The sequence below is a fragment of the Urocampus carinirostris genome, chromosome 20, assembly GCF_059441175.1.
Source record: "Urocampus carinirostris isolate Australia breed hairy pipefish chromosome 20, RoL_Ucar_1.0, whole genome shotgun sequence".
Classification (NCBI taxonomy): domain Eukaryota; kingdom Metazoa; phylum Chordata; class Actinopteri; order Syngnathiformes; family Syngnathidae; genus Urocampus; species Urocampus carinirostris.
In genome coordinates this window covers 20254650-20378903 of record NC_142368.1, presented here as the reverse complement: position 1 = coordinate 20378903, position 124254 = coordinate 20254650, and the positions used below count along the sequence as shown (strand labels likewise).

The window sequence follows — 124254 nt, the reverse complement described above, 5'->3', positions numbered from 1 at the left end:
TCCGGCCCACGTCCGGAGCAAGTACGCGTCCATGCTGAAGATGCACCACAGCAGAAGGCGCAGGTCCGCGCCGAGCCTGGCTGGCATTTTGAGAGGGATTCCCGGCAACGCTGGTAGGAATTGCGTAAATTACGCACGGTAGTGCGTCCTCACCGGTGCCGATTTATGAGTGTTAATATAGTTTGTGTTTAATTGGTAGATATTTCCGGTGAATATGTGTACTCCGACACCACTCGGCAACGAATGGTATTCGACATGGAATCCATGATCCCGGACAACAGCGAAGTGACCATGGCCGAGCTGAAACTCTACCAGAAGGCATCGCACCACAAGCGCCTCGCCGTGGATAGGAAGAACTACAGGTCCGTTAGCAACGCCCGGGTCAGCGTCTACTGGGTTGAGGAGATGCCAGACGGAACCAACCGCACCTCGTTGGTGGACTCGCGGTAAGACGCACAAGCCCTTCATTAAGTCGCGATCTAATTGAATGCCAGGAAATGTAATTAAGACCTCGTCGTTGATTTTCCCAGGTTGGTGGCCATTCACGAAACAGGCTGGAAGAGCTTTGATGTGACCCAGGCGGTGCATTACTGGGCAAAGACGCAGAGGCGGCACGGGGCGCCCATGCACCTGGAGGTGTGGATCGAGGGCGAGAGACCCGGCAGCTACGCGGCGGAGGCGGCCAAAAGTGTGCGCTTTGCCACCCAGGAGCAGACGGCGGCGGGCAACACCTTGGCTAAACCCGAGCTTGTCCTCTACACACTCGACCTCGAAGAGTTCGGGTAAGGGCGATGCTTTTGATATGCAGGATATGGGGGCTATGTGACAATTACCCCCACAACACTTTTTTGGGTGTATTTACTTTGCACGACGGCAGGGGGGTGTCAGTGCTCATGTTCAAGTTACGGTTGTAGAAATCAACAAAGGTGGGGGTCGAATCCTCTATGCATGGCACTATTTTGCTTTTTTGTTTTGTCTGTGTGTTTAAGTGGAAATTTGCCTTTTTTGTTTTGTTTAGTGGTTACTCTCATTTGATTAGTTTTGATTTTGATTTGTTGCACTAGACTCAGAATCTGCATTTGCATTCTTGACAAAAAGTGCTCATTTCCCTCTCTTGTGACACGATAAGCGCTTAAAATGTAGTTTTGGAGAAAAAGCCTGTTACAATCGCTACATTCACTTGAGTTTGCACATTTTCTCATCATATTCCTAAAATTCATACCCTAAAAGCATTTTAATAGCATTTTTTTACGAAATAACTGAGCATATGAATCTTAACATACAAATATATGATATAGGGTTCTGGAATTTAGCCCAGCTCATTCAAAACACATGATAATATCATCAAATAAGGACGGGGGATTACAATACCAGGAGATGATACAAGTGCCAGCTTCGTTTTTTTATCAGTAGTCACAATAGTGTCCTCTAGTGATGAGTCTGCAATCGTCATCTAGAAAGCGAGAAATTGCAGAACTGATTAACTGTTGTGGAATAAAGAAACTGTAAAATACAATTTAATAAATGTAATTTTGAATGGACTGGGAGTCGACTACAACGTTTTTTTCTGGGCAAGAAAACAACGACCATTGAAAAAATTTCAGAAGTAGTAAATTGTTGTTAATTTTGATGTAATTAAAATATAAAAATACATAAAAGGGGTTACCTGACCCTGGTGACCTCATTTGTAGTGGCCTACAAGTGGCAAAATGTCTGACGCCTGCAGTGTTAGATTTGTTTCTAAATTATAGTAGACAACATTTTTCGAAATGTTATTGTCGGCAGAAAAAAATATTATTGTAAAAAATGCAAATTTGACGTCTCAATAGTTTTTTACCAGTCTTCTGACTCAGTTGTCGACAACTTTTTCCGTTTTATGTTTGACTATAACCTTGGACCCGGCCAATCAATAACGTTAGTAATAATAACAACAACAACAATAGTAATAATCGTAATAATGATACAAATTATTATTGTAGTACGGCCAAATCCAATGAGAAAAAGGGATCTATATGACATAAAAAGGCATTTGATTTCATCTCATTTTCACGGTATTTTTTACTCAAGATATCACGTTGTATGACATGTTTCGACTGAATTATTTCCCATAATGCTCCGTTACAACATTGTGCATAGAGGCGCCGTGACAAAGAATAGTGAGATGAGATAAATTCAAATGTGTTTTCCTTTGGGTATCCACAATCCAAGTGGCCTAAATGATGGGTCCGGCGCGCTCACTGCCATGATCCAGGTTCAATTCCCGTTGCATCCAATTCTGAGTAAATTAGGTCAGTGATGTTAGCGGACTGATCTATCATTGCTTAGTTAGAGTTATTTATTACTCTAGAATGTGTAATGTGCACTCAAACTTTTTTTAGATGAAAAAATGTGTGGTTGCCAACTATTGTTCTAACCTACCTGTGTTATTTTCCAGTTCCGGTGGGGACTGCGAAGCCAACCAAGGCAAGGCCACCTGCTGCCGGGAGCAGTACTTCATCGACTTCCGGGCCCTGACTTGGACTCAGTACTGGATCATCGAGCCTGCGGGCTACCAGGCTTTCCGTTGCACAGGGAGCTGTCGGCAACCCAAGCGCCACTTCGGCTATGGAGAACGTCGCTGCTCTGTGTCCGAGAGCGCCCCCTTGCCCATCATGTACTTGGTGAAAAAGGGCGACTACACCGAGATCGAAGTGGCCGAGTTCCCCAACATGATCGTGGAGAGGTGTGCCTGTGCCATGGACAATGTCTCCGTGGTCTGAAGCAGATTCAGTGTTGGTGTATTTAGTACTTCATATTTAAACGGACAATCGTGTGCGAGTTAGCCCGCACTCCTTCACAAGAGCACTTGGTTTTGTATATTGTGTACAGTTGGAAATTGTTTTTATTTGGAATTTGCATGCATTCGCTGGAATTGTGTTGCAAATTTAGAGTTGCTAAAATAAAGTATTTTGTAAAACACATGAGTCCTTCGTTATTTAAAGTGACAGCCTGAAATCATTCACGACAACACGTAGTTGTAGCTTGGAATGGAGCTTTAAGGTGCATTGAGTAATATTTGACCACTAGATGGCACTGTATTGTCTAATGCGAACAATAAAAACATTCCTAAATGAGCACACCGTAACAGAAAGATGCAAGACAAACATGGGAGCGACGACTAAGTCTGGATTCTGTCATGTAAAAGAAATACAAATTTCTCGACCTATGAATATTTATAAAGGTTAACATTGGTACGAAAGTTCATGTATTTTGCCTTGATACAAATCAATATTTTTTTTGCTGAATGAAGGTTTTTTTGGTACCACTAGGAGGCATTAAAATTACACACTGTCTCTTTAAGCATGTGCATTCAAGGCAGTGCAAAGGATACCACTTCGAAACATTCATAAGCTAAATTCCATATGTCTCATGCATTCAGATTAAAACTAGCGAGCAACAGAACATGAACGTTTACGTCGATTAAAGCAGCAACTAACAACTATTTTCCTTCTCGATGAATGTGTCAATTTTTTCTTGATTGATCAACGAGTCGCGGGTGTGCTTGAGCCCATCCCAGGTATCCTCGGGCAGTGGGCAGGGGATACCCTGAACTAGTTGCCAGCGGGGCACCAAAGAAATACAAGTCACTCTTTCACATCTAGGGGCAATTTGGACCAGCCTATCAATCTGACATGCATGTTTTTGGAATGTGGTAGGAAACAGCAGTGCCAGGAAGAAACCAACACAGGCCAACACGGGGAGAACATGCAAACTATGCATGGGGAGGCCAATTTTTTTTCTCATTTTCCTTTGTGGGGATGGGTGTCATTTTCTTTGTTTTTATATTGAATATGTATTCCCTGCAAAGACAAAATGGAATAGGGGTAGGCACTTAAAAGTTTCAGCTTTAGCCTTCTCACTTGTGCACATGTTTATGTAGGGTATAAATGTATTGTACAGTCAAGTCACACATATACGGCTGTTCTTTGTGCTAATGGTTTATTCTTTATTATTTTCTTTAAATATTAACGATAGGTGTTATTTTTTGTGGTGCGCCTAAGCAAAAAGCCACAAACAAAAAATTATACAACATTATGAAATGTGTTGGACGGATATAAAAATAGAGCACAAAATAACAAAATCTTTTACAATATAAAACAATACAAAATCCAAGTGTTTGTGAACTAGCTTAAAACTAAACAAAAATACATACCATTTTATGCCATACCCCTGCAAATATGTAGACTATTTCAATGCACTCTCTTTATGCATTGAATCAACACGCAACACAATGAATCGAAGATTCATTTTGTTTCCAATGCTTTTAATAGTTGATTTTAATCAATTTTATCGATCCGTTATTGCAACCCTAGTGTCACTTCCTGCAAGCGACAACAAAAGACGAACCAAGCTGTATACACCTGGAGCGGCTGATAAGAGTGAATACCAGAAGTGAGTCAAAGCGGGTGTAAGTGGCTAACTTTAGTGGCAGAAGCTACTAAAAGTAAAAAACAAGCGTTGGGAGCCTAAATCACAGGATTCAGCATATAAACTACATCAACTACTTTATATACTGACCAATCCCAAACACTGAGGGCCACATCAGTGTTATGGCTGTCTTCAAAGGGCTTAATGTAACTACTCCTCTAAAGACATTCACTACAGTTGCTCTGAAAGAAAAATGTAGCTAAACTTACATAATATGTTGTTTACTTAATACAACAAAATCATCTTGGGCATTTTTAGGATAATTTTTCAATTCCACTCACTAGCATTGATATTGAAACACTGCTGTGCAGTGGTCCTGAGCAGTCAGTTCGCGCCTATATCATAGTTTACAGGCATTGTGGGAATTGTAGTTTTTGGTCAAGAGCAATCGTGAACACTTTATTTCTAGTTGCTCCGAAATTTTACGTCCCTGTGGGCCACATAAAATGACGTAGCAGGCCACATGAGTCAAACTCATGGCTCGTGTCCTACACCTTAGATGAGCTTCGATCCTTTAAAAGTTATAAGAAAATCATTTAATTACGCAGTTTACAACCTTATATGTTATTTTAAATAAAACGCTGGAATCTGAGCGCGACCTCTTTGACTTGTGTTGATGGTGGACGCATCAGGTTAGCACTGCTCGTTCTATGCGTTTATACTGTCATTGGCGTCGGTTTTAAGAGTATTGTTAATTATTAATTTTACAATTCTAACCATTTTAACATAGTTAGAAGTAAAGCAGCCGAGTCCTGCCATGGCCGGGCATTATACCTGCGGGCGGAGACGTAACTGCGTGAGATTCTTGCTCAAAGATGTTGTGGCAATTGCGGAGGGAATGTCAAGGACGGATTTTATTAACAAGTTTGTTGAAAAGATTCTGAAGTTTAAAAAGGAGGAGGTACATGCTGTCATAAAAATGACTTCTGGCAAAGGCTTTGATGTGAGTTTTGAAATGGCAGCTCTTTATCAAGAGTTTTGGAATCGCTTTGAGGGAGTGAGGTCCCAGTTTTCAGGATTTACAGTGGAGAAGCTGACTGATAATGCTAACAAGATTGTCATTGTTAGAATTTTTAGTGAAATAATCAGTGCTGATGACGTCTGTTATTGGTTGAGTAGATACTGCTCAGTAAAAGGCCAGGCTATGAAGGTGAGGTGTGAGAGAGGCTATTGGACTGGTGCCTGGAGGGTACCAGTCCAACTACGGCAAGATCCTCAGGGCTTTCAGGGACTGAAACAAATCCGTCGACTATATTCCTGGGGGAAAACCGTGGCTTTATCCACTATCAAGGGCAACCGAAACTCTGTCACAAATGTGGTGAGCATGGGCATCTGGCTGAGGTATGTGATCGAATTTTTTGTGGAAAGTGCAGAAAAATTGGACATTCCTTTGAGGAATGTATCAATAGCAGAAAATGCAATCTCTGTGGAGAAACGAATCACCTCTTTAGAAACTGCCCGAATTCGTTTGCTAACAAATTGAAAGCTAGGAAGGCAGTTAACAAAGACAACAAAGACAATGAAATGATGTCAGACAACATAGATAATGAAATGAATAAATGTCACAAAGACAATGAAATGAATAAAGATAACAAAGACAATGAAATTAATAAAGTCATGGAAATACAAAATGAAAATGAACAAGAAATTAATGAAGTTATAGAAATACCCAATGAAGATGAACAGGAAATGAATAAAGTTATGGAAATACCCAATGAAATTGATCAAGAAATGCACAAAAATATTGGAAAAGACAAACAAATTGAAAAAACAGATGTACCTACCAAAACCCCTGGAGGAGAGACCAGAGAATCAGAATTGAAACAGGAAGAACCTGGAAATTCTAATTCGATTTCTCTTAAAATACCTGAATTTGGACATGACAAACGAATAGAAAAAGCAACTGCCACTCCGAAAACACATATTAATCAGGAAGGGCATGGAAGAGAGTTCAAATTAGCAAATTTGTTTGCTACGCCATTGCCGGGATTTGGAGAAGACAAACAAATCGAAAAGGCGAATGGCTCTCCAAAAACCCATACGGGCACTGGAAAGAGGAGTAAAAGTAAGACAAAATTGGGAGTGGTGAAAAAAACAGAAACAAAGATAAGAGATTTAGAAGAAAGCCGCTTGCCGGTGAATAAGCCCACAAGGGAACTGTATGAAGTTGAGACGGAGGAAGTCGGGGAGGGAAAAAATCTGACCCTTTGTGGGCAGGGAAGTAAGAGACCCCTTGATAGGTCCTCTGGCTCACCCCCTAACCCAGAAAAAAGGGGAAGACCTGGAACCACAGACAGAGAGTCAGAGGGTCCCAGAGTTTTCCCCGGTGAGTCTCAAAATGAGGTACTACTCTTAAGTGATGTGTCTGACACAGGTGACACTCTCGATGATCTCGATGATCACCAAAAAATGGACTCAGATCCCCCGGTTTTGTCTAACTAGTTTAAATACTTTAACAACAATTATGAACATTACATTCTCTACTATCAATGTGAGAAGTGTGAGATCAAAGGTTAAGGCTCACAGTGTTTTATCGTTCTTAAAAACTATCAGAACAGATGTGTTTTTACTACAGGAATGCTGCATCCCCTTTCTAAAAAATTATAAACAGTGGGAAGAGATTTGGCCATATCCGTCATTATGGAGTGGCTCGAATGAAAACCGTAACGATGGGGTAGCCATTTTAATAAACAACCCTCAACTCATCATAAAGGGGAGTACTGTGATGAGAGACGGACGCGCAATCTTAGCAAGACTTTCTTATATAGGGAATGATTTTAACCTCATTAACATATACGGCCATGCCGACAGACAACTCAGGTACGAACTTTTAGAGGACATCCAGTCGCATATGCTAGGCCATCAACCACTAATCGTGGGAGGAGATTTTAATTGCATCCTAAGTAGGAAGGATAGAAAGAGGAATGATGAGGAGTTTAAAGTAGATAAAACATCAACTTTATTACAAGACATGTGCCGGACATTTAAACTGGTGGACTGTTTCAAATCCATACATCCAGGAGAGGAGCGCTTCACCTGGTTCAGTAGTGACAATGCCAGAGCCTCTCGAATAGACTACATATTTACGAGGGGTTTAGCACAGAGTGATGCAAGATTAATTCCAGTTTTTTTTTCGGATCACTTGCTACTGTCCTGCTCTTTCTCATTTCCTTCAGGTATGACTGTTGGGAAGGGTTTGTGGAAGTTAAACTGCTCCCTGCTGGAGGATGAGGCTCTAGCCGCACAATACAGGGAGCTGTACAAAGACTGGCAGACCCTTCAAGACTCGTATGATTCCAAGCACAATGGTGGGAAATGACAAAGAAACGAACACAGACCTTTTTTAAAAATGCAGGGAAAAACAAGAAACTTAAAGAGATGAAACGCATGTCGGGACTACAAAGAAGACTCCAACGCTATTTCATCCTAACAGAAAAGGGGATGGACTTTAATGATAAAATCAAAGAGACCAAACAAGAACTAAACGCTTTGGCGGAAACAAAGAGCAAAGGCATCATAATAAGAAGCAGAGAAAAGAGAAATAGAAGGGGAAAAATGTACACGCTACAAAAATGAGGGGATTTTTAAACTTCAAAAAATGTACACGCTACAAAAATGAGGGGATTTTTAAACTTCAAAACGAAAACGGGCAAATAACAAAGGAAAGGAGTGAAATAACCAGATTGGTCGAAGACTACTACAAAAAATTATTTGAAAAGAAAGAAACATATGAGAATGAAATGGGGCATGTATTAGATCATATTTCAAGATCAGTGCGTCAAGACCCCTTTTTAACATCGGACTTTACCCAAGACCAACTGAATGATTGCATAAAGACTATGAAAAAAGGCAAATCACCCGGGGAGGACGGACTCAACCTCGAATTTTACCGGACTTTTTGGGATATTTTAGCACCAGATCTGTTAACTGTTTTTAACGAATTTTCCAGTCGAGACCATATGCCAGACAGTTTCAGAATAGGGATAGTTACTCTATTGCACAAAAAAGGAGACAAAATTGACTTAAAAAACTGGCAACCCATAACGCTTTTAAACGTGGACTGTAAAATTTTCAGCAAGCTTCTAGCAACACGAATGTCTGTTGTCTTGGGAGACTTGGTTGATCCAGACCAAACCTGTGCCATTGTGGGAAGGAAGATCAGCGACAGTCTCATGCTGATCCGTGACACCATTTGTTATGCAAGAGACAGAAACATGCGACTAGCGGTCCTAAACCTAGACTTTGAAAAAGCCTTTGATCGAGTCTCGCACCAATACCTCTTCAGGGTATTGCAAAAATGTGGTTTTCCCCAAAAATACATCAAGTGGGTAGAACTGCTATACCGAGACATCTACAGCAAATTCATGATTAACGGGAATTTATCGGAAGCAATCGAGATCAACTGCGGTGTACGTCAAGGTTGCCCTATGTCTCCCCTTCTCTATGTTCTTTGCATTGAACCTTTGGCACAAATGTTAAGAAAAGATAGATTTGTCGAAGGCATCAATATCCCAGGAAGTGGGGGACAAATTACCAAGTGTGTTTTGTACATGGATGATTTTAATATTTTGTGTACTGACCGCGCATCTGTTGAAAGACTTGACTGACCTGTTTGGGAGGGCGTCTGGGTCAAGGCTAAATAGAGAAAAATCACAAGTGAAGTTTTATGGAATGATGAAAGAGACAGAAAAGGCAGGACTCCCGCTGACGGTGTTAAAGACAGACCAGAAAATCCTAGGGATAAAATTCAATGCGGATGGAGGAGGCGAGACCAACTGGGATGACGTGACAAGGAAAGTTAAGCAAAAACTTGTTTTTTGGTCACTAAGAAAACTGACAATAGAGGGGAAGGTCCTAATCATCAAAGCGATCATCCTCCCAATGCTTTTGTCAATCAGTTTAATTTTTATGCCTAAAAGAAACGTGCTGTTACAACTGGACCGAGCCATCTTTCGCTTTGTCTGGGGCTCAAAGTGGGAAAGGATAAAAAGAGATACAATGAAAAAGAAAAAGGAAAAAGGGGGGGAAGGAGTGCCTGACCTCCAGCTTTTCCTGGGAAGCAAATATGTCTCTCTCCACTTTCAAAACGCTGTGGGCCCACCCAACAACCCGAAAAGTCAAGCAATGACCCGGTTTTGGATGGGCTCATATTTGCGGAAGCTAAAGCTTGTACCAGACAATCGTTTGATTCCAGTTTCGTTTAACTTGCCACCAACACATCTCTTTATTCGTGATTTTTTGAAGACGTTTGATTTGGAAACACAAGAATGTCACACTTTACAAAACCACAGGGCCCTTATTGCTATTGCGCAAGAGCGAGCTACAGTAAGACCTGTGCGGGGGCTTGCGTTTGGCGAATCCACAACGGTTTGGAGCAACGTCAATCATCCTGCCCTCCCAAACAGACTACGAGACTTGTCATGGATGGTGGCTCATGAAGTTCTCCCAGTCAGAGCTGTAATGCACCACCGAGGAATGTCAGCGACTTCGACGTGCCCTCGACCTGGCTGTGGCGCCCAGGAGTCGGTGAGGCACCTTTTTTGTGAGTGCAGCGCTGCCCAGGTCTTGTGGACAATGGCCGAACAACTAGGAAAGTTCCCGGACTTGCCAGCAGGGGAGGTCCCTGATGCACAGTACGTGCTTTACGGGGTGAGTCGGTCGAGGAGGCCTCGGAACAACTTTGCCAGGGACTGGCTCACTCTCGCCGCCATCAAGGACGCCATCTGGACCTCCAGAAACCTGCTGGTATGGAGGTGCAGGCAGATCCCCCCCGTGGCTGTGCTCCAAATGGCTGCAGATACCATACAATCTGCGAGCGGCGGGCCTAGGACGCAGCCATAAAGAAGACTCGTTTGCACCCACCCGGAGGGGGGAGCCGGAGCTACACTGTGGGAGTCCCGGCAGCAACGGCCTGGGTTGTGGAACCCAGAAGGGAGAGGACCCACGCAGAAGGGAGAGGACCCACACAGAGGACTGGAAGAATGCTGCTTGGGAGGGTGGGATGGCAGAGCTATGCCCTTGCACAATAGTATTGCCTTTTACACGCTGGTTAACTACTGTTAAAAGAAAATAACTCTGAAATTGTTTAATTGATGTTGAAAATAACAGGAAAAAATGTTAAAACGTCATATCGTCACGTCATATTGTCAGATATAAAAAAATTGTGAATATGCTTGATGGCTGTGTTTTGCTGCTGTTGGTGTCAGTGGATTTGTTCAGACCGAGGACAATCGACTTTGGCCTGGACGGATCTATTGACACTAACAAAGATGTTATATAATGAAATTGTGAATATGTTTGATTTTCGAGAAGGTTTGTTCAAACCTCACTTTGTGTTTGCTGTTAAAAACGTAATATTGGAATATAATATTGTGAATGTGCTTAATTGCTGTTGAGATTGTCATGATTGTTTTCTGTTTTTAGTGTCAATAAATTTGTTCAAACCAAAAAAAAAAAACAACTTTTTGATACAATTCAGTTCTATGTAGTTAATCCTCTTCAACATTTCCTCATATCTAATCTTCGAAAATTTGTCTAAACTGTGCTGATCCATTTGTAATCCAATAAAGTGGCCGCTTAAAAAGTCACATGACCCTTGGAAGCTTCTATAGAAAACACCACGAGATTACACGAGAATCTTCTAAATGTATTTTGAAATTAATTTGCCTCCACTAATCCAGTAATCACTTCCTGAATTCACATTAGCGATGACATTCACATGCAGTCGCCGTGACAACGCTGCTTGTAATGCTTTATTTGCAGTGGGGCTCAATTTACACGGCCACATAAGAAGAAACGAGCCGGGGTGATTGTTCACATGAAGCACATGAGTAACCACTTAGACGGGGCCAAACATACCTATTGCCTTGTTTGATGTCTGAGTAGGGGGTCTTGTCATACTTTAAGATGCTGCTGATGGAGGTAAACGTAACAGGGGGTGCACCAAAGGAAATCCAAAACCGGTCCGTCTGCTGGGGAAGTGGATTCGCATCTCTGGCCGTTGGTGGGATGTCGGAATAATAAAAGCAGGGAGACACTTAAAACCTTGAAACATTAAAACATAAACCTTAAATTGCAGATATATAGAATATGTCACCTATCTGAAGTGTTTTGGAAGATGGATTTTGGGCTTAATATGCCCTGGTCCGTATTAAGTCTAAAATTGGTCTCTATCGAGCCCATTCAACGTGGAACACATTTAGCCCAAAAAATGGTCATTGTTGGGCATGCCTTGTCCAATTTGGTCTAAATTCAGCTTTCAAAAAGTGGTCCTCAACGTCAAATGATCCGCTTCTGGGCTAAATCTGGCCTGGTCAGTTTTAGACATGGTTTAGTCAAAAAATAAACATGCAAAAATGAGTTGAGTTTAGCCCATTCAACATGGAACACATTTACCCCCAGAATATAGTCATTTTTGAGTTTACCTTGTCTAATGTGGTCCAAATTCAGCCCTCAAAAAGTCGTATTTTCAACGTCACATTATTGGCTTTTGGGCTGAATCTGGCCTGGTCAGTTTAAGACATGGTTTAATTAGAAAATAGGCGTCTGAAAATGATTAGAGTTTAGCCCATTAAACATAGAACAAATTTATCTCCTCCAGAAAAAGAAAATTGTCATTATATTATTTACCTTATCCAACACGGTGCTAAAATAATCGCAAAATAATCTCATCTTAAAAACGGACCCATTTCTTTCATTGTTAACCCAATTAAGATGTTTTTGGACAGAAGACGTTCTCGTGTTGACCTTGCAGTTGTCCATCGTCTTGATAAATGGTCAGGACGAAAAAACGGAATTAGTACTAGTTAGCTAGGTTTAGCATTGTCTGCGTTAGCTATAACCACTTAACTCTGATGAAAAGTCATTTTACGCCGTTTGAATTTACGTTATTGACATGTAGTTTCTAAATAAACGAACATTAATAAGCCGTTCTGGGGGTGCAGTCAACTGTGCGTCTTGGGTTTCTGAAGCCTTAAACATATCTACTTTAACAACCCAAGCTAGTTAGCATACACCTTTTAAACGTTATATAGTTAAAACATGCTTAAAATGATCTTTGTAACTCCCAAATTTTAAGTTTTACTCCGTTCTAAAGTACATTATTCAAACTCTTGCTTACAGGTGGTCTTGTATTATAGAGATTGCATTTGAAGCAGATGTTATTTGAGGGAAATCTGTTAAAAATATCAATGGAAGGAGTGTTTGCATCAAGTTTAAGTATTAAACTAATTAAAAAAGAAATAACTGCAGTACAGTTTAAGTATGCTACCTAAGGGAAAATTGGCTTGTATTGCAAAATGCATCAGCATGGGCATGAAATATTTTCAGATGGAGAGTCAAGACATGAAAAAAATCTGCACCGATACAGACGATAGGCTCCAATATGATTTATTACAGGACTTGATATTACAACCTGCAACACAAAGCAATAAAAATAGAACCGTCTTTAGAAACCTTAATCATAAGAAATTTTACCAGGGAAACACACAGCAGTACTGGGGCAAACATCACGTCAATAGTTGTGGAATATTTACATGCTTAAGATCCATTCTGGAAAAATAAAAACAATTAGTCAGTTGCACTAAATAGGAAAATGCTAGTCGGGACATAATAACGACCATCTTTTTCTAGCGTTGAAATGAACACTGTCTAGTCATTGTCTGCTGGTGAAGGTTGTGCTATGTGATCAGCACTCACCCACTGCGCTCAAATTTGACTTGACCTTTTTTTAAAGTGGAAGTTGTGGCTACATCAGCTCAAATGGTCAAATGTCAAGCATACCCGTCGAGTGTTAAAATAATAGTTGGCCACAACAAAGGGAAACAAAATGCTGGCCTGCCATACCATTTCTCAAACAAATGCAGTTATAATGGGACACGCCCAACAAAGTCGGTATCGTTGGGTTTCCAATTAGACCGCCGGAAGTTTCTTTCCCACCTTTGACCACACATTATAAACCAGAAAAAAAAAATCAAGCAAACGTGTTTATTGAATGTGTTGATTTACAGTTTTGGAAATCGCATGTTTGAAATTGAATGAACAAATCTCCTTTAGGAGCCACTAAGAGAATCTAGCTACTGAAAAAATATTTACAATGGAAAAAAAAAAGAAGAAAAAAACACGTAAAAATGCACATCCCTGGAAAAAAACGTTCTGGTTCTGATAAGACAAACTTTTTTTTTTAATTAAAAGCATAACTATTAAAACTGGTGCAAAACAGAATATACAATAAAATATGAAAAAAGAAAAAGTTGTACATTCAGAAAGGCTGAATGATCTCACATCGCGGGCCTCCCTCGATGACAGAATCTTCCTGACGTAATTCAGCTTTGATTCGTAAGAGGGCCCCGATGCAAAACGGCGTTGACGGAACAGAGCTGGGTACGACAATGATTATGATGAAGGTCCGTGGCTAGAGTGGTTTTCAGTGTGGCCAACAGTCCATTGAAACAAGTGTCTTAGTAAAAATTGCCTTGGTACGGCTGGTTCCATGGTTTTTGATTCCAGAACTGGGGAAAAAAAGAAAAAGATTTGTTAAGACACAAATCTGGTTGCTGCACAAGTACAACCCAAACACTCACCCCTTGCTGCCAGCTCTGGTTGAAGGCTTGGGCCTTGTCCATGCCGTTTCTGTTGCCGAACCCGCCACCGTTCCTGTGGTTGTTGAAATTGCTGTTCTTGTTACCAAAGTTGCCCCTGCCGCCTCCTCCTCTCTGCTGGAACTGCAAAACAATGCACAAATGGGAAGGTGACCAACAGTTTGCATACATTTTAGAGTCACCAAAAAGCCCAGAAAACGATCAGCTACTCTGCTCAGTCTAGAGGACATAGCCAACAATTAACCCCTGTCATTCTGGGTACCATTTCTTTGACCTGCTGCCCCCTGAAAGAGGCTACACATGTTTAAACTCATGGCAATATTGATTCGATTTTGGTTAATCGTGGGGCCCTAGCCACCAACCTGGTTGTGATGTCCTCTGTTCCCGCCGCGATTCATTCCGACGCCTGGGCTCATGTTCCCTCTGTTCATGTGCCCGCCTCGGTTCATTGGCCCGCCTCGGTTCATTGGCACGCCCCTGTTCATTGGCACGCCCCTGTTCATTGGCATCCCTCGGTGGCCCATGTTACCCCTCATCAGCCCGCCTCTAGGGGACCCGCCCATATTGGGCAGGAGACTGCCGCTGCGATTGAAGCCACCACCGTGTGTGTTGTAGTTGCCTCTAAAAGACTGCTGTGGCATGAAGCCCCGAGGGGGGCGGTTGAAGCTGCCGCCGCGAGGACTGGGAGCTGCCAACATAGGAAAAAGGTTATGAAGGCACAATCCTTGGCAGACTAGTTTTAGTGCCAAATACGCCTCTCACCTCCTCTGAAGTTGCCCCGGCCTTGGAAGGCCCCGCGATTGCCGCCTCCTCTCTGCGGGGGCCCACCGCTGCGCCCAAACTGATTCTTGCCCCCGCGACCGCCGCCCCCACGTTGTCCACCGCCCCCACGTTGTCCGCCGGCACGCTGTCCACCGCCCCCGCGCTGTCCGCCGCCTGCACGCTGTCCGCCGCTCCGCTTGGGCGTTGTGCTCCCCTGGTTGGGCTTCTTCTCAGCAGGCAGGGCGTTTTTGCTTTCCTCTTTGTAGGTTTCGATAACTTTGGCAGCCTCTTCCCTGGGCAGCTCAGCAAAGATAACCTCATCAAAGCTCTCGCCCTCCTCGGGCAGTGAATAGAAGCCTGAAACAACAAAGCAATGGCAACTTCAACAATTTCTGAGCAGGGTGCGTCACTTTCAGGGTTAGCACAACCTTTTCATGACCAAAGAACGTTTTATGGACTTTCAAAAGTAATTTATTAATTTCTCCAGTATCATTTAAAAATATAAGTTGTGAATCATGTATTTTGCAGATCCACAAATATATGAGATCTTGCATGGTCATGGCCAAGACATTTGATTTTTAGATTTTGAAAAAATTGTAAATACATCTGTGGATATGAACAATGCGTGTGAAAATATTTTTGAGACCAACCTCTCCCCTCATACAATTATTGGGTAAAAATGACGGTAATATGTATGTAGTAACTTGTGAAGCCCTTAGAGACTATTTATGATTAAAGGCTATACAAATAAAAATGACTTGACTTGAATATGTAGCTTACATTTTCAGTTCAGGATTTTTTTTCTGTTACAATTTACCACTACCATAATTTTTTCATGCCCCATAATAAATGTCCATAATTGATGTGTAATGCTTGCACTAGTACACTTTCCACAGTGCCCTGTTAAGGTGACGCATGAATGTGTTCTTTTGGGCACAAACAGTTGAAGGCAATGACACTTCATAGCACAGTGCCATACAAATGAACTACAACTGCTATTATTCACCATGGAAGAAATGCCATGGCAAAGCGAAGCCACTAGAAAGCAGCATCGGGCTAATTTTTAAGCAGACTTTTTCTTTGTTCTACGCTTGGTCCTTTGAGTCAAAATGCTGAATAAAGGGGCAACAATTTCAACCATTTACACTCTGAACTACTCGACTGCTCTTTTTATCACCAGTAATCGGAAATGATCAGTTAGCATCTAGATAAAAACATAAAAAATTAAAAAAATATCACAAGGGTGTCTTGGCAGAAGTTTAAAGCTTTAGCTCCTCCGATAAAAGAGGAGAGATCTAATAGCAAATTTCCCGGATTCATGTGAACATTTTTATTAAAAACAATACAGCATAATAACACGTCTAAATCATTACATTTTTTCACTCAAATTACTGAATGTGTGCTATGTTTGTCAATTTCCAGATTGCATGAGTTTCCCAGTATTAAATAAACTGTAGTGAAAATATTTTTTTTTGCTTCTAGTTTTTTTGTTTTACAAATGTACAGTTGCTTAACACTGCAAGAGCTTAAATCCAAGTGAAGGAAAAAAACATTAATCAGAAAAACCACATCATTCTCAAAATCATAATTTATTTTGAGCTTCTGAAAAGAGCAAGCCCTCCATGCAGCCCCCTGACCTAAAATGACCGATACCCCTGTTCTAAAATTTCGTTTGTTGCTTCACTCACCTTTCAGCTTGAGAAGCGCATGTTCAGGGACTTCTTTGCCGTCACTCATGACTTTCTTCTGAACCCTCTGTTTGTACTCCTCATCTGAGGGGAATACCACCACAGCTTTGCGCTTGTAGCCAGCAAATAAGCACATCTTCCTCTTCTGGCCAGGTCCAGATAGGTTAGTCTGAAAGGGAAAGAAAATCCAAGAGTTTACATTTTTCATCAGCGTGGCACACAAATGACATGTTAGAGCAATTTACATGATCCAGGATGTAGTTCCTCTTCTTACGGGCGGCAATCTCAATGAATTTTCCCAAGAAAAGAGGTGCACGTTGGGAAATATTAAGCATTTTGTTGTATTCTTTGGTCTGCCGATTTCGAGTCCCGAGCTGATGGAATGAGAACATTTTTTTAACACTGCTTATGCATTATTTCCTTTCAAGATTGCACCACAACTGACCATCATTTTTTCCGTGATTGTCTCACTTCCCAGGACGTAGTACTTCCCTGGATTCTCCTGGATATAGTTCTTCACCCATGTGGTCTTGCCCGCACCTGGCAAACCCACCATCACGATGATCTACAAGGATGGTACAATGAAGACGGCCCATTGAATTTATGTACTGTAGTTCTTCGTGATGTTAAATAGCCACCTACCTCACATTCAGCTTTGGATTTCGGCCCGTGGGGCGCTCGGACACGTTCATCGACGGGAACATTCTCTATGAAGGTGTACTCAGAGGGCACAGGAAAGTAGGGGGTTTCCATCTGTCCGAAGTTGAACTCCACGGCATAGTTGTGGCACATGACGTGAGGGACAAGGCACTGGCCATCCAGCTCATCTTTGCTCACGCGGAACGCTTCTGTCGGCTGGCAGCCGTTCTTTGAGAAGGACAGAACTACTTCGTCGCCGTCAAAATCCTATATAAAAGCAAAAACACTGACGACTGGTTTTATCTTTTATAAATGATTTAAAAATTAACAAGGGCCTTACAGCGAGGCAGCAAATAACGTCATTCTCCTCATATGTTTCACCAAAGTCCTCCATCACAGCGTTTGTTCTCTTTTTCCCCTTTCCAGAGTAAGCATAGGAATGAATGCAATCACCTGAATCAGAACAGGAGAGAGCACTGAATCGAAACCTTAAATTTCAATATGAAATACGTGGCAGCAATACTTGTACAGTATATCCCGGAGTGCAGGGCCCCGCCCTACGTTTTCACTTTACTATGTGGAATGTTTTTGGACCCCTCGTTACAGCGTTTTCCCGACTATACAATATCAACTATAATTTATTTTAACCACACAATAAATTCAAAACTTTGTCATAATCATGCATATGAAGTTTTGTTTTTGAATTGGACAATGTTATATAAGATGCTGGTCTGCTATGTGTTTGCACCAGTGTCATAAAGATGCTGATATTCTATTGGCTTAACCGCCTCCCACAATGCAAGTCTCTCTTCATTCAGAATCTTGTGTGACTTGTGCAGCTTTTTGGAGTCGTCGATAAAATAATGTACTGATTTCATATTGACCATTTATCTATTGTACTAATTATGGATGTTTCTACTTTAACATAAGTCTTACAAGAGGAAACATACCAAGCAGCAGCGATGATGCCATTGATGACCATCCGACCTGCACATTGTGCATCACTATGTGCTTACTAGAAATGTGCTTTGCTGGAATCTTTTCTGTGATCTGTCAGGCACAAGGAAACAAATTTATTACATCGATGTGCTATTTTTGCACAGGACCAAAAATGGAAACAGCAGTTCTAAAATAAGACCTTCTCATCATGACAGTACCTTCACTTCGAAGCAGACTTTGCCTTTGTTCACACCGTAAGTGGCCTTCCCCCCGGACCATAGGTAGGCAAAACTCTCCATTGTGAGCGACGATGCGCTGTAACGGTCTCGTGACACTTTAAAGTGAAGGTCGCAGTTGTCTACGGGAAAAAGAACACATTATTATTATTATTAACACTATGTTTTTGGTTGTGATTCATCTTATAAGACAACTCACAGTTGTCCAGACAGACTTTGCTGTCATCAAACTCTTCATCCTCTTCTTCCAAAGGGGGCACGGGAGACTTAAACGACGCCCTGAGGGGGAAAAAAACCCAGCATGCAAGTTCAATTAGATGATGTTCACTTGAGCTTCATTGGTGCCTCTTGCTGAAAAGAAGTGCACATGATAAAATATAAGATAGCCCCTTAGGGCAGTTGAAATTCATGTTGTGATCCCGGGTATGCACTTACCTCGAAGCATCCGAAGGAATCTAAATGCAAAACAAACACAACAGAACCTCCACAAGCCTCAGAAGTCAATAGCAATAGGGACACAAGGATTATGGCGACTTAGCCGTAGTTTTGGGCAATTCTTACAGTGGAACCTTCAAAATTTAGTGGCTGGTCTTTTAAGACATTAAAAAGTTTCCCCGCCTTAAAACGTTTTCACGTTACAGTGTGGAAAAACATTTTTTCTCTGCCCGTATTTGCAGTGATGCTAAAGGAAGAAGCAAATACCTAATAACTGTGGAAAGAAAGCTTGCAGTTTTCAAGAAATACAAAGGGGACACGCGAAGCACTACCCACGATTGCATGGTCATAACCAACCGATGATTGGGATTATTTTTCAAAAATTATGAGGCGATGTATACAAGGAAATATCCTAGACAGGAATCCTTATACGTTTTTAAATTGGTATAATTTTTAATATGCTCCTCGGTGTTGGGGTAAAAGAAGCGCTGCTTCCACCTCCCTCATGTCAAATGTAATTTCTGCTTCTTGCCAATAGGTTACAAGCTTTACAAACGATCTGCCTTTTGGCCAAATCTATCAGTAGTGGCAGCTTGTTGTCTGCAGAATTTGATTTTCTTTCTGGTGCCATTTTGTTCAGTTTCACCTTCGTTCGCTGCACGTCACCGAGATGCGCACTTCGGCGCTTAACCTTTCATTTAAGCGCTGCACTTGCGCCGAGGGATTCGGCCTAAGTAAACCCCAAGCTGGGTAGTCCAGTGGAAACGCATAGCTCGGCGCAGAAGTACACACGGCCGGAGTAAAGCTTCACGTTTCAGACTCGTTTCTCAAAAAAAAAAAAAAAAAAATTTAAGCTTGGGTACAGGGGGTTCTGAACTAATTACCACAGGTCTCTATCCCCCGCTATATGGCAATTTCACTTTGCGATCCCAACGCAAGAATGGATTGATGTCGTATCCTGTGAGTCTACAATAAAAAGATTAGCAGTCCATAACAACTAAAAAGAAGGTATTATGCCTCATCACACAATTTGGAAAATTAACAACACCGTAAATATGGCTAACATAACTCCAGACAGGTGTTTCAGGTATTACTGTAGTGCCCTAGTTTATTTACAGCTAGTGTAAAAAGTATACGTGACTATATTCAGTTTCTTGAAAAACAATAAAAGCGTCGTCTTTTTTCATTTGGAGGTTCCACTGTTAAGTGTGTGAAGTAAAACAGGCAACTGTAATTTATGGAAATGGGTAACAAGATTAGGCCCATAAATCCGAACTTTTAGAAGAAGGATTGTGTTAAGTAATGCTCATTCAACGATTACACCATTATGGGGGAAAAAAATAGCCTTGAGCTAGATTACATTGTCTTAATATCATAAAAATTTCATGTAGTCATGTGCGAGAGCAGCAAGACCAATCTTGATTATGGAGCAGAGACAAAAATGCTCAGAGTTCTTTCAGAGGCAAATGATGTAATAATTGAAATCCACTAAAAGACAATGCAATGGAGTACACCGATCAAGAAGAAGGTACATGTGTACAGACCATGCGCACCATGCCTGATAGCACAAAAGATGAAAATAGGTAAATAAAAACTTTCCAAACATTCCACACTCACACGGCACGATTCAAGACAGAAACAAGAATATCATCATCGACAACAAACAAAAAAGTAGGGAGATCATGACAATTATTTACAATTTCTAGGCATACGGTGGACGGTCGAGAGCGAGTCCCTCCGTGGACGTAGACTTCTACAATGTTCACGGCCCTCCGCCCACATTTCTCATCTACCACCCAAGTCAACCCCCCTATTGAGTGTGCACATATTGGCTAATCCCACTGGGTCCTTGGAGAGCAACATTGGGGACCATAATTGTTAAAAAAGAGGAAATGTCTTCAATTTTATGAGGCTGCCCACAGCAACAAAACTCCATTTAAAACAATGTTTAACAGTCAGATAAATGGTAAGGTTCTCTGAGCAGTCAGGCGTAGCCCTCAGAACATGTGAGAATGTGTATATTAAAAAATGTTTTTGAAAGGCTATCTAGATGTGCATTGGCACTTAAAGCCAATACAAAAACAAAGCTATTATGGCGCTTCAGTGATGCTGAAGGCCATTTTGCTCTGTCCCATCCTTACCAGCTGTATTTGTTCTCTTCAATAAATTCAAAGTAGCCCCTTCCATGTTCCTCCCGGCGTCTCTTAACACCCTTCTTATTCTTCTGATCAGCATTCGTGTCTTTGTCCGCATCCCCTTTGAAAATAGAACAAAGATATATAATGAGGTGCTCCTTTGAGAGAGGTCGGACTGGCAGTGGGGGATTCTGGCCCACATAGCCCGTTCCAGTCAGTTACATAGAGTCGACCATCAAAAGCTTAAAAAAAGAGGAAACACCTCATATTAAATCAAACAATAGTACAGTCATGTAAATACAAGTGTAATGACCAGAGACTCATTTACAATGCAAACTGGTCCATAGATACACATTTAAGAGCAGAGGTGGCGGGGCTGGGAAAACAATTTTGGGTGAATTCAAATGAGAACAATAAGCCTAACAGATGGTATGAAATAAAATTAATGTGGGACAAGTAAAAAGTAGTTCTGAGCTGATGCACCATGCAAGTTCATGTTAGTCTGCTAACTGCACTATCACCCCATTCATTAAAATGGCGGCTTAGCATAGTAAACCGAAAATAGAGATAATTAGGTAAAACCAATGAAAACAGATTCTCTTAATTGTTTTTTTTAATAGATTAAGTTTGTTGGTCCGTTTTCATCACCCAAATACAAACCTCATACATCCCTAAAAGGTTCAAAAGCGGGTGCTAGCTCGATGCTATTGGCTTAGCAAAGCTAGCTATTCTCAAATGCTTGTCACGTCATCGAATGAACGCAAACCTGCCTAGTAACGCAAAAAACACTGAAATCGGACGTTCGCTAACGAGCGCCCCAGACAAAGAAAATGATGCTAGCTTGCGAGCTAATGGCTAACCTATCGACGGGATGGCCTATTTAACCGATATACGGGCACGTTATGCGCTATATGCGATTAAAATCGAATGTTAAGAGCACACTGGGCATTTAACGGGACGGGAATTGTGATGTTTACACTATAAGAGTTGAACTGCGTCACTGGGATGCTAACAGTTAGCCTGGTTGAGGTCACGCAACATGGACGCCGTGATGCGTTCAATGCTAATGAGAAACAAAAACGCCACCAGAAAGACGAACTTGCGAGACTACTCACCCTCTGGTGGCTGCTCATCTCCCTCACCGTCCTCGTCCTCATCGTCAATTTTCTCCATGTCGTCAACGTCTGGCTTAAGCATGGAGTCCATTTCCTCGTCCTCTTCCCCGTCCCCCATCTCCTCGTCCACAGCAGAAGGAGCGGCGGCGACGACGGCGGCGGCCATGTCGCAGCCCGCGCTTGCACCGTTCTGCTCCCCGTCGGCTTCTCCCTCGTTAGCCTCCATGCTCTCCACCACTGGGCCTTCTCCTTCTTCTTCCTCACCCATGCACTCCTGCTCGCCAGGTTCATCCTCGTCGACATCTTGTTCGCAGGGCGCCACGGCCTCGTCGTCCAAGGCCTCCTCGTCCAAGGCGCACTGAAGGCGCTCCATTAAGTCGGCCTTCAGTCCCTTGTCGGAGAGACCGCGTTTTTTCAACTCATCCTTCAGCTCGTTCACTTTCAGCTTTTTCACGTTGATCGTGCTCATTGTGAAAGCTCGGTTGCGCTAGAAAAGAAGAAATAAATAATCGGTTGTGGTTTGATGAGTTTAACGCGAAACTGCGCCCGAAACGTAGCCCGTTGGGTCAGTAGCGCCTAGCGTGCAAAAAAGAGGGAGGGGGATGATGTGGACAATGTGTGTGACGTAATTACCGTAATGACGAGCATTGACGCAAGGCAATCTCGTTTATTCTAACGTTCTTTTTATCTCATTTTTCTCTTTAAGTCTTTGATTACATGTTTATCCACTTGAGAAGACAGAGCTATGTCCTTACACAATAGTATTGCCCTTTACACAATGGTTAACTGCTCTTATAAGTGTCGATAAAAATTGTTCAAACCTCATATTGTTGGTATATAATATAATTAAATTGTGTGTTTAATTGCTGTTAAAGATGTCGGAAAAAAATTGTTAAAACGTCATATTGTCAGATATAACAAAATTGTGAATATGCTTAATTGCTGTTAAAATTGTCGAGAAAAATTGTTCAAACCTCACATTGTTTATTTGCTATTGATAATGTTTATAAAATTGTTCAAACCAAACCACGTCTATTATCAAATCAAATTTATTTGTAAAGCACTTTTCAATGGGGAAAAAAATCACTCAAAGTGCTGCATAAAAACATTCAACATGCAACAACACAGAATAATAATAGCTAATCAGACAGATAGAATGCCCCAAGACCATTAAGACATTTAAAACAAGTAAAAGCACCTTTCAATTGATCCTGAAACGCACAGAGAGTTAATGCAGTGATTTTAAAACTGGTGTAATATAATTAAATCAAGTCATGTTTATTTGTAGAGCACTTACTCACAACGAGTCTCAAAGGGCTGCACAGACCATAGAATATTGCAAACTACAGACTATTAATTCACCATCCCCTGATCTAAAACCTACACGGGGGCAAAGAAAAACTCAAAAACCTCAACATGAAGGAAATAGAAAAACCTTTAGAAGGGACTGCACATGAGGTCATCCCCTTCCAGGATGACCAGGCTGCAACGCATGTTGCAAAAACAAATAATATACAGATAGTGTCAACATGAAATATAGGCTATTCATAAACTATAGAATGTAACTGTTTTAAGACTAGATTAAAACAGTTCCACTGAGGTTGCAGATTGAATCTCAGGAGGCAGGGCATGATTGTAATATGATTGAGTAGGACGACTCGAGAGTGTAGAACGTTTTGGCAGAACACCTGATCGTTTCGGTCACTGGTAGCAGACAACAATGTCATCCTAGATTGGTAATATTGTTGCAGTACACTAGTAAATGTTATACTTGATCAAGAATTTATTTTTTTCATATGCAGTGCATCTGGAAAGTATTCAAAGCGCTTCACTTTTTCCACATTTTGTTGTTACAGCCTCATTCCAAATTGTATTAATTTAATCTCTTATCTCAAAATTTTACACAAAATACTCCATTATGACAATGTGAAAACGTTTTATTTTTACTTTTTTTGAATTTATTAAAATTAGAAAACTAAGAAATCACATTTACATAAGTATTCACAGCCTTTGCTTGATACTTTGTTGATCCACCTTTGGCAGCAAATACAGCCTCAAGTCTTTTTTAATATGATCCCACAAGTTTAGCACACCTATCTTTAGGCAGTTTTGCCCATTCTTCTTTGCAATAGGTCTCAAGCTCAATCAGGTTGGATGGGAGACGTTTGTGCACAGCCATTTTCAGATCTCTCCAGAGATGTTCAATCGGATTCAAGTCTGGACTCAGGGCCTCTCCAGGACATTCACGGAGTGGTTCTGAAGCCAATCTTTTGAGATCTTGGCTGTGTGCTTTGGGTCGTTGTCCTGCTGAAAAATGAACCTTCGCCCCAGCCTGAGGTCAAGAGCGCTCTGGAGCAGGTTTTCATCCAGGATATCTCTATATATTGCTGCATTCATTTTTCCTTCTATCCTGACTAGTCTGCCAGTTCCTGCTGCTGAAAAACATCCCCACAGCATGATGCTGCCACCACCATGCTTCACTGTAGGGATGGTATTGGCCTGGTGATGAGCGGGGCCTCGTTTCCTCCAAACATGGCGCCTGGCATTCACACCAAAGAGTTCAATCTTTGTCTCATCAGACCAGATAATTTTTTTTCTCATGGTCTGAGAGTCATTCAGGTGCTTTTTGGAAAATTCCAGACGGGCTTCCATGTACCTTTTACTAAGGAGTGGCTTTCGTCTGGCCACTCTACCATACAGGCCTGATTGGTGGATTGCTGCAGAGATGGTTGTCCTTCTGGAAGGCTCTCCTCTCTCCACAGAGGAACGCTGTAGCTCTGACAGAGTGACCATCGGGTTCTTGGTCACCTCCCTGACTAAGGCCCTTCTTCCCTGATCGCTCAGTTTAGAAGGCCGGCCAGCTCTAGGAAGAGTCCTGGTGGTTCCAAATGTCTTCCATTTACGAATAATGGAGGCCACTGTGCTCATTGGGACCTTCAAAGCAGCAGAAATTTTTCTGTATCCTTCCCCAGATTTGTGCCTCAAGACAATCTTGTCTCGCAGGTCTACAGACATTTTTTTTTACTTCATGCTTGGTGTTTGTGCTCTGACGTGCACACTCAACTGTGGGACCTTATATAGACAGGTGTGTGCCTTTCCGAATCACGTCCAATCAACTGAATTTACTGCAGGTGGACTCCAATTAAGGTGTAGAAAGATATCAAGGATGATCAGTGGAAAAAAGATGCACCTGAGCTCAATTTTGAGCTTCATGGCAAAGGCTGTGAATACTTATGTAAATGTGATTTCTTAGATTTCTAATTTTAATAAATTCAAAAAAAGGAGAAATAAAAAAGTTTTTCACATTGTCATAATGGAGTATTTTGTGTAGAATTTTGAGATAAGAGATTAAATTAATACAATTTGGAATGAGGCTGTAACATAACAAAATGTGGAAAAAGTGAAGCGCTGTGAATACTTTCCGGATGCACTGTATTTCTCTGCCTGCCTCACTCTAATGCAGATTGTGAGTGTGTTTTCAGCCATGTGAGGAAAGGACCTCTCTAGATATGGCCTAACAAAAAATCCAGCCTGACCTTGTCCTGCATGTAACAGGCCGAGCCCAACCACTTAATTTGATTTGATTTGAGGGACTGAGCCCGAAACAAGCCTGAATATTCATATTTTATTTTTGAGGACTTGGGAGGACTCCAACGCATGGCAAGGGTGGGTCGGGGTGTCTTCTCTGGGTCCGACAGTGCTACCACACAGTACGGCCACGAGCGCACCCACAAGCGTGTCCACGAGTGGTCCGCAGCGCGAGACAGGAAGGAATCCATTGTGGGGATGCTCCAAAGAGAAAACATAACTTAGAACAATGACGGGTGGATCATTCTTCTTTTTAAAAGTCAGCGCAAGAGAAGCCCGGCCCGAACCCAAATGTAATGAATGACATTTTAGGCCCGACCCAACCTAAATTTTATGTCGTGCTCGGGCTTAAGATTGTATCTTTAATCCAGAGTTTTGGAAGACAATGGGAGCAATGGCATTTTTCTTACAAATTACCAGGAAACTAAATTGTTACAAGAAAACACATCTGTGAAACTGATGCATTATGCAAAATCCTTCACAGAGGGAAATAACTAAGAAAATAAATAATTGTTTGTGATGTTTATTTGGTACATAAAATAAGCTTGTCTATCTATTTGTTTTTATTCGACATAGTGTGTTTTCCTGTGAGTAAATAGGTGCTGTGTTGTGTTTATTATCGTTTAAAAAAGGTTGACAGGTATGCATATAATATACGGGGGAAACGTATACGTTGACAGATATGCCATCTGTAAAAATTGCAATTATAAACACAGAAAAAAAGCTTCTTTAGCGCCGTCTCAAGGCCTCCGCGAACATTACAACGGCGTGGAAATCCTCGCGTGTCAAGTCGGTGCGCTCATTTGGTGTCCGACATCGTCACCGCCACCCATCCGACTCAGTGTCCCACTCACTTTTTATTCCGTCCCATCTTCCATCCGAGCCGTCATGGGTGCAAAATTCTCGCTTTTAAGGAAAGGATTTGCGGAAAACCCACACGAAAGTGCACCCGGCCTTTGTTTGGATATCTTTTTAAATATTAACAAGTTGTCATGTCATCGCTGACAAGAAAAACAGATAGATTTACAGCTTCTGGCGGAGGAACGCGTTTGGTAAGTACTTTTTGTAGGATTGCAATATACGAATATTTGATGTATTTGTGCTCAAATGTGCTTACGACTCTCATAGCTGCGCTTTTACAAAGAAAGCATCCGGGTGTGGTAGCATTTCTCTCCGTCCGTTCATACCTAATTTTCCGCAGAGCCCACATCCTTTTCATAATTGTTTTGATTTTTTCCCCAGGAATTTAAAGTGCAGCATCATTGTGAGTCTTCCCGAGTTTGCACAAGTATTAAAGACGAGCGCCCCGCTCCAGAGGGTGCGGGCGGATTGTGGAATATGCACCACCAGGCGGAGGCGCTCCCCTCCTATAGGACTCTACCCGGTTCAGTGGGAGAGCGCATCATGTCCTTGAGCAAAACCCTGCACAGAAATCCGAGGATAGAAAAGAAGGAGAGCTTCTGTGAAAGATGCTCGGCCACCCTTGTTGCTCTCAAGAAACAGGCGCTCAGTTTGTCCGTGCATCATCACTTCTGCAAGGTTCGTGAACATGTTCGTACAGCTTTAAATTGGACTTAGATTGCCGGTTTTAGAGATTTCTAGAATTGTTTTGACACAAACAACAATGGGAACTTATATTGAAATGGAGCAAAAGCACCTCCGGGCAGTGGACTTATAGCAAAACTCAGAATGTTAAATTGTAAACAGCATCAAAAACACCATAGAATGAAATTGTGTCCAAACAAAATGATCAATTATTGCACCATGATATTTATTAATCATTGATACTGTGAAAGGCGGGGTGCGTTGTCCTTAAAAAAGTTGAAGGTTAAATATTTTCTCTATTGAGTATGTGTTAACAATTCCTATGTCAGGACCAGAACTGAGACAGGACCCACCTGCGTTGTGTTCCTCACAAGTTTTATTGGAAGAAAGTGAAAGGGTTGCGCCCACGATCCGGTGGTTGCTGGACGCGGATGTGGATCTTCTGTGACGAGCGATGGCGGTGTCGGGAATGGAAAAACGAGTCAGTAGCTCGGACAGGAGAGGAAAAACGTGGTCGGGGTCGTAAGCCAGGAAAGGAGAGTAGAGGTGGTCAGGATCAAAAACGGGTCGAAGCCGGGGAACAGACGGGAGCAAAAAACAGGTGGGAGTCAGGGTCGAAAAGGGCTTGCCTAGTGTTAACAGGTTTGCAGACGGACTGACACCAGGGGATGGATAGTAGTGGGTTTGAAGAGGGACAGAGAGCCAATCAGAGTCCGAGGCAGTTGGCGCCAAAGGAGCGGGCACGGGGGATGCATATTGGTAATTATGACATCCTAACTAAGTTTAAAGAGTCCGCATTCTTTTGTGCTGGGGAGTGACTTCATGCTCATCACCGTGTTAAATTGTTTTTATTTGTCAGTATAGCATGTAAGTGGTGGAAGTAAGAAAAGGCCTCTTTAAATATAGCCCAAACACCAACCCAAACCCCAAAAAAGATGCAAAAAAATAATAGTTTATTCAAATCAGTCACAGAAATGCATGTACTTGCACGTGCAACATAACGAGTTTGACAGAGGCTGTAATTGTGAATCTAGACAGTAGATGGCATCAGCATGAAAACAGTTCTCTTTTTAACATTTTGTAATTGTTATTTTTTTATTTTGCAACTAGAATTTTGTTATCCGGTCATACATGCCAACACCTAATTGGGATCTTTTTTAAATTATGGCATTTTGTTTTGTCAATGATAGCGTAGTTTGCATGGTTTACAATAAGATTATACGTGGCATTCCGGGATATATATGAAATAAAATACTTCAAAAAATATAAATAAGAATATTAGGTCGGCTGGGGAATATTCACATGGTTGTACTGCAATATGAATGTGCACAAAACAGGCCTGCTAAAAATTTCCCCAGTCCGTACAGCTCATCTCTGAAGAGCAAGAAGAAGCTTTACACTGACAACAACAGCAATCAGATGAAGGTGATGTATCTGATCAGGAGGTTTCTCCTGGAATGGGTATCCATGGACACCACTACTATCAGTTTCATGTGGGGAAGCAAACCCTTACCCCAAAACGTCCTGGAGACGATTGGGCTCCACCAGTCAGTACTTGCCTAAAACACACCACAGAAAATGGTGCCCCAAAGACCCAGGTGGTTAAGGCATATGTGAACCTTGAACTCCTTAGACTAGTCTTAGTTGTACGTGTCTTAAGTTTTTAGTGGATAATGGACCCATGTGGGGGAGGCAGGAGCTGGAAACGGGTGATAAAAAAACAAGTACAGTGTTTAATACGGCAGTGGGGGTGGCAGTGGCTCAGGAGGTAGAGCGCTCGTCTTGGGATCAAGAGATCGCAGTTCGAATCCCGGCTCCTCCTAATACACGTCGAATTGTCCTCGGGTAAGACACTGAGCCCCTAATCCCCCCAATAAGCAGGCCACTATTGGGAAATGTAAAGCACACTGCAAAGCGCTTTGGGAAGTCTCGACTTGAAAAGTGCTATATAAATTCAGATCATTTCATTTCATTTGGGGGCGGCAGTAGCTCAGGAGGTAGAGCGCTCGTCTTGGGATCAAGGGATCCCAGTTCAAATCCCGTCTTGTCCGTGTTACATGTCGAAGTGTCCTTGGTAAGACACTGAACCCCTAATAACCCCAATAAGCAGGTTAGCGTCTTACATGGCTGCAATACAAGGCTGCTATTGGGAAATGTGAAGCACACTGTAAAGCGCTTTGGGAAGTCATTGACTTGAAAAGCGCTATATAAATGCAGATCATTTCATTTAATATCAAAACCAAGACCAAAGAACCAAATACACAAGTGGTCACAAAGTGACTAACAAAATACCAGAATGAGAAACAAAAACCAAACCTGGAACTGGAAAATGCAAGGAGTAAAGAAACAAAGAAACCGGAAACAAACAGAAACTAACCTGACATGGAGGTGAAAATGAAATTGGCAGTGAACCAACCAAGTATGGTGTCTAAATATTCATATTTAAATGGCTATGATAATTAGGCACAGGTGTGTGGAGATTGGACACACCTGTGCCCAGTTTCAAAGCCAGTTGGGGCCCTCTGGTGGTAGGAGGCTTATTAGACCCTAACAAAGTGCCTCATGAAATACAACTGTCACAGACCAGAAACCGAGACGGAACCCAATTGCGTTCGTTTACTCAGCTTTATTTAGAAGGAGGAAAGGGCTTGCACCCACAATCCGGTGATCTTCTGTCACGAGTAGCAGATCGCTTGGAATGCGGAAGTGGCACTTCCGTGTCGAGCGAAGGCAGTGTAGAGAGCGAGGAAAATACAGGCCGATGGCTAGGACGGACGAGCAACAACGTAAAACGGGTTCAGAAAAGAGCTCGCCACCGAGAATCAGACGGGAAACAGGGCAGGATTGAGTCAGGAGTCAAAAAGGGCTTGCCTAGCGTGTAGCTGAGGTTCGCGGACGAACTGACAATTGTTGACAGGAACGCAGAGTTTAAAAAGAGGTCAGCAGCCAATCAGCGTCCGTGGCTGTTGGCGCCAACGGAGCAGACTCAGGTGCCCCGCACCAGTAATCATGACAACCACTCGCCGGTAGAACCCTGAAGACTCTGCAGAGAGTAGCTGATATTTTCTGGGTTGTGTTGATGACTCTCTGCATTGCATCCAGCCGTGATGCCGTATGCTCTCCACTGTAGCTGTGTGGGACACCAGAAGCTTCTGTTGTTGTGAATAAGAGATTTCTGGGTTATAAACATCTGAGGCAGGTCGAGTATTTGTTGAGTTGCAACCATGACCACATGCACTTACTTTCCTTTTTGGCCGCGTCGGCAAATAGCAAACTCAATTGCCTATAAAACATGCGTGCATGGTTCTTGCGGCCTCACTAGTGACAGTTCTCCTTCAAACCATCCTCAAGTCACACCGCTAGCTCGCATTTATCATCCACACTTCAATTGACAAAGTAGCCGAGCATCGTTCCCGGTATGTGACTTCAAACGGGCATAAATATTTTATTTATTTTTGTATACCTCAGAGGGACGGTTTATGTTTTTGGCAGAAGCTGAGCTCATGTGTAATAATCAGATAAGCCAGATAGATGTTTTATTGATTGGAGCGTTGTTTCTATATTGCATCAATGAGTTACATCATCCTTTTTCTAGAAATGCAATCTGGATAGAGTGGGACGCCATTGTTTGGTTTGAGAAGATCTGTGAACTCTTTGTCTATGCTAGAATGCAATCACTGAAGTACATTATTGGCCATAAACAAAGGAAATTGTGTTGCTTTCATTTGAAAAACACGTACAGAGAACCAGAACCAGAACAGGATCAGGACCCAAACACGTGACGTTACTCAAACAAGCCTTTTATTTTACGGGAAATGGGGAGTCATGCACGTTAGGCAGCAGTCTGGCGTGAAATGATAGGAAGCCAGAGGCCGACGAGATCGAGACCAATTGCCCGAGTTGATATCGGACAGATGGGGTTGATACCGGACAGGACTGGACAGACAGGATAGATGAAACAGGATATCGAAAATAAACAGAACAAAAATAGACGGGAACAAAACTGGAAACCGATATTAAACAGGACAAAATGAACAGGAACAATACCGGACAGGAAATACCAACAGTAACAGGACCGAGTCGAAACCCACGTCTTGCGGGGCAAAAGTTCACACGGACTGACAAACAGAGGGTGAGAACACTGAACTTAAACAGAATAAAGCCAATCCGTCAACAAGCCACAGCTGGCGCCACACGGGCAGGCCATGGCAACCCTGACAACAAATAATAATTTAATTTAAATTTAATAATTTCCTTTGTATTGTCATTCTTTGTAACAATGTACACAGAATACACCTGACCCGTTGTAGCGAGCCGATGCAGCCGCAGCCAACAGAGGGCGCCGCCATTTTACCAATGTTATAAGTCTTAGGTATATTAAATGCCTAATTGGACGATTGGAAAAATAAAGCTGGAATATTTTTTTCTTTTCTTTATTTGCACTCACATTTTAAAATTCAACGATAAAAAAATGTATGTGTACTTCCCTTTTTAAATATAATATATTGAATATATATTATCTAGACTATCATCCATCCATTATCTGCACCGCTTATCCTCAGTAGGGTCACGGGGGTGCTGGAGCCCATCCCAGCTATCTTCGGGCAGTGGGCAGGGGACACCCTGAACTGGTTGCCAGCCAGCTGCAGGGCTAAACTATTATATAAATCCATAATTTACCTGTGTGTGAATGTGGCTTATAGGTTTTGAAATGGCTGAACCAATTTTCATGAAAATTTACACAGTAGTACTTCTGACCTCTGGGAGTGTCTTTAGCCAGGTTTTGTGCCAAGGCAACACCAATAAATGCCAACAGAATTCATAAACATATGCTTTTGTGTACAAGCGTCTTTAAAGCTGCATGCGGTCATACTATTCTTTGGCACTCCCTAGTGGCTCCCTGGCGCTTTTTCAACAAACCACGGCCCTAACAATTCGCTCAAGTACAATGTCCAGCAACACCAAGCCAGGCCTTTATGCTTGCATATAGATCAAGCATTAGATCACCTTATGGTGTTGAATCGTCAAGATGACAAAAATGTGAATAAATATTCCCCATTTTGAACACCGTTCTCTCCATATGTTGTCACTATTCTTGGTTTGTATTATGTGCGAAGAAGCAGGAGACAAGCCAACGATAAAAAAAAAAAGGTACAAAGTAACAAACAAACAAGTGGTGTCCAAACCACTAACCAAGCGAACAAAAGCAAGAAACAATCCTGAAGTAGCAAAGTCAACAACCTAACAACCTTTGCTGTCAGGAAGTCAATACCAAAGAAATAAAACAATAACTGCAGGTGTGATTAGCTAGAGATGTGCGCTCGACAGCCACTCCCGCCATATGGGCTCGCTCTAAGGGGGAAATACTGTGTCAGTGTCATGATTGCCGATGTGACTCAGCTGTGCCAGTTCATTTGGCGCCAACCACCGCAGGTTCTGATTGGCTCCCTGTCACTATTTGAACCTAGTCCTGTCTGTCCCCGGTTGTCAGTCCGTCTGCGAACCTCTGTGTATACAGGGCAAGCCTTTTTGACCCTGACTCACGCCTCTCCCGTTTTTGCTCCCGTTTGTCTCCGGCTACAACCTGTTTTGATCCCGACCACGTCTGCTCTCCTGTCCCAGCTTACGACCCATTTTTGATCCCGACTACGTCTACTCTCCCGTCCTGGCTTACGACTCGTTTCCCACCCCGACCACGCTTTGTTCTCTCAGTCCTGGCTACCGACCAGTTTTTCCGTTCCTGACACTGCCATTGCTCGCTACGGAAAATCCACTTCCGTGTTTGGATCACAATACAAGGGCGAGAGCGACTTGCTTCCCGCGTTTAGCGAATTTCGGATCGTGGGTGCAGCCCCTCCTCTTTCTTTCAATAAAATTTGTGGTGAACGTTACGCGATTGGGTCTCTGGTCCTGACAGTCAGATCTTGACGCAATCCTTTCTAAAAGCAGTTTGGAGTCATCTTTTCCACTTTTTAAAATCAGTATTAGGGAGAAAATTATGATGAGTTTTTGTTGTTTTTACATTCTGTAGGACACAGGCGACCTTTGTGCGTTCCTCCAAGAAAACCTCCGTGTCCACAGCCGCTCCACCACAGAGTCCAGGGACAGAAACCGAGAGCTAGGCGAATGCGCCACCTGCGGTACAAAGTTGAACCAGCTAAAACGTGAGGCAATCAACTTGGCTTTAAACCGGGGTCACCAGTTACCTGGCACCAGAAATGGACACCAAAGACTCGGGGACAGATCTGCCTCACAACCACATAGTCTGAACCGCTGCCCCGCAAGTCCACGGACACCCCGGACTCCTCAGAGAACTCCGCAGACTCTCCGGAGAAGAATAGCCAAGAACCCCAATCAGGATATGGAGCAGGATGGCCTTGCTTTTTATCCTCACCATCAGGTACCCCTAAAAGCTTTTTCCTGAACACTAAATCAGACATCAGCCCTGCATGTTGAACCCCCTTTTTAATGAGTTTAAGAGATAATGTAGGTCTTTATGAGGGAACATCAGTGGAGCGGGGATTTATTAGTCCTACTCCCAGCCTATTTGGATACCACGGCTGTCATAAGTACTCCTGCTAATGGAATGAAATTGGGTCGTGATATAACCTTGTCATAAAAAGCAGCCGGTCGGAAAGCTCTCGTGATCAATAGTCAGGTGGGTCCTATTTAAAAAGGCGGACGGTGCAATATAAATATGTATGATTGTTTGATGGAGGACGTTGGATTCAAGGTCCTTTAAAAAAAAAGAGTTTTATTGAAATTAACACAACTAATCCGATTGACAATGATCGGCATGCACATTTTTGAGAAATTGCAGTGTCTGAAATAAAGTCTCCGACCGGGTGGCCGATAACTTTCCTAAGAAGAAAAAGAAAAGAAAAAAAAAACCCGAACGATTTTTTTTCTAATCAAACGTTTGCTTTATTTCGATTTCCAAATATTTTCTGTTTGGAAATGTCTAAATTTCAGTTTTTTTGTCAATTTGCATACTCAGCTGCCAATCAGAAGCCTGCATCGAATAACTTCGTGCTTCCGGACTTTCCCGATGTCATGATTACTGATGCGAGGCCCCTGAGCCTGCTCCTTTGGCACCAACTGCCTGGGACGCTGATTGCCTACCTGTTACTTTTTATACCCCCATCTTCCTGTCACTGGTTGTCAGTCCGTCTGTGAACCTCAGCTTATGCTAGGCAAGCTTTTCGACCCTGACTCTCTCCTGTTCTGATTCTGTCTGTTTCCCGGCTCCGACCCCTTTTCTAATCTCGACTACGATTTTGCTCCCCCGTCCCATTTTTTTCCCGCTGTCAACACCGCCATCACTCGCCACGGAAATACCACTTCCCCGTCTGAGCAACGTGCTCCCAGCAAACAGCGATCTACGGATCGTGTTTACTATCCTTTCCCTTCTTCCCATTAAAACCAAGAGAAACACACGCAAGTGGGTCCTGTCTCCGTTCTGGTCCTGACACCCTCCCTTATAAGGTCGTGCATTTGCATATCATTTTCCAAAGTAGGCGCACGGAGAACACAAGAAAAACTGAGAAGTGGTTTGGAATCAAGCCAAAACCTCAGCCCCAGAAGAAAGATTCAAAAGAAGCTCACAAAATTGATGACGCGACTTAAAGTAAAAGTACATTAAAAGCATCGTGGAAAGAGGAGTTCACGTGGCTTGTAGCAAACATTGCACGAATGAGGGAGGCAACTTTATGGCTGGGGAGGCAACTTTTCACAGTTGTCTGCCCTGCTGTCCGCTAACTTTTTCTCACGAGTTTCAGACACTGGAAATTTCATTGAGAATAAAATACAGACTGCTCTGCTGACTAGTAGCAGATTGATAACATATTAATATGTCTTTACAATGGAATAATAGTAGAGCAGAGGAGATCTAGAGTGCAGAGATTGGATAGCAGGAAAGAAATTCAGGGCAACTTGGATACTATTGATACTTTTTGGGCCACATACAGAAAAATTGAAAGGTACAGGTGTCAAGAACAGAATGGAGACAGGACCCACTTGCGTGACGTTTTATTAGAAGAAAGAAAAAGTTTGTACCCACGATCCAGTGAGCAGGTCGCTCTGAACGCGGAAGAGGGACTTCCGTGGCGAGCGATGGTGGTGTCAGGAACGGAAAAAACGGGTCAGTAGCTTGGACAAGAGAGCAAAAAAACGTGGTCAGGATAAAAAAACGGGTCGAAGCCGGGGAACGGACTGGAGCAAAAACAGGTGGGAGTCAGGTTCGAAAAGAGCTTGCCATGAGTAAACCGGGGTTCACAGACGGACTGTTAAACGGGGACCGACAGGAGGGGGTTTAAATAGGGACAGGGAGCCAATCAGAGTCCAAGGCAGTTGGCGCCAAAGGAGCTGGCACAGGTGATTCACATCAGTAATCATGACAACAGGAGCTGATCTATTTCATCTTTTTTTCATAAGAAAAACCTATTTAGCTTAGTTGAGAATTGTATTTAAAAAACATTAGGATTATTTTAAATTTATCATGAACTTGCGACCAAAAACGAACATTAAATATGAAAGGAACCCTACAGCTACATCGAGTATTGCCTTTTCCTTCATCAGTCCTCGTCACCTTTGGAGGGCTACGTCTTACATGAACCTCTCAACCTTTGTCTGAGGGGAGTAATTATGTTTTCTTATTGTCATGATTACTGATGTGACTCAGCTGTGCCCGCTCATTTGGCGCCAACCGCCGCGGGTTCTGTTTGGCTTCCTGTAAGTATTTGAACCCAGTCCTGTCTGTCCCCTTTTGTCAGTCCGTCTGCGAACCTCAGTGAACACTAGGCAAGCCTTTTTCGACCCTGACTCCCACCTGTCCTACTCTCCTGTTCTGGCTTACCCAGTCCCGGCTACCGACCCGTTTTTTCCGTCCCTGATCATTTTTATTACACGATGCAGAGTGCTATAGATTTTAGGCGGGCCGGTAAATCTTTGGATTTTAACATCAGATTTCCCCCCCCCGGCAGGCTTCGGACAACGCAGTGTTAAGATGTACGGATATTGTGCCCAGCAGCTCCAGGATGCCTCACCTCTCCAGGGTGGTGGCCATCGCCAACACTGCTGCCATGTCTTTTTTGGCAAGGTAAAAATTTGATTACAATTGACCCCTGGGATACGACATGAATCTGTTCTGAGGTGGGGATCACAAAGTAGAGCCGGGGATAGAAACCTACAGACAAAAGAATGAAGATAACACAATTTTTTTGTATTATTTATGATATACTTGTGTACCTTTGGTGTGACGTGACTTAAGCTGTTCAAACGGAGTAGCAGGTCGATACAGGGGGGGGAACACGGCAGATGGAAAATAGAACTGACTTTAAAACCACCCATTGCGACGATTGTCATGCCTTTAGAAGGTTTCCGTGGTTGAATCGTCTCCTTATTTTTAATAACAGTCCCGATCATCGATCGGTTACGGGCATGCAACTTAGCAAGGGTAGTGATTCGTGTGCCCTCTTCTCACTTCTTTACTTGTCCCAATGGGCAGCGTGTAACTTAAAATGCAATCCTCTCTTTACTCTTGATAGGGCGGCAGAGAAGCTCAACCTGACGTCGAGGAGGAAAGGCCAAGCTTCCGACTCGGCTCCGGCTCATCTCTCCAACAGCTTCAGGGATCTGATCCAAAAAAATCCTCCACCTGTTCCTTCCTGCCTGCTCCAAGCTGCCATCAGAAGCAAAGACTCACCTAATGTCGACAAGGTCATTTTTTTCCAGTCTTATCTAGTGACAAGAACCATCACATTAGTTTCTTTGATTTCAAATCTATGACTTGATGACTGATTGTTGGTTGTAAAACGTGATCATGCCCGAGGGCTTAATCAGTGAGCATCGTTTGGCTCCGCCTACTCAGCAGCTGACCGGTATATGTGGCCAAAACGATCTCTATTTTTGGTTCTTATTCTTGGCATCAGATTCTCCTTTCATAGGGTTCAGTAGGTTGCATTTTTTACAGTCCAATTTGTACAGTACAGTCCTTTTTAAATGGGGAATTAGGGCACTTAATGACTTTTGACAGTAATAGATTGAAATTGCAGCTGCACTTACTCAGCAGTAGATGGCACTGGAAAACTCATTGCCTGAACTTCTCCACAGCAAAGTGCACAATTTAAAGAAGATTTACACTTTTTATAATTATAGCAGAATATTGGTGAAAAATATCTATTTTTCTTAACCTGCCATAACACAAAAGTCATATAAAAGCACCGTGATCCTGCCACCTGCAGGACTGGGGATGATTTGTTGTTCTTGCCATTTCACATTTTTTCCTGAATAATTGAGTCAAAAATATTTGAGACCTTTTTAACCGATAAACCTTTTTATTCCTCAAAGCGAGATTTAGAGGGCTTGTGACTCCCTGTCTTTTTAACAGTAATAGATTCAAATTGTAATTGCACATCCTCAGCTGTAGATGGCGCCGTCCCTCTGGTTGCTAGAGAGTATTTTCTACCCTGGAGAAGTGCCCTTTTAAAAGAAAAGAAAAAAAACACAAAAACATTTTTCATTTTTTTTATTTTTTTCTGAAGTCGCAATAAAAAAAAGGTAAAATAAAAGCACTGTGTTACTGCCGCCTACAGGACTGGAGGTAAATTGTTGCCCTTGTCACTTCACTTTTTTCCGAGAATATTTCAGTTGAATGTATTTAGGATTTTTTTCAAACCTACAGTCCCGTTTAAAGCTAGATTGAAGGGATTTGTTATACAGTTTTTTAAAACAGTAATACATTGAATGTGTAGTTGCACATTCTCACCAGTATATGGCTGTGTTACTTTCATTGCTAAAGAGTATTGTTTCCTCTGCAAATTTTTCAGGGGAAAATATTATTTTTTTCTGAAGATGCCATAACAAAAGGGTAAAATAAAAAACAGTGTTACTGCCACTTACAGGACTGGAGGTAAATTGTTGCCTTTGCCACATCACTTTTTTTCCCCAAAATATTTTAGTTAAATGTATATACTGTGTTTTTTTTTATATTACAGGGATTTGTAACTCCAGTTGAACGTGTAATTGCACATCCTCACGAGTAGATTGCTTTCAGCACTAGAGAGCATTTCTTCCTCTGCAACATTTTTTGAGGGTGGGGGAAAAATATTTTATTATTTTTGAAGCTGCCATAACAAAAAGGTCAAATTAAACCACCGTATTACTGAAACCTACAGGACTGGATCTGAATAGTTGCTTTTGTCGTCTACAATTATTTTTTTCAATGATTCAGTTATATGTTTTTAAAAATTCTTTTCAACTTTGTCAGAAGTACTTTAAGATATTTTAGGTAAATAGAGACTAACTGGTGTGTTAGTGTGCGCGTGAAAGGGTAAGTGTCACGACCAAGCACACAGGGTAGACCCAATCGCGTAACGTTTTCTCAGTTTTATTGAAAGAAAGAGGAAAGGCAGCGCCCGCGATCGAATGCTCGATAGACACGGGAAGCAAGTCGCCCTCGCAACCAGATTGTGACCTGAATACGGAAGTGGATCTTCTGTAGCGGGCGATGCCGGTGTCAGGGACGGAAAAACAGGTCGATAGCCGGGACAGGTGTAAAGTAGGCTTAAACGTATTTGCTCAAGGTGTGTATTTCTAATCAGTTTGATGTTCCCTTTTGGCGTTTCTTAGTCTCCCTGTCTTTGTTTGAAGGTGTTGGTAACTTTCCAGAGGGAGGGGTGATCTATTATCTTTTGTCTATTGATCTCAATAAAACACAAGGGCAGGCTGGGGGGAAGCCAGAAGGAGCATGGCCAGCGAGACAGTCCTTCTCCGGCTGCAGTTGTAAAAAAACTAAATAAGTCTTTGGCTGAATTTCCTTGTACGGTTAACCAATATTTTTTTAGTTCTCCCACACATCAGTGGTCATTTTAGACCCAACAACAGGAGAGCAAAAACGTGGTCGGGGTCAGAAACGGGTCGTAAGCCGGGACGGGAGAGCAGACGTCTTTGGTGACTGGTTTAAAGCGCTTTAGGAATACAGTCCATTTACCTTTTACCATTTAGTAGTGATTTAATTTGTAAATAAATATGATTTTAAAAATAACACAACATAATAATAAATACAGACAATTTCATTTTTTCTGCATTACACAAATACATGTTTGGTTGACGTATTTTTAGGTTGCTAAGAACAAGAAAAATGCATGGAGACAAATAGCAGTCGTGGTCCATTTTTACAAGCGCCATTCCAAACCGCAAACGTTACCAGCCATATCGAATTGTAAAGACATCACGGTCAATTTGGGGGGGATCCTGTATCAGTCCCCCCCCACTCCCTTCTTGGTGAGGCAATATTAAGCGCCTCTAATGCTTCCATCTTTCTCAGCCATCGGGAAAAGTGGGCCCGGATCAATAAGGACGGCCTGCTCGCCCTTGTCTCATAGACTCTCGGCTCGAGTCTAGGATTACAGATAAAGGCTCGGATCTCGTCTTTTGTGCTTCTGCGTGCAAGATTTTCGATAATTGAACTCTCATAAATTTGGTTTGACACCGGCTCGATAAGGTTCGTTGGACGCCGACTGCATATATTATCGCAATTACGAGAAAGGGAGAAAAAAGGAATATTATGCCGGAGCATGGATTCGAAATCATTCGTGATTGATGATGTCATTTGGGCATGATGCCAACTCAATGTCCTAGTTCAGTCGTCGGGTTTGCAGGCAAAAATTTTTGTTCTTTTCCAATTTAAATGATTCCGAATAAAAGATATTTAGTCACGTGTTTACTTCACTTTTTTAATTTATCTACAATCGATCGTGTCCCCTCGTCACGTACCAAGCTAGTTTTACTATTTTTTATTACAGCTACAGCTGGATTGAAAACAAGCACCAAGCATTTTCCGCATTCTTCTTATACTCTGCGTCTGATCAGATTCGCTCCACATAAATCACGTAACTGCATTGACTGGGTAGGGAGGATATGATGATTTCCTTTGCTGTGTTGATGACTCTCAGGTTAGACACTCGTTGTCATATAATACAATAGTTATGATTGTATTTAAACATTTTTTGAAATAAACACTTGATAAAAATGTCTAGGTACTTTAAAGGGAAAATGTGTATTATTTAGCGCCTACTAGTGGTAAAAAATAGTTCATTTAAAAAAAAAAAACAATATTGATTTCAATAATCCATTTCAAACAACTCGGAGTTAGAAATTTGATTTATTTTACATAACAACAGCCTGACCTAGAAGGGGCTGACATAATTGTTGGCCATCTTGCTGCTTCGGGTACCCGAAAAACCAAAAAGCTTTTAATTCCACGACACAATACATCCACAGCTAGTGGTCAGATAATACACACTATTCCTTTAAACCAAGTTAGACGAACTCTTGACGAGACACTTGTCATAATAACTGGTGGAAATCACCTGTGCCCGCTCATTTGGCGCCAACCGCCGTGGGTTCTTATTGGCTCCCTGGCACAATTTGAACCCAGTCCTGTCAGTCTTCTGTTGTCAGTCTGTCTACGAACCTCAGTGTATACTAGGCAAGCCTTTTTTCGACCCAGACTCCCACCTGTCCCGTTTTTGCTCCCGTCTGTCTCCCGCTACGACCTGTTTTGATCCTGACTATGTCTACTCTCCCGTTCTGGCTTACGACTCGTTTCCGAACCCCGACCACGCCTTGTTCTCCCAGTCCCAACTACCAACCAGTTTTTCCATCCCTGACACCGCCATCGCTCTCTACGGAAGTTCTACTTCCGTGTTCGGATCACAATCCGAGTACGAGAGCAACTTTCTTCCCGCGTCCAGTGAGCATCGGATCGCGGGCTGCCCTTCCTCTTGCTTTCAATAAAATTGTGAGAAAACGTTACGCGTTTGGGTCTACCCTGTGTGCTGGTCTTGACAACACTGTCATATTTTGTCATATCTGTAGATGACATGACTTTTATTCAGATCGCCATAAGGAATACTGCAATTATATCGCCCCTGTCATTTGGAATTGTATTTCATTCGGATTCAGCATTTTTAATTGAGTTGTTCACATGTAGCTTTTTGTTTCCGTTTAGCATTTCAGATTCATTATAATCGGAAGAATCGTCTCAAATGCTAGTGAGAACATCTCTACCGTTCAATTCCCGTGTCGTACGTGACACGTTTTATCGGCCGAGCGATCGCCCGATCTTGTGAGGCGCGTTAAGCGACTGACACTCAGGAGCAAACCAAATTTAAGACCTTCCCGTAAACCGCTGCGTTAAGTAATTAAGGTCATGACATGTCGAAAACTCACTCACTGTGTGTAGCCGCAGCAATCCCACTTAGAAAACATCGCAAATATCTGATTTTTATTTACATATTTTTCCAGGTCAAGGTCGTATTACGGATAAACCCAACAGCAAACGAGTGCCAGCCTCCGGTTCTGCACGTCGACCCAAGCAAGAGTCGAGCTATTTTACTAGAACCGATGAGCCACAGTCCACAGCGCTCCAAGAGAAGCTCCAGCAGGGACGGTAAAGATCTTCTGAAGGCCTTCCATTACGACGCCGTCTATCCTCAAGACTCTGCTCAGGTTTGCCAGAGAAGATTTTTAAAATTAATGTGTTTATTTGTCAACAAAAAAATCAACACTCAACACAGCACGTTGATCCCGTAAAGAAAAGGCGAAAGCTTTGTTGTTATTATTTATATATATTTTTTTAATACTTTTTCATGTTCTGCTGTAATCTGCACATGGAATTTCCAATCCAACAAAATTTTCTGTACAAAATGTAAAGAAACAACATTCAAGATGATATTTTAACCGTCTACAGACGAGGCATTATTATTCAGTTCATCAGGAGTGTCTGAAATAACGTCTGCCCGGACGCCCGGGGCGTGCACCTTTTACGTCGGGCATACAACTTCCTGAACATCTCCGCCCGGGTGGCCGACAACTTATTCAAGAAAGAAAAAAAAATTTCAAATCAAACGTTTGCTTCATCTTTATTCTGATTTAGAAATCTTCGTTTTGGTTCTTTTGGCAATTTGCATACTCGGCAGCTGATCAGAAGCCTGCATCGAATAACTCCGTGCTTCCGGACTTTCCCGAACGTTATAAGGTTGTGCATTTGCAAATCATTTTCCAAAGTAGACGCACAGAGAACACAAGAAAAATGGATAAGTGGTTAGGAATCAAGCCAAAACCTCAGCCCCAAAAGAAAGATTCAAAAGAAGCTCACAAAATTGATGACGCGACTTAAAGTAAAAGTACATTAAAAGCATCGTGGAAAGAGGAGTTCACGTGGCTTGTAGCAAACATTGCACGAATGAAGATGAGTAAATACAGGTACATACTGATGGCAGATGGAAAACAGCGATGTCATATCCATGCAATGAATGTTACGAGTAGATTTATAATAAACGTAATTTTAAAGTGTTGTTCTGTTATATATTCTGATTATCAATCCTTAATACTTTGCAACAATGTCTTTTTTTTGCGATGAGTCGTCTTATTGTGTTTCAAGTTGTGAAAAATGGGGGAGGCAACTTTATGGCTGGGGAGGCAACTTTTCAGAGTTGTCTGCCCTGGTGTCCGCTAACCTTTTGTCATGAATTTCAGACACTGTCATCAGGTTTTTTTTTTAAATTATTTATATTTGCCTCACTCCAAAATGTGACTCCTAAACAAAGAACACATATACTCTTAAAATATTCTGCAGTTTGCAATATTCTGTGGTCTGTACAGCCATTTGAGACTCCTTTTGATTAAGGGTTACACAAATAGACTTGACTTAATTCTTTTAACATATTTTTTCCACTTAAAGGGATACATTTCGTAATACATAGAGACGCTTGAATTGCAAACTTGGTAAAAAAAAAACAATGTGGGTCCTTGATCCTGTTTCTTGGTTTGTTATGAGAAAAAAAAATCTCTAAGTTGGTCCTTATTTGTTTTAATCACAAAAAAAATGGTAAATATTTTTAAACCAACCCCCGGATTGTCTTTTTTTTAATTAAAACAAAAGAATCAAATATCTGTCAAGAACCGGAACATGAGGAGAACCCAAATGCGTGTCGTTTCTCACACAAGCTTTTATTTTACGGGAAATGGGGCAGTCATGCACACTAACCCAAACGCCAGTGATTCGGCGATCGTTGGGCGGAAGACGTAAGGCAGCAGTCTGGCGTGGAACGACAGGAAGCCAGAGGCCGAAGAGATCAATACCAATTGCCTGAGCAGATATCAGACAGATGGGGTCGATACCGGACAGGGCGGGACAGACAGGATTGATATCAAAACTGGATATCAAAATTTAACAGGACAAACTAGACGGGAACGAAACTGAAGATCGAAATTAAACAGGACAAAATAGCTAGAACAATACCGGACAGCAAACACAAGCAGGAAACCGGACAGAGTCTAAATCCACGTCGTGCGGGTGCAGAGGTTCATTGACGGACTGACAAAGGGAGAGTGAGAGCACTGATCTTAAATAGAAGGGAAGCTAATCCGTCAACGAGCCCCAGCTGGCGCCACACGGCCGCGGCCAATTGGGCGCCATGGCAACCGTGACAATATCGGGCTCATATTGTTCAAAATAACTCGAGAGATGGATTACTTTATTAAGAAAAAGTTTGTTCCTTTCAATAACTCACTCTGTACCAGAGGTGCATTTTCACATCGTTTTTGCTTTTATTTGATGTTACTGTGTCAGATCTCAAATAATATATATATATTTCTTTCCTAGCAAAAATAACCTATTTTTGTTTTGTTTTTTTGTTTTACATGTAGGAATCTATTCTGTGGGTCTTAGAAAATGTGTCAAACATATCTACTAGTGCTTTTTAAAAGACTCAAAAACAACCCCAAAACTGTCTCATTTTGCTTGAAAAAAATCAAAGATGTGCAAAGATTGAGTCATTTTGTACAAAACAGCCCAAGTCATTGAATGGTCGATTTTAGACAACGTTTTGGGTCATTGATGCAATAAACAAGAATTGCATAATTTTAATAAGACTCAAAATAATATTACGTAACAGAATTTTCTTTATGGTCATTGATTACAAACAGTATACTTTTTTCCAGCAAGATTAGATGTGGCACTTCAGGATAAACATGTGATGAAATACTTAAAGTTAAAGATTACATATATATATATATATATATATATATATATATATATATATATATATATATATATATATATATATATATATATATACTGTATATATATACATACACAAGAGCCAAGTACTTACTTCAGACCAGGTAATGAGCAGCTCATTATTTTCTGGGCTGTGTTGATGAATCAGTTTTACAGTAGGAATTCAATGTGCATCCTGTTTTCCCTGTCTGAACCTGGTTTTCATTTTGACAATTTGGAAAATGATAGTTCCATCGGCAAATCGTTTTCATAGCCACCAGAACTCCGCTTACATTATTTAAACCCAAGAGAATTCTGAGAGCGGACAATCATCTCTTTCTTTGGATTTGTCATATTTTTTTCTGTCTCCTTACCAGATTGAGGTTTGCGAGGTCGTCTTGCCTGACGTCATCCGCTGTGTGCTGAGTGGCATCGACGGGTGTGTGCTAGCTCTGGGGTGCGCTGATGTGGGTGAGTAAACTCCAGTGTTACTGAAATGACAAGAGTTACTGGTTCCTTCATTTAAAAGGTAATAGCGTTACCCCTTGAGCTTAGGTACACCCACGCGCTGCTTACTATTCACTATTGGTGACACACAACCAGATATGTACTCACTGGAGGTAACATAGGGCTTAAAAAAATCGAGCCCGACTAAACCTGGCGAGCAGTTATTAAAGGCCGAACCAGCCCAAGTCCAGCAAATTGACTGGATTCGGGGAACTGAGGCAGACGTAATCCCAAATTTTCCTACTTTATCTGTGAGGACTCGGAAGGAGGAGGAGGGTTTCTCCTCCAAACATACAAACGAGCGCCCAGACGAAGGAGACAGAATCCTCCACAAAGAAAAAGAAAGAAAGAAAAATGACAGGTGGATAATTTAAAAAAATAAAAAAAACGTCAGCAGAGGAGAAACCCAGCCCAAACACCAACGTAATTATTTCAAATGCATGGGAGGGCAAAACTATTATTACCCCCAAAAAAATGTACACAGCACTAATCCTTGTTAAAAATAACATACAGTCAATAGACGATAGACAGTCAACTCCCTTCCAGACGCTTTTTTCCTTTTGTGATTGGTCAATATGCATTTTCTATCACTAGGGTGGCGGGAGTACTGGAGCCCATCCCAGCCGACTGTGGGCAGTGGGCAGGGGACACCCTGTAGTGCAGGGGTGGCAAACACGTGGCTCTAGAGCCGCATGCGGCTCTTGGCCAATAAGAATGCGGCTCTTTGCCTCATCATATTTTCTTTATAGGTTAGCGCCTTACATGGCTGCAAGGCCGCTATTGGGAAATGTGGAGCACATTGTAAGGCGCTTTGGGAAGTCATTGACTTAAAAAGCGCTATATAAATGCAGATCATTTCATTTCATTTCATTATTCTGTGGCTCTTTAACTTTTTTCTTGTTTATTTTTTTTATATTTTGTGTGTTGAGAGTGGACACTTTCCTTGAAATCAATACAAGAACAATACTTGTATTGTAAGGAGAGGAGTGTGTTATGGAAAAGAATATGTTTTCAATTTTGTGTGTTTGTGTGTGTCTATCTGTCATGGCAGGTCAGTGCGTGGTGTGGCTCCTTGACTCTTACAGTTAAAAATTTCGGCTCTTTGTGTCAAACCTGTTCACCAACCCTGCTGTAGTGGTTGCCAGCCATTTGCAGAGCACACAATGACCGACATCTCACTCGTTCATTCATACCTAGGGACAATTTGGATCGGCCAATTAACCCACATAGGCACAAGGAAAACATGCAAACTCCGCATGTGGGGGCTCCTGGAATTGAATCAGCAGAGCGCTAACCTCCCAGCCGCCGTGCTGCCCCAGCATACAGTACCTGGTATTCCTTGGCGGTCCAAGTGCTAACCAGGCCTGACCTTGCTTTACTTTCGTGATTGAACAAGATCGGGTGCTCTCAGGGTAGTATGGCCATAAGCCCTGCCTCCCTCTGGAAACGCCCCTGATTCACTATCAGCTTTTACAAAGTTCAAATTTGAAAACGAGAGAGGGATGCATTTATCCACGTTCCAGGATCATCCACGCATCCATGGACTCCCTCCCAACCCTGTTACACTTCAGACCCTCATCCATCTTTCCCTCTCTTCTGCTCCTCTTAAAGTGTCATTGAACTGAAAAATCCAACACTTGATTGTATGATTTTGTTTGTTCATAAATGATGAGCACTCGAGCATAAAGCCCACCCAAACAACCCATGTTATTGTATTTCTGGTAGTGCAGAGGGGATTGTAAAGAAAATGGACTGTAAAATGTTGCTATTAAAGATATGGACCCTGGCACTTAGCCTTGCTGAAAGCGGGTTACAAGCGGGCAGGGTCTCCTTGAAGCATCTCGTTTTTTTTTCGTATGAAGCCACTCTCCGTAAATGAATTAGTTGGCTCATGCAGACAACACGTGGCTCGGGATATCAATCTCCTCGGCAGAATATTTTCTCAATAACAGACGGGAGCAAGCAGTTTGTCCTGTAATTGGAATAAACCGATTCCCTTACTCTCATTCAATTAATGTCTGGATCGAGCAAAAAAGGAAAAGAAAATACATCCTGTGTACGGCTGACTAAAAGCCAGTCAAAATTGCATGAAAAAGCTTTTATCTTTTGTCGAATCCCAATAAAGTGATGACTTGTTTTGTAGAATCATGCCTTTATGCAGGGTCAGAAACACAAAAATGTTGAAAGACCCATATCGGGCCCAAAAAGGAACACAAAATGTCTAGAATTGTGAAAAAAAAAAAAAACCTTTATAAGCCTTATAATGAAGATGCTAATCGGCTACGGCACTTCACATGCTTTCTATATTTCTTCTGGACGCCTTTCATGAAGCTAAGGAAATTACACGAAACAGGCAGGAAGTCAGGTGTGAAATTGAGGGCTATATTAGTTATATTTTTAAAGAAAGCTATTTGAAAAACAAGCTTAGCATCATTTGGATATTTCTATTTATCTATCTATCTATCTTGGTCATATCCCTCCAGAAGGGTGACCAACAGCAAGACAAACACATACACAATAACACAATAACAAGTCTGGTCAAGTCAAGTCATTTTTATTTGTATAGCCCTTAATCAGAAAGAGTCTCAAAGGGCTGCACAGGTTATTGCACAGACTATTATTTCAGACTATTATTACATCATCCCCTGATCTGAAACCAACATGAGGGCAAGGAAAAACTCAAAAACCTCAACATGAGGAAAATGAAGAAACCTTGAGAAGGGACTGCACATCAATTGCACTTGTGTTCACCACAGGTTCCTGGTCAAGCATGGTCGGCAACACCGATAGCATTCAAAAGCTGGGGCTGATCCCGTGTGCAATCTCCTTGGCGTTCGGGGGAAAATCTAGTCGGCGGCTGCTGCATTAGTTGCAAAACTTTGCGACCTAATATTGATCCATAAATAAGGCGCACTGTATTATAAGGCGCATGGTCAGATTTTGAAAAAAATAAAGGCTTTTAAGTGCGCCTTATAGTGCGAAAAATACGGTACTATTATTTTAAACTCAAAACGTCATAATTTTTTACAAAGTGTATCCGTGAAAGAGTATAAAGCTTTTTACAAGTCCATTAAAATGGTGAAATTAATATAATTTCAAAACCAAAATGTACATAGAAGAGCCCAAATCCTAGTAACTATATCAACAAAGTGAATCAGTTAATGAGTAGAAAGCTATTTAAGTAGCAAGATGTTTGCAAAACAAGCTAACAGCATGGTTTTATATCAATCTGTCAAGACCAGAACGGAAACAGGACCCACTCGCGTAACAAGTTTTATTAGTAGAAAGGGAAAGGGTTGCACCCACGATCCGGGGATTGCTGGACGTGGGAAGCAGGTCGCTCTGAACGAGGAAGTGGGACTTCCGTGGCGAGCGATGGCGGTGTCGGGAACGGAAAGAACGGCTCAGTAGCCGGGATAGAAGAGCAATATCGTGGTCGGGATCGGAAACAAGTCGAAAGCCAGGAGAGAAGAATAGACGTGGTCGAGATAAAAACAGGTCGTAATTCGGGGCGGGAGAGCAGATGTGGTCGAGATCAAAACAGATCGTAGCCGGAGACAAACAGGAGGAAAAAAACAGGACATGCGAAAAAGGACTTGCCGTGTAAAAACAGAGATTCGCAAACGGACCGACAAAAGGGGTCTGACAGGACAGAGTTTAAATACTGACAGGGAGCCAATCCGTCAACAAGCTGCAGCTGGCGCCACACGGGCAGGGCCAATTGGGTGCCATGGCAACCGTGACACAATCTGACATATGAAAGACCAAAAAACTAATTATTCTGACGAAAATACTACCATTTTAAACCCAAAATGCACTCAAAGTAGCCAAAACTTTGGTAATAATATCCGAAAGTTTTTCACTGAATGGCTAAAAGTAACGGCCAAAACATTAATGTTGTGGGAATAAATTTTACCCTCCCTACAAAAATACACAAGAATAGTTTTACACTTTCATTTGTAGGGTGTATAGTATGTTTTAATGTTGTTTGACATATTTGTTATACATAGAGAAATATTTGGGAAGTATTCGATTATTATTTGTGACCAGCCCTTGCTTGGGATTGTTTTTGTAGAGGGCCAAACCATTCAAGCAGGGGGAATACATTTTACTTGGGAGAATCTCTCCCTCCACAAATACACACAAATAGTTTTGATATCCAATAGTATTGAAATATAGTTTGACCCAATTATTAAATATAAAGAAGTGTGGTCTTTGATTTATTTTTGTGACTTCCCTTTGCTGTTTTTTTAGAGGACCATACCATTCAAACGGGGGTAATACATTGCACTGGGGATAATCCTCACTAGGGTTTCAGGGGGTGCTGGAACCCACCCCAGCTATTTCGGGCAGTAGTTTTACTAAAATTTCCTTTGTAGGTGGGTGTCCAATATCTATTACCGATATATGTAAAGAAATCAGGTCTTTGATTAGTATTTGGGATTCCCCTCTTGCTTAAACTTGTTTTTAGGGGTTAAACTATTAAACACACCCTTCAAAAATACACTATAGCCCACACAAAAAGCTCTGCTCGCAGTTTTTTTGTGTTATTAGAAATTATTTAGGTCTTTGATTATGTTCAACCCATTTTGCAACAATGACAATAAAGGTATATTCTTTTCTATATTCTATTCTCTATTACTATCTGATAAGTTCGTTCTGTGTTAACTATTGGACAAAAGCAAAGGAAATGTCATGGGATGCCAGTACCTCATTTTTGTTGTTTTGACTATTGCATCAGTGTCGCTATTGGTCAATCATGGTGCTGTTCTTTGATAAACACACTCTTTAGGGCCGATCTGTTTTTTGTAACCATGAAGATTTAATAAAAAGAGGTGGCACAGAGGGTGTTGGGAAAAGCTGATCTGAAAGCTGATCTCCCGGTTCAAAATCCATTGATGTCTTCTCACCTTAGCTTGAGTGTCGAGTCAAGTTTAAACTCAACAGGATCAATTGCACTTCTGTTCACCACAGGTTCCTGGTCAAGCATGGTCGGCAACACCGATAGCATTCAAAAGCTGGGGCTGATCCCGTGTGCAATCTCCTGGCTGTACAGCGCTATTGAGAAGAGACGGGAGAAAACGTGGACCGATTTGACTGTTTCCGTATCCGCTGTGGAGCTATGCAGCGGGGAGGAGGACACACTCAGAGATCTGTTGGGGGAGGTTGTCCCTCCTTCAGGCAATGGGCAAGACGGCCCTAGAGCGCATGTTCGGCTCCAGGAGGACCCTGTCCTTGGGATACAGGTAGAATAAAGGGAAGGGGAAGGTGAAGGGGTTGGGAAGAAAGAAGAAAGAAGTTTACATTATTGTCTTTGATTACAACTTGGTGTGCATTGTTTTCAACGTCCGTCAGACTTGTCAGAGAGCAGCCTATGATTTCCTGGGCTGTCTCGTTGACCCTCTCTAAGGTTCTCCTGTCTGCTGCCTAGCATACAACAATGTGATGCTGTATGCCAGTACTTGAGTTTGATTTTTCTTTCATCTAAAGTGAGATTTACCTTTTTTATGCTGACTCCACAGCTTCGAAACCACAATCGTGTCAAAGCCTCGACAGCCGAGCGAGCCGCCTCCCTCCTGGACGTGGCCTTAGCAGCCCGGCGGCACGATGACTTCACCACTTTCTTGTCCCACAGCTCCGTCATGTTCTTCACTCTGCATGTGCAACCCCCTCGCACACAAGAGAGCGGCAACGCTGGGAAAGGTTGTGATCAAATATTTATCCAGCGCTGGGCAAATGAGCTGTTTTTGATAAATTATTTTGCAGCTAACCCTTAATCTCGCATCTTAAAAAGCTCAGGTTTTGTATTTTGATGTCGATTTTTTTTGGTGTAGGGTCCAGCAAGTTGACCATGATTGACGTGTGCAGTGGCATGAAGGGCGGGGTTGGATATCTGAAAAATAAACCCCCCCATTCCGACCTAGGTCCGGTTGTTTTGTCGCTACTAAGTGGACATCAAACCATTCCCAAAAAGTAAGAGTTTTATGATACAAACATCATGGATCCATTTATTTGATGAAGTACTCATTTAATGTTTGTGTCTGCAGGGGAAGTAAGTTGACCATGCTTCTTCGGGAGTCCTTGAGTCATGCTAACTGCCACACCGCAGTCATCGCTCAGGTTGCTAATACGCTATCGCAGCTCCAGGAAACAACCTCCATCATCCAACTTGCCTCTCGCATCCGCAGGACACAGAAAAGGAGCAAGGTATTGCATAAGCTTCTTTGCAAAGATTTCCTTGCATTAATCACCTCTTTATTTTTATCAATAGTCCCCATCGTCAATTGGTTATGGCCATGCATCATAGCAAGCGTAGCGATTCGTATGCCCTTTTCGTATTTTGGAATAATCGCAAGCCACGATTGCATGGTTATCTTGTTTTTGCTTCTCTTTTAAGTATCATTAATAATAACAAATACAGTAAAGTAAAAAGAAATACAGCATTGTGTCACAAACGCGCAAAGTCTTGACAAAGGATTTGAGATTCTGATCTGAAACAAGAAAGAGAAAGGCATTGTGCGAGGTAGTTCATCCAATAGTATTATATATATATATATATATATATATATATATATATTATATATATACCACAGCCATATCCCCCTCGTGGGAGGTGGCTAGAGTCATTTCTGACTCTTTTTGGGAGATTGATTCAGAGGAGAGCCCAGCCCCCTCGCTCAACCGAACTGAGGTGTTGGGAGTCATTAGTTGACCAAACCCCCCAATTCCAACCCCTCATGCTTAACGCCAAGCAGGGAGGCAACGGGTATGACTCGGCCGAGGCTTGAACCACAACCTCCCAGTCTCGGGGCGGGCGCCATACCCCCAAGGCCACCGAGCTGGTTCGAGTTCATCCAATAGAATATAGGCATATTAATGATGCTGTGATGCAAACAAATAGCAGAGCATCGTTTTATATGACATCAACCGATAGCAAACAACCATTTTAGAGATGTAATTATACACATGAACACTACAATTTTTATTTTGATAAGTTTTTGGGTATGCCAAATACATTTTCCTGATGTGGTCGAGTGAGGAAAATGCCATAGAGAGGGGCCTACAAAACATCCGAACCCACACTAAAATGTAGAACATCAAAAGTATCCGAAGGTTCTTCTGTAATTCATTAATGAAAGGAATTGGCATTGTGTGGTTTACTCAACAGCAGTCCAACTCGTGCTCACCTAACGGGAGGAGCTTGACCAGACAAAAAAAAGGCCGGCCGTCTTATTCCCTGCGAGCTTTTCACTCCACGGACGAAGTCGACGTGGACGTGCAACATTTTCGCCTTCGCGAGGAGCTCGACGAGCACTCCAACAGCGATCAGTCCTGCGACACAGTCATCCAAATAGACTCTGACGGCTTGATTCATCATAGAGCTCCCCCGAGGTTAACCAAACCCGAGTTTGTGCCCATCATCCCCTCCTTACATCCAAACAAAGCCGACACAGAAGACCCGGAGTTCACCGCTCTGCTCCAGGAGCTACTGAAAATACCCAAACTGCATGCAGAGAACCGGAAAGACGACGCTCAAGGGCAGACAGAAACGCCGAAGAAACCGGAAAGAGACTGTCTCAAATGTGACACGTTTGCCGAGCTTCAGGAACGCTTGGGCTGCATTGATGGAGAAGAAGCCATGGTTTTGCTCAAATCTTGCTCAAAAGGCACTCCCAAGGCTGAAGTGGCACAAAAATCCCAGAAAGAGACTGAGAAACCGGCCAGTTCGGAAACATTAGAGGCGTCCAAGCAGGCTACAGGCAGAGAAAAGCAAGCAGGAGACAATTTTCAGAGAGAGGACTCTGGTCTTTATGATTGTGAAGAGTGCAGTGCTACGAGTTCCGGTGAGGAGCCACAAAATCACACTCTCAATCGAAATGCAACATGCCGCTATCAGCTAGCGAAACCTGCAGCAAATCAGCCTGCTAGAACACTCTCTTCTCCATTTGTGGAAGCTGTTGCCTCTGATGGTACAGAGAAACTAGAGAGTCAAGAATGGTTCAAGCCAGACAAAAGGACTTCTCCAATTGGAAAGAGTCTACCTGCTTCTCCTCCCTCTCCATCTTGCTCATCTTCAAAACCTTGCAGCTCTCCACCCGCAGCGACAGACAATAAAAACGCCAAGGAAATGACTGCCACTATCACGGTCACCGTTCAACAACCGTTGGATTTGAAAGGCCAAGACGAATTGGTCTTCTCCGTGGTGGAGGAGGTGGCCATCGGCAGTGCGCTGGACCCTGGCAGGACGGGAGGGAACATAATTTGCATAAAAGACACCGCTCGCTCTACAGCGAACATGCAGGGCTGTGCCGGTGGACAACCAATTCAAATTATCAGCAACATAACTGAAGATTCTGGAGGTCAAAGAGATACCACCCAGAGTGTTTTTTATAAAGGAGCCTCAAGAAGAGAAAGATCTCTACCCTCATTCATAAATCCCGTGCTTATGAATGAGGACGAGAGTGTCATAGAATGTTTTGGATCATCTTCAGAGATTTTAAAAAAGACTTGCTTCAGTCAGAGTTCCTCAACCTCAGAAATTAAAACATGCGTTGAGATGATTCAAGACAAAAGCCATCATGGAGACTGGGAGCATGTTTACTCCGTGATCCCCCCAAAGCCCTCCCTGAGGGAGGAGTCGCCTCACAGATGTTTTGGGAATACCAAGCTCCTCGGTGCTTCTCTCAGTTGCCTGGAAACTGAGTCCTTTCACACAGGTAGTCTGCCTCTGACCTGGCTGAATGCCAAGCGCCATGAAAGCCATCATCGTGTGGCCGAGACTCGAGGAGTTCCCAGGGGGGTGACATCATCCACTCCCTGCAGCCCTGGAGGGACCCTTGACAGGAGGCAAGGCAAGCAATTTTCCTCATTTGACAACAAGGCCTCTTCTCTGAAATATGAAGCAGAGCCTAGGCAGGCGGCCAGGAGACCCCCTAGAAGGGGGGTGGGATCGTTATTGGAGCCCTCAAAAGTAAGCACGAAACATGATCACATGCGGATGATGTCACCCGTGGAGGAGAGCGGCAGACTTTTTAGGGACAGAAGGGATCACCTGACGAGCAAATCCCTTGGGAGGAACGCACGGCAGGTTCCTGAAACATCTCCAAGTCATAGAGAGCTGTCCAAGAAAAGTTCCCACAAAGGAAAGAGTGTTGGAGATTCAACCATACCGAGATCTAGCAGAAGCTCAAGAAAGACTCGACAGATGAGTCAAAGTCAGAATCCTATTCCTTTAGAAACCCCGACAAGACACACCAAGCTATCCGCTGCAGGGAAACTCAAACTAGCTTGTCCTAAAGTACGTCGGCTGTCCGCCCCGAGCATCAAGAACCTCAGCCTGCCCCGCAAAGGCCTTCAGTCGGCCATAAACCGCAGTGCCAGCCTCTCCCCGGACAGCAAAACTCAGAGAACCTCCTCATTCCCGTCCTCCCCACCAACCTCCTTTGGGTCCATCACCCGGACGCACAGTCAGAGCTCCACCAGCTCCTCCACCAAATCCGCCATCCAGGGCTTCGCCAACGGCCGCATTTCCGACTTCCTCAAAGAAAAGCCAGCCAGCCCCGAAAGGTCCGGACCAGACCCTACCTGGTTCCCGTCCCCGTACAGCCGGCTTACCTCGGCCCGAACGCCTCCTCACATGAGTGGCCACACCAGTGACACCACCAGTGTGTTGAGCGGTGACTTGCCTCCAGCCATGGGGAAGACCTCGCTGTATTTTTCTAACCGGAACAGTACCATGAGCAGTGGCTACGATAGCTTGCGGAGGGATGGCGACGCCGCGGGTAGTGCCGCGTCATACGGGGATTCCGTGAGTGACCGGAGCGGGTCGTTCCTTGCCGAAGCTCACGGAGGACACTCATCTTGCCAGAGAGGTAAAAAAATGATACTAGGTGATTAATAAGAATGAAAAATCACATGTGTAAAAGTATTTGGACACATGGCCGTGAAAAGAGAGACAATGTAGGAACCATAAGATTAAATATATGTTATTTATTGAATACATTATTTAGGGTACGAAGTAGTCAAGTAACATTAGGGGTTCAATTAAAAAAGAGAAATGATTATTCATCTTGATTAATAGGAAAATAATGTAATTAATTGAAGTGTATTTAAGGAAAATGTACATATACAATGTACTAGATAAAAAAATACACACATATTTTTCCATTGGGATGGATCTTTGCTTGTTTGTTGATATACATTTTTTTTTTCAAAACTTAATAAAATAATAATAAAATAATAACTAATCTCATTTCATTCCCTTTTTATTTTTATTCCTTCCCACCTAAATAAAGAATTAGTTTACTCAATGTACAGTACGGTACTTGATTTTTCAAATGTTTTTTTTTTTTTCAATTATTTGTCATATTTAAAAAAAAACACAAAAAAAACCCTTTATTAATTCTCATTTTATCAATAAAAATGTAAATAACTAAAGACATCTTTAAGTAAAAATAAAGGTACTTTATTTTCTTTTAAATTTCATCATTATCTATAACAGGGGTGTCAAGCAGGCGGGCCGGATTAGGTCCGCTAAGGGATTGAATCTGGCCCGGGAGACAACACTAAGAAACGCAAGAGAAAAATTAGCTGCAGGTTGAAATATGTCCACCAGGTGTTGCCTAAGCCAGGTGCCTCTCACAAAGACGTTGTTTCTCTCTCTCTCTCTCTCTCTCTCTCTCTCTCTCTCTCTCTCTCTCTCTCTCTCTCTCTCTCTTTCTCTCTTTCTCTCTTTCTCTCTTTCTTCCTCTTCCTTTTTTCCTATTCTCTCTTTCTCTCTCTTGCCATCCCCTTCTCTCTTTCTCCCCTTCTCTTTTCTCTCCTTCTCTCTTTTTAGTTCTCTTTGGATTTCTTTCTTTCTCTTTCGTTCTTCCCCCTCTCTCACTATTTCTCTATTCATCTCTTTTGTTTCTCATGTTCTCTCTCTTTTTCTCTCGCTCTTTCTCTTATTTCCTTCCCTCTCTTATTCTTTCACTCTAATCTACGAGTCCAGCCCCCGAGAGAATGTATGTTCTATCGTGCAGGCCCCCGAGTTAAAGTGAGTTTGACACCCCTGATCCATGTTATGTTTTGGTAGGGGGATCGTCAAATAGACAAACAAACACCCTACAAAAACCCCCTTTTTTAAAATAATTACCCAAAATTACTTAAATAATGATTTATGTAGTCAAGTAATTTATCTTTAACTTTTTGGAGAGGGTGAGGGTTGCTTATTTATCAAATTGCCCCCCAGGACAACAAAAAAATATTAAAAATGTGTCTTTCTTACCATCCCTCCAGTTTGGTGTGTATGTAAATATTTCTGGAAATATTTAAAAGAATATATTTAAAATTCACTCCAAAAACTTACAAATCCGAAATGAAAGACAGTCACCATTGTACTCGTATTGGGAATCTGCTACATGCGGTGAGGTTCCGTCCCCATGACGAGCGCTCGGGCCCCCGGGGAAGGCTCCCCTGCCTCAATTGCACTCAAACCTTGCTTCTTGATGCAATTTTAATGACCATGCAGGGGGGGGGGGTAACTGGGGGAAATTGGGTCAGCTACGAACAAAGAATTTACATGCACAAGTTCAATAAAGTCTTGAACCATCTCTTGTGTCGCCTTCAAAATAATACAAATGTTGTACAAGTAGAGGCACAATTTGATTAGTCTTGTTTAGAAGAATTACAAATAGAAATTGGAAATGTTGTTGGGGTCCCCAGTGGGCCGTGTATAATGCCGTGTACGGGAGGGGGTAGCTGTTGTTCTCAAGAGTGTGAGTTGGGGTGTGTCAGACGTCTTGACCTAGTTAAAGCGACAGTGTGTGTTATTTAGCTGTTTAAAAATACTTAATTCGATTTAATAAAACACTATTGATTCTAATAATAAGCAAAAAAAAAACACTCATAAACTTATTTTAGGCCATGCCTCTATGTGAATTAAGCTTACTGGGCTGGTCATACAAGCAAACTGCGCTGAGTTACAGTATTTTGGCATTTGGCACTTGTCATCTGTGACTTTTCCCCCCCATTGTTTCCTTCTCCAGCCACTCATGTTTTGCTGCAGGTTGCTATTGTTAGCTGTTTCTGTTATAGCCTTCAGTTTTACGGGCCTTCAACAGCTGCTTATGCAAGTGAGCGTCACTAATTATAGTGATTCAAGCATCTTGCGATTGTAATCGTCAACTTTCTACATACTCTTTTCTTCTCTAGCCACTCACATGCCGGCTATGGCCTGCCGCTATTGTTATTTTTAACTGCTACAAGTAAATATAGCTTGCACTTACATTTTCTTTCGTGGTATTTTTAGTAGCATTTCTGACTAGCCGCTAAAGTTAGCTGCTTACACCAGCTCTATTGGCTATTTTCAGCTGCTCCGGGTGCATTCAGCCGATTTGGTCTTTTCTTGTCAGACATCTTTCATTGTTTCATTTTCTAGTCACTCATGTCGCTGAGTTCCGTGATCCGGGATCCTTACGCTTTTGCAATCTTGTACTGGTCTTTTTAGTAGCTCCTCGCTAGCCGAACTATTACATGCGGTCACTTTACAAGTCGTGGAATGTTAAGATTGAGATTAAAGAATTATTATTTCCATAAACTTTCCTACAGTTGATGGATACTGCAATATTAACCTGTTTCCAAATTCAGGCTCTCACGTGCTTCAGCGGCAGGCAGCGGTTTTTGGAGCAAAACCGTCAGTAGAACGTAGACGTCGGATTCCTGTCCCACAAACTCAGCGCGGATCTGGAGCCGGTCGAGCGGAATCCCATGCAGGAGCACACCATGCAGAAGCCAGACTGTGAGTTATTGTATTTTGCCTGGAAATTGGAAACTTTTTATAATAATAATGATAATCATGAAAATAATCATCTTTTTTCAAATAAGATTTTTGCTTATTTGATTATTTTTGCCTTATATTACCATTCAGTAAATATAAATATTTATAAATTTATTTTATTATATTATTTTGCATTCTCGTTGCAAAAACATATGACAAATTAGACAGTGGTTAGCGCGTGTGTGGCACAGTTCTAAGGTCTTGGGAACCTCCTGTGTGGGTTCAAATCCAGCTACCGGACTTCCTGTGCGGAGTTTGTATGTTCTCCTGTAGCTGGGATAGGCTGGGATGGGCTCTAGCACCCCCGTGACCCTACTGAGGATAAGCGGTGCAGATGATGGATGGATTTATAAGTGAGAATTTTTTGATAATGTCTGATTTTTTGTTATATTATTATTTTTCCTATTTTGCTATAAATGTTTTCTTATTTCACTACAAGGTTTCCTGAATGCTTTGCAGCAACACCCTGTAAAACATGTTTAAACATTTGAGAGAAAAATTAGTATTAGTTTTATATTTGCTGTATATTTTTTAAGTTTTCCTATATTTTTTCCCCATTATACCAAAATATATATACTAATTATTTCATTGTGTTTACCTCAATTCTTTTTTTTTAAAGTCAAATACATTAAAAGGGAATGTAATAAAATAAAAATATATCATTTAAAGTAAGATTTTATTATTGTATGTTAGATTTACTATATTTCCAGCAACTCCACACTTCAAAAAAGCATTTTTTAAAATAGTGTAAAATATGAAAAATGCAAGAAAAAAAAAACAAAAAAAAAACAAGAACTGGACAAATAAGCTCCTAAAAGAGACTTTTTTTCCACACAGGAAATGTGCACAGGTTACAAATGTGCTTCTTCTTTATTCAGCCCTTAATCGAAACATAAATTAACCAACATGAAGAAATGATACCACCCAGTGGCAGAAAAATGACCCCCTTAACAAAATGTGTTTTGCAGTACTAAACTCACAGACAGAAGATCATACATCAACTTTTTTGATAAGCTTCTGTTAATCAAGTTCTGTACTTGTTAGTTATTAGCACATACTAGCATCCATTTCCCCCTATGTTCCGGTCCGGAGCCTTCGCTCTGAAAATGCTGGTCTACTAGTGATCCCGAGATCCAAGAAAAAATCAGCTGGTTCCAGAGCGTTCTCCATTCGGGTCCTGGTGCTCTGGAATGCACTTCCCCCTGAGATTTGATCTGCAACCTCAGTGGAAATGTTTACATTTAAAACATAATTCTATTCTATAGCATATAAATAACCTATATTTTATGTTGACAATATCTGTGCTTTATTTGCCCTCATGCAGGTTTTAGATCAGGGGATGGTGTCATAATAGTCTGTGGTTTGCAATAATCAGTGGTCTGTGCAGCCCTTTGAGAGTCTTTGTGATTAAGGGCGTCACAAATAAACATGACTTGACTTGTCATCTGTTTGGTGCAGGCGACCTTTGGCAGAGTTTGGAGGCGGATTTCAAGAGGACGAGATGACAAATCGATGGAGATAACTGGGAGTTCAACCCAATCCAGTTCACACTACATGTTCTATTGATGATCACTTACTTATTCAACACATTTTTTTGCTTATGAGAAATTTAAATGTACTTACAATGTTTTTTTTCCCAGCACTTTTGCACATTATGTTGTCGTGGATGTATATATTTACTATATTCAATATGAACTGTATATCTCTAATCCATGCACACAATTGTGGAATTTATATGTTATTAGAGTTTGTAGTTTTCTTTCGGTGTGCCACTTTGCCTTATTTGGTGAAGCACTTGTTTCCGACATTTATCGTAGCTGGAAAAAAATTTAGTTCTGCACTTTTTGTTTCGGTTTTCTTTCAACTGTTGATGGGAAAACTCTCACTTGTACTGTATATACATTTTGATGATTAATATCTTGTGATCTGTGATGAAGGCGACCAAAAACAATAAACTTTCCAACTTTCTAGTGAATCGTGTGCAAGACTTACATTTTTTGTATATCGTCCTAGAGTGGACCCCCAGGATATGGCATCCCCACTTTACGATTGTTTTGCTCTATGTTGTGGAGTATGTATTTAGTCCATGACATCAGCAACAAATGATTTAAATAATTCAAAGAAATACAATTTTGCAGTGTTTATACATATGACAGTTTATATATCTAATATGCCTGTCCGTTATTAGTCGATGTCATATAAGATGCTGGTCTGAAATTGGTTTGCGTCACAGCATGAAAATACCGATATGCTTTCGGCGAACTACCTGCCACGATGCTTTTCGTTTTGTTCCATTCTGAATCTTGTGTAAATAACTGGCTATAGGTCCCAAGATTTTCAGTAATGCTAAAGGGAGAATGATAACCATGAGTGAAAGTTTTGAAATGTGTTTGAATTTAAATCCAGTGTTCCCTGCCCCCTTTGCATCCACCTTCTAACTCCACTGCACCAGCTCAAGTCACGTCAAAGGTAAATCAAATGTCTTTTTACCTCATCTCATCTCATTAGCTGCACCGCTTATCCTCAGTAGGGTCGCGGGGGTGCTGGAGCCCATCCCAGCAATCATCGGGCAGTGGGCAGGGGACACCCTGAACTGGTTGCCAGCCAATCGCAGGGTCTTTTTACCTTTACATGTAAATTTATTGTGTTATTTAATTATACACACATATTTTATAGAAAGGTAGTACTTACTATATGGTATTTTGTAGTTTTATTGATTCTATATAGAGTGCCAGGGATGCGGAGCTAATTAGAATAGGTTTCTATCCCCCGCCCTACGGCAGTTTCACTCTACAACCCCCACCTTAGATTTGATCTCTTAACCCGACGGTTCAATGTACAAAAAACTTAATAACTAACTATTTTATGATATGACTCAATCATTACATTCATAAAACGATCAGAACATATTCCTGATTAAAAATAAATGTTTTGAAAGGAATTACAAAAAAAATTAAGGTAAAAAATATGATACGCATTAAAAAACATTGAAATGGTTAATTAAAACAATAATTTACGTCTTAATTTAATTGGATTCATAATAAATTCTAGGTTAATGTTTAGATGATGTTTTTATGATAATTTGACACACACTTGACCGTATTAAAAATAAAGAACTAAAAATTAAAATATAGAATGACAATAAGGATGGAAAACAAGCTAAAATGTCACTCATTACAAAACAGTAAAACACTTATTTAAAACTATTACTTATGTCCAATTGTATATTATATTTTAGGTAGATTTTTAGAATTTGTTTCTTTTAATCTGAAACGCTCTCCATCGGATTACAATCATGTGCCTCACGGTGGTACATTTACGTAACCTCTGACACACCACTATTTAGCCAGAAGATGGCGACCTCAGCCACATTCGCGATTTAATCCCAATACGCACCTTGGAGTGGAAAACATGCACTGATAACACCTCGGATGACATCGTAAACAATGCTAACATGTACCTGAGGGGCTGTCGAGCGTTTTAAGAAAAATACTAAAAAACAACCTAAGACGCCCGAGACGTGAGCCTTATTTACGGAGATCACGTGAACGCGCGGTGAGTAGCATCGGTAGTGTATTTTTCCTCTTTCACATGGTTCGATACATTTTATAAGTACGTCGTTAGGACGCCAAGACACGACGGGAATTTATCTATGCACCTATTTAAAGAAGACCATTTAAGAGTGATAGACATAAAATATAGATTATGCAAACATGGCCAGGGTGCTCACAGATGTAGATGGAGATCACCTGACAGATGCAAAAAACAATGTGGAGATCCTGTGTTTGCCTCGTTTATCAAATGCGTGCTACATATTCCTGCATTACAACGAGAAGTTCAGTAAAGCCCCAATATACGACATGAAATCCGTTCTGAGGTGGGGATGTCAAAGGGAAATTGACGGAGGGCGGGTGAGTTCGGAACCCCTCCAGATAAAACGATAAACCAACAATATTCTTAATTGTAAGTACTATTACTGCTACTATTGTGTAATATAGGTACATACGATTAGATAAAATTATAATAGCAATATGTTTAAAGGAAAAATGACATTTTATTTACAATTTGTGTGACGTGACTTGAACTGGTCAAGTGGAGTAGCGGGTGGAAGCATAGGTGGAGGAGACAGCAGAATGAAATGAAAACTGATTTCAAAAGACTTCCTGCTTTAATCGCCTCCTTATTTTTCATAATCGTCTGGATTGTCGATTTTTTTTAATCCAGTCTTTTTTGTATTTATTGATGATTGCAAACTTCCTTTCCATGGTGATCATGGTTTCCTTCTCTTTTTAGCATTACAGCAAGGCGAGACACATAACTAATGAACATATAACAAAATACAGTTGTATTGACGACTTGCGAAGTCTTTACTAAGCACATGGGATTATGAACTGAATGAATTGGCAGAAAGGCAATGTGGGAAAAAAAATTGGCCAGTAGCATATCGGCAACCAATAGAACAGAAAATTAGAGATGTAACTCGAATTAGACACAAACCCTGTAAAGTTTGTATTTTGTAAGCCTTTGGGCTCAATTGAGACTCAGAGGCTGCAGTTACATTCTAGGCCACAGGCGGCAGTAGTGATTTTAAATTTGAGTTGCTCTGCTTTACATTTTTGAGGTCTTTCTGACACAATATATACACATTGTTATTATTTTTTCAACACGCATTTATTCATTTTGTAACCACAGCCACAGCTTTTATTAATGTATTTATTATTTTTGTATTTATTGAATGTATGAAATTCGTTTTAACAAATCAAAAAATGAAAGCTTTTAGGAGTTCAACTGTAAAACGTTTCTTCCACTCATTTTTATTAACACTTCTATTCACAATTTTTTGTAGTGAAGCAGAACTCAAGATATGAAGGACAAGCTGGCCGAGGTGACCGAGATGATGGACAAAAGAGAACCTGGAGGTCCTGATGCTGCAGCTCACCACAAGGAGAACGACATATGTGTCAACGTTCATACAGGTACCATGTTTACGGGATAATAGCTTGCAGTTCCTCGTCAGAAAAATCACGGTACAATACATCGGGATTAGGAGTGCACGTACCCCCCAAAAAATCGAATAAATATATTACAATTTTAATCATATTTTTCTCATTTTATTTTATTTCTGGATTTTTTCACAAAAAAAAATATCTTATTTTACTAAAGATTTTTTTTCTCATTTAACTTAAAAAAAATGAATTTATTTACACACACACTTATATATATATATATATATATATATATATATATATATATATATATATATATATCCCAGTGGGCAGGGGACACCCTGAACTGGTTGCCAGCCAATCACAGGGCACACGGGGACAGACAACTCACTCGCTCATTCACACCTAGGGACAATTTGGACCAGCCAATTCACCTGAAATGCATGTTTTTGGAATGTGGAAGGAAACCGGAGTGCCCGGAGGAAACCCACGCAAGCACGGGGAGAACATACAAACTCCGCACAGGAAGTCTGGAGCTGGATTTGAACCCACGCAGGAGGTTCCCATGACATGAACTGTGCCGCACATGCGCTAACCACTGCGCCGCCGAGCTGCCCCTATATATATATATATATATATATATATATATGTATATATATATATATATGTATATATATATATATATATGTATATATATATGTATATATATATATATATGTATATATATATGTATATATATATATATATATATATATGTATATATATATATATATATATATATGTATATATATATGTATATATATATATATATATATATATATATATATGAAGCAAATATATTACAAAACAAAAATCTTTAGAAAACGGGAGAAACAAAGAGATTCTTTAAAAAAAACTCCAATGAAACAAGAAACAAATAATATACAAAAAAATGTGAAATAAAAAAAAAACAATATTAAAACTCAGCAAAATGATTGTGGAAACTCTCCAAATAAATGTTGGTTTGAACAAATTTATTGACACTAATAACAGCAAACAATGTGAAGTTTTAACAACCCTTCTCGACAATCTCAACAGCAATCAAGCATATTCACAATTTCGTTATATAACATCTTTATCAGTTTCAATAGATCCGTCCAGTCCAAGATCGATTTTTTTTTTGCTCTGAACAAATCCGACACCAACAGCAGCAAACAAACACAGGATCATTTTATTCCATTAATGGAGATTTAAGCCCCACCCCCATAAATGTGACTGAATATAGCTGTAGAAAGGCTCAAGTTTGCACGTTCATCACGGCGAGTCGTCCTTTTAACCAGGGCGCATGGTGTCTTTATGAGCCGCACCTTAAAGGGCTGATGACATCGCTGCCCTCTCCCCATGGGGGGGGGGGGGGGACACAAGCCAGAGGAAACTGTTTTGTCGGACATGAGAAAGCTTAGGTGAGTCTAGGAACCGCTGTGTTTGTATTTCTGGCATGTTTCCAGGAAACGTCTCAAGCTATGGAGCTTCGAGCCTCAGCCCGGAGCTTCTGGCCTCTCTGCGTTCCCTGGGGGAGAACGCAGACTCCCTGCTGCCGCACTCCCTGCACCAGGTGCGTAAGGGGCAGTGTTGGGCACGTTACTTTAAAAATGAGTTATAGTTAATCACGACTTCTTCCAAAAAGTAACTGAATTAATCCATAGTCAAAGTACCTCGTTTACCAGGGAAGTAACTATTTTTGTTACTTTAAAAGGAAGTTGTTTTATATCAAGAAATTTGACATTTTCTGAGCAGTATTGAATGCAGTTATTATTTATTGCACCTCGCCAGCAACAAATTTATGCTACACTTGAAGTGCAACAATAAAAACAGTTCACGATATGATTAAAATAACAACCAGCAGTAAAGAAAATAAAGTGAGTTCAAAAAATTGAATCCGAACATAAGACAAATGGTCAAGTAGACATAGCCTACTGTACTTCAAGTAATTTGGGCTCACTAAAGTAAATGGTAAATGGTCTGCATTTATATAGTACTTTTCAACTCAATGAAGACCTCCCAAAGCGCTTTACAATGTGCTTCACACTTACCCATTCACACACACACACACACACACACACACACACACACACACACACACACACACACACACACACACACACACACACACACACACACACACACACACACACCAATAGGGAGTCAGCCATGCAAGGCACCTACCTGCTTATTGGGGACATTAGAGATTCAGTGTCTTGCCCAAGGACACTTCGACATATAACACGGAGGAGCCTGCGACCTCTTGATCCCAAAATTAACACAATCACATCCATTCCTTACATTTAAAAAAAAAAATCAGCGGGGAAATGTCTAGTTCAAAAAAGTAACATTGTGCCGCAATTAAGACTCATCTACAGGCTGTCTCCAAAAAACGTATACACACTTTCACTTTAAATAGCCAAATTATTATTTTTATTATTTGTATTTCAGATTTGTTTTGAAAATATTCTGGTAATGTGAGAATAAAGCTTGAGTTTAAAGACATGTTGGCGCAACTGTGTGTAGAACTCTTTGCACTTCAGCTTTGTAAAACAATATCAAGTGAGTTTCATTGTATAGAATAAATCACAATCTCTGGTCAGACAACTGCTCAAGTAGACATATGCTACTGTACTTCAAGTATTTTCACTCAAGTAAACGATTCAACTAAATAAAGTCTGTTTAAAGTGTTGCTTAAAGTAAAATGTAAGCAGATAGGTGCAGTGGAAAAAAATTACAATATTCTACTTTCACATCTTTTAAGACACCTCAAATGTTGCACCTAACCTTCAATTTTAAAATTTACATTTGTAACACAGGTAATAACTGTTTTCTGTCAATTAAGTGCAAAAATATTAGTTTGTAGGCAGATAATTGCTCATGTAAGTCATACTTTTCTATTTTTCCCCTTAATTATTTTTCTTAATATTGTTTTTACGTGTTTTTTAGACAGGATTTTGGTCTATCATTAATAAACTATGCTGTATTTAAGTTGTTTTTGAAAATTATTATATATCCATGTATTTTTTAATATATATGTAAATATTTTTCATATCTCACAATATTTTTAAGAAAGGATTTTCGTCTTTTATTTGAACTAAGCTACATTAAAAGCACATCTTTATAATATATTTTTATTTATTGTTTTTATTTTTCAGTTAATACTTTTCTTGTTTTACTGTATTTTCTTTAAAAGGAACTTTGTCTTTTATTGATTAAATGATGTTACTTTTTATGTATTGTTTTTTATTGATGTACTAAATTTGTATATATATATATTTTTTTCTTAAATGCTGCATATTACAATTCCACATAATTGAGAAAAATTTCAATGTAGTCAATAAAATATTATAAAAAAAATCTATGAAAATTTACTCCATTATGTTTGGTAAAGTACTTGAATTGGCGAGATATGCGACTTGACAAAAATCGGTGTGGTTTTTGTTGCAGATCGCAGAAGCCTGCTCACATCAAGAAGATTGTATCCTTTCAAAATAAAAATTTTAAATTGCTCTTTATTTTTATGGATTGTCTTTAACCTACGCCGTCAACCAGACCAGTTAGCAATTCAGCTTCTCCAGCTAGAGAAGCTCTACCATGAGCGAGTGCTCTTCAACCTCAGTGTCCTGCAGGAGAATTGGGGTACTGCATGCACACACAAAAACAATAAAAACACACACACATAAATACATACATTACATTACATTACATTATATTATATATATATAAATATATTTATATATATCATCTCAAAGATAAATCAAATGTCTTTTTACCTCATTTCATCTCATTAGCTGCACCGCTTATCCTCAGTAGGGTCGCGGGGGTGCTGGAGCCCATCCCAGCAATCATCGGGCAGTGGGCAGGGGACACCCTGAACTGGTTGCCAGCCAATCGCAGGGCAAACAGGGACAGACAACTCGCTAGCTCTTTCACACCTAGGGACAATTTGGACCGGCCAATCTACCTGAAATGCATATCTTTGGAATGTGGGAGGAAACCGGAGTGCCCGGAGGAAACCCACGCAAGCACGGGGAGATTATACAAATAATATACAAATTAAAAAAAAAAAAAAAAATTATATATATATATATATATATATATATATATATATATATATATATATATATATATATATATATATATATATATATATATATACTTTTTTTTAAAATGCTTCCTTTATTTCAGAGAGCCGCTGCAAAGAGAAAGAAGCCGAAAATCGATTGCCCGCCGAAAGTGACAACATCGGCCAGAAACACATTGAGACCCTGAGGCAAATCTGCGGGACGCACCTTCAGTGAGTTTATTTAAGCTTTAAAGGGCCAGTGTGTTATATATAGTGACCCCTAGTGGAGTAAAATGACTTCATTTATTTAAAGAAAACACTATTGGTTGTAAAAAATAATCAGCAAAAACACACGTAGTCTCATAACATGATTTTAGGTTTAGAAATGTTATCAATATAATCTACAGGAAACTGATAAATTTTGTTACTACAGGAGCCTGACTGACCACTGTTTCCTTCTCTAGCCACTCATGTTAGCCACTTGGGTGCTTTTGTTAGCTACTCCTGATTTGCCTTTCAGTGTTACTTGCCTTTTCACAGCTGCTCACACAAGCAAAAGCCACTGAATTTTGTGAATGGGGCTTTTTCAACTTTTCTCTACCATTTCCTTCTCTAGGCTTTCATGTTAGCCACTTAGCTGCAGGCTATGCTCCGGATTTTATTTGGCTTGCTCGGTCTCATGTTGTTGCTGGCGAGGATAGACACCAGATTTCCTGTCGTGTCACTGGCTCAAATTTAGAAAAGATGGAAGTAAGCTTGCCAAATAGTCATTGTGAATTTTGTAGTGTTTCTTATACTTATACACATGCTCCAGCCTGTTTCATAGCTACAACTTAGTTACAAGTTACAAATAGTAATTTGAAGATGGTTTGAGACGGTTTCTGCTATGGAATCAAACGACTACTTGAACTACCACTACTACTACTGCCTCATGTTGCCAAAATACCAAATATCCTCTGATTCTGATTAAACGAAGCTATTTTTTAAAGTAGTTGCATATAATGTTTTTGAAAATATTTTTCCTCCTCTTGTCTTTGATTGTTTTCCCTCTTGGTGTTGTTGCGGGCTTAGACCATCCTTTGGTGAGAATATAACACTCGTGGACGTAGCAAGTCAAGGAAGGAAAGACAAAGAGATGGCCCATCAGGGGGAAGGTACAAAAAAGTAGAATACCGAATATTCCGGACTACAGAGCGCACCTGATTAAAAGCCGCATACTCGAATTTAGAAACGCAATATATTATTGTCTTTGTATAAGCCGCACCGGATTAAAAGCCGCGGGCCTAAAACTGCCATAAAAACGAACTTTTTTACGTCCGTTTCTAACATTTTTAGCCTGGGGCCACCCAAGTTGGGAATTTGGCTGCAGAATGCCAACAGAATCAGTTCTTATCGTTTACGTCACGTTTTTGGATTATGTAACCCATAAAAAAAGTATATATTTACTAGTACACAGAATGGAAACATAAATGATGGCTGCGTTGTGTTAAATGTGAGCCCTATATTTCTAGAAAACACGGCAACCATAGTGTGGAGAATAGTGCCAGATTGCATCCCAGATGTAAGCAGTAGTCTTGTGTTGTTGTTATTGGTTGTTGTCTCAGTACCAGACCAAATTGCATCGCCTGTTATCGTTCATTTGGGATTAAAGGAAACTCCAGTGACCTGACATTGACGCAGATGATGATGAAGAAGTGTATCATTTTTGATACATAACTTCTACTGCTGTGCAATTCGGATGTATGAAATACTTGATTTGTGGGTTAAAGAGTTTAAAAATCGTAAGTAAGATGTAAATATATAATAAAGTGCTGTTAGACCGCCTGTTTCGCTTCCATTATGTATTGTATGTATAGTATTGGCAAAAACATTGAATAATTTGACGCCACTAATTTTTGTTTTTTAAAGCAAATGCGTGAAAAAGAGCAGCTCACCGTTGTCCTCGGTGTCGCAGTGTTTAGAATGTAGCAAAAATATAGCGGCTTGTAGTCCGGAATTTAAGGTGATGAATAAAAAAAGCGGTACATTGATAATGTTGTGTGTGTAGCATGCAACTTTGAATTGGCCAATGACGATGAGGATGGAGCGGGCAGAATGAAGCCCAAACCCGCCAACACCAACCCTAAACGGCTGTCCGAAGACCCGAAGGAAACGGAGGAGGATGAAGATGAGGACGTCAAGCCCGAATGGCCGGCTGGGGTCCCGCAGGCCTCCGAAAGCGACCTGGCCAGACTTTGCCACGCGGACGAGGTGGGTAGTGCATAACAAATAGGAGGAGGCAGGAGGACAAAAGTGTCACGAAAAGACAAATATGAAGCAGGGACGGGGGATGGCCGAGACAAGAGAGGCGGGGGCACAAGAAGGGAAACTCAGGACACGATAGGCTACAAAGCAAAAAATGTAGGGGGTTGATGAAAGGACACCGGGGAATGGAGCAGCACCCAACCGAATATTGTTGTGAAATACTGTGGTTGTTGCCCTGAATGCACCACACAGGCGCTTTCCCATCTTAAATACTTGAATAGTGTTATATAAATGCAGTCCATCTACTATTTACCATGTATTTTTGCTTCAGAAACTAAGGCAAACTAAGCTAAATACAGTGTATATTTTTAGTACACTTTTCAAGTACTTGTTAATTTTCTTATCATTTTTTGTTACATTTTTTGAGAAATAAAGCGATAAAAATATCTTTAAAATGTATACTAAAAAGGAGAAAAACAATTTAAAATCCAGTTAAATGATGTTCAGAATAAAAAAAATCATGATCAATGGTAGATATCATTAAAAATGTAAAAAAATACATATCAAAATGAGCTAAATTACTGTATGTCTAAGATGCCACAAAAATCCAGCCTAAATGTTTGAGAAAAAAAGTACATGGAAAAAAATGTAGAAAAAAAGACTTACTAAGAAGGGAAAAAAAATATTAAAATGAGCCAAAGTATATCATATTTTGTCATTTAGGATAAATTTTACAAATATATTTCTGCCTTTTCCCTGATTTATTTTTAGAAACGATAATTTAGCTAATTTTAATATTTTTTCTCTCTTTCAGTATCTCATCTCATCTCATTAGCCGTACCGCTTATCCTCATTAGGGTCGCGGGGGGGCTGGAGCCCATCCCAGCCATCTCCGGGCAGTGGGCAGGGGACACCCTGAACTGGTTGCCAGCCAATCGCAGGGCACACAGGGACAGACAACTCATTCGCTCATTCACACCTAGGGACAATTTGGACCGGCCAATTCACCTGAAATGCATGTTTTTGGAACGTGGGAGGAAACCGGAGTGCCCGGAGGAAACCCACGCAGGCACGGGGAGAACATACAAACTCCGCACAGGAAGTCTGGAGCTGGATTTGAACCCACGACAGGTTCCCATGACATGAACTGTGCCGCACAAGCGCTAACCACTGCGCCGCCGTGCTGCCCTCTTTCAGTATATATTTCAAAAATATTTTTATACCTTCCTAATTCACGTCATAGCTCCAAATTTGAGGGGGCAAAGTACATAGAAAACAGAGAATTAGGAAAAATAAAAATAAAAAAAAATAAAAAAAATATATATATATATATATATATATATATACATATATATATATATATATATATATACACACTGAACAAGTAAAATATATTTTTATTATATAATATTAAAATAACTTAAATCAACTACTGGGAAAACAATGTGTATGTTATAATGTAATATGTTTTAACTCGTTTGCTTTTCAAGGCAACAATGTTGACAGTTGAAGCTATTTGTAGCTATTTTTAACGATTACTTACACGATTACTCATCATCTGTTTTTTTTCCCCCTTGCGTCTTGTTCTGGATTCTTTTTTTCCATCCCACTTGACATCAATTCAGTAGAGAAGGGCATTGCTCTAAAAAAACTGGCCTGTGACATAACAAGATAAATAAAGAGTTATAAAGGCTGCTGCTCATTCTTTCTGCACCAGCTACACGGATAATGTCTAGTGGTTTTCTCTTATTGCCAAAAAAAACAAACGTACACTTATTATCACATGATTGAAACGTATTGAAGCTCTTTTGAATGATGAATATTCGGATTATCTTAGAGTTTGTCCCAAGACGGGCTGGTTTCCATCCTGAAAAGGAGAAGAGCGTCCCTAGACGGGCTGCCGCCTCCCGACACTACCGGCAAAAAGATGAACGCCAGACGCAAAGTCCGCTTCGTTGAACCTGAAGATGGTGTAGAATCTGGTGAGTTTTGCACACACAAAAACCTTTTTCGATCCACTTGCAGATTATTATTATTTTATTTTAATTTTTTTGATTAAATAAATATAAATTAAATATATTATCATTATGGTAACTATTCAATGAAAACTCAATAATTATGATGTAAATTCTAATAATAATAATAATAACATATATAAAACAAACATTATTTTACATGTCGCAAAAAATGTTATAGGACAAATAATACGGTAGTAATCATGATATCCATATTATTCATAATTATCAATTGTAAATATAGTAAAGTAAATGTAGAAATACTGTATATTAGTTTTTTATATTTTTTCCTTAATTTTATTAACATTCAAAAAAATTAAAATTTTAATTAAATTTTAATTTTTGTGACTTTAACATAACTTTACCAGAATGAAATATTCAAAAATTTCTAAAATGAGAAAACAATACTTAAAAATTTCAATATAATAAAATGTGTATATTTAGGTTTTACTACTACTTCTACTTATAATAATGATAATATATAAAAAAATAGAAACATCATTATGTACAATAAATATATTAATATATATAATATAATTCTAATTACATACATACATACATACATACATACATATACATATATATATATATATATATATATATATATATACATATATATATATATATATATATATATATATATATATATATATATATATATATATATATATATACACCTGTGACCCTACTGAGGATAAGCGGTGCAGATAATGGGTGGATATATATATATGTATGTATATATAAATCATATATATTTCCAAATTAGTCAAATCAGAAATGATACTTTAAAATGTAATTATAATAAAATACATAAATAATATATATTTTGCTTTTACTACTACTACTACTACTACTACTACTAATAATAATAATGATAAAACATTATTAGAGGTAAAATTAACATATTAATATATTATATAATAAATCAAGATAGGTTAGAAAGCGCATATTTTGTCAGTTATTTTTGTCTTTTTGGGAACCAGTTATAATTTTAACTGAACACGCAAATAAAATATTTATCAATTTTTAGTTCTGAAGTTAATTTTATGATTTTACCATGAAAAGCTATTTAAAAAGCACGAGTAAAATATGTTCAAAATTATTTAGAGGTGCTGTACTGAATTTAAATCTTTCATTTTCTGGCCTGTGTCATCATTGTGGCTTCTTATCAAAGTCCTTATGATGTGCATGCCTTTGTTAGACGCTTTCAAAAAAAACACTTTTTTCATTTTTGGGGTTTTTGGGTTGGCGTTTGGACTGTACTCGAAACAGGCTTTTCTTACTTAACCATTTATGCTATACTAACAAAAAAAAAAGCGGGGATGAGCATGAAATCACTTTCCACCCGCCTCTCCCCATTATTCCTTACTAATGTGTTTTGTCCCGAACAGCTTTGCTAAAAGTAAGATAAAGCAGATATGCGTGCATAAGGGCTCTTTAAACTCAAGTAGGCATTGTTTACACATACTTTTCTTTCAAACGACACACCCCACCTTTAGCGAGTTTTTTTTTTAAATCTTTACGTCAATAATAATTTTACTAGAAAAAAATTAATGTAGGCAAAATTTCTATTTTATGTGTCCCTGTTCCAGATGAGGTGAGCGGAGACTCCTGCTTGATCCTGCTCCTCCTGTGTCTGGTTACCGTGGTGATTAGCATGGGTGGTACTGCACTTTACTGCAGTGTAGCGGGCTCCTCGTCCAACATTTGCAGCGATTTTGCCCTGAACGTGGAATTCTACCTAACCTGCGCTAGACGATTTCTCCGAGGCATCGGAAAATGGCTGTGGCTGGGGTGAAAGGTCACCAGAGGAACTGGGGTGAAAGGTCAAATGTCACAGAAAGAACCATTCAATCTCTGAAGAAGACCGAACTGGACAAAATTGTGGATAAAATGGATCCTTTTTAAATACAAGTACATGTTTGTGTTTTCTTGTGTGTTTCTATTGACTATTTTATTCACATCTTCCTTTTTGCACAATAATGTTGTCTTTTTTTTAAATTTTTGTTGTGTGTGTGTCAAAAATTGCAATACTTATACTGTACTCACTTGATTTAAGTCTTATTCAAATTGTCATATAATATGCAATATCGTTATTTTATGATTCATGTTTTTGTGTTTGGATTGATGAGCAAAGCAGGTAGCAAAGATATTTATATACATATGCATACTTTCTAAATAAAATTATACAAGGATTTGAAGTGAATGTCTTATTTAATGTTGCAATCCTTACTGAAATTGTTGCTTTGTTAAATTGTCATTCCTAAGTGATATCACAATATAGCAGTGTAGCTTCCCTTATCATGGTAACCCAAAATGTTGAAAGAGCCATATTGGACCGGGAAAAAAAACGTTATTTACACCTTATAAGTGAAGCAAAACATATACTGTATACATCTATATTCCTTGGAAAATGTTAAAAATTGTGTCATATTTTTCATCCTGAAGAAACTATCATTTTCCATTCTCAAACATTTTTGAAAAGCGTAATCAAAATACACAAAATAATTAATGTGAAACAATGTCTTAACTGTTTATAATTCATAGATGATAATTTTGTACGCATAACAATATTTATTTGGAAAAATATTGTTATACAGTACTGTCTGTACTTGTTTCATTTCTTTTTCTTACATTAGCGTTACAGATATGATACAATACGGCAGATGTGATGAAGTGTATTAGCTAGCGATTTTGTCCAGGTGGGGTCAAAAATGATTGATTAGATATAAATAAAATTACATTTAGCTTAATTTTTACCAATCGTATAAAGTTGAGTCATTTTTATTCTGGCTCTAAATCCAGACAATGATTCTTTTTTTAAAAGTCAACCCTCTGTGACGTGACAGCACGGCAATAATGTAGCAGTGACGAAAAAAACAAATACAAATGTCAGCATAATGAAGTTACACATAATATTTAAAATATCAAAAAACTATATGACTAAAAGTGATACATTATTCATTAAAAATTAGAGCTAAAACATTGTATTTGTAGGAAATCTTTAACCAGAAGCAAGGCAACCCGGAGCTGTTTTGTCGGAGCACACAATAGGGGCGGTAATAGTCAGTTTTGTCGCATGCGCGTTTTAAAATGTAATACATTTGTAAAGATAAACTCTGTAATGGCAATAAAACAACATTTTTTTTATAATAAAGTGTACACTTAATAAATGTAAAGGGTAAATATCTATATATATATTTTTTTGTTTTGTTTTGTTTTTTGTTTTTTTAGAAAATCTTTAACCAGATGTAACACCACCCGGAACTATTTTGTTTGCGCACACAATGGAAACTGTGACATCCAGTAGACCTTACCACTTAGTCATTTTTGGAGCTTCTGGTTTTACCGGCAAGTTTGTGGTGGAAGAAGTAGCCCGCTACGCCGCCGAAACTACCGAGGACAACCGTCTAACATGGGCTGTGGCTGGGAGAAGCGAAGAGCGTCTGAAGGAAGTCTTGAAGCAGGCCGCCGACAAGCTAGGTGGGAGCGCCAAAAATACTATCCTGAAATTTTTCACAAAAATACGCCCGAATGAATCAAATCAAGATAATTTCACAAAACCACATTTTTCTAGAATTAAATAATATGGCAATTTTTTCTCATCTCATTAGCTACACAGCTTCTCCTCAGTAGGGTCGCGGGGGTGCTAGAGCCCATCCCAGCAATCATCGGGCAGTGGGCAGGGGACACCCTGAACTGGTTGCCACCCAATCGCAGGGCACACGGGGACAGACAACTCACTCGCTCATTCACACCTAGGGACAATTTGGACCAGCCAATTCACCTGAAATGCATGTTTTTGGAATGTGGGAGGAAACCGGAGTGCCCGGAGGAAACCCACGCAAGCACGGGGAGAACATACAAACTCCGCAAAGGAAGTCCGGAGCTGGATTTGAACCCACTCAGGAAGATCCCAAGACATGAACTGTGCCGCACATGCGCTAACCACTGTGCCGCCGTGCTGCCTGGCAATTTTTTTATTCTTCTAAATATCAAACATGTAATTAAGTGTTTGCATTATCATTGTTATTTTATAATTTACGCAATCCCCAATTTTCATAACATTTATATAATATTAAATCATTTAATGAAACCCACATATTTTATCGAATTTTGCAATATATGCAGGCTTTCAAATATTCTTTTTGAAGATACCAGAATTACAACAGTGATTTTGTTATATTTTATTTGATGTTTGTTTATATTAAACCCCTTTTTCCACAGGCAAGCCCGAATTGAGCACAGACATCGATGTTATCATAGCGGACGTATCCAGCAAAGAATCTTTGGACATCATGTGCCAAAAGGCTCTGGTTCTTCTCAATTGTGTGGGGCCGGTGAGTATTTGATGCAATTATTCCAACAAGCAATGTTGAAATTTAGATTGATGCATCATCCAGTACAGATTTTATGGCGAGCCAGTGGTGGCGGCATGTGTGGATAATGGAGCTCACTACATTGACATCTGTGGAGAGCCTCAGGTAAAGAGGAGAGTTCTTTTAGTCTGATTTTTGGGAATCTTGAAAAGCTATTGAACTAGGAAATTAATGTTCTTACAGTTTCTGGAGCGCATGGAGCTGGAGTACCACAATAAAGCCTTGGAGAGAGGAGTGTACGTCATTGGAAGCTGTGGATTTGACTCCATACCGGCAGATTTGGGGATTATTTACACTCAGAACAGCTTTAAAGGTTTGATTTCTTTATTAAAACTTAAATATTTTAATTGTCAAATGTAAAAACCTGTTGATTTTTGATTATCTTATCAGGCTTAGTTTAGGGATGCATGATAATGATCCACCCTGATAGTTATCAAAGGGATAACGGCCAAATATGAAGTCACAGTTATCAGCTCAATGTAGCTTTTGTATATTCGTTTACATTTTCATTGCTGCTAATTTGTACGGTCAGGATGACACCGCCCAATAAGAATAAGTCTATATGTTTTCGTCCTTGGCTTGTGTGCCATTCAACATTGGATCACCTCTATAATGTTTAGAAGTGACGTGTTTTGTTGTGATAAAACACACCCTTGATTACATGAACTTTTTCAGCTGGATTTGATTAGTTATCGATATAAGTAGGAAAAACAGTTTTCATGCATCTTTAATTTTGATCTCTTGTTATTATAGGGACGCTGACAGGTGTGGAGAGTTTCCTTGCTATAAGCAGCGGACCTCGGGTATGCTATATCTTCTTGCAGTAAAGATAAAAAAGGAAATAACGTTCTTCCTTTCGAGGTATTAGCTTCATTTAGCATGAGTAACATGTTGTTAAACAATACAAAACCAAGTATATTTTCAAAAGTTCAACTGATTTTTTTCAAATGTCTATTTTTTCCTTTTTTTTTTTTAGGGCTCGTGTGGCCATGACGCCACCTGGCAGTCGGCGGTGCACGGCTTTGCGGATGCCGGCGCCCTTCGCCGGCTTAGAAGGAAGTTTGGCCACGAGCCGCTACCTGTGCTCGGAAACAAAATTCGACCCAGGTAAGCTGATTGTAGCAAATTTCTAGGTATTTGTTTTAACTAGGGCTAAATTTCGTTGCAATTGCGGAGAAATAGATTTTTGTTTTTAACTCTAAACTTAGATTGGGTCATCTTTAACCCATTGAATAAGATGACTTGCTATGTGTGTTATTTTCATTTACTATTACAATAACATTATAGAGCTTCCTCGCGACCCTACTGAGGATAAGAGGTGCAGATAATGGATGGATGGATTATAGAGCTTGGTTAATCATCTCTACAAACATAGTATAGGGCAAACTAGCGCTTGACTTTATCAATAGATCTATCAATACTTCCTTTTTTTGTCAATAAAAATTTTAAGTCAATCAATAAATACTTACTTTGTCAGTACTTATTATGAACACATCCTGAGCCATGTGACTACTTAGAGGCGAGTTCTTGTGTGCCCTGCACTCATTATGTAAAGGGGAATAAGGGAAACAAGACCATGTTCATTGCAGCCTGGTCATCCTGGATGGGGGATTACCTCATGTGCAGTCCCTTCTCAAGGTTTCTTCATTTTCCTCACGTGGAGGTTTTTGAGTTTTTTCTTGCCCTCATGTAGGTTTTAGATCAGGGGAGGGTGTCATAATAGTCTGTGGTTTGCAATAATCTGTGCAGCCCTTTGATACTCTTTGACTTGACTTGACTATGACTTATACAGAAAATCCCACTATACTCTGGTGAGGCACATCATTTTCTTTAAATCTTTCTAACAAAAAATAGTTAATTTGCTTTTTGGTGCTTAGCACACAGTTGGTAGATGTAGAGATGAGACACAACAAAGTTGTGCTACTAATTCTATACTGTAGAAATCCGAGTATATTTAATGAGAAACATAGACACTTAAAATCTTCTTAAATAATACTAATATTCAGCCTGTGCCTTGCACACATTACAGAGAGGTAGAGAGGAGACACTACCAAGTTGTGTTCCTACTTCTTAAGAAAATCCAAATATATTCTAATGGGGAACATAAATGTTTTTAATATTTTAAACAAATAGTGTTGGCTTATTGAATACTAAGGTTTGGTAATAAAATCCTAATTATTGTTTTTTTTTCTATCGTGCTGATAACTGCCGTGGTGTTTGGCCTATATTCCTTTTTTTTTCTTTTTTGATAAATTATTGGTGTGTGTGTGTGTGTGTGTGTGTTTCAGAGGATCTGTGTTCTTCAGCCGAGAGATTTTGCAGTATGCCATCCCTTTCATGGGTTCAGACCCGTCTGTTGTCAAGAGAACACAGCGTTTCCTTTACCAGGAGGAAAATCTCAAACCAGTAAATATTGATCAGCCATACATTTTTATAAAAGTTTTTTTGGTTTTATTTCTAAACTATTTTTCCTGGACAGGTCCAATATTGTGCCTATGTGGGGGTGGGTGGTCTGTGGTCGGTGGCCAAGCTCTTCTGTGGCGGCCTGCTCTTCTGGATTCTGGTCAAATTCAGGCTAGGGAGGAAACTTCTCACCATGGTACAGCTTTATTTTTTTCCCACTAAGCAGTACAGTTTGATTCCTAAGTTACTATTAAAATGGCTTTTTAGGGTTACCTGAGGTCATGTTTGTGTGTAGAAGTTCCTCATGGCACATAAATGAGCTCCAGTGTTTTATATTAAGGACTTACTTGTTAATGCATGCATATTTTGGGTTCCTTGACAATTGTTCTTAATCCAGAGTGGGCAAACTTTTTTAGTTGTGGGTGCATTGGGTTTCAAAATTGGGCTGGGATTGGGGCGAGTAAGGAAAAAAAAGAAAAAGATATGAATAAATATACATGCATAGATTTCATATTTATTTTCATATTTGTTCTTTAATAGACAATTTACTGACATTAAAACACTTTGGAGGTAAAGCAAAGTAATGTTTTTTGCCTACTTTTAAAAGTAAACATTTTTTTATAATGTGCATTTAAAAATTTAAAATTCAAAACTGTTTCTTTTCTGCATGGCTTTTTATAATTATCTTGATAAATAAAATTATGATGAGTAAAATTGCAAGTTCAAACAAAATATACATTAAAAATATATTTCAAATAATAATAATAATAATAATTTCCTTGTATTGTCATTCTGTGTAACAATGTACACAGAACGAAATGTCGATTGCACCTGACCCGTTGTAGCGAGCCGATGCAGCCGCAGCCAACAGAGGGCGCCGCCGACCACTTTTTAAGTCTTAGGAATGACTCGGCCGGGGCGCGAACCACCGACCTCCCAGTCTCAAAGCGGGCGCCTTACCATCTAATGACACATCATCTGAATATTGGTGCAGTGTGAAAAATTATTTTTATGGCGTGGGCACACTGGGATTAAGAGTGGTACCAACACGACAACAACATGTTTTGTAGTACTTTTCTGAGTTTTTGTTTGGCAGGCCAGATTACTAAGCATGACGTGGCCCACGTTCGGTTGTCTGCCCACCTTTTCTTCTTAATTCACATATAATTTTATTGTTTTTCCCTAGGAGCTCAGTGTTTGTGGTGCCCTGATCATTTTTCATAGCATCGTTGCACTCCTTTTTTAAATTTCTATTTCAAATCAAATGAACCAGAAGGTGAAATGCCTCAACTTACCAACAAGAGAGCATTAACGCTTGCGTTTGTGCTCACATTTCAACTGATTTTTGTTCTGTCTTTTTAGTATCCTCGTTTTTTTTCCTTCGGCCTGTTCACTAAGGCCGGCCCAACCCTTCAACAGGTTAGAATTCAATGACCATAAAAAATAACCATTAAAAAGCGGTTTGTCAAAGAATCTTGCTTTTGAACCACCAGATCGAAGACACCTGCTTCAGCATCACCTTTTTCGGAGAGGGCTACTCGGCGGGCACCCACCCCCTCCAGGGGCCCCTCAATGCCAAGATCTGCACTGAAGTCAAGGGAGGAGGTAAGAGTGAAGAGCTACTGATGACATTTTCATGATGGCAGATTTTTTTTTCTGTTACCAGAACCCGGTTACGTAGCTACAGTGATCGCCATGGTGCAGGCAGCGGTAACAGTGCTGAAAGAAAGACACGCCCTTCCCAGGAGGTCGGCGGCATCTCCACGGCACCACCTGAGCCGAGTTTACTTCTTGATGTTTTTTTTTTTTTAATGTATCTCCACAGGGGAGGTGTGTACACACCAGGAAGCGCCTTCTACAGAACCAGACTGATCGATCGGCTTCACGAGCACGGCTTTAGGTTCTCTGTAAGGAACTATGAGGAAGTCCCCAAGCAATAAAGATGGGTTCAGGTTTTTTTCTTTTTTTTTTTTCTTAAATGTTACCTTATATTTATGTGTGCTTATATCATTAAAAGTGTTATTTTGTGAATTTCAAAGAAATTAAGAATCTTGTATATGATGGGCCTTTAAAATTACCATTTCATTATTTTAGTTGGAGTAATTTTCTCCAGCAGGTGCCAGTATTACTCCCCCTAAAACATTTGGTTGTAGTTTCCCCTTTTCTCCAGTAGATGTCAGTGTTTATACTCATCTCCCTGATCACAAATGACCTCGCATCCCAACTAGACAGCAAAGGTCATTTCATGCCTCCGATGATGCTAGGTCTATATAAGGAGTGACAGCAAGTTGCCATGGAAACTGTCTAAACCCCCCTCCGTTTTTGGTCTGTTTTACAACCACTCGACTTTGATCATTGGAAAGAAACATTTGGCATCCCTCCCTCAAACCCACTGCGGTTCGTCCTCCCCCTTTATTCTCCTTCTCTGGCTGGAGCCATCCCCGCCTTCACATCTGCTGCCCCTGTCCTCCCCCTCAGCTGTCAGCACCACTCCAATATACACTGTCCAAACGCTCAAGAAGACTGAACATGTCAGATCCAGGGGACCAAAATGCAAAAAACCCCCAAAATTTCTGATTCGATTTCCACATCTTTTTAAAAAAAATACTTCTATGCTCAAACGTCATTTTCCACAATGGCCGCTTTATTTTAAAATGCCGTTTCTCCGAAGAATGACTAGCACTGTTAATCAAACCACAGGAGGTAGGGCCAAATGACAGACGTGACAAATGTCCAGATGAACGGATCGCTAGTAAGTGTCAAGTAAAGGCTTAACCTACCGACTTTGACATTATAATATGAAGTAATAATAATAATAATAATAATGCATTATATTTAAAAGCGCCTTTCAAGCCACCCAAGGACACTGTACAGACAATGAGAAAATACAATGTAAAAAATTGTAAGCGAAATATTAAATAAAAACAAGACATAAAATCATAAAAAACATAGGAAATGGAGAAGCTATGTGTTGTAGGCAGTCCTGAACAGGTGTGTTTTTAGACGGGACTTAAAAGTGGACAGAGGTGTGCAGTTTTGGAGGTTCGGAGGTAGATTGTTCCAAAGCTTTGGAGCAGCGCGACTGAAGGCTCTGGCTCCCATGGTGCTCAGGTGGGCAGGGGGCACTGACAGTCGGAGGGAGGACGAGGATCTGAGGGAGCGAGTGGGGACGTGCACCTGGAGAAGGTCGGACAAGTAAGGAGGGGCCAGGTTGTGAATGGCCATATATGTATATAGGATCAGTTTGTAGCTGATGCGATGTTGAACAGGAAGCCAGTGTAGCTGTTGGAGAACGGGGGTGATGTGCTGCTGGGAAGATGTTTTTGTGATGATGCGAGCAGAGGTGTTTTGAACCAGCTGAATTTTATGGAGGGACTTTTGAGGAAGGCCGAAGAGGAGAGCATTGCAGTAGTCAAGGCGGGATGTGACAAGACTGTGGACGAGAATAGCAGTGGTGCGGGGGGTGAGGGAAGGGCGGAGTCTGGTAATATTGCGGAGGTGGAAATAAGCAGTGCGGGTGATGGTGTTGATATGTGAGTGGAAGGTAAGCATGCTATCCAGGATGACACCCAGACTCTTGACCTGGGGGGAGGGGGACACTAAGGAGCTGTCGATGTTGAGAGAGAAATTGTTTACTTTGGATAAAGTGGATTTGGTGCCAAGAAGGAGGATTTCTGTATTATTGGCATTTATTTTAAGAAGTCTGGCGGAAACCAGACTGAAAGGGTTCATAGAGAGAGTGGAGGGACAGGTGGGAGTGGAGTTGAGCAGCAACAGTTTTTTCAAGGATTTTCAAAATAAATGGAAGGTTGTCAAAGTTGTTGGGGTCAGCACCAGGTTTTTTCAGTATAAGGGTAACAGCAGCGGTTTTGAAAAGTGATAGGACAATACCAGAAGAGAGTGAGGAGTGGATAATGGCAGATATGAGAGGAAGCAGGAAAGGGAGGCAGGATATAACAAGGGATGAAGGGAGGGGATCGAGCTGGCAAGTGGTGGGCTTGGATTTGAGTATGAGGTTGGATAATTCAGCAGTCGTGGGTGGAGCAAAACTGGAGAAGAAGTGACAAGGAGAAGGAAATTCAGATGGGGAGAGAGCAGACAGGTTTTGATGGAGTTGGTGATGAATCTTAAGGATTTTGTGATTGAAGTACTCCATTATGGAGTTGCAGGTTGTTGTGGAGTACAGGTGGAGGGGGAGAGAATTTGGTGGCTGGAGGATTTGGTTCATGACAGAGAAGAGAGTTCTTGAATTTCCTTTGTTGGAAAGGATGAGGCCAGAGTAGTAACTGGATTTGGTTTGTGCAATTTGGTCCTTGTATTTAGCAATATGGGTAATGTGCATGTCTTTATGGATGGTGAGGCCGGTTTTCTTATAGAGTTGCTCAAGTTGGCGCTTTTTTTATTTCATTGACATAAGAGCGGGTGTAAACCAGAGGGCAGATGTGGAGAATGAGGCAGTCGTAGTCTTCAGGGGGACGAGAGAATTTAGAATATTTGTGAGGCAGGCATTGTAGTGAGCGGTGAGGTCATCCGGGTTTGAAAGAGCGTCTGGGGGCGGGGAACGGTCAATAATGGAACAGAGAGTGTCAATGTTGATGTTTTTGGTATTACGAAAAGAAATGAGACGGGAGGTTTTGACAGTAGAGAGACAGAGTACGGTGTTAAAAGTGAGGAGGACATGATCGGATTCAGGAAAAACATCAGCAGTGGGCTTGGAGGAGGAGAGGCCAGAGCAACAAACCAAGTCCAATGTGTGGCCTTCAATGTGGGTGGGGAAGTCAATAAGACTGTGTATCCCGAGGCTCTCCAGGCAGGATGTGAAGTCTGGTGAGTGTCAGGTTGGGGTTGTCCATGTGAATATTGAAATCTCCCAATAAAATTAAATTTGACGAGAGAGTGAATACGTGTCTAATTAAGCTGGAGAATTCATTGATAAAATCACTATGTGGCTTCGGGGGGCGATTAATTGTAGCAATGATGGTTGGCGAGGGTCCAGGGAGCTTAAACACCAGGCATTCAAAAGAGCTTGATGCAGGGACGGAGACAGGCAAGACTTTCCACTTCTCGCGGTGGATTACCGCGAGGCCTCCACGGCCACTGCCACGGGGACGGCAGATGTAAACAAAGCCAGGAGGAATGGAGTCATTCAGAGCAGTGAAGTCGTTTGTTTGTTGCCAGGTTTCTGTTAAAATGAGGAAGTCAAGTTTGCGTACGGCGAGGACGTCTTGGATGAGGTGGCCCTTGTTCCTGAGTGAGCGGTTGTTCAGTAATCCAAAATTGACGGCGGAGGTGTCATGTTTGACAGCGGCAGTGCTGTTAGCCGACCTAGCCAGGCGGGCTAATGCATGACAGTTAGCGTTGCGGCCGCAGTTTCTGGGAGGGTGTCGAGATGTGGACCAGGTCGAGTTGATTGAGCCAGGGTTTTTGTACTCCACGTGTCTGCGCGACCCGCGGTGAATGTAGCGGCGTCAAGGCAGGCGAGCGATGTCAGGATGATGGTGCAGCTCCGGTGGCGGAGGCTCTAGTGCAATCCACCGGATCCGGAGAAGATCCGCAACAGAATAGTGGAGCAATCCTGTCGCTGGATGATGGCAGAACGTCAGGAGTATCGGGAATAATCCAATGGCGGCGAGGTTTTGGCACACCATGACGAGGGAGAGAGGCCGGTGCAGCTGGTAAGTTTAAGCTACCGGCGTTAGCCCGTGGCTAAGTTACGATTGGGGTTTGATTGATCAGGTGAAACGATGGTTCAGGTTACATCAACCGCGGTACCCACAGTCCAAAACAGAAGGGCAAAAGAAAGATCAGAAAGAATATCTGAGCTTCGAAAATGTCGGAAAAGTTTTGGAGTGAGAAGCGGCGACATACACGCCAGCGTCCTCTCACCCCGTGAAGTATGTCTTTCATAAGTTTATAGTTTATGAAATACCTAATTATTGAATGTTATAATTGTCATTTCTAATCATTTGGTCTTGTATTTCACAAGTGAGGGTTTAGTTTGCAATTTCCTATATCTGAGCCATCTAAGACTGATTACTTGTACCGTGTGAGGCAAATCGAGACACATATGTTGCTAAGAAGAAACTATCGTATATATCAGGGGTTCGGGAACGTATATCTCTCGATTCAGGTGTGGCTCTTTTCATCAGTACATCTTTTTTAGAGACAAGATTCACTCTTATAATGCAATTAGGCCAGGAATGCATCACTGTGTTCCTAACTTAAGCGTCAAGAGTAATGTAGCGCTTTTCTACCTTTAAGGCTGGTAAGGAGAAGTGTCATTACGATTTTTTCCATATCTCTTAGCCTTTGAGACTCATCAATATACACATGCAAGTGTGGTGTCTGCCTTCTACCATTCTGGGTATTTGTTAAAGCGTATAGTGCAAGTCGGTGGAAAATGATAAATCTTGTGCTTGAGAACTTTCCGGAGGGACGAAAGCGTGACGAACTTAGGTGCTGAGGTGCTTAACTTGTGTGGGTGTTTTGGCATTTGGGTTAGACATGGTCGAATTGTTTGTGTGTTTTTTGCTACTTCTTTTGTTTTTTATTTGTTTGTGTTTGTCTTGCTGTCAGTCACCCCTTTCGTGGGATATGACCAGGGTAGATAGATAGATAGATCGATAGATAGAAGACTAATGTTTTAAAATTTCAAAGATGTAAAACAATGTGCAAATATAAAATGGAATGGAGGATGAGTAATGACTACTTGATTCCCAAGGGCTTGAACTGTGACCATGTCACATGGCTGAAGGTAAACACATCTGTATCCTTCTCGTTTGCAGTGTTTTGTGATATGTTATTAAAAAGATAACCCCCTGTTTTGAAACCATTATTTACGACTAAGATGACTGTCAAAAAGGTTCTATATCCTTCTTTATTGCGAGAGGGAGACAAATTTAAGTGGTAGATTTTTTTATATGAGGCACAGGCTCTGGCATTATTATTATTTCATAGATTTTATTAAACGTCATACCGTGAAGTAAAATGCGCTGAAGAATTAGCTTTTGTCTTGAGAGCAGGTTTGGCAGATTTGTTGAATTTTGTCTTAAAAATATATGGTTTGACTCTCATAAAAATAAAAATATTTTGCTTTAAATAAACTTTGAATCAAAAAGGTTCCAGACCCCTGGTTTATATGATGCTACTTCCTAATTTTACATTTACTGTGTGACAAGGAGACATGAGTAATCAATCTCAGATGGGTTGATCATAGGAAGATCACCAAAAATGTCACTTGTGTGATACATGAGCAAATGGAGAATGCAAAAGATACATTTTTAGCATTTCATAATTAAGTATTTCATAATATTGATATTTGGGAATCTGAGGAAGTTACCCAGACAACGGGGAGCCGTGCCATGCACTTGAAGCCACCGTTGCCGTAAGACTGTTGCGCGCTAGAGTTACTCGACCGTCAAATCAAAGCTATGTGATTTCTACACTGTGCTCTAAATGTCAAAGAGAAAAAATTCAGTGAAGCCCAAGTCAACGGCGGGAGTAACCGAACTGAACGCACCCATAAAACCTGCAAAGTAGTAAACCACGATACAGCGTGGATTATTGTTCATCACGCAGCACAATGACGCACTGGTTAGCGCGTGTGCGGCACAGTTCTGAGGTCATGAGATCGAACCTCATGTGTGGAGTTTGCATGTTCTCCCCGCGTTTGCAGGAGTTTCCTCCGGGCACTCCAATTTCCTCCCACATTCCAAAAACATGCATGTCAGGTTAATTGGCCGGTCCAAATTATCCCTAGGTGTGAACGAGCTAGTGAGTTGTCTGCCTCTGTGTGCCCTGCGACTGACTGGCAGCCAGTTCACGGTGTCCCCTGCCCACTGCCTAAAGATAGCTGGGATGGGCTCCAGCGCCCCCGTGACCCTACTGAGGATAAGCGGTGCAGATAATGGATGGGTGGATGGATGGATATTTTACATCACAATAAAGAAAGACAAGTCGGGTTGATTACTTTTAATCAATTCAGCTAGCTACAAAATGTCCACCACTTTACACACTGACAAGATACAGATAGGGAAGTCATGCGTTGAGGACAACAATCTCACAGTTGAATCTATTGTGTCGTTCAGGTTGACTTTACTAACCCAGGGGGACATTTTTCAGAGATTTTGGTATGCATAGCTCTAAAGTACAGAAGCAACGACAAAAAAAAAAAGATAATTGATGTTGTCTTGTTTTGTGTGTTTCAGTTATCGTTATATCTCGTACGGATAACAAACCACACGGGGAAGGAATAAACTTACAGGTACGGTCTTATAAAAGTAACGTCTTTCAGAAATATGCGCTTCTGCTTTACATTGTTCGTTGTGATTGTTTTTTTTTTCCTTTTTCTTTTTTAAATCAGCATCCAAAACCTATGTTACAGTACACACAACCAGCCCTCCATTTTTCATGGACATCCTTATCACAGAACTGCATAATCGTTTAGAAAACTTTTTCTTTTTTTTTTTTGCAATACGAGTCTCGTTCGTCGTCGCACATTTTCGATCCCTTTTATTTTACAACAAGTCGGTTATTAGAACAAGATGGAAAGAGTGGCACTATCGCAAACTTGCAAGGGAAGAAATCGGAACCATCAAGTGTGTGCTAATACTGAGCATGCGTTTTTTTGTCGAGTCGCTACTGCCGTGTTACCGTGGTGTGTTTTTTTTTTTTTTTTTTTTTTTTTTTTGGGTCAACTTTTTAATGCATATTTTTTTTCAGACAGGTTTTATTTCCCAAGACTAAAATCTACCATTGGTCATGCAGAGAACGCACAATTCACGTCACTTTGGAATGCAAATGCCTAAGACAGCTACCGAGAATCTAGTTGCACGTGGTGGTCCAAACGGTAAACTCAGAATGAGCGGAACATACCATAGCCTACATGGAAGTGTTTTTTCGTTTGTTGGTTTTCTTCACTACAACAATACTGAAATAATAAAAAAGGAGGAAGGGTCAAACTAAAAAGCTTTTATCGCATTCCTTTTATATATTTTCACCATCATATATATATATGTATTCTCATATATACTGTGTGTGTGCATATATATATATATATATATATATATATATATATATATATATATATATATATATATACCTATGTGTATTTGTAGAAGTGTCTGTATATCCTTCTACATAACTATGTGTATACGTATCAATGTATAGAAGTATATATGTACGAATGTGTGTGTGTGTGTATATATATATATATAAATGTATATATATATATATATATATATATACATACAATATATGTGTGTGTGTATATGCGGGATATGGAACAATATATTATATGGAGTGTACTTATATATATATATATATATATATCGATCAAGAGAATAAAAATTTCACACACAAGCCAGAGCGCCACAAACTCAGCACTTATATACAACCTTTGGAAAAAGAATGACGGACCAAGTATAAGAAATCATCGTTTTTTTTTCCACGGGGACAATCATCTTGAAAAAAGCTCAACGAACGATACACAGAACGACATTTACAATGGGGGAGGGGGCGGCCGGGAGACGGCCAGGGGCTGGCCGGGGGTCGGGGTGATATGTGCATGTGTGCAAACCCAAGAAAGTCGACATCAGGGGATGAAAGCATGTCGGCGTCTGATGACGTGCGGCGCCGGACGCCGAGACGGCTCATGCTCGCCGGGGGGCCGGGGGAGGAGGTTGGGGACCGTGAGCCGAGGGGTCCTCCGTTTAGCCACTGCCGAGCATCTTTGTGGCCCTCTGGTTGGCCTCGTCGATCCTGGTCTTGTTGGAGTCAGCCTGGCAGAAGGCAAGAAGCGCAGAAAGGGTTTGACTTAATAATTTGGTTTGACGGATCTTAGACCAACTCAAACAGGGTCTAAATTGTGGTGCTGCAGTTTGTTTTGGGGTCTCCTTTACCTTATCCATGATCCTGTCGATCTGGCGGTTCTGGGTGTCGATCTCGTTGCCCATGTCCACGGCCATGTGGCGCAGATTTCCGATGATGCCGCCAACCTGCTCCAGGTTCTCGTCCATCTCGTTTTCTCGGGCATCGTCTGTTACCCTGTGCACAGAGAACATATGAATTTGTTTAATTTGTTTGAAAAAAATCAACACATTCAAAAAACGATGAAATAAAGTAAAATAAATATAAAATGGATGCATAAATAAATAAAGATAAATATAGAATAATAATTGAATACATGTTAATTCAGTGGAAAATAACAATGAATCGAATACACTTCCAATCTTGAATATGAAATAAATACAAAATTAAATGAATAAGAAATAAATGTTTAAAACTGTTTTCAGAGTAAAATAATAGTATTTTCATTAAATGAATATAGAAATAAATATAAAATAAATACAAAATGAAATAAAAAATAAATATGAAATTATAAATAAATAACATTCTATTCAGATTAAAATGAAAAATCCATAAAACAAATACAAAATCAAATGAAAAAATAAATCTATAACGATGAATAAATACAATTTAATTCTGAGTCAAATAGATTGAATATGAAATAAATAAAACATTTAATAAAAATGAATATAGAATAAAATAAAAGTAACACAAACAGATACAAAATGGAATAGAAAGAAATATTAAATGAAGAAAATTAAGAGCAAAATATAATATGTACTTATACATCATATTTACGGAATTTCACAAAAGAGAGGACACCCCTCACATTTCTGCAGAGATTTCATTGTAATGTTTGATTGAACAAAATTGAAGAAACACCACTTTGACACAATGAATAGTAGTCTGTGTAAATCTTGTATACAGTAGCAGTGTAAATTCATTTTTCCCCTCAAAAGACTCTCTAAACACCTTGGTAACGAAAGAGACTACACCCTCCATTAAAAGTTCCTGAAATGTGAATATTTCGAGTGGCCATCATGATTTTGCAGACCCACTTTAATCCTCCTGGCCATGGATTTTACCAAAGCCTCACAAATTGCCACTGGAATGCTCTTCCACTCCTCCATGACAACATGACTGAGCTGGGGGGTATATGAGATCTTGTGCTTCTCCACCTTTCACTTGAGGATGCCCCATAGATATTATATTGGATTTAGATCTGGAGACATGCTTGGCCAGTCCATCCCCCCTTACCCTTAGCCACTTTAAAAAGCCTTGGTCATTGCCCTGCGACCCAGTTTCTGGAGGGAAGGCATCATTCTCTGCTCCAGTATTCGACAGTACATGCTTGAGTTTGTGTTTCCCTTCATGAAATGCAACTCCCCAATTCCAGTTGCACTCATGCAGCCCCAAACCATGACATTCCCAACATCATGCTTGACTTTAAGCACGACACAGACATGTTTGTACTCCTCATTTGGTTTCCGCCACACATGATTCACACCATCTGAGCAAAATAAATTAACCTTTGTCTCATCAGATCAGAGGATACATTTCCAGTAAGTCATGACCTTTGTTGACGGACTTCTTTCGATTGCGTCAAAGCGATGTTTCTAAAGTGATGTTGTATTAAACACAATGAAATCTCTGTGTACTGATATATATATATATATATATATATATATATATATATATATATATATATATATATATTCATTCCTTTACCTGCGAATAAAGCCACCACTGATGGCCATCTGTTCGCGTTCATCCACAACACGTGCAGGCTGACTGGCCACAACACCGTCCTGGTTGTTTCCCCAAGCCTTGCTGGCGCCGCTCTTCATCCTGGGCGGTCGCCGAAAACAACCGTTACTCGATTCTCAACGACGGGGCGCTCCAATTGATCAACGGTGATTTCATGCAAACACGTATGAGTCATTGGCTTTGTTTACATGCTGCCGATATTCCGATTGGAATGGCAATATTGGATTTCTGGTGCACTTAGATTGAAATATTTGCCTGTTTAGTGACAAATTATTGACCTCGTTTGGGAGTATTCCTATTACAAAGGTGACGTCACAACATTAATAGGCGTAGTTTCCACAACTTTTGACATTAAAGGGACAGTGTCTTGTATTTGACCCCTAGATTTATCTGTAATGTGTAGTGAAGAGGTGTCAAACTAATTTTAGCTCAGGGGCCACACATTAGAAAAAAACATTCTCTGGGCCTGGACTGGTATAAAACAGAGAAAAAATAAAAAAAGAAACAAATAAGAGGGGAGAGAGAGAAAGATACACATAGAGAAAGGAAAAAAAGAAAGAGAGAAAAAAAGGAGAGAGATTAAAACTAAGAAGAGAGAAAGAAATAGAAGAATGGAAAAGTAAAAGAGAAAAAATGAAGATGGAAAGAGAAAGAAAAGAGACCAAGAGAGAAAGTATAGACAGAGGGTGGGAAAGTGAGAGAGAAAATAAGAACAAGAGAATGAGAAAGAGAAAATAACAAAGCGAGAAAATGGAAAGAAAAAGCGTTGTCTCACAGACCGGATGCAATTCCTTGGCAAGCCTAATCTGGCCCGTGGTCTGCAGGTCTGGTGTAGTGCAGCCGAAAATGGCTGCTACAAAGCACAAGGAAAATTTTAAACTTCGGAGACTCTTATTCTTCTGCCCAGCCTTTTGCAGGATTTTTTATCTTATTAGGGTACCCGTAGCAACAAGATGGCAGACAATCATGTCAGTGCTATGTTTGGTGAGCTTGTAATGTAAATCATTATTATTTTATTTGAGTGAAGGTTTTTTTTACCCCTGGGAGGTGCTAAGTAATACACAATGTCCCTTTAAATGAAGGTCGATTTCATTTATGTAACTCAAGAAATTCCACAATGTACCGTGCTTGATTGCTCCAAAATCGATCTCCATTCCTGCATCCACTGTTTACAAGATATGCTTGTGCGTGGCTAGATTTACACTATACGTGGATAGATACAACAGTGACATTTACCAGCATTGGGTCATTGTGATTTTAAGAGAATTTAAAAATACAAACAATAGAAAATATTTATATATATTGTTTTATGTTGGTAGTATCTCTTTTCTATCTGGCATAAAAACTATATGCATATTCAGTCTTTTTCCAAAAAGAATCAATTCATAATGAGCGTTTTTTGGGGTCTTGTGGCTCCTTTTTCGCCGTTATTTTCGCCTAAAATGAACGGCACGCTTGCACCTGCGATCCATTATTCCCCAATCGCATTTTGCTGTGAGCAGTTACTGCCACGGCGCTTTTGTCAAGCTCAGCGGCTCTTTTTTGCCAGCATTTCCGCCAAATATGAACTGCACTTGTGCAGCCGCAATCCATAATCCCCAATCACATATTGTTACTGGGGACCGGCGAAACACACTTTTTTACTTAAGGCATGCCATTCTTGCCTGCCTGAAATGAACGGTTGTGGCTGTGATCCATTACCCCTAGTCGATTATTGCTGAGTGCCAGGGCCGGCAGGGCACTTTTTTTGCATTCGGGCTCTTTCTTCTGTTCTTTTCGCCTCGAATAAACAGCACCCATGCGGCCACCGTTCATTATCCCTGGTTGACTTTTTACCCGTTATTCCCGCCTAAAATGAATGTCACCCATATGGCCACGATCCATTATCCCCGTTTAACTATTGCTGGGAGCGGGGTCCGACAGAATGTATATTAAAAACGGGGGAGGTTCTGATTCCTATTAGCTAAGATAAAAAAGTGTTTACAGTACACGAATGTACTTACATGGACAAGTTACCGGAAATAATAGGACTGACCGAACTATTGCAATCGGTATACTCGTGGTCAGATTACTGGGCTGTTTTGTATCATCAGAATTTTAGCAATATTGCGTTTCCAATCTGATTATTCCCTGCATGTAAACGTACCCAATGTCTGTGTTAAGCTAAGTCAAGCAAAGCGTAGCAGGCATTGACTTGTTAGGTTCTGGAGGTTGAAGCTGTTAACAAGATAGCACTGTGAAGTGATATGCTACGCCAGCAGCAGTATTATCCGTGTTGTTGCAAAAAAAAAATCCCACAATTGAGTGTCCTAATGTAACAGATAACAGAGAACCTCCTGGAAGACAAACAACATACAGTACATTATACAAGACTGTCACATCATTAAACGACAAAAATGTGGAGAACAAACTAGAATTAAAAAAATAAAAATAAAAAAGAAAGGATCGGGGTTAGAGAACAAAAAAGCTGAAAGAGGTTGGCAGCCCAACGAGTGATGTTCTTCTTGGATCTGGCAACCTTTCCCCTATCAGTGAGCACATTTTCAAAAAGCTTTGTGACCCTAGCTAGAGGGGAGCCTGAGGATAACGATATTGACGCTTGTCTGGTGTCGTTTCAACAGGAAGCTGACAAATACAGCTGTGCTAACAAGACGCCACTCCTTGCCTGGCCCAAATTTGCACTCCGTTATCTCTTCAACCGAAACAGAAAGTGAAAATCTGTTGTTTGTTTTTTTTTTTCCATCTAGTTTAAGCAGAAATGTATATCAACATTTATTCTCCTGTAAGTCCTGCGACAGTTGCTATCCTGTTACACCGCTAGGGTCAGTTCAACCTTCTATACGAAACATTTGCTTCATAAACGAAAGGTTAAGGATCAAAAAATGTATAAAACATATGGTAAAACATTCGAGTGGGTCCACGGAAAACCCTGTGTAAGCTAGCCTTGCTAATGGTAATGCTAGTTGGCCCATATTTCTGCGTGTATTTTTCTGTATTTTGGCTCAAAAATAGGGGGAATATAGTAGTTGTGAATTATAAGGGTAGATGTTCATGATAGAAGACTTTTCAAAATAAGAGTAACTTAATGTGTCACTGGCTAACTCATTTATTCTTAACTCCAGTGTTGTCTTACGGTAGCTGCTAGCCAATACTCTGCTAGCAAGACATCCACCTTCTGCACAAATCACTCATCTCCAAAATGACATGTTAAGGAGAAAAAAACAAAAACATGAGTGATAAAAAGTAGCCAAGACAACTACGAAAAAGCTAGCCTTACTAGCCCTAGTTAGCCTTACTAACACACAGGCTAATGCTAGTTTTACTGTACTTAAATCTGTGTTAATTGTCTGTGATAAAACTGTGATAATTAATTGTCTGTGATAATTACAAGGGAAGATGTTAAAGATAGAAGACTAAATAGACAAAATATGAATACAGAATATGTCTATGCTAACCGATTAATCTTGGACGTATACCCCTCTATGATATCAGCTAAAACAGCCAACTTGTTTGGTAGCAAAAGGACATTTGTTATTTGAGCGTTGAAGTTATTGTTGTGGGACAGTGAAGGCTCAGCCTCCTACTCGACTTTTATTAATAGAAGTGGACTTGAAGCTTCACTTAGCTGCCAGCCCATGCTGACACGTCATTTCTTTTGTACTTGTTGTTTGCCATCTGTCTGCTTTTCTTCATCTCCTGGTTTGATTCGAAGATACGCTGGCCAACAAACGCCATAAACGCCGTTTAATCGCTTTTAGCCAGGGAGGTGATTGGATTAAATCCGGCCAAATGAAACTCAGTTAAAACGAGCCACCCATCGATCAAAATCTGACAGTAATAGCCTGTGTAGACAATACAAATATGACTCTTCCTGTAATTTCCTTGTCAGGACCCGACACGCCATTCCCCCTAGTGGGTGCCAACCTGGGGGGAGTGGCTGGAGAATGCCAAACTCTGCCTAATTTGTCTGCACTTCATTATTATTCTATCGATTGTACCCAACAGCAGAGGTTGTCAGGTCATTGTCACGGCAATATTGGACATTTTGTTAGTTGTTTTGAGGGCACTGGTTTCTTTTGTTAGTTTCTCACTTTGTTATTAAACAATATTTTGCCTTGGTTCCTGCTTCCCCACGTATTGGGTCAGACTGCAAACCGTGCTATCAGGTAGAGTCAGGCAACCCGGTCCTCGAGGGCCATATGTCCTATTTGAAGGTTTCTCATCTTCAATTCAGGTGATCCAACTTATCAACTTCTTAGCAAACTGCATGAGCTTGTTGTTGATCCTACTGTTTGGAATCACCTAAGCTGAAGAAGAGAAACCTCCAAAAACATGCAGGACATGCAGCCCTCGAGGACCGTGTTGCCATCCTCTGGGCTAGAATAATAATAAAGTGCAGGTGGTTGCTCTCCAGCCACTTCCCCCCAGTTGGTGCTCCGTAAATCAGAAATGATGTGTCATTCCGAGCAAAACCTGTTTGCAATGGCATGGTTGCTTGCTTTTGGCATTGAGGAACTTCTGAACCTCCAGAAAATCAACAAAGTCCTTTAAATATCTGTGCCGTTAACCAAAATCTTGAATATCACAACTGTTATTTTGGTTGAATGGAAATGTTCTAATTAATGCTTTGTAGTAAAGTGGAAACCATTCCTGCTGAAAAGTTTCTCTTGATGTAACTATGTCTTGTGTGCTTTTCAGGCTCTGTATCACTTTAGAAATTTGATGTCAAACCATAGATACATAATCGTCATCTTAATACATCAATGTCACCATGTGCAGCAATGCTATCAGGAGCTTCATCGCCATGCATGCATAAGCATTCCAAGGGTCATGCTCGCGAGTCATTCCTTGACGTCGCAGTCGAGGGTGTTAAGGAACCTAAAAAGGGGTCGCCCTCTGCAAAGAGGTGAGCATCCAGTGAAGGTTGAAGTGAGAAGATCATGCAGATGAGGAGTAGCTCCCTGGGCCTTTTTAAATTACAGTCCAGTACCAGGATGCTCTAGTACTGTTACGCCTCAGTATCTGAATTCAGTAAAAGTGGTGGTGGAGATTGGCTGGGTTTGGCTGATTACGCTCTCCTCGTGAATTGAAATATGTTTCTCTTGTCCTGCATTGTGGATTTTGATCCAGAAGTTAGGTGATAGACTTCACAGTTATCAGATGTAAACCTATGCAAGTGACGGATTATGGGACGGTGTCTTGTGTGTCAGTTCTTTCGTTTAGCACCAAAAGGGGAGCCTAAGTCTTTATCCAAGAACCCTGTAAGACTGGATCAGCCTCTGCAGTAGTTTGAATACATTTGTTCTTGCTTTTTGGGTTTTGCATCTACTAAACCATCAGACATACAAATTCTAAAGAAATGTGACTGTCTCCAGTCCACTCTCAACATCATGAGCTACTGCGACTTACTTTTAGTACTATTTGGAACTCTGCTAAGAATCCAATGCCAAGATGCAGTTCTTTTTTTTACCTCGATGGATTCTTCTTGTAGAAAGCAATGACTACAAGTCTTAAACATCAGTGTGAGTTTGTTTAGCAATGAAAGGGACCTAGCCAAAACCCGATAACTCTTTAAGGTTGGATCTGTCCCTAGCATTTGTTTCAATAGGTTCTTTCTTGCTCTCGGGTCTTGTAGCTATCGAGATCCCCAAACAAACCTGAAGAACTTTAACTCCTGGTCTACTGTCAACATCGTGAGATACTGGAACTTCATCTTTGTTCTGGAACCCCAGAAAGGAACCAGCACCAAGATGCTATTCTACTGTTACCTCCATGGATTTGTCTTCTACAAAAGGAATGGCTACCAGTCATAAATGACGGTGTGAGTTTATTTAGCAACGAAAGGGACCTTACCCTTTTTCCAAGAACCATAAAAGATTGCTCAAGATACCCTGTTAGATTGGATTAGTCTCTGGCATTTGTTTTAATTGGTTCATTCTTGCTCCTTGGGTCTTGCAACTGTCAAAATCATCAGACAAACCAAGACTGAAGAATTCCAACTCCGTCCTCTAGTCCACCTTCAACTTCAGATGCTACTGGAACTTCATCTTAGTACGGTCACACCAGTGAGCTCCGCTGCCCTAGTGCTCAATTTACTTCACATAAATTTTGAGGAAAAGTTTTAAAAACAGCTCTGGAATGCTACGCCACGGAGCAAGCATCATCTACATCCCTGACGATGATACGTGGCAAGAGTTGAAGTATGCAAAATGACTGTGTGTGTTTGAAACTGCAACATAGCTTCCGGTGTGCATGGATGCGAAAGGCACAGATGCCTTTTTGCAGCTGGAGCCGAGCAGACAAGTAGCCGTAATCATGCTTACGTGTCAGATGGAGATTTTTTTGGTTTTGTCAAGGCAGGCAAGCAGGCAGGCAGGCAAGCAGCACCTACTTGTTACATGGACAGGAGCAAAGACCACAGAATTTCCCTAGATCGTTCAAATTCTTTTCCGCATCCTTCATGTCCTTATTGATTTGGTCCATTCCCTCTTCGATGCGCTCCAGTTGTTCTGATTAAACCCCAGTCATTTATTCCCCACGGAACGAAGCACGAGAAGAGAGAGAGAGAAAGGGAGGACAAGGGAGAGAAGACAATAACTTCAGACACTCACTGTGACAAAATCAAACCAAGAACAGAAAAACAAATGAAAACCCCCCAAAAAAAGAGGAAAAACTGGACGCCACCACATATGTGACAACCTTCGAGGCACGCTGTCAGTACCTACTTGTTACATGGACATATGAAAAGCCCACAGCATTTCCCTAAATCTTTTAAATTTTTCTCGGCTTCCTTCATGTCTTGGTTGATATGGTTCATGCCATCTTCAACACGATCGAGTTGCTCTGGTCAGGACAAAGGGATGACAGTAGTGGAATGAATGTCATTGGATTGGTTGATTGACACAAATAGGACTTATGAGGTGTAGCGAGTGGTCCACCGGTGGACAGACGTTCCTCGGTAAAATGAGACGCCCAATTTTGTTCGTTTGAATGACTAATGAGGAATTTGGTTGCTCAAACTAAATGGAATCGTCTAGACCAGAGAGGAACACTTTCGAAAGATCCTGTCGATTTTATTGAGGAAGGATCTCAAAGATGAAGGACAGTGGTCATTGAGGATTGGAGTATCACATATCTGGTCTAGACAAAACTTTGAAGAACCACTTACTGGTGTTTGTCAAGGAAATTTGGTTTTAAGGAAAACTGCTGTGGTAGATTGCGGTTTACGTTACTATGTTTACATGCAGACAATATTTGGGTTAGAATTGGATTTCAGAATTAAACAGTTGAAATACCATGTTGAAATGTGTCAAATCAGAGTTATACAGTATTCCCTCGTCATTTCACTGTTCAACTTTTGCGTTCTCTGTGCATTGCAGATTTCTATCTATTAAGAGGTCCCACGGATAAATAGTTTACATGTGCCTTCTGTTTTTAAGGCGCAGATTGGACCAATCTGAATGACTTGTTTTCAAAACTAGATACAATTGACTAACCCCGTAAACATGCGGTTTAGAAAATTCCAATTACAAGGGCGATATCAATCAAATGTGAGCTCCATTGCTGCGTCCTATCGATCTACAAGTTGTGCTCATGTGTGGCTAGCCAGAAGCAAAGACTTAGACCAGGGGTCTCCAACGTGGTGCCCGTGGACAGCTGTGATGCACATGGATCTTTTCTGAAAATAGCTCACCTGTGCGGGGTCATTGTGATTTTCTAGTGAATTAATATTTTGGGTGGTTGACTTGAGTCTATTTAACCCTATCTTTAATCATTAACCTGGTAAAAACATAGTAACAACATAGTAATAACATGATAAATTGTTGTTTTTTTTTTTAGTCATTCTATCTACTATCTGCCTACCTCTTTAGCATTGTAGCTAGCTATCTTCCTCCTTCTTTAGCTAGCAAGCTACCTAGCTAGCTTTTTTTAAAAACGGTATGCTATCTAGTTAACATTTTATCTTTTTTGCTAGTTATCAAGCTAAATGTTGGCCTCCTTTCTAGCTACGTACATTGCTTTTTTAGTTTTCTATCAGGCTATTTAATTGGCTTTTTACTCTTTTAGCTAGCTAGGTCCCTTTTAGTTTTTTACCTGTTTACCTTTCTAGCAAAGTATAAAGCTACTTTTTTAGGTATTAAGGTAGCTTTTTACATGTTTTTGCATGTTATCTAGCTAACATTTTGTCTTTTTTTGCTAGTTATTAAGCTACATTTTGGGTCCTTTCTAGCTAGTTATCAAGCTTTTTTTTAAAAATAGCTTTCCATTTGGCTTTTTAGTTGGCTTTTTACTCTTTCAGTTAGCTATCTAGCTCACTGTTTTATTTTTACCGTTCTGGCTTACTATCAAGCTACTTTTTAGCTATTTAGCAAGCGATCGATCTACTGCTTATCAATTTTACGCATTAAAAACAAAACAAAATATTGCCAACTATCCAGGGTTAAACAAACTCGATTATCCAGGTTTCTCAAACCTAAAATTCCAGGTATTAAAAACAAAACAAATAACAGCAATTGTCAAGGGTTATACAAATTCGAGGTCGATTATCTGGGTTTCTGGAACCAGAATTTATGTATCAAAAGACTATTGCCAACTATCTAGGGTTAAACAAACTCGAGGTAGATTAATGAGGTTCCTAGAATTCCAGGTATTAAAAAAACTAAAACAACACCAATATTGTAGATTATCCAGGTTTCTAAAACCAGAATTACATGCTTTAGAAAACCCCAATATAACCCGCTTTCGAACAGATTCATTATCTGCATGTAAACATTGAAGTCACAAAAAGTTCCCAGCTTAATCCGCGGTCATCTCCTTCAGTGCCAGTGAGGGCGATATATGTCAAAAGATCAATTTTTAAAGAAGCTGGCAGTGAATGAGCTTGGACAACATGAGAATTATGAAGCATCAATTTGGTTTTATTCAGATTTGTAAAATCCCCTTTCGGGATATAGAAGTGTCCTTCAGTTTGTCCTCCTTAGGGAGGCTGTCTCACACGGCGGTGTGAAAGATTTAGTGTTTTGAGTCGTGGGGATTTTACAAAGCAGTGAATGGGTTGACTGGATATTTTTGTCGTTACCAGCTAAATCGATCGTTTTTCTTTAACACATCTGTTCAGTTCTGGGCTGTCAATTCAGCAAAAAGCACCAGAGGAACTTTGTTTTCCTGTCGGATTGGTGATATCTGTTTTTGTCACTGTGGTGGTTGGTTTGAGCGCGAAAGAAAACATTCAAAGAGAATCGCTTAACGGAAACAAAGGTTAAAAGACGCTGGAAATCACAATGCCCGACTGCTAAGGAATCTCAATGTAAATAATTGAAAACAAACCAAATTGTTTATACAGTAGAGGACTTTAGGAGACAATGCCTTTTGTATCAATAACATTGACTGAAATTTACTATTTTTGAAATTTTACATCGACTTTTGGTAGTTATCACACTTACCTCCTTGCTCATCCAACATAACCAAAGTCCTAATTCCGGCATCTTTGCTCTACTCCCCAAAGATGGCCAGGTAGCAAGTGAAAGGAACAAAAAAACACCAGTTAGTGGTCAGTAATTGAAAACCTTGTTGGGACACTATTTTTAGTACCAGCATCTGTGGGAATTCCCTTGCATTGTTGAATAACTCTGGGAAATTGGACAGGGATGCTTGAGAAAGACTTTGCTTGATTACTATAAGTGATGAAAGGGGGGTATATTGTAGAAAAAATCTACTCTGTATGAACAGTGCAGAACACACCTGTAAGCTAATGTTGTGTTACATAACTGAACAAAAGGACTTCCCTAACCGATAACGTTTATTTACACCCTGATTATCCAATTTTGGTATTGTTGACAAGATTGGAATTTCCTCTTGACAAACCCAAAAATGGTAAGGAACAGAAGGCAGTGTCCCAATCTCCCAGAAACTTCACTGTCATGTAAAAGAAAATATGTAAAACAGGTATCTCCAACTACCGGCCTGGGGGCCAATTGTGGCCCGGTGGAGGACAGTTTGAGGCTCTTGCTTTGCTATGAAGGTTTAAAGGGACAGTGTGTATTATTTAGGAGCCTCCTGGTGGTAAAAGCCATTATAATTTTTTTTCAAATCTATTGATTTAATGATGAGCAAAAATATACTAATAATGGTATAAACCTGTATGCTTTTAAATACTCGTAGGTGTAAAACCCATAACATGAATATTATCTGTCGTTCTGGCAAGGGTACCCAGAAAAAATATGTTTTATATTTCTTTATTTTTCCTCTTCTCTTTCTGACCCCCCCTTTTTTTTCTTGCTTTTCCCTTTTTTCAGTTTTTTCTTCTTTTTTCTTTTTCTCATTTTTCTTCCTTTGGAGAAGAAACATGTTTCAGTCAATTTGATTCTCTGTAGTTTGTAATTTTTGTTGTGCTTTTTAGCGTTTCTTTTTGGTGTCACTATACAATACAACAACATCTAGTGGTCAAATAAAACACATTGTCCCTTTTATGTCCGTGCAGCTCACACAAATTATTACTGATTAATGGATTTTTCTATTAATTTTTTATCAGAGGTTTTAATGTGATAAACCTGATTTGGCCCAACGTCCTCCAGACCCCAGTTCTGAGTCAATTGAGTTTGAGACCCCTGCTTTAAATAATAAACCATTAACGAACATTTTTGATACACAAAACAAATTGTTCCCATGATAAGGACGGAATATGAGTCCAGTCTTCCTTTCCCCTGATGCTTTGCCTTCGTTTCCTCTGGTAACTTGTTGTCCTTTGCGGTTAATTTGCCACTGTCTGACATACTGCCCATGAAAGTTGCATAAGCGAACGAGCGTATGCTGATTTTTCATAACGAGCAGAGCAATTTGAGGATTCGCTGCCTCGAGCTTAAAAACGAAAAATCGTCGACGGATATAAGCGCAAAAAAACAGAGAAGAAAATGCCGTTTTACCTCTTCCACCAGCTGCAACATACGACGGGTGCTCTCCAGGGACTGTGAAAGCGAAAATACAATGATAGTTAGTGTCAAATGGTCACTGTGATTTTCATTTTTTTGATAACGCATGTTTGTCAATTTCTGGGTTTGCTCGTATTTCTCGTCAGTCCAGATTGATTTTGACCATTTTTTTTCGTATTTCACGCATGGGGAAATACTAGCATTCTGTCTTACGTAGGGGGTGTCAAAAACGCGGTCCGTGAGCCAGTTTGGGCTTAAAAGGGTTGAATCCCGACCATGAGACAACGCTGAGAGAAGTGCAAGAGAAAAACGTGGTACACTTTTAAATATGTCCAGTTGATGTCGTCAAAGCCAGGGGCCGCTCTTTTGCTTTTTTTCTCTTTTTCTGTCCGTGTCTCTCTCTATTTTTCTCTCTTTTTTCTTTGTTTTCTCTCTGTCACTCTCTATCTAACCTTCTTTCTACCTTTTTCCCTTTCTCTTTTTTTCTCTTCCTTTATCACCTTCTTTCTGTGTCTTTCTTTTATCTTTCTCTCTCTCTCTCTCTTTCTCTCTATTCCTCTTCCTTTTCCTCTTGCTCCCTTTCTTCTTTTATCTCTCTCTTACACTTTCTTTATTTCTTTCTTTCTGTCTGTCTGTTCGTCCATTTGTCCGTCCGTCCGCCTGCCCGCCTGTTCGTTCGTTCTTTCTTCGTTCTGTCTTTCTGTCTGTCTGTCTTTCAGTCTCTCTGTCTGTCTGTCTGTCTTTCCGTCTGTCTTTACGTCTGTCTGTCTCTCCATCTCTCTCTCTCTGACTCTCTCTCTGTCTCTTGCTCTGTCTCTCTCCCTGTCTCTCCCTGTCTCTCTCTCTCTCTGTCTCCCTTTCTTTCTGTCTCTCTGTCTCTCTTTATTCTTCTCACTCTGTCTCTTTCTTTCTTTCCCTTTAATCTACTGGTCCACGTGAGAGTGTTTTTTTAGCATGTGGCCTCCAAGCTAAAATAATTTCGACACCCTTGGTCTATCGTGTCTCATCTCATCTTATCTCATTAGCCGTACCGCTTATCCTCATTGGGGTCGCGGGGGGGCTGGAGCCCATCCCAGCCATCTCCAGGCAGTGGGCAGGGGACACCTTGAACTGGTTGCCAGCCAATCGCAGGGCACACGGGGACAGACAACTCATTCGCTCATTCACACCTAGGGACAATTTGGACCGGCCAATTCACCTCAAATGCATGTTTTTGGAACGTGGGAGGAAACCGGAGTGCCCGGAGGAAACCCACGCAAGCACGGGGAGAACATACAAACTCCGCACAGGAAGTCTGGAGCTGGATTTGAACCCACGACAGGTTCCCATGACATGAACTGTGCCGCACAAGCGCTAACCACTGTGCCGCCGTGCTGCCGGTCTATCGTGTATGTGCAGATTTATGGGGAAAATTCTATCTGCGTATTGGATAAATCTTAATTGAGAACTGTTTCTTGAGCGCCTTCGATATTCGTTTTTTTTTCTCTCATTGCGAGTCACAAGTGGGTGTTTATGACCCCTACCCACAACCCCCGAAACCCCACAGGCCTTGGCTGAGGTTTTTCTTTCTACGACACTCACAAGGTCAAGGGCATACATGAAATTCACGAGAAGGGGACTAATCCCACATTTCCGTCTTTAAGGAGAAAAAAAATGAATACAATTCTGTTGAAGAGGGGAGGGAAGACAATTTTGTGTTCCATTTTGACGCTACACTAGTTTGGGGTTAGGAATACACGAAATGGCTTTGCCATGGCAACGCTGGACGACCTACTTTTCGATGTTTATGACGTTCATCGTGTTTTGAAAAACGCGACTCAGAAATTGATTGTTTTCTATCTGCAGGTCACGCTACCCTCCGATTTTAGCTCTTATCCCAAACCGAAATGCCGCCTTGGTACTCGTAAGTCAAGGTAGTTCACCTCATCGGCGAGCTGGTCGGCACGCTGCTGCATGTCCGACAGCTCGTTGCGCATGTCAGCGTCATCTGCCATGGCTGGCGGCTGTGGGGGGGCGGGAGGCCTCTCCGACGGGAGTAAACAGAACCTAGAGGCAATCCGGGACGAGCTGGAAGACAGAAAATCCGATAAATTGTCAGGGGTTGGCTCACAGATTCTAGGATTTTTCACAAAAACCAAAAAAACTCAAGTTGATCTATAGGACAATTTTGGTCTACTGGTGTTCTAACAATTATGGGAACCCAAATTTTAAACTCAAAACTATTGAGCATGTACTGCAAACAGAGAAACGTTAACGAGACATATTTTGAGTGATATTTTGACAGGTATACTAACGTTGGCATACAACAGAATTTATGTCCATATTTGGGCTACTACTGGTGTCGTCACACAATTAAATCTTTCAAGGACGTCATTTTTCTAGACTCAAAATTTCTCTGCGTGTACTGCAAACTACGAGCCGAATAATTATACATATTTGTACTGGTAAATTGATGTTGACATCCAGGACAATTTTTGTCGATTTTTGGGCTGCTGGTGTCATCCAAGCACTTTATTGAAAAACCTGCTTTCCATACCCAAATTTATCCAGCGTATATCACAAATTAAGAATTGAATAATCACAAATATTTAGAGTGGTACTGGTAAACAGACATTGACATACAGTACAATTTTTGTCTATTCTTGAGCAACTACTGTTCTCCTAACAATAAATCAAAAACTCAAGTTTTTATACTAATTTATCAGCATGTCCAGCAAACTGAGAATCGAACAATCGGTAATAACACAAATTTACATTGCTAACATGTTCTCTGCCTGTATGAAAGAAAATAAAACACATTGACGCGTATGGCCGTGTTTATTACATAGTTATAACACAGGGATGCTGCTGGAAAAGTGAATTTCCCTTCGGGGATGAATAAAGTATCTATCTATCTATCTATCTATCTATCTATCTATCTATCAAATTGACATTGCCAAGACCCGGGAATGTCTTCGAATCAAATAAACTATTTCTGATCCGGTCTTATTTGCGTTTTGTTTTTTTTCACCTCGCTCTCTTCCGCTGCGTTGCTTGCCAAGAGCGGCCATGTTGGATTACATAAACCTCAAAAGCGGAAGGGAGCGAGGGCGATTTCTGACAGACTCGGGCGGCGCTAGCCCAAGGGAGGCCGACCCTCCGCTTTATGTAACCAAACGCCAGCGATTAAATTCCGACCTTTTATTTTACGGCTTTTACAAGCGACGCTTTTGTTTGCTGGCGCTAGTTTTTTTTATTTTATTTTGGGATATTGACACAAGGCAAAGATCACATCGAGCTACAGGCGGGAACTTTAGAGGCCTGGCCTAAACGACAACATCACGGTTTGAGAAATCGAAAGCCCAATGTCGCTGATGCTAATTTAGCACAAACACACACAAAAATATTATTAATCAATGCCGGCCAGACTCCATTATAGTCTACTAACCTTTTTGAAGCCGAGACTTTTTTTGTTACTGATTAGCACAGATGGCAACCTGTTAGAAATGCACTTTTATAATAACATGTTGTCACTGTATTGTTGTTATGTAATTACTATGTTATTACAAGGTTTTTCATTATTAGAGGGTAAAACCCCTATATATCATGCCAGATAGAAATCAAGTTTCCCTGAAAATCACAATGACTCCTGATATATTTTCAGAACCAGTCTGTGGTCTACTCTGGTCGTCCTAGGGGCTACCCGGTACTCCCGAACAATTCTCAGTCAACAACAGATTAATCTAATTGTTCAAGTACAGTTGTTGATTTAATTTAGTGATTTATTTAAATTATTATCGTTTTAAGAAAATAATTATTTTGCTCATATATTTTTCCATTTAGACAGCAACCAACCGATGTTTTATTTTTCAATTTATTTTTAATTTATTGGTTTTAATTTGATTATTAGTCCATCAGTTGACTAATCATCACATCCCTCGTCCATTATATTAAGTTATCCGTATTTTTTTTCAATCTGTTGGTAATTTATTTGATCCATTAGTTAATCAGTTCATCAAATGTTACATCACAAGTCTTTTATATAAAGTTACGGTATTTCTTTCTTCTGTTGGTATTTAATTCAAGTGATAAATTAATCAGTCAATTAATTGTTGCATCCTTGTCCCAATATATTAGGTTAAAGTAATTTCCTTTGAAATCCATCCATCCATCCATTATCTGCACCGCTTATCCTCAGTAGGGTCACGGGGGTGCTGGAGCCGTCCCAGCAATACTCGGGCAGTGGGCAGGGGACACCCTGAACTGGTTGCCAGCCAATCGCAGGGCACACAGGGACAGACAACTCGCTCGCTCATTCACACCTAGGGACAATTTGGACCGGCCAATCCACCTGAAATGCATGTCTTTGGAATGTGGGAGGAAACCGGAGTGCCCGGAGGAAACCCACGCGAGCACGGGGAGAACATACAAACTCCGCACAGTAAGTCCGGTAGCTGGATTTGAACCCACACAGGAGGTTCCCAAGACCTTAGAACTGTGCCGCACACGCGCTAACCACTGCGCCGCCGTGCTGCTCCTTTGAAATCCTTTGGTAATTAATTTAATTGATTAGTTAATCGGTCGATTATATTTTTACATTACTAGATCAATATATTGAGTTAGGGCATATATAGTTTTTTTGATCTGTTGGTTATTAATTTGATGGATGAGTTAGTCTATTCATTCTTGCATTCCTCTTTCGTTACAATAAGCTAACGATATTTTCTTGAATCCGTTGGTAATTAATTCGATCCATTAGTCAACCAGTTGATTAATAGTTTTATCACTAGTTTCTTATAGAAAGTTACGGTATTTCTTACATCTGTTGATATTTGATTTGAATAATTAGTTAATCAGTCAACTCATTGTTACATGTGTCAAGGCCAGAACGGAATCAGGACCTAATTGAGTAACGTTTACCACAAGTTTTATTGAAAGAAAGAGGAAGGGCTGCGCCCACGATCCGGTGTTTGCTGGACGCGGGAAGCAAGTCTCTCTCGCAATCTGATTGTGATCCCAATACGGAAGTGGATCTTGCGTAGCGGGCGATGGCGGTGTCAGGGATGGAAAAACAGGTCAATAGCCGGGCCAGGAGAGCAAAAACATGTGGGGGCCAGAAACCGGTCGTAAGCCGGGACGGGAGAGCAGACGTGGTCGGGATCAAAAAACAGATCATAGCCGGAGACAGACGGGGAGATCAGGAACGGAAAGGTGGAAAAACGGGAGCAACAATGAGACAGGCAGGAGTCAGGGTCAAAAAGGCTTGCCTTGTATCAACAGAGTTTCGCAGACGGACTGACAAAAGGGCTTGAAAAGGGACAGGGAGCCAATCAGATAGCCCGCAGCGGCTGGCGCCAAATGAGCGGGCACAGGTGATCCAAATTGGTAATCATGACAACATGCCTTGCCTAATATCTTAAAGTACAGTATTTTTTTGTAATCCCCGGTCAATTAATTTGACGGATTAGTACATCAATTATATTTTACGTCAGGCATATATACATGTTTTGGCCTGTTAGTAATGAATTTGATTGATAAATTAATCAATCGATTAATTCTTACATCCCTAGCCCATTATATCGAGGTTCCATACATTACACTTTTTTTATTTTTTTGTATTTGAATAATCCAAAGCCTCCTGGCATCATTGACTCACATCCCAGGAGCTAATCGCGTCTCAAACGTCAGCGGGCACAAAAGATGACGCGTTCCTCGGTCCCACCTAGCGCCGATTTACGCACGACGGCGGCCGCTGAATGGTAACCAAGGTGACCCCGAATCAACACCCGGGCAATAAAACGGGGAGACGTTGAACAGGAAAAGCCTCGCGTTGATTAAAATTCATAAGCTAGCCGCGCCGCTGATTAGCGGCAGGACTTAATTTGCGGCACTGAAGAAGGGGCTGCTAGCTCATCGTGATTTATGACGCCTCCGGACAAGACCTGGCGCTTTAAAACAATTATTGGAATAAGGGGCCGAGTTACGGTTTTAAATAACGACTTTGGCGATACCCTGGACAAGCAATCAGAAGGGAAATACGAGTTTGAGGAAACCGCGTTCGAGGTTTATTGGTCTTCGTTTGCCTTAATGACATTCAGGGCAGTGCGGTCACCGTGGCAACAAACTCGTAAAATTATAAGACCGTCCAATTGCATTCGAGCAGAGTTAAAGCGTTAAAACTGCTTTGGAGTTAAAGCTGCTTCTACTTCTCGGTTAAAATTATTTTGTAGCATTCTAACTTCACGTTTAAAGCTTCAAAGCTTTAACTTGTGAGTTGGAGCAGCTTTATAGGTTTAACTCTTGAGTTAAAGCAGATTCATAACTTTAACTTCTGATTTAAAGATCATTCCATAGCGTTCCGACTACTAGTTTAAAGCTTAAAGCTTTACATTTAGTGTTAAAACACCTTTAAATCTTTAACTCATGAGTTGGAAGATCTTGACAATATTAACTCAGGAGTTAAAGCAGCTTTAAAACTTCAACATGTGAGTTAGAACAGCTTTAAAACTTTTACTCGTGAGTTAGAACAACCTTAAACATTCACTTCTCAGTTAAAGCAACTGTACAGCTTTAACTTGTGAGTTTAAGCAGCTATAAAGTTTTAAATTTTGAGTTAAAGCAGATTCCTAGCTTTAACTCCTGAGTTAAAGATCATTACACGACATTCTAACTGCAAGCTTAAAGCTTTGAGTTTTGGGTTAAAACAGCTTTAGAACTTTACCTCCCGAGTTTAAGGAGCTTCAGGGCTTCAGCTCTGGATTGAGAGTCGCTTCAAATGTTTAACTCTAGAGTTAAAGCAGTTCTGTTGCTCTGATTATTATGTTATGTAAGCTTTGTAGCTTTTAACTCTTAAGTTAAATAAGCTTCAGAAATATTGATCGGCAATCAGGGAGCTTGAAAACGTTTCTTCTTCAATTAATGCAGTTTTAAAACATTAACTCCTAGCAACTTTAGAGCAACTTTAAAGCTTTAACTTCTGAGTTACAGCAGTTTCAGAGCTTTAACTTTTCAGTAAAAGCAGCAATAAAGATTTAACTCTTTAGCTAAATCAGCTTTAAGGTTGAGCTTTTCAGTTAAAGAAGCATTCATGTTTTAACTCTCATTAAAGCAGTTTGAAAGGATTGACTCTTCAGTTAAAGCAAAAGATTCAACTTTTGAGTATGATCGGAACAAAGCTTAAACAGTTTAGTTAAAGAAACTTTAATGCTTTAACTCCTCGGGTAAAGCTGCTTCAAAGCTTTAACTCAATGTGATCATTGCTTCCGGTCAAGTTACACAATCTGCATTTTAATCCAATGGAAGCTTTTGGGGAAAACAGCTCGATAAACGGTCTCATCATCGAATCGATTACCTCCTTCAGGGAAGGACGCGTATGCCAGGAATAGGTAGATGGGAGGTACACTCAAGGGCATTACCTCGCTTGTCATTTCATGTGAATTTCCCTTCGGGGATGAATAAAGTATCTATCTATCTATCTATCTATCTATCTATCTATCTATCTATCTATCTATCTATCTATCTATCTATCTATCTATCTATCTATCTATCTATCTATCTATCTATCTATCTATCTATCTATCTATCTTCATGACACTAAAATAAAGCACCATAAAATCTAAATAAACATCAGGAACACAATTCTCATCAACAACACCAAATTTGGACAATCTGATTGTTCAAAACGTCCTCAGGTCTGTTATATGACAGCACCTCCTTTCCCGACGTGTCCTGCAAAGTTCCTTCAGAGTTGACTCTGTTCATCCACAATCAAACAAACCTGTCTCAGAGTTTTTGCCCCGAAAATCTCCTAAATAATCGCGAAGAAAACAATCTGTATTTTTCAGTTCATCTTCACAGGCCAGTTCCTTTCTAAGAATTCCCCTGCCGTAAAGTGTTGTCTGGAATGCTTTTCCCACATTTCTGGTGCCCCAGGAGCAGCCATTTTTTTGTTTTGTTTTGTTTATGAGTGAGCAAGCGAATTAGTGGCTCACTGGACATGAATAAAAGAAGCTCAAACTCTTGAATCCTGGGGTGGCGTTTTTGAAGACTCAATAAGAGGGTCAAGCGTCTAGGTTAGGGGGTTAGGATCAATGGGTTAGGGTGTTAGTGTGTTAGGGTTAGGTTTAGGGGTAGGTTTTAAGGTTTGGGGATAGGGTTAAAACAGAGGTTTGGGGTTAGGATTAAGGGATTATGGAGTTAGGGTTAGATTTGGGGGTTTGAGGTTCGGGTAGTGTTAAGGTAGTATGAAGGATCAGGGTTAGGTGGTTAGCTTTAGGGGGTTGTGTCTCTGGTTTATTGTAAGGGTGTTAGGGTTTAAGGTAAGGGGTTAGGTTAAATTTAGAATTAAGGGGGTTACGGTTTATAAGTTAAAGTTAAAATAAGAGTTATGAGGTTACGATAAAGGGGTTAGGAAATTAGGGTTTTGGGGATAGGGTCAGGGGTTAGGGTTTAAGAGAAGGGGTTAGGTTTAAGGGTGTTAAGGTTAGGTTCGAGTAGTGCTAGAGGTTTGGGTCGGGGAGTTAGGTTTAGCTGTTAGGGTTAGGGGTTAGGGTTAAAGGTCCTTACCTTTGGTAAGGTTAGAGTTAAGGGGTATAACGGTTTAGGGTTAGGGGAAAAGTACGGGTTAGGGTTAGGGTGTTAGCGTTTTAGAGTTCTTTTTCAGGGGAAAGTACAGACTTTATTATTCTTTCCAAAACTAATTTGGTTGATTTTTTTAAATTTATTTTTTTAAACAATTTTATTCAATTTTAGATTTATGTATTTATTTTGGGGGATTATATATGATTTTTCCTTTAACCCAGTTCAAAGTTCAAGTTTTTTCCCCCATAATTCACTTGGGACACAATCTGGTGAACCTGGTGGCCTTAAACTATTCAAAATCGTAACAAATTCGGGTCATGGTTATAAAACTGTACGCCGTGCTAATTCATCACTTTGGTCACGCTGCCAAAAACGGAAAATGCTGCAGTCGGTTCATAAGTTCAACTGCAGCACTTTGAAGAAGTGGCTGCTGGTCAAGTTTTTTTCTTGTTTTTGTTTTTTGCGCACATGGGTACTGCAAATGACCTGGTTTTAATTTCAAGGTCATAAAGATTGTAATAGTTTGGGTAAAAAATAGAATTAAAGCTTCATTGCACATCCAATGTAATATAATGTAGATCTGTAGTTGGTCTTAATTTCATGTTTTGTTCAGTACGCTTGTGTTATAGTTCAAGGTTTTGTATTCATGGCACTATCATTTTGCTCTGGCCATGTGTATGTTCATAATTTTTTTATTTTTGTGTCGGCCCTTTTCATGTTTTGGTCTGTTCGAGCTGATAGGTGTAGGAACAATATGTAGTTGTTCTTTCCATGTTATTTTCTTTCCCTTGTGTTTCTTTCATTTAGTGTTTTGTTCAGTTAGAATTAGTTAATATTCCAACATACGCTGTGTTGTCCTCTTTCATGTTTTGTTCAGTTATAGCTAGTTAGTGTTCCAACATACCCTGTGTCTCTTACATGTTTTCTTCAGTTAGATCTAATTAGTGTGCCAGCATTTAATCTCATGGTTTTAACGTAATGGCACTATTGTTTTGTTCTGTTCATTTGTCAAAATCAATCTTGTGTTGCTCTCTTACATCAAAATGTAGTTGTTGTATCCATGAGTATGTTCCCTGTGTTTGTTTGATTTCATGTTTTGGTCAGTTAGATCTGGTTAACATTCTAACATATTCTGCTTATGCTCCACTTTCTCGTTTTGTTCAGTTAGACTTAGTTATTATTCCATCATACAGTATTACGCTTTCTTTCCTTTCATGTTTTGTTAAATTTGAGCTATTTAGTGTTTTAACAGATTCTGCGTCTTCTTTCTTTCCTGATGATTTGATTTCACCTCCACTTGTTAAAAAATGCTCATCCATTGAGAAAATAGAAGACAATGACCAAAACATTTAGGTTAAATAATTGTTCTCTAAGACCTCTGGCAAGGCATTTTTTTAAACCCCGGTTTTACAATTTTGCGTTTTAATGATTGATTTTTGGTCTCAAGGCGACCTTGACTTTGAACTATAATTAGCTCGGCGCTGATTCTGATGAAAGAAACGAGACGGTTTTCCCCCATTTTAAGTGTGTCAAAGCAGTCGTTTCACGCTCCAAAACAAAGATAATCACAAAAAAATATTAACAGGCCCAAAATATTGGAATACAGAGGTTTAAATCTCACTTTCCTTATCAAGGGCAGGTGCTTGAGCACCACTAGGAGTCAATTTGTGCTCACACCTCACTTTGCGTCTGTATTTTCTTTTTCATATACAAGAAATTTCCAAGTTTCCTTTATTTTTAGCACCATAAACAGTTTATTATATCTGTGCATGTGTTTTTGAAGGATTATTTTGTTGCGTAATGGAAGAATGTTATGCAGGTGTAATAGATAATGTGACTTTGATATAAGAGCACTAAAACTTTTTGGGAGGGGATTTAAAAATGATTTGTCATGAAACAAAAGGCTCAAAATCTTGCCTCTGTCGTCCATTTTTCATAAAAAGAAGTTTCCTTATTTGTGACAACTTGGCAGGTGCTTTAGCACCCTGAACAGTTTGTTATAGCCGTTCATGCATAGATTCGTTTTATGAGGGGGTCAATGTTCAAAAACTCAAAATAGGTTTTGTTAGTTATCCAGGGCAGGTGCTTGAGCACCGAAAGGTGTCGTTTGTGCACGTGATCAGACTTTATGCTGCTTCTGTCGTCCATTTTTCTTACAAGAAAGTGTCCTTATTCTTGACAACTTGGCAGATGCACCATTGAAAATTTATTATATCTGCATGGATTTTGTCGCGTAATGGATTGTTATGCAGGTGTACTAAATGATGTGACCTTGATACAGCACTAAATCGTAATTTCGGGGTGGCGGGGGGTGGGAGTTTTTACCGTTACCGATTACGTTCTTCTGTGCAATCTGTCCTGCCCCTTTGGGGGGCACATCATCACACATGCATCATCAAATATTCACCAGCCTGCGCCAAAAAACAATCCGGCGCCGTCCGTCACGTCGTACAGTAAACGTGCGACACCCGTGGGGGTGTTTTCTCAGAAACCGATCAGTGAGTCACCCGCGGCGCACCCCTTCATCGAGAAACCGTGGCACCTCCCGCCGACGAGCCGCCTTGACAACCACGGCATCCCTACGACGCCACAGCCCCCCTATCCCCTGGGTTAGGGCGTCTTCATCACATTGTGGGAACAAAAAATGCATCAGCGATTAATATGATTGACCTGCAGGGCTGCACCCCCTCTCACACATTTTGCGCACCCCTTAATGCAACAGTGGCACACTGGTGACCCATTATTCAAGCATGAGACAGTGCATTCCCCCGCTGCAGCGCGTTAATTGACGCTTCTCTCTTGCACCGACCCCCCCCTTTTCCATTGACAGAACACGCACGAAGCCCCCCATTGACGGGGACCACTGGGTGTCAAGGCACCCCCCCTCTCCTTCTGTTTGTACAGGCTATCCTCCTCCCTTCAACTTCACCATGGCGCACTTTATATAGCTTGTGCGCACTCTACACCCCCTTCCGCGTGGTTTCATTCCTTTATATTAACATTATATTACATTATATTATGAGAATTGTGATTATATTACATTATGATACGGTAAATATGATGATATTATATAATATTCTTCATCTATGACGCAATCCTGATAACCTTGCGTTGCCGCGTCGCTATCCGGGGTGCTGAAAACGCCCACATGGTCTCGACGCATTATTGCGCACCGCATCCGCACCGCATCCACGCCGCGCGTCCACATCCTGGTCACGCATCGCCCCGCAATCCAAAACCAACACACACCGGTCCCAAACGCATCCCCAGTACTAACCCTTATGGGAACTGCACAGTGAGAAAATTGAGAGGGAATAAAATGACAAGGAGCGGACTTACCCGAGCTTGTTATCTTCGGTCAGTACAGCAGTAAATGCGATTTTTTTGTTGTGGGTATCTTTTTTCCAAATTCTTTTTTTTTTGGGGGGGGGGAGCAGCAGCCCTCCTTGTGCGCGTGCGTGTGCGATGCTGCTGCAAAGGCGCTGCGCCGACTCTCTCACTTCGTCAATGAGAGCGAGCAAAGATGGCGGAGGTTGTGACGTCAGAAATGTGAGATGGGGGGGGGGTTATTTTGTAAATTATATATTTATTTATTTTGCAAAAAGAGTGCCGACGTAGGTGCGGTTCTTGAACAAGACACTTGAATAGGTACACCTTGACCAATGAGATATTTTGTCTAATCTCTTTATTGACTCGTAAATTATCGATAATCGATTGCTTTTCCCTGTTGACGTATTGATTTTTGTATAATTGTGTCTCTGTTAAAAGTTTGTCCCCCCCCTAAAAAATGTACTCTGTTGAAGGTCCACTGGGTAATATTTGACCACTAGATGGCATTCTATCGTCTAATGCGATTGAAAAGAGCATATCAACAAGATGCCAGACAAACGTGACGGCGACTGCTAGGTATAGATTGCGCTATGTAAAGAAAATACAAATTTCTCGACTTATAAATATTTATAAAAATTAACATTGGTATGATAGAACAAATATTTTTTTACTGTTATTCAAATCAATGTGTTTTTTACCTGAATTAGTTTTTTTGGTACCACCAGGAGGCAATAGATATTAAACACTGTCCCTTTAAAGGCATAGTGTCACCAGATGGGCACCACATTGAAGACCCCTACTACTGGTTATATGTCCCATATTGAAGGGACAGTGTGTATTTTTAGCACCTCCTAGGGCAGCTGCCAGTCATTTCTGAAGAGCAGGAGGATGCTTTAAATCGACAGAAATGGTGACCACATGATAAAATTGCTGTATCAGTTCAGGAGCCTTCTCCTTCTACATCCTGCTCATTATTGAAACCAGTACCATATATTTCATGTGAGGGAGTAAACCCCGACCGCAAGAAAATGGCCTGGGCGCAGCTAGGCTGTACTTGCCCAACACACCACCCTAAGTAGGTGTGGTGAACAGTTTGTACTAGTAAGCTTCAAGTATCTTACATGAGAGGCTAGAGAAGGAAACAGTGAGAAAAAAATATTAGATGCCTGAATCACGGGACTTTGCCACCATTAAATAAATGCAGGGCTCAGCTCAGCCAATTGAGTGACACTGAAGGACGAAGCAGGAAAAGCTGACAAGCGCAGCTAGCTGTGAGCCATAGCTTGTGACATGAGTGGCTAGAGAAGGAGACAGTGGAAGAAGGGGGGAGAAGAGTCTAAATTACAGGACCAGGTGACCATCACATGCAGGGTTAAGCTGCTGAAGTTAAGTGGCCGTTAAGTGCTAAAAGTTAGACCTGTCAGCATTCAAAAAGAGAAAAAAAGAGAGAAAAGGAGAGAGGAAAAGAGACAACAACAAAAAAAGTTAAATATGTAGAGAGAAAAAAAGAGTGAAAGAGACAGAGAGAGAGAATGAAGAAAAACAAAGAAAGACAGCCAGACAGACGGATAGAAATGAACAAAGAAAGAGAGGGAAAGAGAAAAAGAGAAAGAAAGAAAGGGACAGGGACACGATAGACCAGGAGTATCGAACATATTTTAACTCGGTGGCCACATGCTAGAAAAACACTCTCAAGTGGGCCGGACCAATAAAAAGAAAGAAAGTGAGTGAGCAAATAAGTTAGCGAGTGAGTGGCTTTGGCGACATCAAGTGGACATAATTAAAACTGCTGCTCATTTTTCTCTTGCGCTTCTCTTGGCGGCATCTCAAGGGCCGGATTCAATCCTTTGGCGGGCCTGACCCAGCGCACGGACCGCATATTTGACACCCAGAAGAAGTATTTTCACACCACTTAGAGGTTACCCTTAATAAAAATACAACCCCTCTAAAAAAAACAAGACATGGAAATAAAAGGAGAAAAAACGGAGACGAGTGGATGTAGGGGGGGGGCACGGTGGCAAGGTGGGAGGAGGGGAATCGCCGTGACTCAGCGCTCGAATCCCGCCTCGCTCTTTTGCTCCCCAAAGATCTCGTCTTAGTCACGCACAAACGCATTCCAAAAATTTCTTGCCACTTGCCGGGGGGGGAGGGGAGTTCTCTCTCCTGCCGATTGGATTGGCAGACTAACCCGAAGACATGCAGTGTTGACGTCATTTTCGAGCAGACTCGTTGAGAAACGCGGCAACTATTTCAAGCATGGATTTCAAGAACCCGTAAGACCCCTGTCGGTAATTGTCTTACACATCTGTTTTCTTGTTTCTGCTACCTAATTTAGTGTGGCCATTGAAATTTTTTTTCAAGTTTTGGAATTCCTGCCAAACTAGGGGTTATATAAATAAGCATGACTTTAGATTATATTCATTTATTTATTGATATTGATAACATTTGGTGAGTCCAGAAGAAAAATATACAGGCACCCAAATAAATGATGCAACTTGGTTTGATTTTAACAAACTACGATTTATTTACATGGGAAGGAAAATTAAATACCAAAAAAAGAACAAAAGACATTGAAGATACAAGAACTCGCGGTGTCATCGAGGGGCATGTGGAGAAATTATACAGCAGGAATGAAAGTACTTATCAATGTCACGTCCAGAGCAAAGGGTAGACCCAATTGCGTAACGTTTACCACAAATTTTTTTGAAAGAAAGAGGAGGGGCTGCGCCCACGACCCGGTGTTCGCTGGACGCGGGAAGCACTTGGATTTTGATCCGAATATGGAAGTGGATCTTCCGTAGCGGGAGATGGCGGTGTCAGGGACGGGAAAATTGGCCGGTAGCCGGGACTGGGAGAGCAAAGCGTGGTCGGAAATGATTCGTAAGCCAGGACGGGAGAGCAGACGTGGTCGGGATCAAAAAAGCGGGAGCAACGGGAGCAAAAACAGGACAGGCAGGAGTCAGGGTAGAAAAAAAAGGCTTGCCTTGTATAAACAGAGGTTCGCAGTGGGTTTGAATAGGGACAGGGAGCCAATCAGAGCCTGCAGCCCGGTTTTAAGCTTGACGACTCATTTGAAATGATTAGGAATGATTTCATAAATTTCATTCGGACACGCAATGAAATAACTCTCTGGCATGAAACATGATACTGTCACAATCACCCGGATTGGGAACACCTGTGTTCAGGATTTGGCGCCAACAGCCAGGACAGCTGATTGGCGCACCCTGTACATTTAAATCCCCAGCTTCCGGTAACACTTTGTCCGATTGTACTATGCGATCTGTTGCCATCTGCTCAGAAAGCCCGTACGTCCGACTCTTTGCCTGCCTCCTGTTTTTCTACCTGATCTCCGTTGCCGACCCGTTTCCGAATTAGCCTACGACCTGCCCTGCCCGCCTGACTCCTGATCTCTCTTCCGAACACAACGACGCCCTTCTTCTCCAGCCCCAACCAACAACACGACGACTACGCCTGTCCGCGACCATTCCCGCCAAGCCTTCACCCGCCTGTCAAGTTTTGACAATCCGTCAAACAAGGGATCGAAGATTCACGTCTTGTCATTCCTTCCTTCCAATAAAAACCAAGAAACGAGTGCAAGTGATCTCAGTTTTCCTTCCGTCCCGCCTGACAGATACTCATGTTCAAATCCTGAATCTTTTGGGGTTTCAAATATTTGTTATACAGCTGGAGAGTCCAGTCACTTCCTGTGAATGGATGCAATGTCTGTCCTTAGGCCCTGGTGTGCGTACTCTTGTGTCCACTTTAGGAAAACGGAAGAGTCTTGTGAACGAATTTTGGGGCTTTTGAGGTGTTGATGAGTCGGTGGTACGAAACGATTGGGGGATAATGGATTTCTGGCAGTGTAGTTCCTCTACGGTGTTCATCGTCTGCCACTTGATGCATGAGTGTGTCATGTTGGTGAGGGAAACAGGACATTATTCTGATCCCATTTTCAGTCCTGTTCTATTTCAGGGGTCTCAAATTTACAGCCTTGGGGCCTATTGCGACCCGCGGGCTGATTGTTTCAGGCCTTAGCCTTAATATGAAAGTCTAAGGGGACAGTGTGTACTATTAAGCGCTTCCTGGTGGAAAAAAACATAATTATAATTATAATTCAGCCATCTTGCTCCTACAGGTACATTTGTTTTTCCCTTGTTTTTCCCTAACTTTTTAAAAACTTTTTTCTCTCTTTTTTTTCCAACCTTTCTTTTCCTTTTTCCTCTTTCTTTGTCTTTTTCAGTTTTCCCCATCTTTTTCTTTATTTCTTTTTCCCCTGTTCATCTTTTTCGTTTCCTTTTTTTCCCCTTTTCTTTTTTCCTATTTTTTGCAAAATGCTGAGCAAAAACAGAAAAATGTTGTGAGTTGGTCACTTTAAGTCTCTGCAGTTTGTCTTCTGTCTTTTTAGCACTCATTTTATGGTTGCACGGCACAATACAGCGACATCTAGTGGTCAAAAATACACACTGTCCCTTTGATGAAAGTTTAGCCCATGTAAATTATGGATTAATTTATTACGGATTGATTTATTTTCACAAATTCTTTTTTAATTTTTTATTTTTAGATCTTGTTTTTTTTTTTTTAAATCAGAAATTTTCTCGTTGAAAACTCAATTTGAGTTTGAGTCTCCTAATCTATAACGTCAAAGATCACATCCTTGGGCTTCCCTGCAGACAGAATCTGGTCTCACACTCACGCCCCTCTTTGATTAAAGGACTTTTGTTGTGTTAATTTCCTGCCACTAGATGCATGAGTATGTCATGTTGGACAGGACATCACTCTTATCACATTTTCTTTGGTCCTGCTCCATCTCCTGCTTCAAAGATCAAGTCTTTAAGTTCCCTAAAGGCTCTAATCCCCCCGCCCTACCACCACCCCTTTTAATACAATTATTTGCTTTGTGTTGGTTTCATTTTCTGCCACTGGATGCATGATTATGTCATGTTGGAGAGGACATTTTTCCTCTCAATTTTTCTCCAGTCCATCTCCTGCATCAAAAAAACACAATCATTGGCTTCCCTTCATCACTTTTGAGGCCTTAAACTCGCATTCCCCTTTTATCAAACGACTTTTGTTGTATTGCGTTCATTTCCTGCCACTAGACACATTATTGCAGGGGTGTCCAAATTTTTCACAAAGCGGGCCAGATTTGGTAACATCAGCCTAGGATCATTTGAGCAGTCTTTTAAAACTTCAATCAGCCCATGACCTCGTAGCTCTCCTTTGCAGGATTTTCATTTGACTCGCTGGGGCCTCATGAAAAAGTGTGACTGTGCCGTTAAAACAGCTTCCAGTTGCTTTTCCTTTTCACAGCGCCTTTTGATATGACAGTATATTCTTTGAAAACAGACACAGTCTCTTGGCAAATGAGGCTGGCTCAGTTGTTTCGGATTTTGGGAAAAAATATTCCCATTTCCACCTGTCCATTAAGTGGCGGCCCTCACAGTCAACTTTCCTTTTTTTCATGTCAAAAATAGGGTGGGTTAAAATTCTCACAGAAAGCCATGGCAAGGCAGCCAAAGGGCTACCGCCATCATCTGGCGGGTACAAATTTATTTCATACTGCAGTCAACATCACTGGTGGCCCTGGCCGTGGGCCAGTAAAAACTTGATAATGGGCTGTAACTGGCCCTAGGCCGGACTTACAACATGCCTGCATTAGTGTGTTATATTGGGCAGGACATTTTCTTATCATATTCTGTATAAAGAAAACCCTTCTTGGGCTTTCCTGACAAACCTTTGAGGTCTCGAACTTATGTCCCCCTTTTTGTCATATAACTTTTGTTGTAATGGGTTCATTTCTGCCCCTAGTGGAACATGAGTGTAACATGTTGGTGAGGGAAACCAGACATTATATATCACATTTTGGGTGCTGTTCTATTTTGTTCATCAAAGAACACATCCTTAGACTTACCTGACACACTTTTACACATTTTCAGGTCGCACATTCACCCCCCCGCCTCTCTTATTTATGAAATCATTTTTCTTAATCACCAATGTGATATTATATTCATGAGATTGCATTCCACACGGCGGAAACACCCCCACCCCCCCGCACTTTTGTTCGGAACTCCGCGACTCGCATGTCAATGTTCTCACCTCGCTGATGGAAGCCAAACGACACCCTCGGCCATCCCCCTGCCCCCGGCCGCTCCCCCTCTTCGATGTCTTGCACCTGCCTGTTGCTATGGAAACTGGGGATCCTCTCCCACGTCACCTGTGCCCATGTTTGGTCTGCATTCCGCCTCGGAATCTTCCGCCACGCTTAACCCGTCCGTTGCCAATGACGGCTATTACCTTCAAAAGAATATTCTTGCATGATCGGAAATGTTTCACATTATTTTTTTGTGCTAGATTCATATTTGTTATACATACAGGGCAGCAAAACTTGAGAATTTGACAATGTCACAGTTGCCATGGCGCCCAATTGACTCCGTCCTGTTTCCTGTTGCTATTTCCTGTCCGGTATTGTTCCCATTTATTTTCGTCCTGTTTAATAACGGTTTCCAGTTTCGTTCCAGTCTATTTTTGTCCTGTTTATCATTCTCTCCAGTTTTCGTTCCCGTCTAGTTTGCCAATATCCTGTTTCATTATCAATCCTGTCTGTCCGGTCCTGTCCGGTATCGACCCAATCTGTCCGATATCTACTCGGGAAATTGGTATCGATCTCGTCGGCCTCTGGCTTCCTATCATTTCACGCCGGACTGCTGCCTAACGTGCATGACTCCCCATTTTCCATAAAATAAAAGGCTTGTGTGAGAAACGTCACGCGTTTGGATCCTGATCCTTTTCTGATTCATGACAGACAAGGGGCAAATGCAATTTGTTAAATATTTGTCATAAAAAAATGGTTTAACCACGGAATGTTTTTTCTTTAAAATAGTGCAAAATAATAAGAAAAAAGTTATAAAACATATAAATCTAAAAACGTTCAGATGCATAATTTACTCATTTGAGAAAGGAATTAGATCATGGGTATGACTGCGACACAGTGTTCATTAGAATGGCTATTCATTTTGAAAATGAAGTAAGAAATATGAAGATCACCTATGCCACAAGTTAGACCAGGCTTTGTCAAGTCCAAGCTCTATTTAGTCGAGCATTTGTATGTTTTTCAATGAACTGATTTTTACAATTATTAGGTTTTTCCATGTCATTTGTCAAATTCTGTTACAAAATATGAAAATTGTCTGCACCACAAGTTAGACCAGGCTTTGCTGAGTCTAAACTCCACTCAGTTCAGTCTTCTCTCTTCCAAAGAACTGATACCTACAATGATTTTCAATACTCGTTTTAATGAAGCTGGCATGATGACTGATTACATTCACCTGTGCCCACTCGTTTGGCACCAGCTGCTGCTGGCTTCCTGATTGGTTCCCCGTCCTACTTAAGCTCCGTTCTTTCACTCGCCCGTTTTCAGTCCGTCAGCAAACCTCCGTTTCCACAAGGCAAGCATTTTTTGACTCTGACGTCCGTCTGTCCCGTTTTTCACCCGTCCGTTCCCGATTTCCCCGTTTGTCTCCAGCTACGACCCGTTTTTCAACCCCGACCACGTTTTGCTCTCCCGTCCCGGCTAACGACCTGTTTTTCCGTCTACTACACTACGATTTCCCGCTCCGGAAGATCTACTTTCGCATTCAGAACATGTTCTGACTGTGAGTGACCTGCTTCCCGTGTCTAACGAGCACCGGATCGCGGGCGCTGCGTTTCCTCTATACCTCAATAAACTTGTGATTAACGTTACGCATCTGGGTCCTACTTCTGTTCTGGTCGTGACAGAAGCAAGAAGTTCGCCTGCACCACAAGTAAGATCGGGCTCTGTCGAGTCCAAGCCGTACTGTATTTTGTACTAGAACCCAAGTAAACTGCCTGCTCGAAAAGACACACTTAAAAATTGTCAAAAATAAATATAATCGGTAGATTAGTCGTGCAAAAAGCGTTTTTGCTTTGTGCAAAAGATCCAGCCAGTGCTACTGGGAAGGAATGCTGAGTAAGCAGCAGAGGACGAGCGCCGCGAGACTGCAGTGCTTTCAGCAGCAACACACACCGATTTTCGGGAAAGTGGAAGAATAAAAAGGGGGAGGCAAAGGAAAGGGAGAAAAAAACGAGCACAGAAGATGCGCTCTGGATGCTTCAACTCGACGCCACATCCGAATCAGTCAAGTCACGTGACGCATGAATAGTTGAGGTTTTTACCATGATGCTTGGTGGGCGGCACGAGAACTTCAAAAAATAAAATAGAAACGACCATAAAAACGTGCGCCGCCAAGTGGTTTTGTATAATATGACAACCTATCACTTTGCTTTTTGTCAAAAGGTTGCCCCTTTGTTGCAGCTTTGACGCCCCTGCTTATTTAAGTATTAATTAAAAAGTAAAACGGACAAATAATGAGTTTGTTTTTCTGTTCCCACCACTTGCGAACCTTCGATTCATCAATTTTCAATTCTCCCGTGGCTGCTTGGTTTCCACGTTCTTCCGTGTAGCGTAGAAATCAACTCACCTTTGTGGATGAAAACAAGTAGAGCATTCAGTAAAGGGAATGTGAGTTCTCAGATTTAATTCATTTGTGGTGGGCATCTCTGTTCCGCCTCCCGTAGCACAATAACTTTGCTAGACGTAAGCATCCATGAGCTCTTCCGCAAACAATGCATTGCGTGTGACGTCACGCTTCCTCATCCGCGCAGGCGGGATGTGATGCCAATCAAACGAGGGACCCTTAAACGTCACAGAAAACGCATAGAAGTTGCATTTAGTTGGAAAAGTGAACTATCTCACAAAAATATCGGATTTTACAGAAAATCTTCTAGGTCTTGACTCGGCCAAGGCTTAAACCTGTGACCTCCTAGTCGTGGGGGCAGGCGCCTAAGGCCACTGAGCTGGTTTCTGAATGCTGTTTTACATTAAACCAGAGATGGTTTTAGGCACAGGCGAGGCGGGCAGCCTGGGTTGGCATTTACAATGTGCTTCACACTTACCCATTCACACACACACACTCACACACCGATAGCGGCGTCGGCCATGCAAGGCAACTACCTGCTATTGGGGGCATTAGGGATTCAGTGTCTTGCCCATGGACACGCCTTGCCTGTGCCTAAAACCATCTCTGGTTTAATGTAAAACAGCAGTCAGAAACCAGCTCAGTGGCCTTAGGGTTAGGCGCCTGCCCCCACGACTAGGAGGTCACAGGTTCAAGTCTTGGCTGAAGATTTTTGGTGAAATCCGTTTTTTGTGAGATAGTTCACATTTACAACTAAATTCAACTTCTATGCGTACTCTGTGACTTTCAAGGGTCTCTCTTTTGATTGGCATCACATCCTGCCTGCGCGAATGAGGATGCATGACGTCATGCATTGTTAGCGGAAGTGCTCATGGATTCTTATGTCATAGCGTACCTAGCAAAGTTATTGTGCTGTGGGAGAAACCGGGAATTGATCCTGCGACCCCTTGATCCCAAGACGGGCGCTCTACCTATTGAGTTTAGTTTTCTTTTCATTATAAAACTACATTATATTTAGTGTTTTCAAATGTGTGTGATTTGCTGCATAAGAATACAAGTCTTTCTTAGTTCTCTTGACATTTTTGATAAGGATTTGCCATATTTATGTATACAGTGTACAGTGGAACCTCGGTTCTCGACCATAATCCGTTCCATTTCTTTATACGAAAACCGATTTGTACGATCACCGAAGCCGTTTTTTCCCAATCAAAGTAATATAAAATTGTTTTAATCTGTTCCAACACCCTGAATGTTTATCTTGAATATTTAACGTAAAGCTAACCCAGGCTAATCGTACGTTCGCGTTACTAACATGAACGTGTAAAAATAAAAAAAAGCAGGTCGTTTACGCGTCATTTAGCACCCGGGTCTCCACAACAAGTGGTGAGCGGTTAAAGGATAAAGAAAAGAATTATGAATAGGATTTCTTACCGGCCGGCAGAAGCCATGCTGTATTCCTGAAAGAAGGGAAACTCGCAGACCTTCTTCATATTTTGCTATTATTTATTTCTTAAATGCAATAGTTGTACGCACTACTCCTCTTTTTTCACCTGTAGCAACTTTGCTGCTTGCACCAAGCTTCTTCCGAGGCATAATTAGGGGTTAAAACACTCCCTTCACCGCTTTTGAAAAACAAAAACAGAAAAGGAGTGCGCGTTGCCGTGACAACAGTTCTTTACGAGGGGTGGGGGCAATCTACCCCCATACGCCGCTCAGCATCGCCCCTAGCGTACCGGCGTTCGAAATCCGATTTTTTGAACGAAAAGCGAAGCAAGAATTTCTCGAAATTTTTGGTCGAGAATCGGTTTGTTCGATCTGAGAGGCGTTCGAAAACCGAGGTTCCGCTGTATTTGTATTTATTATTTATGTAACGGTTGCTATGGCGCCCAATTGGCCCCGCCCGTGTGGCGGCAGCTGCGGCTCACTGACAGATTGTCTTTCCGTCTATTTAAGCTCAGTGCTCTCATTCTTCCTTTGTCAGTCAATCAATGAACCTCTGCCTCGCAAGATGTGGGTTTTGACTCGGTCCTGTTTCCTGTTGGCATTTCCTGTCCGGTATTATTCCCGTTTAGTTTTGTCCAGTTTAATATCGATTTCCAGTTTCGTTCCCGTCTATTTTTGTCTTTTTTATTATTCTCTCCAGTTTTCGTTCCCGTCTAGTTTGTCCTGTTTAATTTCAACATCCTGTTTCATTATCAATCCTGTCTGTCCTGTCCTGTCCGGTATCGACCCCATCTGTCTGATATCTACTCGGGCAATTGGTATCGATCTCGTCGGCCTCTCCCTTCCTACCATTTCACGGCAGACTGCTGCCTAACATGCATGACGCCCCATTTCCTGTAAAATAAAAGGCTTGTGTGAGAAACGTCACGCCTTTGGGTCCTGTTCTGGTTCATGACAATTTAAGCATTTTTAAATAGCTATTTGCCATTTTATGTAGATTGTGTTTCTAATTTTTATATTTAAGCATTTGTGTAATTGAAAAATATATCAACCTCTTTCAGACATGTTAAGTATTTGTCTTTTTGGGGTGGGGATCTCCCCCAGGGAGTAATTTAGTGCAGAACCGCCACTGCATGAGCCACAGGGCGCACTGAAGAACATATGAGACTTATGGTCGTGAAAATACAGTATATAGTAATTGGACTGCATTTATCTAGTGATTTCCAGGTCACCGAAGACCTCCCAAAGCACTTTACAATGTGCTTCACACTTCCCAGCCATACAAGGCGCCTACCTGCATAAGGGGCATAAGGGGTTCCGTGCCTTGCCCAAGGACACTTCATTGGAGGAGCCGCCAGAAATCGAACCAGCGACCTCTCGGTTCCCAAGACGAGTTCGCTACCTCCTGAGTGTATTTGTTATTTAAGCATTGAAAAATATAGGTACCTCAATTCGTGTTCAATGTTTCTTGGCAATTTTGGGTGGGGAAGGATGGTTGGGGGTGGGTGCTTAGGTGGGGGTCTCACCCTGGGAGTCATTTAGTGCAGAACCGCCACTGTGCATGGAAGGGAGTGGGGTGCACGGCGGGGGAATTGATGCTCTACTCTGCGTGCATGATTGTGTGTTTGCAAGGCCACGCCCAAGCAGACATACTGCGTCACGATACGGCAGTCTCCATTCGACCTGCAAAATCCCCCCTCCCCATTTATTCTCTATTCTCACCGTTTTCTCTTAGTCACCCTCTGCAAAGCCGTTTCCCCTCCTCCCGTTTCTTGAACGCCTCCCCCTTATTTCCTTACCTGTCATTGATGATATCGCGAGATTTTTTTTAAGACAAAAGCTTGCAAGAGCCCCCCACCACCTCACACCCCCTTCCCCAGCAGAGATAATTATATAACTGCACCCGCTCGGACCTTGAGGACGACGCACCCTATTTTTAACCTGCTGCCTTTTAACAAAGAAATAACGGACATGTTCTAGATGAAATACTTTTCATTAATCACCTTATTTACATTTTTTTTAAATGGACTAGTATTAATGTAATTATCACGATGAACATTACCGTTTTACCGAATTACAAGGATGTACTTGAAGTCAACGGGATAGTAAACTAGGTTAAGAGTGCTGGTCAAACAGTGTTATTAGCATCTCAATTAACAGTCAAATAATTTCCCTAAGTCACTGTATTTGCATAAAATAAAATGTAAACATACATTAGATTCATATTATAATCACAATGCTTATGTTTGCCCTAAAAGTTTTACGCAGA

At 40.9% G+C, this 124254-nt stretch overlaps 6 protein-coding genes across 8 annotated transcripts in view; 4 read left to right on the top strand and 2 right to left on the bottom strand.

Moving 5' to 3' along the window:
• lft1 (lefty1) overlaps nt 1-2831 on the top strand; it is a 2989-nt gene extending 158 nt beyond the window's left edge. Inside the window, exons 1-4 of the mRNA XM_088325159.1 lie at nt 1-113; nt 200-446; nt 531-782; nt 2435-2831. The exon at nt 1-113 is cut by the window's left edge and continues 158 nt beyond it. Of these exons, the coding sequence (XP_088181285.1) occupies nt 1-113; nt 200-446; nt 531-782; nt 2435-2759 (937 nt within the window). The 3' untranslated portion in view covers nt 2760-2831. The remainder of the gene's footprint in view (nt 114-199; nt 447-530; nt 783-2434) is intronic.
• Nucleotides 2832-12839: 10008 nt separating this feature from the next.
• Nucleotides 12840-22619, bottom strand: hnrnpub (heterogeneous nuclear ribonucleoprotein Ub). Its single transcript, XM_088324658.1, has 14 exons — nt 22016-22619; nt 20907-21021; nt 18530-18609; nt 18313-18452; nt 18106-18205; nt 17496-17608; nt 17159-17422; nt 16962-17081; nt 16762-16890; nt 16517-16685; nt 14829-15185; nt 14429-14754; nt 14049-14189; nt 12840-13976 (listed from the first exon to the last, which is right to left on the bottom strand). The coding sequence occupies exons 1-14, from the start codon at nt 22482-22484 to the stop codon at nt 13926-13928; spliced, it is 2574 nt and encodes an 857-aa protein (XP_088180784.1). The 5' UTR covers nt 22485-22619; the 3' UTR covers nt 12840-13925.
• Nucleotides 22620-26389: 3770 nt separating this feature from the next.
• On the top strand, nt 26390-59515 carry kif26bb (kinesin family member 26Bb). The gene is made up of 14 exons (XM_088325475.1): nt 26390-26655; nt 26846-27142; nt 33180-33548; nt 36130-36245; nt 36694-36865; nt 41456-41659; nt 44591-44684; nt 49695-49966; nt 50243-50423; nt 50555-50693; nt 50768-50927; nt 51889-54592; nt 57351-57501; nt 58999-59515. Exons 1-14 carry the CDS (start codon nt 26596-26598, stop codon nt 59060-59062), a joined length of 4983 nt encoding a protein of 1660 aa, XP_088181601.1. The 5' UTR covers nt 26390-26595; the 3' UTR covers nt 59063-59515.
• A 1370-nt stretch (nt 59516-60885) lies between these two features.
• cnstb (consortin, connexin sorting protein b) lies at nt 60886-73036 on the top strand. 2 transcript variants are annotated; one of them, XM_088324883.1, is made up of 10 exons: nt 60886-61095; nt 62387-62516; nt 63974-64080; nt 65958-65988; nt 66063-66149; nt 66699-66807; nt 67648-67730; nt 68624-68826; nt 70658-70802; nt 72428-73036. In XM_088324883.1, exons 2-10 carry the CDS (start codon nt 62405-62407, stop codon nt 72631-72633), a joined length of 1083 nt encoding a protein of 360 aa, XP_088181009.1. In that variant the 5' UTR covers nt 60886-61095; nt 62387-62404; the 3' UTR covers nt 72634-73036. The 2 variants fall into 2 exon arrangements, with proteins under 2 accessions (XP_088181009.1, XP_088181010.1); XM_088324884.1 differs by lacking the exon at nt 60886-61095 and having other exon boundaries at nt 63806-64080.
• A 144-nt stretch (nt 73037-73180) lies between these two features.
• On the top strand, nt 73181-86571 carry sccpdhb (saccharopine dehydrogenase b). Its single transcript, XM_088324882.1, has 13 exons — nt 73181-73894; nt 74070-74318; nt 75063-75175; nt 75239-75319; nt 75398-75527; nt 75968-76017; nt 76191-76321; nt 77503-77620; nt 77694-77813; nt 78980-79036; nt 79111-79222; nt 79284-79365; nt 79443-86571. The coding sequence occupies exons 2-13, from the start codon at nt 74123-74125 to the stop codon at nt 79555-79557; spliced, it is 1305 nt and encodes a 434-aa protein (XP_088181008.1). The 5' UTR covers nt 73181-73894; nt 74070-74122; the 3' UTR covers nt 79558-86571.
• snap25a (synaptosome associated protein 25a) lies at nt 85574-112231 on the bottom strand. 2 transcript variants are annotated; one of them, XM_088324886.1, is made up of 8 exons: nt 112057-112231; nt 102081-102225; nt 100153-100194; nt 98674-98722; nt 95956-96073; nt 89192-89311; nt 87517-87661; nt 85574-87396 (listed from the first exon to the last, which is right to left on the bottom strand). In XM_088324886.1, the coding sequence occupies exons 2-8, from the start codon at nt 102150-102152 to the stop codon at nt 87328-87330; spliced, it is 615 nt and encodes a 204-aa protein (XP_088181012.1). In that variant the 5' UTR covers nt 102153-102225; nt 112057-112231; the 3' UTR covers nt 85574-87327. The 2 variants fall into 2 exon arrangements, with proteins under 2 accessions (XP_088181012.1, XP_088181011.1); XM_088324885.1 differs by lacking the exon at nt 95956-96073 and adding an exon at nt 95622-95739 and having other exon boundaries at nt 112057-112229.
• Between the last annotated feature and the right edge of the window lie 12023 nt (nt 112232-124254).

What these genes read in the sequence shown, in the direction of transcription:
- hnrnpub (XM_088324658.1), bottom strand. Translation starts at nt 22,484, where the DNA reads ATGAGCACGATCAACGTGAAAAAGCTGAAAGTGAACGAGCTGAAGGAT. An exon ending in ACGTTATTTGCTGCCTCGCT is followed by an intron (nt 17,423 to 17,495) that starts GTAAGGCCCTTG and finishes GCTTTTATATAG; the next exon opens with GATTTTGACGGCGACGAAGT. An exon ending in TGCGCTTCTCAAGCTGAAAG is followed by an intron (nt 15,186 to 16,516) that starts GTGAGTGAAGCA and finishes TTGTTGTTTCAG; the next exon opens with GCTTCTATTCACTGCCCGAG.
- kif26bb (XM_088325475.1), top strand. Translation starts at nt 26,596, where the DNA reads ATGTCATCGCTGACAAGAAAAACAGATAGATTTACAGCTTCTGGCGGA. An exon ending in TGCATCATCACTTCTGCAAG is followed by an intron (nt 27,143 to 33,179) that starts GTTCGTGAACAT and finishes TACATTCTGTAG; the next exon opens with GACACAGGCGACCTTTGTGC. An exon ending in ACACTCATCTTGCCAGAGAG is followed by an intron (nt 54,593 to 57,350) that starts GTAAAAAAATGA and finishes TTCCAAATTCAG; the next exon opens with GCTCTCACGTGCTTCAGCGG.
- cnstb (XM_088324883.1), top strand. Translation starts at nt 62,405, where the DNA reads ATGAAGGACAAGCTGGCCGAGGTGACCGAGATGATGGACAAAAGAGAA. An exon ending in ATCTGCGGGACGCACCTTCA is followed by an intron (nt 66,808 to 67,647) that starts GTGAGTTTATTT and finishes TTGCGGGCTTAG; the next exon opens with ACCATCCTTTGGTGAGAATA. An exon ending in GACTTTGCCACGCGGACGAG is followed by an intron (nt 68,827 to 70,657) that starts GTGGGTAGTGCA and finishes GGATTATCTTAG; the next exon opens with AGTTTGTCCCAAGACGGGCT.
- sccpdhb (XM_088324882.1), top strand. Translation starts at nt 74,123, where the DNA reads ATGGAAACTGTGACATCCAGTAGACCTTACCACTTAGTCATTTTTGGA. An exon ending in GCAGGCCGCCGACAAGCTAG is followed by an intron (nt 74,319 to 75,062) that starts GTGGGAGCGCCA and finishes CTTTTTCCACAG; the next exon opens with GCAAGCCCGAATTGAGCACA. An exon ending in CCGGCCCAACCCTTCAACAG is followed by an intron (nt 79,037 to 79,110) that starts GTTAGAATTCAA and finishes TTGAACCACCAG; the next exon opens with ATCGAAGACACCTGCTTCAG.
- snap25a (XM_088324886.1), bottom strand. Translation starts at nt 102,152, where the DNA reads ATGGCAGATGACGCTGACATGCGCAACGAGCTGTCGGACATGCAGCAG. An exon ending in TTCATATGTCCATGTAACAA is followed by an intron (nt 89,312 to 95,955) that starts GTAGGTACTGAC and finishes GCGACCGCCCAG; the next exon opens with GATGAAGAGCGGCGCCAGCA. An exon ending in TCGACAGGATCATGGATAAG is followed by an intron (nt 87,397 to 87,516) that starts GTAAAGGAGACC and finishes GCCTTCTGCCAG; the next exon opens with GCTGACTCCAACAAGACCAG.